Source organism: Scyliorhinus torazame, chromosome 13, assembly GCF_047496885.1.
Source record: "Scyliorhinus torazame isolate Kashiwa2021f chromosome 13, sScyTor2.1, whole genome shotgun sequence".
NCBI lineage: Eukaryota > Metazoa > Chordata > Chondrichthyes > Carcharhiniformes > Scyliorhinidae > Scyliorhinus > Scyliorhinus torazame.
Genome location: NC_092719.1, coordinates 210293291 through 210427079, shown reverse-complemented (window position 1 = coordinate 210427079; position 133789 = coordinate 210293291). Strand labels below are relative to the sequence as shown.

Sequence of the window (133789 nt, the reverse complement as noted above, 5' to 3'; positions counted from 1 at the left end):
TGGGAGGAAACCGGAGCATCCGGAGGAAACCCACACAGACACTGGAAGAACGTGCAGACTCCGCACAGACAGTGACCCAAGCCGGGAATCGAACCCAGGTCCCTGGCGCTGTGAAACAACAGTGCTAACCACTGTGCTACCATGCCACCCAGTTCGTTGGATATATTCAAGAGGCAGCTGGACGTGGCCCTTGCGGCTAAAGGGATCAAGGGGTATGGAGAGAAAGCGGGAGTGGGATACTGAATTTACATGATCAGCCATGATCATATTGAATGGTGGTGCAGGCTTGAAGGGCCGAATGGCCCACTCCTGCACCTATTTTCTATGTTTCTATGTTATTTTGTGATACGAGCCAAGTATTGTCCAGGCCACCAAAGAGGGCAGACATTGCATTCTAAAGAGGGCATCTCCGGCAGTGCAGCACTCTCTCAGTACGACACTGGGAATTTCAGCCAAGACGTTATGCTCAAGTCTCAGCACACAAGAATATAAGAACTAGGAGCAGGAGTCGGCCATCTGTCCCCCGAGCCTGCTCCACCATTCAATGAGATCATGGCTGAACTTTTGTGGACTCAGCTCCACTTTCCGGCCTGAACACCATAACCCTTAATCCCTTTATTCTTCAAAAAACTATCTATCTTTATCTTAAAAACATTTAATGAAGGAGCGTCAACTGCTTCACTGGGCAAGGAATTCCATAGATTCACAACCCTTTGGGTGAAGAAGTTCCTCCTAAGCTCAGTCCTAAACCTACTTCCCCTTATTTTGAGGCTATGCCCCTAGTTCTGGTTTCACCCGCCAGTGGAAACAACCTGCCCGCATCTATCCTATCTATTCCCTTCATAATTTTATATGTTTCTATAAGATCCCCCCGCATCCTTCTAAATTCCAATGAGTACAGTCCCAGTCTACACAACCTCTCCTCGTAATCCAACCCCTTCAACTCCGGGATTAACCTAGTGAATCTCCTCTGCACACCCTCTAGTGCCAGTACGTCCTTTCTCAGGTAAGAATACCAAAACTGAACACAATACTCCAGATGTGGCCTCACTAACACCTTATACAAATGCAGCATAACTTCCCTAGTCTTAAACTCCACCCCTCTAGCAATGAAGGACAAAACTGCATTTGCCTTCTTAATCACCTGTTGCATCTGTAAACTATCTTTTTGCGACTCATGCACTAGCACACCCAGGTCTCTCTGCACAGCAGCATGTTTTAATATTTTATCATTTAAATAATAATCCCTTTTGCTGTTAGTCCTACCAAAATGGATAACCTCACATTTGTCAACATTGTATTCCATCTGCCAGACCCTAGCCCATTCACTTAACCTATCCAAGTCCTTCTGCAGACTTCCGGTATCCTCTATACTTTTTGCTTTACCACTCATCTTAGTGTCGTCTGCAAACTTGGACACATCGCACTTGGTCCCCAACTCCAAATCATCTATGTAAATTGTGAACTGTTGTGGGCCCAACACTGATCCCTGAGGGACACCACTACTGATTGCCAACCAGAGAAACACCCATTAATCCCCACTCTTTGCTTTCTATGTAACAAACAATCCTCTATCCATGCTACTACTTTACCCTTAATGCCATGCATCTTTATCTTATGCAGCAACCTTTTGTGTGGCACCTTGTCAAAAGCTTACTGGAAATCCAGATATACCACATCCATTGGCTCCCCGTTATCTACCGCACTGGTAATGTCCTCAAAAAATTCCACTAAATTAGTGAGGCATGACCTGCCCTTTATGAACCCCTGCTGCGTATGCCCAATGGGACAATTTCCATCCAGATGCCTCGCTATTTCTTCCTTGATGATAGATTCCAGCATCTTCCCTACTCCCGAAGTTAAGCTAACTGGCCTATAATTACCCGCTTTCTGCCTACCTCCATTTTTAAAACAGTAGTGTCACGTTTGCTAATTTCCAATCCGCCGGCACCACCCCAGAGTCTAGTGAATTTTGGTAAATTATCACTAGTGCATTTGCAATTTCCCTAGCCATCTCTTTTAGCACTCTGGGATGCATTCCATCAGGGCCAGGAGACTTGTCTACCTTTAGCCCCATTAGCTTGCCCATCACTACCTCCTTAGTAATAACAATCATCTCAAGGTCCTGCTGCTAACTTTTGGTTGGTTCAATTGGCTCTGTTTTATAACCTTTGCTCTCTAGTTGCCAGGTATCTTTATGATACCGCCACGAGGTTCAAGTCCAAGTAATGATCAATAACTCAACACACCAATTAGTAAGATTCAAATCAAAGCACATTTATTATACACGGTAATCGCTACTCATGCATAAATTCTACGTCTAGGCTACTTCTACAACTAACAGGCCTATACTTAACTTCGGACTGGCCCACCGGGTCAGTGGAAACAAATGGCCTTTCGTTCGGAATCTGCAACTGCGGGATTCAAAGCCGGTATGGACTGGTAGCTAGGAGCGCCTATCTCGTAGCGAGCGTTGACTTGAGACTTACTTCAGGAATGCGGCAGCTTGGACCGTTCACCCTCAGGGGTAGCTTCGCGTTGCTGAGTGACCCGGTCAAGGAGAACGATTTGAACTTGGGGCTTAACTTTTATAGTCCCCAGGGGCTTCCCGCCTTTCGGGGCGGACCCTGTACCTGGTTCTAGGTGATTGGACTTTGTTCTAATCGCTTGGTTCGATTTCTCCAATACTGGAGCGGTTCCCTGATCGATGGGCGGTCTTGAGGTGTCCGTTAACCTCTTTTGTGTTGGCTCCTGCTGGCGCCGGGGAGTCTGGCTTAGCTTTGTTTGTCCTAAATGTTGCGATTGTTCCCGGGGATTGCTCATTAGTATGTAGATGGCTGCTACATTATTATGCTGATGGTCGCTGGTATCGATGCTGTCTGGGCTTTTGCAGAGTTTGATACACAGTAAATCTGCACCTGCTGGTTTCTGCCTGTGTTGGCTGAATTTCCCTTCAGCCTTTGCTGTTCTCCATTTTAAATCGGGAGTTGGCCAACTTAGGTGGCTACAGTCCTCACCTGTCATAGCCTCATTTCCATCAGTCATTTCCATCAGGAGTGGGATTCTAAGCTGCAGCTTTCGAATGCAGAGGTGCGAGCGCTAACTGCAGCTATTAGGTTGGTAAATTGATACATACTGGCAGATTAACAAGGTGCAAAGAACCTATTGAACTTCTCAAATTACTCTGTACGCTTAATACGTTTTATGAGTTGTCTTTATGATCAGCAGCTGCTTGTGATCAGCATGGGTGGTGTACGTGCAGATGACAATGTTTTAAGCTTGCACTCCCGGCAGGGGCTGGGGCCACAATAGCTGAACATTGTAGATATTTTACTGAATGCCTCTGGGGAAAGCGAGACTAACATCAGGCAGTTGTTCAAGTGCAACAGTGTCTCTGAGGCAACTGAGCAGTCATGGAGTTCAAGAAGAAAACAACTTAATGGTTTTAAAGTGTCTTGGACTGGCGTCCTGCGTTACGGGTGCGAGACAAATGCAAGTTGTGCTTGTTTCTCAGATTGCTTGAGAAAATGTTTGGAAGGAAACTTGCTCTGTTTCTCCACAGTGAGTTCAGTCGATGTGAGCAGGGAGTTGGTGCATTGTCAGGTTTGTCAATGACGCTCTGGAATAAACTACTCAGCGGTGCGGCAGAGTGACCTCTGGAGTTAAGCTGAACTCTGGGTGATGGTGTAAAGTCGGTGATGTTGTGTACCCACCCCCCCCCCCCCCCCCACCCCCCCCCCCCCCCCCCCCCAGGCCTTCCCGCCACGGATTTAATGGAAGCCAAGGCAGCAGATTCCCCCTACCACCACCAAATACGCCATGGGGAAGGGCATTCCATCCCGCTCCTAAATGCTGCTTCTCTCGGCTTCTTCCTGACCTGCTGAATATTCCCAGCATTTCCAGTTTTTATTTCAGATTCCCAGCTGTCGTGTCGGGTGCTCTGCTACACAGACGAACCAAAACGCTTGCGGATGGTACAACTCAGTTTTATTACTAACAATGACAACATCTGTAAACTGGTTACTGTGGTTTGTTCATTACCTTTAACCTGTGGACCTAGCCCTAACACTATCTTGGAGAAGCACTCAGCACATGGTGAATGTCTGAGTGGCTTGCTGTGAGCTCTGTGCCCTGAGCTGTCTCCTGCTGGAATGAGCGGGAAGTGTCGTGTTCCCCGTTTTATAGTGTGTATGCTCTTGCCTGTGATTGGCTGTGATGTTGTGTGTGTATTGATTGGTCCGTTGATCTGTCCATCAGTGTGTATGTATGTTTGCACTATGATGTTTATCTGAATATCATGACACCAGCATCTGCAGTAATTTTGCTTTTGTGCTCCGACTTGAGGTTCATGGAAGTTTGCAATTTTGTCGTCCGTTAATTACGGCCTCGCTATCTGGGCCTTTCAGGCTAAGCTTCCAGCAAAGGATTGTCCAGAATTACACTTCATCAATGTGCGGAAAGCAACAACAACTTGTATTTATATAGCTGTCATCCAGGATTCTAGGACATGGAGCAGCTGGAATTCCATTACATCATTGCATGTGCCTGCTCCAAAGCAAATTGTAACATGAAACACTGGTAAAAGATTCCCTGCAGCTCTGGCCCACTGTAAACACAAACTGGAAACACAAACTGACACACTCTGAGGTGAAGCTAATCAGTTCCACGTCCCCCAACCCCTGATGTACTCAGTCACTCGAACTAACATGGAAACAGAAAAGGAGCAACAGCAAACAATTTTCCAAAGAACTCGCATTGCAAATGTTAACTCCTAATGCCTTCACCAGATGCCTGAGCCTTAAGCTCAGCCCTTTAGGGATGGTGCCAATCTCCAAATGTATGTCTACCAGGACTAGAATTCAAGCTAAATTGATTCATCTTAACCCCTTGGTGATTGTGCTGTCATGTCTGTTTGTGTGTTTCCACTGTAATATCGCAAAATGATTCAGTGCAGAAGGGGGCCATTCGGCCCATCGAATCTGCACTGGCCCCCCAAAAGAGCACTCTACCCAGGCGCAATCCCCTGCTCTATCCCCATAGCCCCTAAACTAACCTAACCTTTAAACACTTAGGGGCAATTTAGCACGGCCAATCCACCTAACCTGCACATCTTTAGATTATGGACGGAAACCAGAGCACCCGGAGGAAACCCACGCAGACACGGGGAGAATGAGCAAACTCCACACAGATAGTCACCCAAGGCCGGAATTGAACCCGGGTCCCTGGCACTGTGAGGCAGCGGTGCTAACCACTGTGCTACCGTGCTGACTCGGCTCACCTGCTGGTGACACCTTCATCCAGGCCTTTGCTACCTCCAGACTCGAGTACATCAATGTGTGCCCAACTGTCATCCAACCTTTCATCCTCCATAAACCTGAGCTTATCTAAAAGCTCTGCCTCCCCATATTCTAATCTCTAGGCCACTCCTACAAGCACCGACCCAGGAAAGTCATGTGCAGGATTCAAGCAGAACAGATTTGTTTTGGTTTTCATTTTCTTTCAGTGATTTTCTTCATTAGCCACGAAAACATTAACTTATCCTTTCTGGGATGTGAGCATTGCTGGCTAGGCCAGTATTTATGAACTGAGTGGCTTGCGAGGCCATTTAAGAGAGCAGTTAAGAGTGCCTGAAGTCCCATGTAGGCCAGACCAGGTAAGGACAGCAGATTTCCTTCCTTCTTCATGACAACAGTTCAAGGCCTAAATTCCAAATTTATGAATTGAATTTACATTCCACCAGGTGGGACGTGGTGGGTTTCGAACCCATGTGCTTAAAGCATCAGCCTGGGCCTCTGGCCCAGTGACATTAGCACTAGGCCACCGACCTCCCCACACACACCAATGATGGAAAAATAAAGGCTGTTTGGCTGGGAGATTGGAAATGGGAAGCCGGTCGATGAAACCCATGTGCAGCCAGAGTTGGGAACCCTATCCATACTCTGTCCGCCTGCCCTGTGACATGACTGCAGACAAAGAACAGAAGGGGATATCTACCGGTGAGTCCAGGAAGGTCAGAATAAAGAGGTAGCCTCTTGGGAGTGAGATGAGGAGAAATTTCTTTGCTCGGGGGTTTGTGGATCTTTGAAATTCTCTGCCAGGAGGATTGTGGGTGCTTGGTCAAGGGGTTCACGTGACTGAGATCAATCGATGTGGGACATGGGGATAGGATCGGAAATTGGAGTTGAGCTCAGTTAAGCAATGACGTGATTGAGACATTCTCAGTCTTGTTTCCAAGTCCCTCCATTGCCTCTCTCCTCCCTGTCTCTGGAGTCTCCTCCAGCTCCACAAACCCCTGAGATAGTGAGAAGAGGCTAAGAAAAACAACAGGCCTTAGGACTGGGAGAAGTTTAGAATTCAGAAGAGGAGGACCCAAGGGATTGATTAAAAAGGGGGAAATAGAGTACGAGGGTAAGCTTGCAGGGAACATTGAAACTGACTGTAAATGTTTCTACAGTGTCATATCCCGCACGGGACTTACGGGGTTGGAGCATTGACCTGCATCTGATTCCAACAGATCCATTAGCTGCAAGTCATTCATTGCTTTCTAGTAGTGGTCTGTGATTGACAGCTTCTACAAACCATCTGCAGCTTTGATTCAATTCATCTCCTTTCACGGTTCAGTGGCCGAAGCGGTGAAACCCCAAAGTTTAGAAACATTGACCACATCAAAAGAGGGGGGCGGGGCTTTCATTACTACAAGGGGTCTCTGTGGGGGGTCTCCCTATTACAGGGGTCCTGGGGGGAGTGTCCCTGTTACAAGGATCCGGGGGCGGGGGCGGATCACCCCAGTACTTGGGGGTAAAGGGAGGCACCCATGCAATCTGGGGTGGGGGGGGGGGGTTGCTATGGGGTGCGGGAGTGGAGTTCCGGGCTGATTTGTAGTGCAAGGGGGTGGCCGGTCGTGGGACCTCATTGCCTACCCAAATGGCGGCCCGATATCGGGATTCTCTCAGGTATTCCTCGTGCATGGCAAGGAGGAATTGCTTGCTGGCTCATGCTCCCAGGGGACGGTAAACCGGTTTCAAATCACCTCCGGAGGGAGAACATAGTTTCCCAAACGGAGAATACAGCCCTGCATGTTTTCAAGAAGCAATTAGATCTAGCATGTGGGGTGAAAGCGATCAAAAAGGGGGGAAGGCACAATCAGGCTATTGAGTTGGAAGATCGGCCATGATCATAATAAATGGCGGTGCAGGCTCGAAGGGCCGAATGGCCTCCTCCTGCTCCTATTTTCTGTGATCTCTCTGCTCAAGTAATTCTGGCCTCCTGAGCATCCCTGATGTTAATCGTTGTCATTGGTGGCTGTGGCTTCATCTGTCCAGGCACAAAGCTCTGGAATTCACTCTCTAAACCCCCCCGTGTGCCTATCTCCCTTTCCCCCCTTCGGGTGCTCCATTTAACCCATCATTGACCAACGTTTGGCCGTCTGGTCCGACACAATCTTCTTTTTTGTAAAATAAATTTAGAGTACCCAATTAATTTTTTCCAATTAAGGGGCAATTTAGCTTGTTCAATCTACCTACTTTGCACATCTTTGGGTTGTGGGGGCAAAACCCACGCAAACACAGGGAGAATGTGCAAACTCCACACGGACAGGGACTCAGAGCTGGGATCAAACCTGGGACCTCGGCGCCGTGAGGCTGCAGGGCTAACCCACTGCGCCTCCGTGCTGCTCTGGTCTGACGCAATCTTGAAAGGCTTGGTGTCTAATTTTGCTTTCTAATGCATCTGTGAAACGCCTTGAGACATTTTTATTATACCAGTGGATCTATTTAACAGAAGTTCTCCGTGCTTTATTCGTCGAGTTCGAAGATCAACCATCATCTTATTGAATGACAGTGCAGGCTCGAAGGACCAAATGGCCTTTTATTCTCAAACTTCTTCTGCTCTTATGAAAAGAGCCCAGCTCGCAACTTTCGGGAATGTGGTGCAACACTGAACTTGTGACAGGAACAGAGTGTTTTACAAGCCTGTAATGCAGCAATAAAGATTAATTGAACAGTCATGCGACAAGGGCTGATTTCCTTATACGGGATGGCCAAATAGCTAAACAGTCGACGTCACCCTGAAGGCATTTTTGCAATGAATTGGTATTTACTGCTCTCGCTCCGTGCAGCCTGTAGAGAGTGTGCCAATTACACTTCTGCTGCGCTCAGGCCAATTTTAGTGACGCAGCCTCTTGACAGCTAACCTGCTGAGTGGGAATCAAATCCCCCTTCGTTCACGTTGCCCACCGATTAACTTTGAGAAACATCTGAGAGTTGTTTTTTTAAATCGCAAACGTGACCCATTTCATCCTTTGAAAGTGTTTCCGATCAACCTGACCTATCAGAACCTGCGATGTTGTCACACTCGTCCTTGGGGGTAGATATATTGTGGTTGGCCAATCGAGCTACATAGGGGAGTGAATAATTGAAGGGCTCCTGTGTTGGTTGTGAGGGATGTTGACTCTGCAGTTTAGGCTATCCTGGTTCAGTTCCTGGAGAGCGAGACTGTGAAAGGACATCCCTGTAGATTCCAGACTATCAGCTGAGGAGCAAAACGGTTGCACACAAAACTATTTGAACAGAACATCTTAGGCAGCCCGCACTGAACAACATAAGAACAGACACCCCAGTTTTAACCTAACCCACCAGCCAGATTCAGCTGTGACACCAATTTTGCAACTCCCGGCCTGTATTTTACACTCAGCTGACCCCAGGGGCTTTATAAACCGGGGCATAAAGTACAAAAGCAAGAAGGTCAAGACATGTATGAGACATTGATTCAGCCTCGACTGGGATAATATGTCCAATTCTGGGCACCACACATTAGGAAGGAGGTGATGGCATTAGAGAGAATAGTTCCAGGGATGAGAAACGTCATGGATAGATTGAGGAAATTGGGCCTGTTCTCCTTGGCGAGGAGAAGAATAAGAGATCTGAAGAGAAAAGAATTCTCAGGGCTACGGGCAACCAGTGGGGGAGGGTGGTGGTGGTGCAGGACTAGGCGAGTTGCTCTTGCAGAGAGCTGGCACAACCTCATGGGCACAATGTCCTCACTCTGAACTGTAACCATTCTATTATTGCATGTATTGAAATGGGCATCGTACCCAGACCCCTGCTTGAGCATCTCTTAGGGTACGGTTGTTTAGAACCATACATAGAAAATGGAAGTATGAGGAGGCCATTCGTCCCTTTGTGATGCCTAGATCCATTGCAATTCGCATACCACCACAACCGGTCCACAGCAGACATCATCTATCTGGCCCTACACTCATCCCTGGAGCAACTCGACAACAAGGACACCTACATCAGACTCCTATTGACTACAGCTCCGCCTTCAACACCATAATCCCAGCCAAGCTCATAGCAAAGCTCCAAAACCTAGGACTTGGCTCCTCGCTCTGCAATTGGATGCTCGACATTTTCCGGATGAGAGGTTCAACTGAGACCATAAGATGTGAATTTAGGAAACGCTGCAGCCAGTTTGTGCAGAGCAAGCTCCCACAAAAGGCAATGTGATAATAACCAGATCATTTTCTTTGGTGATGTTACTTGAGGGTTAAATGTTGGCCAGGACATTGGGGACAACCTCCCTGCTCTCCTTCGCAATAGTGTCCTGTGATGTTTACATTCATTTGAGAGGGCAGGCCGAGCCCCTCTCTTTTAATCCTGTCCACTGCCCTCTGTATCTCTTCATCTTCTTCTTTTTCCTTCACTCCCCCTATCATGCTCTCTCTCTCTCTCCTCTCCCCTTCTCCCACCCCATCTTGGATGGGATCTAAACTAAGGGAGTTTGGGCAGTGTTAACCCTGTTCCTGGTCCAGCGCAAATCCACAGTTCCAGAAATCTACCACACGCTAACAGCCAGGTACTGGGACCAGTGAAGATAAAGAACCTGAAAACATGTACACTGTTGCATTGACCATAAATGTATCAATCTATAAATCAATATTGTCATTGAACATAAGAACATAAGAATTAGGAACAGGAATCGACAATTCAATTACATCTCCTCTAATTCTTCTAAACCCGAGAGTGTATAGGCCTAAACTGCTCAATCTCTCTGTGGTGGTATGTATTAGGGGTAATACGGTACACCACGTGTCGACAGGCTATTGGTGGAGGGATGCCAGGTCCTGATAGGATCTGCCACCTACTGGACTCCACCCAGAAATGCCGGTATAAGAACCCAGCTTTTCCCTCCATTTCCCTCAGCAGCTGCATTCTGTAACCACCCTGCTGGGGATAAAGTTCTGCTTAATAAAGCCTTCAATTGACATTACCTCAACCTGCCTCGCGTCATATTGACGGTGCTACACTCTCTTCATAAACCAAACCCCTCATCTCTGCAATCAATCCAGTGAACCTCCTCTGAGCTGCCTCTAATGCAACTACATCCCTCCTCAAATAAGGGGACCAAAACTGTGCACAGTGCTCTAGGTGTGGTCTCAACAGTGCTTTGTACAGTTGCAGCAACACTTCCTACTTTTATACTCTTATCAATTTAACTATAAAGGATAGGGGCTGTTTAGCACAGGGCTAAATCGCTGGCTTTGAAAGCAGACCAAGGCAGGCCAGCAGCACGGTTTGATTCCTGCAACAGCCTCCCCGGACAGGTGCCGGAATGTGGCGACTAGGGGCTTTTCACAGTAACTTCATTTGAAGCCTACTTGTGACAATAAGCAATTTTCATTTCATTTCAATTCCATTGAGTGAAGCTACCCTGCAACTGGTTCCTTTTATATCTAACAGGGGAGGGGTTGAAGTTGGCATTGGGTGAAGAACAATCAGGAAATACTCTATTCCCAGAAACGGCATTCCTTGTGTTAAAGCAAAGAGAGTTCCACCGTAACAATAATCCAGTTGGAATACGATGGATTACATTCCTTGGATGTCTCTCAAGTGGGATTCCTCATTAGACTGATTCCTTTGCCTCTCTGCCTTTGTTTGAATGGGAGGAGCAGTTGGAAATCTGAATTTAACATAAGGCGCAAAGTGGGTCAGATGTGTCTATAGTGTACTGCACAAAACATTACAATTTATATGGCAAGGGCCGGTGGCTCCTCTCCTGTCCGTCCTTTTCATATAATCAGAAGATGTTGACTATCATTGGTTCAATGGGGAGCACTCATAGGTCTAAGCCGGAAGGCCATGGATTCAACACCCAATTCAAAGACAGGAGCACAAAAATCCGGGATGACATTCCCAAGCGCAGGACTGAGGGAGTGCGACACTGTTTCTGACACCACACCCAGTAAGGAAAAATGACAACACCTCCTCCACGATAGCCCTCAATACTGCGGCCCTGCATACTAAGGCTGCTTACTTAGCCCCCTAATCTACTCCCTGTACACACATGACTGCGTGGCAAAATTTGGCTCCAACTCCATCCACCAGTTTGCTGAAGATACGACCATTGTGGGCCAGATTTCGAACAACAATGATTCAGAATACAGAAGGGAGACAGAGAACCTAGTGGAGTGGTGTAACGACAACAATCTATCTCACAATGCCAGCAAAACTAAAGAGCTGGTAATTGACTTCAGGACGCAAAGTACTGTACACACCCCTGTCAGCATCAACGGGGCCGAGGTGGAGATGGTTAGCAGTTTCAAATTCTTAAGTGTGCACATCTCCAACAATCTGTCCTGGCCCACCCACATCAACGTTACGGCCAGGAAAGCACAACAGCGCCTATACTTCCTCAGGAAACTAAGGAAATTCGGCATGTCCATAATGACTCTGACCAACGTTTACAGATGCTCCATAGAAAGTATCCTATCTGGCTGCATCACAGCCTGGTATGTCAACTGCTCGGCCCAAGACCATAAGAAACTACAGGGAGTCATGAACACAGCCCAGTCCATCATGCAAACCCGCATCCCATCCATTGACTCTAACTACATCTCCCGCTGCCTTGGGAAAGCGGGCAACATAATCAAAGCCCCCCCACCCAGGTTATTCTCTCTTCCAACTTCTTCCATCGGGTAGGAGATACAGAAGTATGAGAACACGCACTAACAGGTTCAGAAACAGCTTCTTCCCCACTGTTACCAGGCTCCTGAATGGCCTTCTTATGGACTGAACTGATCTCTCCACGTACCTTCTTTACTGAGTAACACTGCACTCCGTGTGCTTCACCCGATGCCTGTGTCTATGTATTTACATTATGTATTTTTCGTATGTCCTATGTTTGTCATAGAACATAGAAAATAGAACATAGAAAATACAGCACAGAACAGGCCCTTCGGCCCACGATGTTGTGCCGAAACTTTGTCCTAGATTAATCATAGATTATCATTGAATTTACAGTGCAGAAGGAGGCCATTCGGCCCTTTGAGTCTGCACCATGTACGTAACGATCTGACTGTACTGTACGCAGAACAATACATTTCACTGTACCTCGGTACACGTGACAATGAATCCAAATCCAAATGGGACATTAAACCAAAGCCCCGTTTATTCTATCCGGTCAATGTGAAAGGTCCCATGGCACATTTTGAAAATGGGCAGGAGGATTCCCCCAGTGTCCTGGCTGATAACCAACCAACATCCCAAAAACATGGCCGTAATCACTTTGCTGTTCGTGGGAGCTTGCTGTGCAGAAATTGGCTGCCGTGTTCCTACAGTACAACAGTGGCTGCACCTCAAAAGTATTTCATTGGCTGTTAGAGACACCCTGGGGTCATGAAAGGTGCTATAGGATTGCGGTTTCATTCCTTTCCCACTGCCGTACAATTGAACAAATGCCAGTTCTCCAATATCATGTGCATTCTTCTCTTGTAGTTGTAAACAATGAGCGTTGGGGAAATTGGGGGCTGGGGTGGTGGGCAGGGGAACATCGGGGTCGAGCCCAATCCTGACTTCACCCCACACCCACATTTGCAGCTTCTCGAGCTGTGGAGGAGGGAGATAGCAACTGCGGACGGTAACCTTAAATAATATTGTATCTCTCGCATCCTAGCTCAGTGATGCAGAGGCCAATTGTAGCAGTCCCTGTGACAGATCTAGTTGATGACTGTGTGGAGTGGGGACTGGGGACGGACCATGGGATCTTCCTTATCTGCAAGGCACATCGCGTGCAGTGTCCTGAGCCACTGCGTTCTGAGGCGAGCGTCCCCGTGAGTTATTCTGGGACATGTTCACACAAGCACAGTTGAAACAATGCTGCCTGTGAGTGCAGTGGACGCCAATCTCTGAGATTGGAGTTGAGGAACGCAGCACTAGCGACTAAAGAAACACTCTAGGATCACAGCTGCAGGGAATAAACACACCCTTCGCTTCCAAACCAGCAAAACGCTTTGTTCTCCAACTCAACAAATGCTGCAAAGTAACTGACTCTTAACTGGCCAGGGAGTGGAATTTTCCAGTTCAACATAAAATATATCACCACTGACAGAGACGAGAATGCAATGCGAATATAAAGGGAGAGGCATTGAATAGAGAAGGACATACAATGGAATTGGATATGGAGTGAGTGGCAGCAAGATATAGAGAGAGTGACAGTGGGTTCGAGAGAGAGCGACAGTGGGATAGAGAGTGTGACAGTGGGATAGAGAGAGAGCAACAGTGGGATAGAGAGAGAGTGACAGTGGGATAGAGAGAGAGCAACAGTGGGATAGAGAGAGAGTGACAGTGGGATAGAGAGAGAGTGACAGTGCGATAGAGAGAGAGTGAGAGTGGGATCGATAGAGAGAGAGTGACAGTGGGATAGAGAGGATAGAGAGAGAGAGTGACAGTGGAGTAGAGAGAGACAGAGAGTGACAGTGGCATAGAGAGAGAGCGACAAAAGGATAGAGAGAGAGTGACAGTGGGATAGAGAGAGAGTGATAGTGGGATAGAGAGAGTGACAGTGGGATAGAGAGAGAGTGACAGTGGGATAGAGAGAGAGAGACAGTGGGATAGAGAGCGAGTGACAGTGGGACAGAGAGAGTGACAGTGGGAAAGAGAGAGAGTGACAGTGGATAGAGAGAGAGAGACAGTGGGATAGAGAGAGAGTGACAGTGGGATTGCGAGAGAGAGTGACTGTGGGATAGAGAGAGAGACAGTGGGATAGAGAGAGAGACAGTGGGATAGAGAGAGAGACAATGGGATAGAGAGAGAGACAGTGGGATAGAGAGAGAGACAATGGGATAGAGAGAGAGACAGTGGGATAGAGAGAGAGTGACAATGGGATAGAGAGAGTGGCAGTGGGATAGAGAGAGAATAACAGTGGGATAGAGAGAGACAGTGGGATAGAGAGAGAGTGACAGTGGGATAGAGAGAGACAGTGGGATAGAGAGAGAGTGACAGTGGGATAGAGAGAGAGTGACAGTGGGATAGAGAGAGACAGTGGGATAGAGAGAGACTGACAATGGGATAGAGAGAGAGTGACAGTGGGATAGAGAGAGACAGTGGGATAGAGAGAGAGTGACAGTGGGATAGAGAGAGAGTGACAGTGGGATAGAGAGAGAGTGACAGTGGGATTGCGAGAGAGAGTGACAGTGGGATAGAGAGAGAATAACAGTGGGATAGAGAGAGACAGTGGGATAGAGAGAGAGTGACAATGGGATAGAGAGAGTGGCAGTGGGATAGAGAGAGAATAACAGTGGGATAGAGAGAGACAGTGGGATAGAGAGAGACTGACAATGGGATAGAGAGAGTGGCAGTGGGATAGAGAGAGAATAACAGTGGGATAGAGAGAGACAGTGGGATAGAGAGAGACTGACAATGGGATAGAGAGAGTGGCAGTGGGATAGAGAGAGAGACAGTGGGATAGAGAGAGACTGACAATGGGATAGAGAGAGTGGCAGTGGGATAGAGAGAGAATAACAGTGGGATAGAGAGAGACAGTGGGATAGAGAGAGACTGACAATGGGATAGAGAGAGTGGCAGTGGGATAGAGAGAGAATAACAGTGGGATAGAGAGAGACAGTGGGATAGAGAGAGAGTGACAATGGGATAGAGAGAGTGGCAGTGGGATAGAGAGAGAATGATAGTGGGATAGAGAGAGACAGTGGGATAGAGAGAGAGTGACAATGGGATAGAGAGAGTGACAGTGGGTAGAGAGAGAGACAGTGGGAGAGAGAGAGAGTGACAGTGGGTACAGAGAGAGTGACAGTGGGATAGAGAGAGAGTGACAGTGGGATAGAGAGAGAGTGGCAGTTGAATCGAGAGAGAGTGACAGTGGGATAGAGAGAGAGTTACAGTGGGATGGAGAGAGACAGTGGGATAGAGAGAGACTGACAATGGGATAGAGAGAGTGACAGTGGGATAGAGAGAGAGAGACAGTGGGATAGAGAGAGAGAGACAGTGGGATAGAGAGAGAGTGGCAGTGGGATAGAGAGAGAGTGACAGTGGGATAGAGAGAGACAGTGGATTAGGGAGAGACTGACAATGGGATAGAGAGAGTGGCAGTGGGATAGAGAGAGAATGACAGTGGGATAGAGAGAGACAGTGGGATAGAGAGAGAGTGACAGTGGGTAGAGAGAGAGTGACAGTGGGATAGAGAGAGAGTGACAGTGGGTAGAGAGAGAGAGAGACAGTGGGATAGAGAGAGAGTGACAGTGGGATAGAGAGAGACAGTGGGATAGAGAGAGAGTTACAGTGGGATGGAGAGAGAGTGACAGTGGGATGGAGAGAGAGTGACAGTGGGATGGAGAGAGAGTGACAGTGGGATAGAGGGAGAGCGACAGTGGGATAGAGAGAGAGTGACAGTGGGATAGAGAGAGACAATGAGATAGAGAGAGAGTGACAGTGGGATAGAGAGAGAGTGACAGTGGGTAGAGAGAGACAGAGACAGTGGGATAGAGAGAGAGTGACAGTGGGTAGAGAGAGAGTGACAGTGGGATAGAGAGAGAATGACATTGGGATAGAGAGAGAGTGACAGTGGGATAGAGAGAGAGACAGTGGGATAGAGAGAGACTGACAATGGGATAGAGAGAGTGACAGTGGGTAGAGGGAGAGACAGTGGGGTAGAGAGAGAGTGACAGTGGGTAGAGAGAGAGTGACAGTGGGTAGAGAGAGAGTGATAGTGGGATAGAGAGAGAGTTACAGTGGGATGGAGAGAGAGTGACAGTGGGATGGAGAGAGAGTGACAGTGGGATGGAGAGAGAGTGACAGTGGGATAGAGAGATAGTGACAGTGGGATAGTGAGAGAGCAACAGTGGGATGGAGAGAGAATGACAGTGGGATAGAGAGAGAGTGACAGTGGGATAGAGAGAGACAATGAGATAGAGAGAGAGTGACAGTGGGATAGAGAGAGAGCAACAGTGGGATGGAGAGAGAATGACAGTGGGATAGAGAGAGAGCGACAGTGGGATAGAGAGAGAGTGACAATGGGATAGAGAGAGTGACAGTGGGTAGAGAGAGAGACAGTGGGAGAGAGAGAGAGTGACAGTGGGTACAGAGAGAGTGACAGTGGGATAGAGAGAGAATGGCAGTTGAATCGAGAGAGAGTGACAGTGGGTTAGAGAGAGAGTTACAGTGGGATGGAGAGAGACAGTGGGATAGAGAGAGACTGACAATGGGATAGAGAGAGTGACAGTGGGATAGAGAGAGAGAGACAGTGGGATAGAGAGAGAGAGACAGTGGGATAGAGAGAGAGTGGCAGTGGGATAGAGAGAGTGACAGTGGGATAGAGAGAGACAGTGGATTAGGGAGAGACTGACAATGGGATAGAGAGAGTGGCAGTGGGATAGAGAGAGAATGACAGTGGGATAGAGAGAGACAGTGGGATAGAGAGAGAGTGACAGTGGGTAGAGAGAGAGTGACAGTGGGTAGAGAGAGACAGAGACAGTGGGATAGAGAGAGAGTGACAGTGGGATAGAGAGAGTGGCAGTGGGATAGAGAGAGAATGACAGTGGGATAGAGAGAGACAGTGGGATAGAGAGAGAGTGACAGTGGGTAGAGAGAGAGTGACAGTGGGATAGAGAGAGAGAGACAGTGGGATAGGGAGAGAGTGACAGTGGGTAGAGAGAGAGACAGTGGGATAGAGAGAGAGTGGCAGTGGGATAGAGAGAGAGTGACAGTGGGATAGAGAGAGAGACAGTGGGATAGAGAGAGAGTGACAATGGGATAGAGAGAGTGACAGTGGGTAGAGGGAGAGACAGTGGGATAGAGAGAGAGTGACAGTGGGTAGAGAGAGAGTGACAGTGGGATAGAGAGAGAGTGACAGTGGGTAGAGAGAGAGTGACAGTGGGATAGAGAGAGAGTGACAGTGGGTAGAGAGAGAGAGAGACAGTGGGATAGAGAGAGAGTGACAGTGGGATAGAGAGAGAGTTACAGTGGGATGGAGAGAGAGTGACAGTGGGATGGAGAGAGAGTGACAGTGGGATGGAGAGAGAGTGACAGTGGGATAGAGAGAGAGCGACAGTGGGATAGAGAGAGAGTGACAGTGGGATAGAGAGAGACAATGAGATAGAGAGAGAGTGACAGTGGGATAGAGAGAGAGCAACAGTGGGATGGAGAGAGAATGACAGTGGGATAGAGAGAGAGCGACAGTGGGATAGAGAGAGAGTGACAATGGGATAGAGAGAGTGACAGTGGGTAGAGAGAGAGACAGTGGGATAGAGAGAGAGTGACAGTGGGTAGAGAGAGAGTGACAGTGGGTAGAGAGAGAGTGGCAGTGGGTAGAGAGAGAGACAGTGGGATAGAGAGAGAGTGACAGTGGGTAGAGAGAGAGTGACAGTGGGATAGAGAGAGAATGACAGTGGGTAGAGAGAGACAGAGACAGTGGGATAGAGAGAGAGTGACAGTGGGATAGAGAGAGAATGACAGTGGGTAGAGAGAGAGACAGTGGGATAGAGAGAGAGTGGCAGTGGGATAGAGAGAGAGTGACAGTGGGATAGAGAGAGAGACAGTGGGACAGAGAGAGACTGACAGTGGGATAGAGAGAGACAGTGGGATAGAGAGAGAGTGACAATGGGATAGAGAGAGTGACAGTGGGTAGAGGGAGAGACAGTGGGATAGAGAGAGAGTGACAGTGGGTAGAGAGAGTGACAGTGGGATAGAGAGAGAGTGACAGTGGGTAGAGAGAGAGTGACAGTGGGATAGAGAGAGAGAGTGACCGTGGGTAGAGAGAGAGAGAGACAGTGGGATAGAGAGAGAGTGAAAATGGGATAGAGACAGAAAGTGGGATAGAGAGAGCGTGACAGTGGGATAGAGAGAGAGTGACAATGGGATAGAGAGAGTGACAGTGGGTAGAGAGAGAGACAGTGGGATAGAGAGAGTGACAGTGGGTAGAGAGAGAGTGACAGTGGGATAGAGAGAGAGTGACAGTGGGTAGAGAGAGACAGAGACAGTGGGATAGAGAGAGAGTGACAGTGGGTAGAGAGAGAGTGATAGTGGGATAGAGAGAGAGTGACAGTGGGTAGAGAGAGAGAGAGACAGTGGGATAGATAGAGAGTGACAGTGGGATAGAGAGAGACAGTGGGATAGAGAGAGAGTGGCAGTGGAATAGAGAGAGAGTGACAGTGGGATAGAGAGAGAGTTACAGTGGGATGGAGAGAGAGTGACAGTGGGATGGAGAGAGAGTGACAGTGGGATGGAGAGAGAGTGACAGTGGCATAGAGAGAGAGTGACAGTGGGATAGAGAGAGAGTGACAGTGGGATAGAGAGAGACAATGAGATAGAGAGAGAGTGACAGTGGGATAGAGAGAGAGCGACAGTGGGATGGAGAGAGAATGACAGTGGGATAGAGAGAGAGCGACAGTGGGATAGAGAGAGAGTGACAGTGGGATAGAGAGAGACAATGAGATAGAGAGAGAGTGACAATGGGATAGAGAGAGAGTGACAGTGGGATAGAGAGAGTGACAGTGGGATAGAAAGAGAGTGACAGTGGGATAGAGAGAGAGTGGCAGTGGGATGAATGAATTGAATGAAAACCGCTTATTGTCACAAGTATACTTCAAATGAAGTTACTGTGAAAAGCCCCTAGTCGCCACATTCCGGCGCCTGTTCGGGGAGGCTGGTCCGGGAATTGAACCGTGCTGCTGGCCTTGGTCTGCTTTCAAAGCCAGCGATTTAGCCCAGTGTGAGAGAGGTAGTGACATTGGGATAGAGAGAGAGTGACAGTGGGATAGAGAGAGAGTGACATTGGGATAGAGAGAGAGTGACAGTGGGATAGAGAGAGAGTGACAGTGAGATAGAGAGAGAGTGACAGTGGGATAGCGAGAGACAGTGGGATAGTGAGAGAGTGACAATCGGATAGAGAGAGAGTGACAGTGGGATAAAGAGAGTGACAGTGAGATAGAGAGAAAGTGGCAGTAGGATAGAGAGATAGTGACATTGGGATAGAGAGAGAGTGACAGTGGGATAGAGAGAGAGTGACAGTGAGATAGAGAGAGAGTGACAGTGGGATAGAGAGAGAGTGACAGTGGGCTAGAGAGAGAGAGTGACAGTTTGATTGCGAGAGAGAGTCAGTGGGATAGAGAGAGAGTGGCAGTGGGATAGAGAGAGAGTGACAGTGGGATTGCGAGAGAGAGAGACAGTGGGATAGGGAGAGAGTGACAGTGGGTAGAGAGAGAGAGATACAGTGGGATAGAGAGAGAGTGACAGTGGGATAGAGAGAGAGTGGCAGTGGAATAGAGAGAGAGTGACAGTGGGATAGAGAGAGAGTTACTGTGGGATGGAGAGAGAGTGACAGTGGGATAGAGAGAGAGTGACAGTGGGATGGAGAGAGAGTGACAATGGGATAGAGAGAGAGAGACAGTGGGATAGAGAGAGAGACAGTGGGATAGAGAGAGACTGACAATGGGATAGAGAGAGTGGCAGTGGGATAGAGAGAGAATGACAGTGGGATAGAGAGAGACAGTGGGATAGAGAGAGAGTGACAATGGGATAGAGAGAGTGACAGTGGGTAGAGAGAGAGACAGTGGGATAGAGAGAGAGTGACAGTGGGTAGAGAGGGAGAGAGACAGTGGAATAGAGAGAGAGTGACAGTGGGTAGAGAGAGAGTGACAGTGGGATAGAGAGAGAGTGACAGTGGGTAGAGAGAGAGAGAGACAGTGGGATAGTGAGAGAGTGACAATGGGATAGAGAGAGACAGTGGGATAGAGAGAGAGTGGCAGTGGAATAGAGAGAGGGTGACAGTGGGATAGAGAGAGAGTGACAGTGGGCTAGAGAGAGAGAGTGACAGTTTGATTGCGAGAGAGAGTCAGTGGGATAGAGAGAGAGTGGCAGTGGGATAGAGAGAGAGTGACAGTGGGATTGCGAGAGAGAGAGACAGTGGGATAGGGAGAGAGTGACAGTGGGTAGAGAGAGAGAGATACAGTGGGATAGAGAGAGAGTGACAGTGGGATAGAGAGAGAGTGGCAGTGGAATAGAGAGAGAGTGACAGTGGGATAGAGAGAGTTACTGTGGGATGGAGAGAGAGTGACAGTGGGATAGAGAGAGAGTTACAGTGGGATGGAGAGAGAGTGACAATGGGATAGAGAGAGAGAGACAGTGGGATAGAGAGAGAGACAGTGGGATAGAGAGAGACTGACAATGGGATAAAGAGAGTGGCAGTGGGATAGAGAGAGAATGACAGTGGGATAGAGAGAGACAGTGGGATAGAGAGAGAGTGACAATGGGATAGAGAGAGTGACAGTGGGTAGAGAGAGAGACAGTGGGATAGAGAGAGAGTGACAGTGGGTAGAGAGGGAGAGAGACAGTGGAATAGAGAGAGAGTGACAGTGGGTAGAGAGAGAGTGACAGTGGGATAGAGAGAGAGTGACAGTGGGTAGAGAGAGAGAGAGACAGTGGGATAGTGAGAGAGTGACAATGGGATAGAGAGAGACAGTGGGATAGAGAGAGAGTGGCAGTGGAATAGAGAGAGAGTGACAGTGGGATAGAGAGAGAGTTACAGTGGGATGGAGAGAGAGTGACAGTGGGATGGAGAGAGAGTGACAGTGGGATGGAGATAGAGTGACAGTGAGATAGAGAGAGAGCGACAGTGGGATAGAGAGAGAGTGACAGTGGGATAGAGAGAGACAATGAGATAGAGAGAGAGTGACAGTGGGATAGAGAGAGAGCGACAGTGGTATGGAGAGAGAATGACAGTGGGATAGAGAGAGAGCGACAGTGGGATAGAGAGAGAGTGACAGTGGGATAGAGAGAGACAATGAGATAGAGAGAGAGTGACAGTGGGATAGAGAGAGAGTGACAGTGCGATAGAGAGAGAGTGAGAGTGGGATCGAGAGAGAGAGGATAGAGAGAGAGTGACAGTGGGATAGAGAGGATAGAGAGAGAGAGTGACAGTGGAGTAGAGTCAGAGAGTGACAGTGGCATAGAGAGAGAGCGACAATGGGATAGAGAGAGAGTGACAGTGGGATAGAGAGAGTGTCAGTGGGATAGAGAGAGAGTGACAGTGGGAAAGAGAGAGAGTGACAGTGGGTAGAGAGAGAGAGACAGTGGGATAGAGAGAAAGTGACAGTGGGATTGCGAGAGAGAGTGACTGTGGGATAGAGAGTGAGACAGTGGGATAGAGAGAGACAGTGGGATAGAGAGAGAGTGACAGTGGGATAGAGAGAGAGACAATGGGATAGTGAGAGAGTGACAATGGGATAGCGAGAGAGTGACAGTGGGATAGAGAGAGTGACAGTGGGATAGAAAGAGAGTGACAGTGGGATAGAGAGAAAGTGGCAGTAGGATAGAGAGATAGTGACAGTGGGATAGTGAGAGAGTGACAATGGGATAGAGAGAGAGTGACAGTGGGATAGAGAGAGTGACAGTGGGATAGAAAGAGAGTGACAGTGGGATAGAGAGAAAGTGTCAGTAGGATAGAGAGTTAGTGACATTGGGATAGAGAGAGAGTGACATTGGGATAGAGAGAGAGTGACAGTGGGATAGAGAGAGAGTGACAGTGGGATAGAGAGAAAGTGTCAGTAGGATAGAGAGTTAGTGACATTGGGATAGAGAGAGAGTGACATTGGGATAGAGAGAGAGTGACAGTGGGATAGAGAGAGAGTGACAGTGGGATAGAGAGAGAGAGTGACAGTTGGATTGCGAGAGAGAGTCAGTGGGATAGAGAGAGAGTGGCAGTGGGATAGAGAGAGAGCGACAGTGGGATAGAGACAGTGAGTGACAGTTGGATAGAGAGAGAGTTGTCGTGTTGGGTGCTGTGCTACACAGATGAACCAACACGGTTGCGGAAGGTACAACTCAGTTTTATTACTAACAATTATTAACATTTGTAAACTGGTTGTTGTGGTTCGTTCATTACCCTCTAACCTGTTGACCCAGGCCTAACATTATCTTGGAGAGGCACTCAGCACATGGTGAATATCTGAGTGGCTTGCTGTGAGCTCTGTGCCCTGAGCTGTCTCCTGCTGGAATGAATCGGAAGTGTCGTGTTCCCCCTTTTATAGTGTGTCTGCTCTTGCTTGTGATTGGCTGTGATGTTGCGTGTGTATTGATTGGTCCGTTGATCTGTCCATCAGTGTATATGTGTGTTTGCACCATGATGTTTATCTGAATATAATGACATCCCCCCCTTTTTTACAAGAATATGTGCCTATGTGGTAATAAATATAGATGTGTACTGAGTGCAGCTGAATGTGTGTGTGTGCAATATCTACAACATGTACATTAGGCTAAACTATATACATAGGAAGGTGTCAGGTGCAACATAGCAACGAGGTTGTACCATCAACAAAACAAGTGTAAACATCAAGCATCAAAACAAACTCCTGTAACGACAAAAGAGAAACTTATTAACATAGTGGCATAAAACTTTTAGAGAGTCCAATGTTCAAACAGGCTCATAAGTCCAGCCTAGTAGGTGGGCGACGAATTCGGGTTGACCGCCTCAAGGATGGGTCAGGAACCACCGGCTGAGGAATGGGCCTGGCCACAGGCAGCAGAGGAATGGGCATGGTGGCAGGAAGCTCCACGAATTCGACATCAGGAACAACAGGAGGGTGTGGCACAAAGTGATTCATAACTGAAGGCTTTAATCTGCTAGAACTCTTCCCCAGCAGCTTCGATACAGAAAGTGAAGGCTGCTGGGACGGCACCGGTTCTTATACTCCACCTCTCAGGGCGGACCTATGTACATCAGCCAATGGTAGTCTCCTGGGTCTAACCAATGGTCATCCACCTCTCAGGTACCGCAATACCTGGTACTACCACATTCACCCCCTGTTAAAAAAGAGCCCGGCGGGGTGATGGCCAGCGTTAATAGTCGCCGTTCGCATGGTATGACCAGGTATTGAGGTGCCGTGATGTCGAGGGTAATAAGAAAGTGTTCATAGTGCAGCAATCAGTCGATCGGGTGGCCTGGTCGTCGTTCTGGAGCGTCTGGGCTTCGGCGGTGATTCTGATGGGGGTCCCGGTGGTTGCGACTCCGGGAGCGTGATGTCGTCCTCCCAGGCAGCTTCATCACCCCTAGGTGGCGCTGTTGGCGCAAAAGGTGGACAGGGGGGGAAGGCGCCTGTAGGGGGCGTCGGTGAGTTTTCGGGCCTAGGCAGGAGCGGCGGGAGTACTGACCCTCCAGTTAGGTGCTGTGGGGAGGGTGGGGGTGGGGGCAATGGTGCGGGTGCGCGTGGGGTTCCGGCGGGCGTCAGGTCCCGTCAGGGAACGCTACGTAGGCGTACTGGGGTTGGCGTGCAGCAGGTGGATCCTCTCAACCAACGGATCCGACTTGTGCGCCCTCACATGTTTCCGAAGCAGGATGGGTCCGGGTGTCGCTAGCCAGGTTGGGAGCGAGGTCCCAGAGGAGGACATCCTGGGGAAAATAAGGAGACGTTCGTGAGGTGTCTGATTCGTGGTTGTACAGAGCAGTGACCGGATGGAGTGGAGAGCCACCGGGAGGACTTCCTGCCAGCGGGAGACTGGGAGATTCCTGGACCGTAGGGACAGCAGGACGGTCTTCCAGACCATTCCGTTCTCCCTCTCTACCTGCCCATTTCCCCGAGGGTTGTAACTTGTCGTCCTGCTCGAGGCGATGCCCTTGCTGAGCAGGAATTGACACAGTTCGTCACTCATAAAGGAGGACCCCCTATCACTGTGAATGTATGCAGAGAAACTGAACAGTGTAAAGATACCCTGGAGGGCCTTGATGACTGTGGTTGTGGTCATGTCTGGGCAGGGGATGGCGAATGGGAACCGGGAGTACTCGTCAATCACGTTCAGGAAATACGTGTTGTGGTCGGTGGAGGGGAGGGGGCCTTTGAAATCCATGCTGAGGCGTTCAAAGGGACGGGAAGCCTTTATCAGGTGCGCCCTCTCTGGTTGGTAGAAGTGCGGTTTGCACTCCGCGCAGATTTGGCAGTCCCTGGTGACGGTCCTGACCTCCTTGATGGAGTAGGGCAGGTTGCGGGTCTTGATAAAATGAAAAAAAAACGAGTGACCCCTGGGTGGCAGAGGTCCTCGTGGAGGGATCAGAGGCGGTCCACTTGTGCGGTGGCGCAAGTGCCACGGGACAGGGCATCAGGAGGCTCGTTCAGTTTCCCCGGACGGTACAAGATCTCGTAATTGTAGGTGGAGAGTTCTATCCTCCACCGCAAGATCTTGTCGTTCTTAATCTCGCCCCGCTGTGCATTATCGAACATGTAGGCAACCGACCGTTGGTCCGTGAGGAGAGTGAATCTCCTGCCGGCCAGGTAATGCCTCCAGCGTCGCACAGCTTCTACTATGGCCTGGGCCTCCTTTTCGACCGAGGAATGGCGAATTTCGGAGGCATGGAGAGTGCGGGAGAAGAAAGCCACGGGCCTGCCCGCTTGGTTGAGGGTGGCCGCCAGAGCTACGTCGGACGCATCGCTCTCGACCTGGAAGGGGAGGGACTTGTCGATGGCGCGCATCGTGGCTTTTGCAATGTCTGCTTTGATGCGGCTGAAGGCCTGGCGGGCCTCCGTCGACAGGGGGACGGTTGTGGACTGGATCAGGGGTCGAGCTTTGTCTGCGTAATTGGGGACCCACTGTGCATAATAGCTGAAGAACCCGAGGTAGTGCTTTAGGGCCTTCGGGCAGTGAGGGAGGGGGAACTCCATGAGGGGGCGCATGCGCTCAGGGTCGGGGCCTATGACTCCACTTCGCACTACGTAGCCTAGAATGGCTAGACGGTCGGTGCTAAACACACATTTATCCTTATTGTATGTCAGGTTAAGGATTTTCGCGGTCTGGAGAAATTTGCGGAGGTTGGTGTCGTGGTCCTGCTGGTCATGGCCGCAGATGGTGACGTTATCCAGATGTGGGAACGTTGCGCGTAACCCGTACCGGTCAACCATTCGGTCTATCTCTCGCTGGAAGACCGAGACCCCGTTCGTGACACCAAAGGGAACCCTTAAAAAGTGATAGAGCCGCCCGTCTGCTTCGAAGGCAGTGTACTGGCAGTCACCATTACGGAGGGGCAGCTGGTGGTAGGCAGACTTGAGATCCACCGTGGAGAAAACCTTGTATTGCGCGATCCTGTTCACCAGGTCGGCTATACGGGGGAGAGGGTATGCATCCAGCTGCGTAAACCTGTTGATGGTCTGACTGTAGTCAATGACCATCCTATGTTTATCCCCGGTCTTTACCACCACTACTTGAGCTCTCCAGGGACTGTTGCTCGCTTCGATGACCCCTTCCCTCAGCAGCCTCTGGACCTCTGACCTGATAAAGGTCCGGTCCTGGGCACTGTACCATCTGCTCCTGGTGGCGACGGGTTTGCAATCCGGGGTGAGGTTCGCAAACAGGGAAGGCGGGTCGACCTAAAGGGTTGCGAGGCCGCAGACAGTAAGGGGGGGTATAGGGCCGCCGAATTTAAAAGTCAGGCTTTGCAGATGGCACTGGAAATCCAGCCCAAGGAGGGTAGCTGTGCAGAGGTGCGGCAGGACGTACAGGTGGAAATTGTGGAATTCCCTGCCTTGGACAGTGAGGTTCGCTAGGCAGATCCCTTTATCTCCACCGAGTGTGACCCGGAGGCCAGGGAGATCCTTTGATTTACGGGATGGGTGACAAGAGAACAGCGCCTTACCGTGTCGGGGTGAACAAAGCTTTCCATGCTCCCAGAGTCAATCAGGCACGACGTCTCATGGCCGTTGATGGAGATCGTCGTTGTAGCTTTCGCAAGCGTCCGGGGCCGACTCTGGTCCAGAGTCACCGAGGCCAGTTGCAGTAATGGAGAGTTCTGGTCGGGCAGCATGTAGTCGGCTGTGCTGGGGGCCTGGGGCCCCATCCAAGATGGCGTCACCCATGGGTTGCACATGGTGTCCGGGGATGAAGAAGATGGCGGCAGCGAGGGACAAAATGGCGGCACCCACCCTTCCAGCGTGGTGTCCGGGGGGCAAAATGGCCACGCCCGTGGGTCGCACTTGGCCTTAGGATAGGGGGGTGGCAGTGAGCACTGGACGGTCGGGGCCTGAAAGGGGAGTTGCCGATAGTCGCTGGAGACCGCGGCCATGGCGCGGGCCTGGCAGACCCCCACATAGTGGCCCTTCTTGCCGCACCCTTTGCAGGTGGCGGTGCGGGCTGGGCAGCGCGGGCGGGGATGATTCGCCTGCCCGCAGAAGAAACAGCGGTGTCCGCCGGCGTTAGCGGGCCATCTCGCCGCGCAGGCTTGCGGGGTCAGGGGGAAGATCTGAGGGGCTGCCGCTACGGGGTGCCACGCAGCCCAGGGGGCCGCCGCACGATCGGGAGCAAAGGACAGCGTGTTTTTATAGGCAACATCCATGGACCCTGCCAGGGCCCGTGCCTCTGCAAGTCCCAGAGTGTCCATTTCTAGGAGTCTTCGGCGGATATCGGGGGAGGTCATACCTGCCACGAAAGCATCCCTGATCAAAAGTTCCGTGTGCTCGTTCCCCGAAACTGGCGGGCAGCCACAGTTTCGGCCCAGCACCGCCGGGTAGAAGTCTTCCAACGTTTCCTCGGGGCTTTGCCTCCTCATCGCCAGCAGGTGACGAGCGTAGACCTGGTTCACAGGGCGGATATAATGTCCTTCTAGCAGCTCGATCGCGGCAGCATAATTCGGCGCCTCCTCGATAAGAGGGTAGATCCCAGAGCTGACCCGTGAGCGTAGGAGATGCATCTTTTGTCCTTCCGTGGGGGTGTCGGCGGCCATGTCGAGGTAGCCCTTAAAGCACACCAGCCAATGTTTGAAAATAGCAGCAGAGTTGCCGCGTGGGGGCTGAGCTGAAGGCACTCCGGTTTGACACGGAGATCCATCCTTTCAACTGAAGTTGTAGCAGATTAAATTGATGCGCAATCAATTACTCTCAAGACAAAGTGATTCATAACTGAAGGCTTTAATCTGCTAGAACTCTTCCCCAGCAGCTTCGATACAGAAAGTGAAGGCTGCTGGGATGGCACCGGTTCTTATACTCCGCCTCTCAGGGCGGAGCTATGTACATCAGCCAATGGTAGACTCCTGGGTCTAACCAATGGTCATCCACTTCTCAGGTACCGCAATACCTGGTACTACCACAGCAGGAAGATCAGTTGCCCGAGTGTCGTGTGCCACCTTCTGCTGAGCACGCTGCTGTCGCATCCTTTGCAGTACTGGAATGTGGTCGAGTGTAGGGACAAGAATGGATGGCACAGTGGTCCTGAGGGCGCGACCCATCAACAGCTGGGCTGGTGAGAGGCCAGTGGCTAGTGGGGCCGAGCGATAGGCCAGCAGGGCTAAGCAGAAATCCGATCCGGCATCAGCAGCCTTGCAGAGGAGCCGCTTGACGATGTGAACGCCCTTTTCCGCCTTGCCATTTGACTGGGGATGCAGAGGGCTGGACATCACGTGTATGAAGCCATACGAAGCAGCAAAAGAAGACCATTCTTTGCTCGCAAAACAGGCCCATTATCCGACATGACAGTAATCGGAATGCCGTGGCGAGCGAAGGTGTCTTTGCAGGCCCTTATGACAGCGGACGATGTTAAATCGTGCAGGCGTATGACCTCTGAATAATTTGAAAAGTAATCTATGATGATTACTTTGTCCCTGCCAAGCGCATGAAAGAGGTCCACACCCACCTTCGCCCAGGGGGACGTCACCAACTCATGGGGCTGAAGCGTCTCGGGGGGTTGCGCCAGCTGAAACCTTTGGCAGGTGGGGCAGTTGAGCACCATGTTGGCGATGTTGTCGCTGATGCCCGGCCAGTATACCGCCTCTCGGGCCCTCCACCTGCACTTCTCAACCCCCAGATGGCCTTCGTGCAGTTGGTCGAGGACCAGCATGCTGTGTGGAATCACAATCCGGTCCAGCTTTAGGAGGACAACGTCAATGACGGCCAAGTCGTCCCGGACATTGTGGGCACTGTCCTTTGAGCCACCCTCCCGTCATGTGGCGCATCACACATTGTAGAAGGGGGTCAGCCGCAGTCTCCCGCCGAATACGGGCCAGACTTGAATCGTCAGCTGGCAGATTGGCCGATGTGAAGGCCACATGCGCTTCGACTTGACAGCCGAACCCCTCCGAATCGGGTGGTGTGCTTACTGCTCTGGACAAGGCATCCGCATTGATGAGGTCCTTTCCCGGGGTGTAGACCAGTTGGAAGTCGTACCTCCGGAGCTTGAGCAGGATGCGCTGGAGGCGAGGGGTCATCTCGTTCAGTCATTATGTATGATGCTGACCCGGGGGCGATGGTCGGTTTCCACGGTAAACTGGGGAAGACCATACACGTAATCGTGGAACTTATCTATTCCGGTCAACAAACCCAGGCACTCCTTCTCGATCTGCGCATAGAGCTGTTCTGTGGGGGTCATGGCCCGTGAGGCATAGGCGACCGGGGCCCCATGATGCAGTGTCGTCCCGTTGCAGGAGTACCGCCCCAATGCTGGACTGGCTGGCATCGGCCGAGATCTTCGTATCTCGAGAGGTGTCGAAGAACGCCAATACCGGGGCTGTGGTGAGCTTAATTTTGGGCTCCTCCCATTCCTTCTTGTGTGCGGGCAGCCACTGGAACTCCATGGACTTCCTAACTAGGTGGCGAAGAGCCGTTGTGTGGGAGGCAAGGTTGGGAATGAACTTCCCCAGGAAGTTGACCATGCCTGGGAAGCGTAGCACTGCCTTCTTGTCTGCCGGCTGCGGCATGGCTGCAATGGCGCTCACTTTGTCTGCATCCGGACGCACTCCTGACCGGGATATGTGGTCCCCCAGAAACTTTAGCTCAGTTTGGCCAAAGGAGCACTTTGCTCGGTTGAGGCGCAGACCGTGTTCCTGTATCCGCGCAAAGACACGCTGGAGACGACTGATGTGCTTCTGTGGTGTGGTGGACCAGATGATGACGTCGTCAACATAGGCGCGCACCCCTTCGATGCCCTCCATCATCTGTTCCATGATCCTGTGGAATACCTCGGATGCCGAGATGATGCCAAACGGCATTCTGGTATAGCAGAACCTGTCGAAAGGAGTGTTGAAGGTGCACAGCTTTCGGCTGGACTGATCCAGTTGGATCTGCCAAACACCCTTCGAGGCATCAAGCTTTGTGAAGATTTTAGCCCGGGCCATTTCGCTCGTGATCTCCTCCTGTTTGGGTCTGGGGTAGTGTTCCCTCATGATGTTGTTGTTCAGGTCTTTCCGGTTGATGCAGATCCGGAGTTCGCCAGAGGGCTTTTTAACGCACACCATGGAGCTGACCCATGGCGTGGGCTCCGTGACCTGGGATAGGACTCCTTGGTCCTGGAGATCCTGCAGCTGTTGCTTGAGGCGGTCTTTGAGTGGTGCTGGGACTCTACGAGGTGCGTGAATGACCGGGGTGGCATCCGGTTTGAGCCGTATTCTGTAGGTATAGGGCAGTGTGCCCATGCCTTCGAATGCCTCCTGGTTTTGGGCGAGGAGCGAGTGGAGCTGTGCCCTAAATTCAGCATCCGGAAAGTCTGACGTGCCTTCTGGAGACAGAGCGTGTACCCGCTGAACGAGGTGGAGAACCTTGCATGCCTGTGCGCCTAGCAGGGAGTCCTTTAATGAACCAACAATCTCGAAGGACAGTGTGGCCTTATACACATTGTGCATCACCTGGAGTTGGCAGGATCCCATGGCCGGGGTAATGTTTCCGTTATAGTCGACCATCTTTCAACAGGATGGCCGAATTGGTGGTCAAGGCGTAAAAGGCTGACCGTGCTATCAGGTTGGCGGAGGCACCAGTCTCCAGACGGAATGTGATTGGTGATCGGTTGACCGTGAGGGTGGCACACCATTCATCACCCGGATTGACACTGTTTACTGGCATCGGCTGGTGGGTCCTGCTTGGAGACATTCGGTTCCTGTCGATGACCGCAACGCGGAAGGCTTCCCGGTCGTCTGTATCGCCGGTCTGTATATCGTCCGGGTATGATTCGGAGTATGGAGGCTGAATGGTCCGCACGTCCCTGCGAGGCTGTTGGAATTGGGGAGCGTTGGCAGGTTGAGCTGCTCGGCAGCAGGCAGCGTAGTGGCCCATCTTGCCACAGCGGAGGCATTGCCAGTTCTTTGCTGGACATTGCCGCTTTAAATGTGCGGATCCACAGTTGCCGCACGTTGTGACGTCATGGCGTTCAGTGCGCCATCGCGCATGTGCAGTTCGGTCCTGCGTAGAGCGCGCCTGCGCGTCACGTCCCTCTGCGTCGACGTCTCTTTTGGCGCGTCCAAGCGCGGGAGGCCCCGAAAAGCACGCAAAATGGCTGCCCTCATCCGGGCTGCGGGCCGGGAGGAACTCGATGGACTGGACCCGCTCGGCGCAGGATGGCGGATTCCTGAGGATGCGTAGGTAGGTCTCATAGGTACTTGGTTCCAATCCTGGTACTATGTCATGTTGGGTGCTCTGCTACACAGACGAACCAACACGGTTGCGGAAGGTACAACTCAGTTTTATTACTAACAATTATTAACATTTGTATACTGGTTGCTGTGGTTCGTTCATTACCCTCTAACCTGTAGACCTAGCCCTAACACTATCTTGGAGAGGCACTCAGCACATGGTGAATGTCTGAGTGGCTTGCTGTGAGCTCTGTGCCCTGAGCTGTCTCCTGCTGGAATGAATCGGAAGTGTTGTGTTCCCCGTTTTATAGTGTGTATGCTCTTGCTTGTGATTGGCTGTGATGTCGTGTGTGTATTGATTGGTCCATTGATCTGTCCATCAGTGTGTATGTGTGTTTGCACCATGATGTTTACCTGAATATCACAAGAGTGACAGTGGGATTGCGAGAGAGAGAGAGACAGTGGGATAGGGAGAGGGTGACAGTGGGATAGAGAGAGAGAGTGACAGGAGTATATTTGGATTTGGATTTGGATTTGTGAATTGTCACGTGTACCGAGGTACAGTGAAAAGTATTTTTTTTGAGCAGCTCAAACAGATTATTCCATACATGAAAAGAAAATACGTAATAGGACAACACAAATTTTACAATGGAACTACATAACACTGGCATCAGGTGAAGCATACAGGAATGTAGTGTTAATCAGGTCAGTCCATAAGAGGGTCATTTTGGAGTCTGGTGACAGTGGGGAAGAAGCTGTTTTTGAGTCTGTTCGTGCGTGTTCTCAGACTTTTGTATCTCCTGCCCGATGGAAGAAGTTGGAAGAGTGAGTAAGCCGGGTGGAAGGGGTCTGTGATTATGCTGCCCGCTTTCCCCAGGCAGCGGGAGGTGTAGACAGAGTCAATGGATGGGAGGCGGGTTCGCGTGATAGACTGGGCTGTATTCACGACTCTCTGTAGTTTCTTATGGTCTTGGGCCGAGCAGTTGCCATACCAGGCTGTGATGCAGCCAGATCCGATGCTTTCTATGGTGCATCTGAAAAATTGTTAAGAGTCAATGTGGACATGCCGAATTTCCTTAGTTTCCTGAGGAAGTATAGGCGCTGTCGTGCTTTCTTGGTCGTAGCGTCGACGTGGGTGGACCAGGACAGATTGTTGGTGATGTATGCATCTAGGAATTTGAAGCTGTCAACAATCTCCACCTCGGCACCATTGATGCGGACAGGGTTGTGTACGATACTTTGCTTCCTGAAGTGAATGATCAGCTCTTTAGTTTTGCTGGCATTGATGGAGAGGTTGTTGTCGTTACAGGCGGGAGTGGTAGTGGGATATAGAGAGTGTGGCAGCAGGAATATAAAAGAAAGACAGTGGACTATAATGGATCAGCCAGTGATAAATGTGGTTTGGTTTAACCCTGCACTTGGTCATGACACATACATGACACATATATGACACTGCAGTTTCTGGTCAGCACTTGTGTCACCAAACCTCTCAAACTAATACATTTCTGTGACAAAGGACTATTGAACCTCCAGCTGAGGAAAGTCTGATGCTGAGGAATTATTGGGTGTTTGCCAATTCCTGCAAAGATGCAAAGTTTTGAATGATTAAATGTATGTAAATTCACATTGGGGCAGATTTCCTTGTGCATGGCCACATCATTGACAGCGTGGCAGTTAATTCTCTCTTCCTCACTTTCCAATCAAAATCGAACTAAACAAATGCTTCTGTGTTTCAGGAAGACATTTCCCCTTTAGGAGGCCCATTAACTATGACAAGAACTACACGCGATGGGGATAGTGTCAATGCCCAGCCCTCCTCCTGATAATACACCTTCATCTTCACATCCTTGCTCTTACTATGTACCAAGAGCACGAGAGAATGAATTAGGCTGTGCCAACAGTGAAACTAATCCAATGTATTTACATGAAGGATAAATATAAGCTTGGCTCAGTTGTAGTGATTGAGGGCGTGATTCACCCAAATGGGATGAAGTCCCATAGCGATGGCGTTTAGCCGCGTGTTCCCGGCACTCGCAGTGCCTATTGAACGCCACTCGGGTTGTGTAAGGGGTCTGAATGGGGATCGTGTGGTCGAGGCCGCTCATGGCCCCGCTTTGTACAGTGGGAACTCCGCTCGCCGGAATTCCCCATTGTAGCGAGAGATTGAGACGTCCTTTCAAAATGGCACCCCGATCTCCGAGGCCCATGAAGCAATCCCCGACCTTCGCCCAGCCTGACCGCACATTGGGAAGGTCCCCAGCAGCGCCCCCCCCCCCCCAACATCCACCCTAGGCCCGATCACATGTACACAGGAAATGCCAGCTGGCAGTGCCAAGCTGGCACCCAGGTTACACTGCTAGGGTGCCTAGGTGGCACCAGAATGCCAGGGCACCAGCCTGCCCAAAGGGCATGCACCTGGGGGCCTCCAATCCCCTGGGAGACGCCCACTAGTGCCATTCCCTCTGGTCCCCGTTTGTGGGGACCAATACTGAACGGCGCACACCCAAGGTCTCAAAGGTGAAGGGGATGAATCCCAAAGCCTCAGGTACCTCGAGAATCTGCACGTTAAAGTGCGACTAGCTGCCTCACTCTAATACGCAGATTTTCCAAAAAGTGATCCCACCCATTGTGGGTGGGATTTACATCGCAACGTCTCGCGAGATCGGGTTGGATCTCGCGAGGCGTTGCGAGCTGGGTAGATCCCGGGAGCGGGGTCTCCCGGTTTTTATCGGCCACGCCTCGCCACGGCGTGTTGACATCCCAGGAGTACAGCTTGGCCATTGGATCGCGCCCCTGATTTCAAAATGTGAGGCCTGAGATCTCCATGCCAGTCGTGTGCTGCCTTTATGTGGAGACATTCAAGCTAACCATTTGCGTAGATACAAAGAGATGTCACGGCACTTTCTTCGACAAAGAGTAAGGAGCTTCTCCTGCGGTCGTGGGCAAAATCAACTCACCAATCGGACATTCATTTTATTTGTGGGATCTTGTGTGAGAGCTTGGCCCCTTCACCTAGCTGCCAATTCGAGCTAATTGAAGGGGAGATCATCGATCCTGAGGGTGGGATAAGATTGTAACATAATCGAATGTTTTATTATTTCAGCTGGACTACACATTGCCTATCAGATTGAGTCAGGGTAGCAGTTGAAAAAACCCATCTCCTATCAGTTAACTGGAGAACGAGTCTCCATTTGTAGCCTTGTGTATCGATGAGGATTTCGTGACTTCGAAATTTGGATACTATTTGGGTAATATTTGATGAAACAAAATTGTACAGGAAGTTGCTAATAACTTCTCTGTATCTGGCACATTTTCTAAAGCTCTTTGTGTGGTCAGAATATTTTTGGAGTGTTGTCCATTGTTGTCATTAGGAAATCATATCCTTCCTTCCTCAAGAGACCAACATCAGAAATACGCCTCCCATCTACATGAACATCAGCCTCCTGCCTCTGTACTAAAGGAGGCACTAAATGTGGTGGCCACGGAAATAGTGGATGTGTTGGTTGTCATCTTCCAATATTATATAGATTCTGCAACAATCCCGGGAGAAGGTGGCAAATGTAACTCTGTTATTTCAAATAGACCGGTTCGCCGAACATCACTAGTAGGGAAAGTGCTAGAGTCTCTTAGAAAGGATGTGGAGAAAGAGTCTAATAGAAAGGAGTCTATTAGAAAATATCAACGGGCTTAGACAAAGTCAACATGGATTTATGAAAGGAAAATCAGATTTGACAAACCTACTGAAATTATTTGAGAATGTAACTAGCAAAATAGAGAAGGGAGAAACAGTGGATATGGTGTATTTGGATTTTCAGAAAGCTTTTGATAAAGTCCCACTTAAGAGGCCAGGGTGCAAAATTAGAGTGCATGGGATTGAGGGTAATATATTGGCATGGATTGAAAATTGGTTAGCAGGCAGGAAACAGAGTGCAGGAATAAATGGGTCTTTTTCAGAGTGTCAGGCAGTGACTAGTGGAGTCCCACAGGGTCCTAGGAATTCACAATATGCACCAATGATTTATATGAGAGAACCAGATGGAATATTTCCAAGTTCGCTGTTGACACAAAACCAGATGGTAATGTAAGTGGTGAGGAGGATGTAAAGAGTTCAGTGAGTGAGTAAATGTGTGGCAAATACAATGGGCATGATTTTGCCACTCTGTTGCACCTGGCACCAATCTCGTTGCACTGGGAGCATCGCAGGAGAGGCCCAAATCGGGCTTTGCCCAGGGTGCAAAACCGCACACAAGTCACCCAGTCCGTGACGCCAAGCTCATTTAAATATGTACGGCCTATTTGAAGCCACATCCTCCCGGCGCTCAGGACTCACCAGCCGTACCAAAGAGACTTCACCTGGGCGCCGATTAGTATTGGTCTCCACAATCGCAGACCAGGCGTGATGTCCAGTCCCGGTGTCTCAGAGGCCATTGGAGCCCCCTGGTTGATCGTGGACAGGGCAGGCCAATACCCTGGAACTCCTCCTCGCATTGGGGCACCCTGGCAGTGCCACGCCAGCACCTGGGCAGGGCCAACCTTGAGTTGGAGCAATCAGTCGCCCCGTGAGTCCTGCCGAGTACGAGCTCCACCATGGCACTCCAAACGGAAGTGGCGTTCGCCGTCCGGATATATCCCGCCTGATCCTGCACCACAAGTGCAAGAGGAACAGCCACAGGCAAAGAGAGTCAGCCATTGGTCCCCTCCACAGAAGAGTCATGATTGAGTTTTATATAAAACTGGCCAGGTATGGAACTGACAGGACAGACCCAGCTGGGATCTGATGTATATTGTAAATATAATTGCTCTGAAATAAACCTAAGTTTATTTAATTTGACTAATGATATGAGAGTTTCTTTTTAAGAATGATTTATTAAGAAACGTTAGTGCAAGTGTGTTAGTTGTGGGAAGCCCACACCCGCAACCCAGTAACCCCACCTAACCTTTTCTTGGACACCAGTGGGCAATTTAGCATGGCCAATCCACCTAACCTGCACATCTTTGGACTGTGGGAGGAAACCGGAGCACCCGGAAGAAACCCACGCAGACACGGGGAGAACGTGCAGACTCCGCACAGACAGTGACCCAAGCCGGGAATCGAACCTGGGACCCTGGAGCTGTGAAGCGACTATGCTAATCACTGTGCTACTGTGCTGCCCTCGAACTTTGGAGGGGGGGGGGTGGAGGGGGGAGGGGGGGAGGGGGGGAGGAGGGGGGAGGGGGGAGGAGGGGGGAGGGCGGGAGGGGGGAGGGGGGGAGGGGGGAGGGGGGAGCGGGGGGGAGGGGGGGAGGGGGGAGGGGGAGGGGGGGAGGGTGGAGGGGGAGGGGGGAGGGGGGAGGGGGGGAGGGGGAGGAGGGGGAGGAGAGGGAGGGGGGGAGGGGGGAGTGGGAGGGGGAGGGGGGAGGGGGGAGGGAGGGAGGGAGGGGGAGGGGGGAGGGGGGGGAGGGGGGAGGGGAGGGGTGAGGGGGAGGAGGGGGAGGGGGGGGAGGGGAGGGGAGGGGGAGGGGGGGAGTGGGGAGGGGGGAGGGGGGAGGGGGGAGGGGGAGGGGAGGGGGGAGGGGGGAGGGGGAGGGGGAGGGGGGGAGGGGGAGGGGGAGGAGGGGGAGGGGGGGTATTAATGGAAGAGTTAAGGTGCAAACCCAAAAAGTTCTTCAAAATAATGGAGAGGGCTGCACATGGTGAGCTTCCACCTGTGTGAAGCAAAAGTAGAGTCTTCAAATTGACCAGAGATTCACAACTGACGGTCGATCTCTTCATCCCCTGAACTCAATGGCAAACACACGAACACGCAGTTATTTTACCAGCACCTTACTCCATCCCATCTCTGAAATCTAGTTTCCCCTCACCCTCCACTCTACCAAAACTAAATTTGGGCTCTTTCGTAAAAGCTCAACTCAAATAGACGAACACAGGTCACATGGTCAATATTCCTGCAGGAATATAATGGAGCCTAGGCAAAGAATTGTTCAGATCGAAGAATCCTTTAAGAACAGTCAAAGCTGTGTCTGACTTTGTTGGATTGATAGCTGAGGTGATTCAGATCCACCGCAAGATCGTTATTAAGCTCTCCTTTCACTCATACAAAAAACAAAGAGATTCTGTTCAAGGTGTTGTGCCAAAGTGGATTCCAATAATTTGTTTGGACATGTCAGCCAAGGCAAGATAGAAATCATCCTCGAAGCCCCAATTATTGGTAACAGCTGAGGCTCAGTTGATGAATCCTGGCCTCTGTCACTTGTCGATTCACACATAATCCAGGGTGACACCTCAGTGCAATACAGAGGGAGTGCTGCGATTCCAGTGCTGCACAGTGACCATGCCAGCATTCATCCTCATCCATCGCTGCACCGTACACCATCCGCAAAATGCACTGCAGCAACTCGCTGAGGCTCCTTTGACAGCACCTTCCAAACCTGCACCTCTACCACCTGGAAGAATGAGGGAAGCAGATGCATGGAATCACCGCCACTCGCAAGTTCCTCTCCGAGCCACACACCATCCTGGCTTGAAAATATATTGACATTCCTCACTGCCGCTTGGTCACAATCCTGGGACTCCTTCCCTTAACAGCACTCTGTGTGCGTGCCTACGACACACGGACTGCAACGGTTCAAGGTGACAGCAAATCAGGCTCTGCAGAGGGGTTTAAGAAAAGGTGGGGGGTGTTTGTGATCGTGTTTGAGGAGCTGTTCGTCGCGGGGGGGAGAGGAGGAGGGGCAAAGGGGGGAAGGGGCAGGGTGAAAAAGGGGGGGAAAGTTTGTACAGACTGTATTGTTGATTGCTGGGAAGTATGTTTCCCGGGGTGTTTATGTGTTGTAACCTGTTTTGATACATGTTTGTAATAAAATACATTTTAACAAAAAGGTGACAGCAACTCTTCTCAGAAGCGTTTAGGGATGGGCAGCAGAGACTGGCCTTGCCAGCTAACCTCACATTACATGAATGAAATAATTTTAAAAAAGAAATGAACTTGTCATTATGCTGCTGTGGGATCTTGCTGTGCGCAAGTTGGCTGCATTGTTTCTGTGTTAAAACAGTGACTACACTTCAAAAGTACTTAATTTACCATAGAATTCTTTGGGACATTTTTTTTTTGCCCATCCTAACTTCCCTTGAGAAAATGGTGATGAGCCATCTTCTTGAACTTGGTGATGCCCTTGACGCATTCGCTGAGGGATTCATGCAGTGCACTTGCGCAGATGGCTATCGGCAGCCATCTTGCACTGGCAGGGGCTGTTTAGCACAGGGCTAAATCGCTGGCTTTGAAAGCAGACCCAAGGCAGGCCAGCAGCACGGTTCAATTCCCATACCAGCCTCCCCGAACAGGCCGCCGAAATGTGGCGATTAGGGGCTTTTCACAGTAACTTCATTGAAGCCTACTTGTGACAATAAGCGATTTTCATTTCATTTCAAGAGACACAGTTATCCTAAAACTATGACCCCTAGTTCTGGACTCCCCACCATCGGGATCATTCTTTCTGAATCTACACTGTTTAATACTGTTAGAATTTTATAAGTTTCTATGAGATCCCTCCTCACTCTTCTAAACTCCAATGAGTTTAACCAATATCGTCTCTCCCCACACCATACACACAAACACACAAGCACTCACACACACATACTCTCACACATACACACAAGCACGCATACGCACAGACACAAACACAGACAGATCGTCACACATAGACATAGTCAGACACACTCACAGAGATGGACACACACATATTTACACACACTCACACTCCCCATGCACACACTCATACACGTAAAAATTCAAATGTACGCAGACTCACACCCACACAGACACACATACACACGCACACACCCATCTACACATGCACATGGACCTACGCGCACACACACATGGTCAGACACACTTAGAGATGGACACACACACCACACACACACTTTCACATGCACATCCACACACTCACGCACACAATAACGCACACTCACACACAAGCATTCACTCACACACATACAGACACACCCACACACAGAAGCATGCACACACACAGACACGCACACGCAGATACATACATACAGAGACACCAACAGACTTGCAGGCACACCCACGCACACACGGAAACCTGCACACACAGTCAGGCACACTCAGAGACAGACACACGCACACACCACACACACACACTTTCACATGCACACACATGCACACACACACAGACATGCACATGCAGACACACACATACAGAGACACCCACAGACTTGCAGACACACCCACACATACACGCGCAGACAGACACGCACACAAACCCCCCCCCCCCCCCCCCACACACACACACACACACACACAGTCAGACACACTCAGAGACAGACACACACACAAAGACACACTTGTAAACAATTCAAGACCAGTTCTTTATTGAAACACTGTGGTGGACTCTCATTCCCACAGTTGACACACTTGCACTAATGTTTCTTAATAAATCATTCTTAAAAAGAAACTCTCATATCATTAGTCAAATTAATTTGTGGAATGGTAGGTGCCAAAGGAGGAAGGCTAACTTCTCAGAAACCCAAAAATTCAAGAAGGGTCAGCTCAGCATGGCTCACTACATTCCAGAGGCAGTGCTGGGATATAAATGAGATGGTTTTCCGAGGAGGCAGGGATATTATCTTGGAAGGTGGTTTCATCAGCGACACTGACACAGAGCACCATGACAAGTACATATCAATGGATACTCCAAGAGTTCAATTACAAGGAGAGATTATTCGAACTGCAGATTTATCCCTCAGCACTGAGAAGATTACGGGTGACTTGATTGATGTTTTCAAGCTATGAAGGGTAGAAAAGAGAAATTAATTCCATTGGTCGCGGAGTCCAGGAATCAGGGGCCATCTAAAAATAAGAGTTTAGATTTTCAGGACTGAAATTAAAACACTTTTACACACACAGGGTGGTAGACTTTGGAACTCTCTCCACAAACATAACTTGTTAGATCAATAGATTTTTGTGAATATTAAGGGATTTGAGATAAAGGTGGGTATTTGGAGTTAGATCACAGGTCAGCCATGATCTCCTTGACTGGTGGCAAGCATTGAGCAAGATGCTCAATGGCCTCCACCTGTTCCTATTTGTCTCTCAGGACTCCAAGGATTTTGTTTCCAATAAACATTGTGAAGGTACGGTCTATCGTTTGATTATTCTACAAGTGAGACACTTCCTGACTGATTTGATTCAGAATCCTAGAATGGTTACAGCACTGAGGAGGCTCTTTGGCCCGACGTTTCCATGCTGGCTCTCAGAGCATCTCAATCCCCAGCCACACCAGCCCTCCAGATTTTTTTAACAACATGTAATGATCCAATTTCTTTTTGGAAGGTACGAATGAATCTGCTTCCACCGCACTCTGAGGCAGTCCACCTCCTCAGCGCACACTACATCGAAACCATTTCCTCATGTCGCCATTGCTTCTTTTCCCAATCGGTTTCCTTTGGTTAGCACTGTTGCTTCACAGCGCCAGCGTCCCAGGTTCGATTACCCAGCTTGGGTCACTGTCTGTGCGGAGTCTGCACGTTCTCCCCGTGTCTGCGTGGGTTTCCTCCGGTGCTCTGGTTTCCTCCCACAGTCCAAAGACCTGCTGTTAGGTGAATTGGACATTCTGAATTCGCCCTCTGTGTACCCGAACAGGTGCCGGAATGCGGCGACTAGGGGATTTTCACAGTAACTTCATTGCAGTGTCAGGGGCTGGTTTAGCACACTGGGCTAAATCGCTGGCTTTTAAAGCAGACCAAGCAGGCCAGCAGCACGGTTCAATTCCTGTACCAGCCTCCCCGAACAGGTGCTGGAATGTGGCGACTAGGGGCTTTTCACAGTAACTGCATTGAAGCCTACTTGTGACAATAAGCGATTTTCATTTCATGTAATTTTCATGTAAGCCAACTTGTGACAATAAAGATTTTTGTTATTATTATCCCTGACCCTTCCACCATCGGGAATAGTTTCTCCCCATCGACTATGCCCAGATCATCCACATTTTGGAACACCTCTGTCAAACCGCCCCATACCACTTGTTCTATGTTACTCTCTTGTCCCTCAACTCAACGCTTGAAGTCCTACATGTGGAAGCCCCTCACTAGTAAACCAGGAGAACCGACAAATTTGGGTCTGAGCCAGTGTCAGTGCAATGTCAGGTTAAAGCAAAAGCGACCAGGTTTAGGATTAACCTGGCTGAATAAACAATTACTTGCAATCATTGTTAAGTGAATAAACACGGTGACTGGTGCTTTAAGGGCCCCTTTTCCCTATGCGTGTGTACATTGCAAGATTATCAGTTCAGAGACGCACACCGGTTGCCTGGAAACATTGGGCTGGATATTGTATCTGGTGCATTTCGCCCACAGGTTTAATGGTTCCCAAGATGGACCAGAGAATGATCTCGATGTGGGTAAATTTAAATTGTCATTAACTGCACTAATTGGGAGCAAGGAGCTAATGGCTAGGCATCCATTAGCAAAGTTGCAAAAGGTTTCAGGTGGGATTATTTCCCATCCAGTAAACAGATCCAGTCACTGTTATCAGGAAAGTGAGTGACATATAAATAATGGAAACATGTCAATTGTGTTTTTTTGCGCGTCAAACGAGGTGTTTTAACCTTACGTAAATAAGGATAAATGCGAGTTCCTCACTGTTCAGCCAATCTTAAACCTGAGTTGTTTTGCGTTGCATTGTCAATAGCTTTGGAGATAGCCGGCCTTCGAGCCGGAATTTTCAAAGGTGGAGCCCTAAAGCTTGCCGGGCTCACCCTGTTCTCGGGTATAAGGAACGATATGAGAAACCTGGGAAATTATGTGCCCAGTTTGTTTTGCCTCAGAGCTGTGGCCTGCCGTCGCCAGTTCCTATTGATGTGAGCAACGTGCAAATTTGCTGCACCCATCCCATCTGCATGATTGCAACCTGTTGACAAATGAGTCCGGCGCTGTTACCTCATTCGGCACGCTGACAGCTACCTTGGCACTCAGCAAGGGGCACAGCAGTGTTCGTGCCAGGTAGCACTTTTTAAATAATCTGAACCCCCCACCCCCCAAAATCCTGGAAAAGCTCGGCAGGGAGAGCGAAACTTCCTCTCCACAGTTGATGCCAGATTTACTGAGGTTTCCAGTATTTTCTGCTCTTCTTAAAGACAGGCTGTCCCCCAAAACAGAAGCTGCATTGAATAACATTGCTGGAATTTAAATGATGGAAACGTGGACACCAGAACTCAGAGAGGATTCCAGGGTGGCAAATGCACCGCGGAGACATTGCCGGTGGAGTTGGACAGAACATAGAACATAGAATATACAGTGCAGAAGGAGGCCATTCGGCCCATGGAATCTGCACCGACCCACTTAAGCCCTCACTTCCACCCTAGCCCCGTAACCCAATAATCCCTCCTTTTTGGTCACTAAGGGCAATTTATCATGGCCAATACACCTAACCTGCACGTCTTTGGACTGTGGGAGGAAACCGGAGCACCTGGAGAAACCCACGCAGACACGGGGAGAATGTGCAGACTCCGCACAGACAGTGACCCAGCGGGGAATCGAACCTGGGACCCACATACCTGGCAGCCGTGCCGCAAGAAGTCAAATGATCTCACCAGGGTGGTCAAGGTCAGTCAATCCATCTTCACATGACACATGACATCTCTTACCCACTGCAACACCAAGCTCTCCTTCTGTTCAATGCACCACACCCCATCACTCACCCGTAAATCACTTACTGGCATTCATGTCTAACATCCAGCTACTCCACCTCACCCTCATGCAGCTACCAACCCTGCCACTTTCATACTCTCCTCCCACTGCCTCCACATAACTCCAGCTATTCAACTATTGCAGCTACGCCACTAAACACAGTGCACACAGTCATTGACATTCCTACCTCTGTCGTGCAGGACAAGATGCCATTTGATGGACAGAAGGTAGCAGAGCGGAACCAGCAGGAGACAAAGACTTCCGCATCCCCTGAGCCCTACGGAGGAGATGGTACTCAGCATTAGGGACCAGTTGTGACGGAGCCTTTGACATCGGTGTTGCTCAGAACTCTGAGGATGTTGGCAGGTTCCTGCCTTATGCCCCTTCCCAACGCAGCCTCCTCCTGCTATCTGAAATGACGAGAAAGCTGGTGATGATGTGGAGATGGACCCCCATGCTTCCAAACCCAACTCCCTTCCCACACCCACCTTTCCCCTTCCATTTCCCTGCTCTCAAACACACAAGAGCTGCTGCCTACCCAACTACAGCAGCCCAAGGAGGAAGCGAGAGCGCAAAAGCATAGCACGGAGGAAGAGATCCTGTCTCTTGACCTGACATTCGCAGCCACCAGCACTGATGCTGGCACTGAATGTACATTGGTATGTATAGAGTTGGCATTCGCACATTGCGAATCATGCGGGCAGGAGTGGGCTGCGGCCTAGATGGTTCATATGCCAGTTCTCCAGAGGGTAAGGTTACAGGTGTGTTCTGCTACAGAGGAAGACCTGGATGGAACAGCATGGAGGAGAGCCATTGAATGGGTGCATTAAGATGCTGGGTGCATTGCTGACCTGCCAGACAGCTTCCTGTCACAATCAAGGAGCAATGAAGGTCCCAGCTCCAAGCTGGCAGAGAATCGTACAGCGCTGGTGCATTTCCAGCTCTGCCCCTTTGCCCTTACCCTTCTACAGACACAGAGGCACAACCACTGTTGTCCCCATGCCGTCCATGTGCATTCTTTTCTTCCCTTCCTGTCAGGACCAAGAAGTAGTTTAAGAGGTATTTAGATGTGCACTTGCGACCCTAAGGCTGGGAAATGAGATTAGAATAGTTAGGTGGTTGTTTTTGACCGGAGCAGATTTGGTGGGCTGAAGAGCTGTATGACTCTAGGACAATAAGGATGCTGCAAAATTCTATCAAATCCAAGAACTCATTAGGGCAGCATGGTGGCGCAGTGGTCAGCACTGCTGCCTCACGGCGCCACGGTCCCAGGTTCGATCCCAGCCTCGGGTCACTGTGTGGAGTTTGCACATTCTCCCTGTGTGTGCGTGGATTTCACCCCCACAACCCAAACATGTCCAGGGTAGGTGGATTGGAGACGCTAAATTGCCCCTCAATTGGAAAAGGTTAATTGGGCATTCTAAATTTATTTATTTTTAAATCCAGGAACTCACAACTGCATCTCTACAAACATCACAGAGGACTACCAGACACTTTGCAATAGCTGAAGTCCTAAAAATTACTTTATCTTCAACTGGGATGCATGACCCTTTAAGGAATACTGGTCTGGGGCCCATCTCGCCTTAGTAAAGTAATCTCTCATTAGCAGAGTAATGTACGAGTACATTGCTTGGATCTGGTCTAAGTGGCAGTGTGGTGGTAACATCACTGGAATTATTATTTTTTCTAATATAAATTGAGAGTACCCAATTCATTTTTTCCAATTAAGGGGCAATTTAGCATGGCCAATCCACCTACCCTGCACATCTTTGGGTTGTGGGGGTGAAACCCACCAAACCCACCAAACCCACCAAACTCCACACGGTCAGTGACCCAGAGCCGGGATCGAACCTGGGACCTCGGCGCCGTGAGGCAGCAGTGCTAACCACTGCGCCACTATGCTGCCCCTCACTGGAATTATAATCCAGAGGTTTAGGCTAATGCTTTGGGGGCAGCTGTTCAGATTCCACCAGGGTAGCTGCAGCGGGGCTCCAATTCAATTAATTAAATTTGGAATAGGAAACCAGCCTCAACGTGGGTGGACCAGGACAGATTGTTGGTGATGTGCACCCCTAGGAATTTGAAGCTGTCAACCATCTCCATCTCGGCCCCGTTGATGCTGACAGGGGTGTGTACAATACTTTGCTTCCTGAAGTCAATAACCAGCTCTTTAGTTTTGCTGGCATTGAGAGAGCGATTGTTGTCACTGCACCACTCCACTAGGTTCTCTATCTCCCTCCTATACTCTGACTCATCGTTGTTTCATATCCGACCCACTGCGGTCATATCAGCAGCAAACTTGTAGTTAGAGTTGGAGGCAAATTTTGCCACACAGTCGTTTGTGTACAGGGAGAATAGTAGGGGGCTAAGTATGCAGCCTTGCGGGGCCCCAGTATTGAGGACTATCGTGGAGGTGTTGTTGTTTATCCTTACTGATTGTGGTCTGTGGGTCAGAAAGTCGAGGATCCAGTTGCAGAGTGAGGAGCCTAGACCTAGGTGTTGGAGCTTTGACATGAGCTTGGCTGGGATTATGGTGTTGAAGGTGGAGCTGTAGTCACCGAATAGGAGTCTGATGTAGGAGTCCTTGTTGTCGAAATGCTCCAGGGATGAGTGTAGGGCCAAGGAGATGGCGTCTGCTGTGGACCGGTTGTGGCGGTATGCCAATTGCAGTGGATCTAGGCATTCTGGAAGTATGGAGTTGATGTGTCTCATGACCAACCTCTTGAAGTACTTGAAGCAGTGCTAACCACTGTGCTACCCTGCCGCATTAGCCTGAGTTGCACAGTTGCTAGTTCAGTGACATGACCACCTACCCTACAGGGTAATGGACTAGGGTGTCTCAGAGGGAACAATAATAATAATAATAATACCTTCAATCTGAAACGCTAATTGATTCTCTTTCACCAATGCTGCCTGACCCACTGAACATTCACTGTGTTTGCTCTTTTCATGTCAGATTTCCAGCAGCACTTTGCTTTTGCAACTTTCCAGTCAATGACCTTTCATCTGGCCTGGAAAAATGTAGGGATTGAACCGTCTCTGATGCAGAGGGGGAGGGGACAGGGGGCAGAATAAAAACCTGCTGTCTGACTAATAGGGGGCAATTGTTATGATCTACACCGAAATATCTCAAGCTTGTTGATCACACATGCAATAATCGAGGGTTTGAAACATTGTTTACTGAAACATGTGGGCAAAATATATCAGAAGGAAATGTAATGGGATCTCTCCTTCAGAGCCTGACAAGGAGCCAGCGGACCACAGCATAAATCAGAACAGAATGAAAGGCAGCCTCGCTCTTTAATTAAACACAGTACATTATAATTTCAGCCTGTGTGGGTGTATGATTCCCCGAACTGTGCATATTAAGATGTTAGCCCTTGTTGACAGGAATATGATGAAACACCAACCGCCTGTACTTTTTTACTTGGAGATTTGACATCACAGGAATTCTGAACTTGATATCATAAATAACGTTCAAAAAAGAATTTAAAACACCGTTCCTTTTCGAAGATTTTAAACACATGGCAGACTTCAGAGAATTAAACTCAGGATAACAGTCATAAAACTTTTGAAAAACAAATGTTAAGAGCTTTTATGTTCTATGGCCCCTCCGAAGCCGTTGAATATGTTGTCACCCCCAAATACGTTCCCACACTTCCCAGAACTCCATGTTCGAATCCCCCCAATATCTGCCTCTGCCACAGCACTGAAGCAACTCTTATTAAAGTCACAAGTGACATCCGATGTGACGGTGATAAGGTTAGACTTTCCCCCCTCGTTCTTCTCAAGCTGCCTGCTGCTGCCTTTGACACAGTTGACCACATCATCTTCCTCCAGTGCCTCTGCACTGTCATCCAGCTGGGCGGGACCGTTCTTCATGTGGTACCGTTTTCGTCTATCTAATCGTGACTGAAGAATCTCTTGCAATGGATTCTCTTCCTGCTCCTGCACCATTACCTCTGGTGTCCCACAAGGATCTATCCTTGGCCCCTTCCTATCTCTCATCTACATGCCGCCCTTCATCGACATCATCCGAAGGTACAACATTAGTTTTCACATATAAGCCCAATGGCACCCAACTCTGTTTCACCACAACCTCCCTCGGCTCTTCCATGGTTGCTGGATAATCAGACGGCTTATCCATCATCCGTACCGGCTGAGCATAAATTTCCTCCAATTAAATATCAGGAAGATCAAAGCCATTGTCTGTGGTGATACGTATGTACACAACAATGTAGACAGTAATCTATCAATGTATATAGTTGGTACGACCTCCAACCAGCAGGTGGCGATAGAGACCCACCATGTGCCTGGGGGGGTCCTGCAGTTGGTAGTGAGTCGTGTTAGAGGACAGTCGCATTAGAAGTAGCTCCAGGAGAATTCAATTATCAGTTATCGTTTGTATTATAGTTTGTTTTTTATCTTTCCACGGATGTTGATCTTATTAATAAATTATTTTACTAGTCAAAAAACTAGATGTTCTGAGTGCATCTGTACTATGGCCATAACACAGAACATAACATTGTCTTCAGTCCCCACTACAATATCCACTGCCTAGCTACTGAATCCATCTCTTCTCCTTAGCAACAGTCTGTGATTAAACCATTCTGTAAGCAACCTTAGTGTAACATTTAACCCTGAGATGAGCTTCCACCCCACACTATCACTAAAACCGTCCATCTCCACCTCCGGATCGTTGCCTGCCTCAGCTCCTTTGCTGCTGAAACCCTCACCCACGCCTTTGTTACCTCGAGACTCGACTATTCCAGGGCACTCCTGCCTGATCACCCACATTCTACCCTCCATAAGTTTGAGATAATCCAAAACTCTGTTGCCATGGCCTAATTCACACCACATCCCATTCACCCATCGCCACTATCCCCCCGTTCAAACAACACCTAGATTTTAAAACTCTCACCTCCATGGCCTCTTCCTTCCCTATCTCTCCAACCTCGCCATCCTCCGAGCTATCTTCACTCCTTTAATTCTGAGCATCCCTGAATGGAATCGCTCCAACTCTGTCTCGGCCCTAAGCTCTGGAATTCCTTCCCTAACCTTCTCCGATGCTTTCTCTCATTGAAGACACTCCACAAAGCCAAGCTTCTGGTCATCTGACCTAACATCTCCTTATGTTTCTCTGCACCATGCTTTGTTTTATAATGGTCCCATGATGGCGGCATGTGGCGCAGTGGTTAGCACTGGGACTGCGGCGCTGAGGACCCGGGTTCGAATCTCAGCCCTGGGTCACTGTCCGTGTGGAGTTTGCACATTCTCCCCGTGTCTGCGTGGGTTTCGCCCCCACAACCCAAAGATGTGCTGGTTAGGTGGATTGGCCACGCCAAATTGCCCCTTAACTGGAAAAGAAAAATAATTGGCAACTCAAAAAGTTTTTTTGAAAAAAATAAATAATGGTCCCGTGAAGCATTTCAGGATGCTCCCTTGTGTTATGGGCGCAACATAAAAATGTTGTTGTGGATAATTTAATTAAGTTCTATGTCCTGGGTTCCTGACTTGCACACAAAATAAATAAGAGCTTTAGCTGAGGCTGCAGATTGTAGATTAGAATCACTATGTGTTGAGAGTTGAGGAAATGATCCTGGACTTTTGTATACTGGATAACATATATATGTAAACAAGTTGTTTTTATTAACTGTAACATAGGGACCTAGGAACATGCATGGGCCATTTAATCCCTTGGGTCTGTTCTGCCATTTAGCAGGACCCACGATCCAACCCCAGGGAGCTTGGACAGCCTATTGTCAGTGTTAGCCAATTAGGTTCCCACTAATTGGCCAATTAAGGACTCTGCTGGGCCTTACATTTTACAAAAAAGTCTGGAGTTCAAAAAAAATCAGTATTTGAAATGTCATTCTGTCTGTTAACAAAAGCCTGAGGGATATCATTACGGTATTTGTGCCGCAAGGACTGATTTTACTTCCTAACATTATTGCAGGGAGGTGCCTGTTAAATGAGCAGTTTGATTGACAGCTCCAAGGGGTTATAGAATAGAAATGTCTGTTAACACAAAGAGATTAATTAAAGGAATTTGCACCTATTGAATGTGGTTTTATCAATGACAGAGTGTCAGGGGCGACACGGCAGCATAGTGGTCAGCACAGTTGCTTCACAGCGCCAAGGACTCAGGTTCGATTCCCGGCTTGGGTCACGGTCTGTGCAGAATCTGCACGTTCTCCCCGTGTCTGCGTGGGTTTCCTCCGGGTGATCCGGTTTCCTCCCACAAGACCCGAACGATGTGCTTGAATTCTCTCTCACGTGTACCCGGAGTGTGGTGACGAGGGGATTTTCACCTTCATTGCAGTGTTAATGTAAGCCTACTTGTGACACTAATAAAGATTATTATTATTATGGCTTAAAATAGTGACATCATCAATAGACACATTATTTTATATCAGCATGACTCCTGAGGGCTGCCCCTGCTGGGTAACTAGGTGACATGGGGGGACATGTGTTGGCATGAATTGGCACTAAATTGGGCCTATAAGGGACCATGGGGATGAGAGGGAATGGGGGATAGAACAGGCTCAGGAGGCTAAATTGGCTACTCCTGCTCCTAGGTCATGTGTTCTAGGGAGGAGATGCTCTTGGCCTGTAACATTGTGGGTAGCAGATGAGGAACATATCAGCCATGATAGAATGGCAGAGCAGACTCAATGGGCCGAATGGCCTAATTCTGCTCCTATATCTTTGGAGTGATAGTTTGAGACATTTATTTCCACACAAAGACATTGATGATAGTTGTATCTAATACCAGTCAGAGATGAAAATCCATTTTCAAACAGGTCAAAACTTTGACAGTCTTGTCCGACAATTCAAGGAACCCTTCTCGCATATGGACGCAAAACCCAGTCGACCGCTTTTTTTGAAACCCATGTTTGTGCTCAGCTGCCTGTGTGGGCAGCCATGCACGCACTTGAACAGTCTTATTCCACGTGAACAGTCTGTGCATTGATAAAGCTGACTGCGCATGAGAACAGGGGAACATTGATCGGAACTGAATCTTGAATCTGCTGTCGGTTGAGATTACCAAGCATTTTACCACGGAAGGATTTCTCAAAGGGTAGCAGGTCCAGCTGTGTGCTCCCCATTGCACGCAGAATGGACCTCATATGCCAGTGAATCCAGGATTACAGGCAGGTGGATTAACCAATTAAAGAACGACTCTATTTTTGCTCCTTCATCTTATGGTCTTATTCCTTCCTGTTTGACATTTCCCAGAAACATTTTCAGATACCGCAAAGTTAGAGAAGGAGCAAGATTTTTTTCTGAGAACCAAATTTTGCCCTCGTCGCTCTTAATAAATGCAGTTCTCGGCACTGGCAATCATTCGGCCTTGTAACCATAGTATCTGCAAACAAGCAGTACACCCACATTGTATGTGAACCTTTCCTCCAGATGCATTAGTTTTAATGCCTCCTATTGTACTTAACATCAATCACATCTAAAAATAGGATTGCAAACGCAGTCGCTGTGAATATTTTGTTTCCTCTAAGTATTAACATCTCAGATACAAATCTTTCATATTTTACTGTCGCCATGTTTTTTAGTCAAATTATGTTTCAGATTTAAACTGGGAACCGAAACAGACTTAATAAAAACCATCATTTCAACAAAGAGACCAGATCAGTCAGCCTGCAAAATCATAGAACCCTACAGTGCAGATAGAGACTGTTCGGTCCATCGTGTTTGCACCAGCCCTCCGAAAGAGCCCCCCCACCCAGGCCCACTCACCCGCCCTATCCCTGTAAACCCGCCGAAACCTTTGGACGCTATCATGGCCAATCCACCTGACCTGCACATCTTTGGACTGTGGGAGGAAACCGGAGCCCCCGGAGGGAACCCCACGCAGACACGGGGAGGACGTGCAGACTCCACACAGTCGCCCAAGGTCAGAATTGAACCCGGGTCCCTGGTGCTGAGAGGCAGCGGTGCTAACCACTGCACCGCATTTTCTCAATCGATCCCGAAGAACAAAATAATTTGAATTCCTCCCCCAAAAATAAATATAAAAGTCAAACCTAACATCTTGAAAGAGGGGAAAGGGCACAACAAAGGAGGAGAAAATCGAGGCAAAGAAGCAAAGGTTGTTTTTTTAAAGCTGAACATATTAACCCAAGGAATATTCAGCATGTTTACAACCTGCCTCCACCATCTCCTGTCGTGTCCGATCAAAGGTGACCGTGGTGATATTCTTAACTTTAAACTATCTAAACAACACAAACAGCACCTCACCTTCAACTTCCCAAAACGTTTACACACAATCAAAAGCTGCCTGCGAACCCCGAAGACTGTTTTATTTAACTGCCCACAATGTTAGTGACTGAGGCTCTGCACCTCCAAATTGAATGCAAGAGCAACAAGTTACAGCAAAATGGGAGAAAACAAAGGGAATGTCTGGGAGAGAGCGTGTTGGGAGAAAGGATCCGCCATTAAATCATTTCTCTCACGTGCCTCTCAGTACGTCTTTACATGGTTTAGCATGATGTAGCATGTAGGGGCCTGTGTGGGGTCCGCCCCTGGCTCCACCCCTTGAGGGGTGGTATAAAGAGCAATCGCCCTGTAGGCGGCTCCCACTAACAGATGAGTCGCAGGTAGACACTGTTCTAGTTGATTAACAGCCACAGTTTACTTCTACTCCTGGTTTCGTGTGAATTGATGGTCGCATCAATTAAATCAACTACAACGCCACTATGGAATCGGCCCTCAAACCTGACCGACTGGAACTCGATCCGCAGGCCGCAGAGGCGAAAGAGATTTTTTCGCACTGGCTCCGCTGTTTCAAGGCCTACCTCGCCGCCTCCTCCTCGCCTTCCGTCACCGACGAACAGAAGCTGAGTCTCCTCCACGCACGCGTGAGCCATCGAATTTCTGTTCAACTCGAGGAAGCCTCCACCTACGCAGACTCCCTCGTGATGCTAGAGCGCCTCTACGTAAGGCCTGTGAACGAGGTATACGCGCGGCATCTCCTCACCACTCGCCGTCAGCGTCCTGGGGAATCGCTGGGCGAGTACCTACGCGACCTCAAAGTCCTTGCACGAAGCTGCAATTACCAGGCCGTTACGGCCACTCAACATATGGACCTCGCCATCCGGGACACCTACGTGGCTGGAGTCAGGTCCAACTACGTGAGACAGCGCCCACTCGAAAAAGGTGCCCTAGACCTAGAAGAGACGGTAAAAGTAGCCTCCTCTCTGGAAATTGAGTTCCAAAGCCTTAACGCGTTCCCGTCCGATCACGCGACCCCCTCATGGACCCCCAAGCAAAGTATACCCCAGGCCTGTGCCGAGCAGCTGCCCGCCCACCATGGGGGGCTACCCTGTTATTTCTGCGGCCAGCCTCAACATCCCCGGCAGCGCTGCCCGGCCCAGAATGCGAACTGCAGCGACTGCGGAAGAAAAGGACATTTTGCTAAAGTTTGCCTGGCCAGGTCCAAAAACTCTAAATCGCAGGCCCGACCCTCAGACTCACAGGCCCGCAGACCCCGCAGTGTGGCAGCGTGTCTGCCGGCTCCGCCCCCCCCGGATGCATCATCGGCCTCATGTTGTCCGTGGGGCCAGCCATCTTCCAGCCCGCACAGCGTGTGCGACTCACGAGGGCCGCCACCTTGGCCATCCTCGCCCACGCGGCCCGCCACGTGTGATTCATGGGGACCGCCATCTTGGACGCCATCTTCCTCACCGCCCGATACGTGTGACCGACGGGGGCTGCCATCTTAGCCGCCATCTGCAACACCGACCGACACGTACGACCAACGGGCAGACATCTTGGAACCGCCCCAGCACCTCCGACCACGCCGGCTACCCGCAACTCAGCGCGGTCATCCTTGACCAGTCGGGACCCAAACACCTCCGGAGCTCTATGATGACCGTCCGGGTAAACGGACACGAAACGCCCTGTCTCTTCGGCTCCGGGAACACAGAGAGCTACATTCATCCAGACATGGTAAGACACTGCTCGCTCCCAATGTTCCCGGTGCATCAAACCATCTCCCTCGCCTCCGGGTCGCACTCGCTGCAGGTCCGGGGATGCACTACCGCAACCCTAGCAATATAGGGCGCCGAGTCCGCCAACTTTAAATTATATGTACTCCCCGACCTCTGCGCTCCTCTTCTATTGGGACTGGATTTCCGATGTAACCTCAGAAGCCTAACCCGGAAGTTCGGCGGGCCCCTACCCCCACTCACCGTATGTAGCCTCGCGACCCTAAAGGTCGATCCTCCCCCGCTCTTCGCAAATCTCACCGCCGACTGCAAACCAGTCGCCACCAGAAGCAGGTGGTACAGCATCCAGGATAGGACTTTTATCAGGTCCGAGGTCCAGCGACTCTTGCGGGAGGGAGTCATCGAGGCCGGCAATCGCCCCTGGAGAGCCCAGGTGGTGGGCGTTAGGACCGGGGAAAAGAACCGGATGGTTGTAGATTACAGCCAACCCATAAACCGGTACACGCACCTCGATGCGAACCCCCTTCCCCGGATTGCAGTCATGGTTAATCAGTTTGTGCACTACCGGGTGTTCTCCACGGTGGATCTGAGGTCTGCGTACCACCAGCTCCCAATCCGCCCAGGGGACCGCCACTACACGGCTTTTGAGGCAGACGGCCGCCTCTTCCACTTCCTCTGGATCCCCTTTGGCGTCACGAACGGGGTCTCGGTCTTCCAAAGAACGATGGACCGAATGGTGGACCAGTACGGGCTGAAGGCCACATTTCCGTACTTGGACAACGTCACCATCTGCGGCCATGATCAGCAGGACCACGATGCCAACCTCCAGAGATTTCTCCAAACCACCCGAACCCTTAATCTCACTTACAACAAGGAGAAATGCGTTTTCCGCACAACCAGACTCGCCATCCTCGGCTACGTTGTGGAAAACAGGGTTCTAGGACCCGACCCTGACCGTTAGCAACTCCTGCAACTCCCCCTTCCCCACTGCCCCAAGGCCCTGAGAAGATGCCTCGGGTTCTTTTCATATTACGGCCAGTGGGTCCCCAACTTTGCGGACAAAACCCACCCACTAATCAAGGCCACCACCTTCCCACTGGCGGCTGAGGCCCGCCAGGCCTTCAGCTGCATCAAGACGGATATCGCCAAAGCCGCGATGCGCGCGGTGGACGAGTCCGTCCCCTTCCAGTGGAGAGCTACGCATCAGAGGTCGCCCTCGTCGCTACCCTCAATCAGGCAGGCAGGCCAGTAGCGTTTTTTTCACGAACCCTCACCACCTCCGAAATTCAACACTCCTCAGTGGAAAAAGAAGCCCAAGCCGTGTGGCACTGGAGGCACTACCTCGCTGGTAGGAGGTTTACCCGCGTCACTGACCAACGATCGGTAGCCTTCATGTTTGATAATACGCTGCGGGGCAAGATCAAGAATGATAAGATCTTGAGGTAGATGATCGAACTCTCCACCTATAAATATGATATAGTATATCGTCCTGGGAAGCTCAGCGAGCCCCCAGATGCCCTGTCCCGCGGCACATGCGCCAGCGCGCAAGATGACCGAATACATGCTATCCACGATGACCTCTGCCACCCGGGGGTCACCCGGCTTCTCCACTACATCAAGGCCCGCAACCTGCCCTACTCCACCGAGGGGTTAGAGCCATGACCAGGGACTGCCAAACCTGTGCGGAGTGTAAGCTGCACTTCTATCGACTGGATAAGGCCCACCTGGTAAAGGCATCCCGGCCCTTTGAGTGCCTCAGTATCGATTTCAAAGGGCCCCTCCCCTCCAACAACCGCAACACATATTTGCTCAACATCATCGACAAGTTCACCCACTTCCCCTTTGCAATCCCTTGCCCCGACATGACCGCGGCCACCGTCATTAAAGCCCTACATAGTGTCTTCACCCTGTTTGGTTTCCCCACGTACGTTCACAGTGACCGGGGCTCGTCGTTCATGAGCGACGAACTGCATCAGTACCTGCTCGGTAAGGGCATCGCCTCGAGCAGGACTACCAGTTATAACCCCAGGGGAAACGGGCAGCTGGAGAGGGAGAATGCGACGGTCTGGAAGACCGTCCTCCTGGCCCTACGGTCTAGGAATCTCCCAGTTCCCCACTGGCAGGAGGGCCTCCCCGACGCACTCCACTCTATTAGGCCCCTACTTTGCACGGCCACAAACGAGACCCCTCATGACCACCTATTTGTTTCCCCCAGGAAATCCACCTCTGGGGCCTCGCTTCCGTCCTGGCTGAAGACACCGGGGCCCGTCCTACTCCGCAAACACGTCAGGAGCCATAAGTCCGTCCCCCTGGTAGAGAAGGTCCAGCTCCTTCACACCAACCCCCAGTACGCATACATCGAACAACCCGACGGCCGACAGGATACAGTCTCCCTCCGGGACCTGGCACCCGCAGGTTCCACTACCACCGCCACCCCATCTTACCCCGCCCAACCTACGTTGACCTGTGCCGCCGCCCCTACATGGCACCCGCAACCCCTCCCGCCCGCCATTCCCCCTTCACCGACCCACAGGAATGAAGCCCCAGAAGACACGCTCCCGGAGTCCACGTCTGTGCCCGCACCGGCGACTTCACTACCGATGCCAGCACAGCTGAGTTCGATGCCCGGGCCAGCTGCGATACCAGAGCTTCGGCGATCACAGCGCACAATCCGTGCGCCGGACAGGCTGAACTCCCGCCGGAACTTCATTTTTTTTAACAGGGGGTGAATGTGGTGAATGTATTGCTGTAACAATTCACCATGTGCATATCTGTATTACGCTGTTGCCCATGCGGGCTCCACCTATGGACCATTGTAAGGTATTACCTATGATGTAGCATGTTGGGGCCATTGTGGGCTCCGCCCCTGGCTCCACCCCTTGAGGGGAGATATAAAGAGCAGTCGCCCTGTAGACGGCTCCCACTAACAGATCAGTCGCAGGCAGGCACTGTTTAGTTGATTAAAGCCACAGTTTACTTCTACTCCTGGTTTCGTGTGAATTGATGGTGAACCCCTGTTTTAGATATAAAAGCCAGCATTTCATTAACATGGAGGACTTAAATACAACATCAACAATCTCAATATTCCCCAAGGGCATTGTCTAAATTGGACGTACACCCATCAGAAAATATTACTGCTTCCTGAATTCATTGCTTTAAATAGGAGCTGGACGACCTCCAATTTGAACAGTGAAGGTTATGAGGAAAAAGATAGGAAGAGTTCTTCAGTAACGCTATTGACCTTGATGGTTCTTTTGTTCCAGGGGCTTTTGAAAAATGACCTGTGGAATGCAATGGTTGAGCTAAATGGAATGCAAAGTTAGAATGATGCCCAGGATTTTGCACGTGATTGCATTCAGGGAGAGATTTCAGGGAGGTTCTTATTCTTGAGGTTACTCATTCCTCTCAGAATGTAGCCAGAAAGAGCCTCATGGTGTGACAGGTCAGAAATGGTCCGTGGTTGATGGGCTGCAATGCATTTCCTTAAATCGTACAGCCTTCTATGTTTGTTTTTCAATACTTTCGTCAAGTCTTGGGTTTAATCTCTGATCTATGCTGATCTCAACTGGATATTACAGCAGGGTTGTCCAATATGTCAAGCACTAGCTAAATGTGACAAATATGGAATCTACTGGTTGCTGTGTCTAATTCCATTTAACAGTGACGTACATCACTTGCCAGTATGGGGACCCTGCCCATGTGACTTAAGCCCACCTCCCCCCTCCTCCTCCCCTCCACTCCACCCCCACTCAGCACCAGCTGGACGAAGCCACTCATTGGCCTCAATTGGCCTCCAGGCTGGAAGGCAGTCTTCATTCTAGCCCACCCCTGGTGCTGCCAGAGGATGGGGCGGAAGCAGGCACATTCGCAACATTTAAGAGGCATGGGTAGATGAATAGGGAGGGAATAGAGGGATACGGACTGAGTAAGGGCAGAAGGTTTTGACTTTAGTTCGGGCCTCAGGACTGGCACAGGCTTGGAGAGCCAAAGGGCCTGTTCCTGTGCTGTACTTTTCTTTGATCTTGTTAATCAAGGGTAGTCAGGAAGATGTCTTCCTCTCCATCTGACTCACTCAATGATTCTGCAACAGGAACGTCTTGATAGCAAATACGAGAGAAGTCTGGTTGCTATTTTACCCCTTTTTTGCCCTGGGCCACATAAAACCAACCTTGTCATATTGGGATAGAATAATAGAGATATGTCGTAAGTGCAGCTCACTTGGGTGGAATGGGTGAGTTTCGCCCCATGGCTGTATGAGTTCTCCACCACTGGAGGGTTTTCCTCCTGCCATGTCTGGATCTGTTACAGACTCATTGATAGACTGATCACTGTGATTGGTTTCCAACTCCATTGTCACTGTATCACTCATGGATGGTTGAAGGTGAACTAACTGGACCTTAATGAGTCTGCCTATTGATTCCTATGCTCAAGGGCAATGGCTTTTCCACTTGGATGCTTTGCTGTCCCTGTTCACCATGGATAGGGCTGTGATTCCGATGCCTGTCAGTCCACATCATCACCCTGTAGGCAACAAATCTGAAATAAAAACAGAAGTGCTGGAAATACGCAGCAGATCTGGCAGTGGGGAGAAACAGAACTAACACTTCAGGTCGTGATGACAGACCAACCCTGTGGGCAATCCCTCAGATGAGGCCCAGGGATATGACAATGTTACTTGTTCGCAAATTCTGAAGTCACCAGGAAATTTGGACAACTTGGGCCTAAGATTTAATTAGCTGCTCAGTCTATTCCATCTATTTGCTGTAGAACTGTTGGATTGCCAAAGATTGGTATCCAAGGATTTTTAATAAACAATACTTTATTCACCAGTTGAGCAGCTACTCCACGCTTCTGCTCTGCCCACGCTCCGGAGGGAACTCCCGTGCTCCTGTCACGTGACCCTTTAGTAGCCACATGGTCATGTCATCATGTGACCACTCGGTCTATATTTACATAGGAGCAGGATGAGGCCATTCGGCTAATCGAGCCTGCTCAGCCATTCATTGTGACCATGGCTGGTCATCAAGTTCAATACCCAGATCCCACCTGCCCCCCCCATATCCCTTGATCCCTTTAGCCCCAAGAGCTGTATCGAATTCCTTCTTGAAATTACAAATGTTTTGGCCTCAACTACTTTCTGTGGTAGCGAATTCCACAGATTCACCACTCTCTGGGTGAAGAAATTTCTCCTCACCTCAGTCCTAAAAGGCTTACCCCTTATCCTCAAACTATGACCCCTAGTTCTGGACTCCCCCATCATCGGGAACATTCTTTCTGAATCTACCCTGTCTAATCCTGTTAGAATTTTGTATGTTTCTATGAGATCCCTTCTTACTCTTCTAAACCTATAATTACGATATAGTATATCGTCCTGGGAAGCTCAGCGAGCCCCCAGATGCCCTGTCCCGCGGCACATGCGCCAGCGCGCAAGATGACCGAATACGTGCTATCCACGATTACCTCTGCCACCCGGGGGTCACCCGGCTTCTCCACTCCATCAAGGCCCGCAACCTGCCCTACTCCACTGAGGAGGTCAGGGCCATGACCAGGGACTGCCCAATCTGCGCAGAGTGTAAGCCGCACTTCTATCGACCGGATAAGGCCCACCTGGTAAAGGCATCCCGGCCCTTTGAGCGCTTCAGTATCGATTTCAAAGGGCCCCTCCCCTCCAACAACCGCAACACATATCTCCTCAACATCATCGACAAGTTCACCCGCTTTCCCTTTGCAATCCCTTGCCCCGACATGACCACGGCCACCGTCATTAAAGCCCAACATAGTGTCTTCACCTTGTTTGGTTTCCCCACGTACGTTCACAGTGACCGGGGCTCGTCGTTCATGAGCGACGAACTGCATCAGTACCTGTTCAGTAAGGGCATTGCCTCGAGCAGGATTACCAGTTATAACCCCAGGGGAAACGGGCAGGTGGAGAGGGAGAATGCGACGGTCTGGAAGACCGTCCTCCTGGCCCTTCGGTCTAGGAATCTCTCAGTTCCCCACTGGCAGGAGGTCCTCCCCGACCCACTCCACTCTATTAGGTCCCTACTTTGCACGGCCACAAACGAGACCCCTCATGGCCACCTATTTGGACAACTTGGGCCTAAGAATTAATTAGCTGCTCAGTCTATTCCATCTATTTGCTGTAGAACTGTTGGATTCCCAAAGATTGGTATCCAAGGATTTGTAATAAACAATACTTTATCAATGTTTTGGCCTCAACTACTTTTTGTGGTAGTGAATTCCACAGATTCACCACTCTCTGGGTGATGAAACTTCTCCTCACCTCAATCCTAAAAGGTTTACCCCTTATCCTCAAACTATGCAAAAAATACGGAGGCTGGGGATTGAGGGTGATTTAGAGATGTGGATCAGAAATTGGCTAGCTGAAAGAAGACAGAGGGTGGTGGTTGATGGGAAATGTTCAGAATGGAGTACAGTCACAAGTGGAATACCACAAGGATCTGTTCTGGGGCCGCTGCTGTTTGTCATTTTTATCAATGACCTAGAGGAAGGCGCAGAAGGGTGGGTGAGTAAATTTGCAGACGATACTAAAGTCGGTGGTGTTGTCGATAGTGTGAAAGGATGTAGCAGGTTACAGAGGGATATAGATAAGCTGCAGAGCTGAGCTGAGAGGTGGCAAATGGAGTTTAATGTAGAGAAGTGTGAGGTGATTCACTTTGGAAGGAATAACAGAAATGCGGAATATTTGGCTAATGGTAAAGTTCTTGAAAGTGTGGATGAGCAGAGGGATCTAGGTGTCCATGTACATAGATCCCTGAAAGTTGCCACCCAGGTTGATAGGGGTGTGAAGAAGGCCTATGGAGTGTTGGCCTTTATTGGTAGAGGGATTGAGTTCCGGAGTCGGGAGGTCATGTTGCAGCTGTACAGAACTCTGGTACGGCCGCATTTGGAGTATTGCGTACAGTTCTGGTCACCGCATTATAGGAAGGACGTGGAGGCTTTGGAGCGGGTGCAGAGGAGATTTACCAGGATGTTGCCTGGTATGGAGGGAAAATCTTATGAGGAAAGGCTGATGGACTTGAGGTTGTTTTCGTTGGAGAGAAGAAGGTTAAGAGGAGACTTAATAGAGGCATACAAAATGATCAGGGGGTTGGATAGGGTGGACAGTGAGAGCCTTCTCCCGCGGATGGAAATGGCTGGCACAAGGGGACATAACTTTAAACTGAGGGGTAATAGATATAGGACAGAGGTCAGAGGTAGGTTCTTTACGCAAAGAGTAGTGAGGCCGTGGAATGCCCTACCTGCTACAGTAGTGAACTCGCCAACATTGAGGGCATTTAAAAGTTTATTGGATAAACATATGGATGATAATGGCATAGTGTAGGTTAGATGGCTTTTGTTTCGGTGCAACATCGTGGGCCGAAGGGCCTGTACTGCGCTGTATTGTTCTATGTTCTATGACCCCTAGTTCTGGACTCCCCCATCATCGGGAACATTCTTTCTGAATCTACCCTGTCTAATCCTGTTAGAATTTTGTAAGTTTCTATGCGATCCCCTCTCACTCTCCTAAACTCCAATGAATATAATCCTAACTGACTTAGTCTCTCCTCATATGACAGACCCGCCATCCCAGGGATCAGCCTGGTAAACCTTCGCTGCACTCCCTCCAGAGCAAGAACATCCTTCCTCAGATAAGGACACCAAAACTGCACAGAGTACTCCAGGTGTGGCCTCACCATTGCCCTGTAATATTGCAGTAAAACATCCCTATTCCTGTACTCAAATCCTCTCGCTATGAAGGCCAACATACCTTCTTTGCCTTCTTTACTGCCTGCTGTACCTGCGTGCATACTTTCAGCGACTGATGCACGAGGACACAAAGGTCTTGCTGAGTATCCGCCTCTCTGAATTTACGCTCATTCAAATAATAATCTGCTTTCCTATTTTTGCTATCGAACTTCACATTTATCCACATTACACTGCATCTGCCATTCATGTGCCCACTCAATCAGCCTGTCCAAATCCCGCTGAAGCATCTCTGCATCCTCCTCATTTACTTTAGAAACTCCACGTAACTTTAGATTCAAGCTGGTGGTGTAGGCGTAATGTCAGAATGTTTGGGATAATACTCTGGAGACACGAGTTCATAGCAGCTGGGGCAGTTTAATACATCTGGAATTGGGCGGCACGGTGGCGCAGTGGTTAGCACTGCCGCCTCACTGCGCCGAGGAACCAGGTTCAATCCCGGCCCCGGGTCACTGAATGTGTGGAGTTTGCACATTCTCCCCGTGTCTGCGCGGGTCTCACCCCCACAACCCAAAGATGTGCAGGGTAGGTGGATTGGCCGCGCTAAATTGCCCCTTAATTGGAAAAACAAAAATTGGGTTCTCTAAAAAAAAAATTTCAATAAATAAATCTGGAATTGAAAGCGAGCTCTCAGTAACGGTGACTCTAAAGCTGTCATCGATTGTTGTAAAAACTCATCTGGCTCAGTAATGCTCTTTAGGGAAGGAAATCTGCTGGATTCTTTAGGGAAGGAAATGGCTGGCTGGCCTATCGGTGACTCCAGACCCACAGCAATGTGGTTGACCCTTTAACTGCCCCTCTGAAACGGCCTAGCCAGCCACTCGGTTCAGGGGCAATTAGGGATGGGCAACTTGGCCCTTGCCCAGCGACACCCACATCCCAGAGAAGGACAAAGCAAAGAAACTCCACTCAATGTTGGATTTCAAATCAACAACATTGCCATTTGTGGTGTCTGATAAATAGCTGCCCAGGAACTATGATATCTGCAGTATGGAATGAGGCCTGGAAGCAATCACAGCTGCTGTATCTCACAGGAAACATTCAATTTGAATTTGGCATAAATACAGTCTTTTCTCTTGTTTACACAGAGCTCTTTTACCTCAGTTGGAACATTCAGTTGACTTCAGCTATTCTCAGAAATTTCAATTCCTGTTAATTGTATATTTCCAGTTCCTTCCCTGCAAATTCTCTTTTCATCCCGATGAAGTACTTTAGTTTTGATGGGGCACACCGTCAGCCTCATGTCTTGCACACACTCCGCACCCGTTATTTTTAAACCCACGCAGATAATAATAGGCCAGTTAAAAATAGTGGCTACAATAGCAATATGGAATCCACTTTAGATCTATTCTAGTGAGAGCAGTCTTGTGCTCAAAATCACTTGTTGTCTGCAACATGTGCCCTCAGAGACTTGAACTCGCCAGCTCGGCTGACAAATCAGCACACTTGTTTTCTCCTCAGAATGCCCACAGTGGATTATTACAAGACAGTTTCCAAAGCTCCACTCCCAGAAGCACGCTTTAAAATCTTCTCTCACAATAATGTTTCCTCTTGGTCGTTTGCAGTGCGAAATCCAGTCTAGGCTTTACAAATGACACTTCAAGAGGGCTAAAAGGGGTCATGAAATACCTTTAGCAAACAAGGTTAAGGAAAATCCCAAAGCCTTTTATTCATATATAAGGTGCAAGAGGGTAACTAGAGAAAGGGTTGGCCCACTCAAGGACAAAGGAGGAAAGTTATGCATGGAGTCAGAGAAAATGGGTGAGATTCTTAACGAGTACTTTGCATCGGTATTCACCAAGGAGAGGGACATGACGGATGTTGAGGTTAGGGACAGATGTTTGATTACTCTAGGTCAAGTCGGCATAAGGAGGGAGGATGTGTTGGGTATTCTAAAAGGCATTAAGGTGGACAAGTCCCCAGATCCGGATGGGATCTATCCCAGGTAACTGAGGGAAGTGAGACAGGAAATAGCTGGGGCCTTAATAGATATCTTTGCAGCATCCTTGAACACGGGTGAGGTACCGGAGGACTGGAGAATTGCTAATGTTGTCCCCTTGTTTAAGACGGGTAGAATGGATAATCCAGGTAATTATAGACCGGTGAGCCTGATGTCAGTGGTAGGGCAGCTGCTGGAGAAGATACTGAGGGACAGGATCTATTCCCATTTGGAAGAAAATGGGCTTATCAGTGATAGGCAACATGGTTTTGTGCAGGGAAGGTCATGTCTTACCAACTTAATAGAATTCTTTGAGGAAGTGACAAAGTTGATTGATGAGGAAAGGGCTGTAGATGTCATATACATGGACTTCAGTAAGGCATTTGATAAGGTTCCCCATGGTAGGCTGATGGAGAAAGTGAAGTCTCATGGGGTCCAGGGTGTACTAGCTAGATGGATAAAGAACTGGTTGGGCAACAGGAGACAGAGAGTAGTAGTGGAAGGGAGTTTCTCAAAATGGGGAACTGTGACCAGTGATGTTCCACAGGGATCCGTGCTGGGACCACTGTTGTTTGTGATATACATAAATGATCTGGAGGAAGGTATAGGTGGTCTGATTAGCAAGTTTGCAGATGACACTAAGATTGGTGGAGTAGCAGATAGTGAAGGGGACTGTCAGAGAATACAGCAGAATATAGATAGATTGGAAAGTTGGGCGGAGAAATGGCAGATGGAGTTCAATCCAGGCAAATGCGAGGTGATGCATTTTGGAAGATCCAATTCAAGAGCGAACTATACAGTAAATGAAAAAGCCCTGTGGAAAATTGATGTACAAGGTGGCTGCGCAGGTCGATAGAGTGGTCAAGAAGGCATACGGCATGCTTTCCTTCATCGGAAGGGGTATTGGGTACAAGAGTTGGCAGGTCATGTTACAGTTGTACAAGACTTTGGTTCGGCCACATTTGGAATACTGCGTACAGTTCTGGTCGCCACATTACCAAAAGGATGTGGATGCTTTGGAGAAGGTGCAGAGGAGGTTCACCAGGATGTTGCCTGGTACGGAGGGCGCTAGCTATGAAGAGACGTTGAGTAGATTAGGATTATTTTCATTAGAAAGACGGAGGTTGAGGGGGGACCTCATTGAGGTCTACAAAATCATGAGAGGTATAGACAGGGTGGATAGCAAGAAGCTTTTTCCAAGAGTGGGGGACTCAATTACTAGGGGTCACGAGTTCAAGGTGAGAGGGGAAATGTTTTAGGGAGATATGCGTGGAAAGTTCTTTACGCAGAGGGTGGTGGGTGCCTGGAACTCATTGCCGGTGGAGGTGGTAGAGGTGGGCATGCTAGCGTCATTTAAGATGTATCTAGACAGATCCATGAATGGGCAGGGAGCAGAGGGATACAGATCCTTAGAAAATTGGCGACAGTTTTAGATAGAGGATCTGGATCGGCGCAGGCTTGGAGGGCCGAAGGGCCTGTTCCTGTGCTGTAATTTTTCTTTGTTCTTTGTTCCAAACAAAATCTCCACTCCACTTTTATTTGTTTTTTCATTTTTTATTTTTTGTTAAATTTAGAGTACCCCATTAATTTTTTTCCTTTTAAGGGGCAATTTAGCGTGGCCAATCCACATACCCTGCACATCTTTGGATTGTGGGGGTGAACCCCACACGGACAGTGACCCAGTTCCGGGATCGAACCTGGGACCTCGGCGCCGTGATGCAGCAGTGCTAACCACTGCGCCACTGTGCTGCCCCCACTCCACTTTTAATAGCGAATCCATTTCAGGATTTCACACCAACCTCTTTATCCAGCTTGATCCTGAGACTTGATCACAATTGCCTTAACTCTCAATTCCCAGACTGTATTAAAATATTTCAGCTACCTCTGAGGTCTGCTGTCCCACCTTAAATCTAGTCACTGTGATTGTCTCTTAACTCAGAACAGTTTGTTTACCCTTCCTTGAACTCTTCTGAACAATACCTTGGCCTCTGTTCACTTACCTCCAGACTTCTTAGTCTTTCTTTCCCAATTCCCTGGTTATCTGGACTGTATTGTTTTCCTTAAGAATCCTGCATTTTTGCAACTCACTTGTCCTGTTCTGCTTCTCCTGGCAGAGTTGAGAACTGTTGGCTCTTCAGTGACCTAGCTCCAACTGCTCTGGCTTCCAGTTAAAACTAAGAACAAGGAATAAAGGAAAGCCCTTCCTGGCCTCCTGTTGCTAAGCACAACTTACTTCTACTTATTCTTCACACCATAGCCCTCTCTAAACACAATAGAAACACAGTGGGAACTTAACCAACCCCCACACATACAAAGTAGAGGTTTTAACCTTCCAGGCACATAACCATGACATTAAAAAATCTAAAACTATACCTTATTTCTAATGTGTTTTTAAAAAAATATATATTTATTAAAGTTTTTTAACACAATTTTTCTCCCTTACAAACAATAACCCCCCCCACCTTAACAAAAAAAAACAAGAAATCGCGCAGAGCAAGATATATACATGGCAAAATGATATATTTACACAGCTTTGTACTCTGGCCCTCACCCGTACGTGCCAGTTTCCCCAACCCTTCATGTTATCTCTTGCTCATCCACCCTCCCAGGCAGTCCCCCCTTTCCCCCCCCCCCCTCCCCCCCCCCCCCAAGGTTGCTGCTGCTGCTGACCGACCTTCCTCTAACGCTCCGCGAGATAGTCTAGGAACGGTTGCCACCGCCTGTAGAACCCCTGCGCAGACCCTCTCAAGGCGAACTTAATCCTCTCCAACTTTATGAGCCCAGCCATATCATTTATCCAGGCCTCCAGGCTGGGGGGCTTCGCCTCCTTCCACATTAGCAAGATCCTTCGCCGGGCTACTAGGGACGTAAAGGCCAGAATGCCGGCCTCTTTCGCCTCCTGCACTCCCGGTTCGTCCACTACTCCAATTATTGCTAGCTTGGCTTGACCCGGACTTTCATCACCTGAGATATTGCTCCCGCCACTCCTCTCCAGAACCCCTCCAGTGCCGGGCATGACCAAAACATATGGACATGGTTCGCCAGGCTCCCTGAGCACCTTCCACATCTGTCCTCTACCCCAAAGAACCTACTCAACCTCGCCCCCATCAAGTGCGCTCTGTGGACCACCTTAAATTGTATCAGGCTGAGCCTGGCACACGAGGAGGAGGAATTAACCCTACCTAGGGCATCAGCCCACAGACCTTCCTCGATCTCGTCCCCCAGCTCCTCCTCCCATTTACCCTTCAACTCTTCTACCAGCGCTTCCCTCTCTTCTTTCAACTCCTGGTGTATTTCCGACACCTTGCCCTCCCCGACCCATACACCCGAGATCACCCTATCTTGAACTTCTTGTGCCGGGACCAACTTTTCGGCTTGTACAAAGGTCCACGCCTCTCCAGGCGTTTCAAAGTAATAGTGTTGGCCCTTGTATGTGACCCACAGTCGCGCTGGCTGCAGCATTCCGAATTTCACTTCTTTCCAGTACAACGCCGCTTTGGCCCGGTTGAAACCCGCTCTCCGCTTTGCAACCTCTGTGCTCCAGTCCGGGTATATTCGGATCTCTGCATTGTCCCACTTACTGCTCCGCTCCTTCTTGGCCCATCTCAGGACCCACTCTCTGTCCGTGAACCGGTGGAACCTCACCACCATCGCCCTTGGTGGCTCATTTGCCTGGGGCATCTTTGCCAGCACCCGATGTGCCCCGTCCAACTCCAGCGGCCTCGAAGGGGCCTTCGTGCCCATCATCGCCTCGAGCATCGTGCTCTCGTATGCCCCAGCATCAGCCCCCTCCACTCCCTCAGGGAGACCCAGGATTCGCAGATTCTTTCTCCTCGACCTGTTCTCCAGGTTTTCGAGTCTTCCCGCCCACCTCTTATGTAGCGCCTCGTCCTGCTCCACTCTCACTGCCAGGCCCACGAGCTCGTCCTCGTTCTGACTGACTCTTTTCTGTACCTCCTGGATCTTAGCTTCGTGGGCCTTCTGGGTGATCCCGAGTCCTTCAATTGCCAAAAGCATAGGCGCCAACATTTCCTTGCGCATCTCCTCGCGCTGCTCCTCGAAGCAGCGCTTGATGAACTCCTGCAGCTCCCCTTTGTCCCTGGCCACCACCATTTTGTTTTCTTTCCCTCGCTTCTCCCGTTGCTCCAGTGCCGCTCCTTTGGCCGTTACACTTCTGGTCCGTTTCATAGAAGTTGGCAGTGTTTGCTTCACCAGTCTGCCCCAAAAAGTCTATGGAAACTCCTGAAAAAGGTCTGGGAGTCCGTTCCTGACGGGAGCTGCTGAATGCGCGACCTACTCCTCCATGGCCGCCACCAGAAGCCTCGTCCCTGCTTCTTCAATGGCCTTAGTAGATCTTTTCACAGTTGTTCCCTCTGCTGCTAGAATTCACCTTTGATAGAGTCAAGCCAGATTGCAGCTTTAAGCTTGCCCTTCCCCCGCCTGCATGCTGGAAGAGGCTCCTCTTTCCCCTGCAGCTCAAGCCAAATCTCTCACTGTTTCTGCCGGGTCTGGTAGCCAAAAGACATAACATTCCTGAGGGACACTGTCAGGGGAATGCTGCAGCTTTCTTCCCACACCGGGAAATGTCAAACAAATGCCGTGGGGGCCCTGTAAAAGAGCCCAAAAGTCCGTTCCAAGCGGGAGCTGCCGAATATGTGACCTAGCTCTGCATAGCCGCACCCGGAAGTCCCTTATTTCTAAGGTTTACCAATACAAATATAAATCTCTTAACACTACCTTTGTTTTCCTCACACAACATAGCATAGAATTTACAGTGCCGAAGGAGGCCATTCAGCCCATCGAGTCTGCACCGCCCCTTGGAAAGAGCACCCCACTTAAGCCCACACCTCCACCCCATTCCCGTAACCCAGCAACCCCACCCGACCCCTTTGGACACTAAGGGCAATTTATCATGGCCAATCCACCTAACCTGCATATGTTTGGACTATGGGAGGAAACCGGAGCACCCGGAGGAAACCCACGCAGACACAGGGAGAACGTGCAGACTCCGCACAGACAGTGACCCAAGCTGGGAATCGAACCTGGGACCCTGGAGCTGTGAAGCGACAGTGCTAACCACTGTGCTCCATGCCATTCCCAAGCCATTAATATATATTATAAATAATTGTGGCGCCAGCATGGATCCTTGGCACCATTCTAATAAATCTCTTCTGCACTCTCTCAAAGGCCTTGATACCCTCCCTAAAGTGTGTTGTCCAGAATTGGTCACAACCTTACCTGGGGCCTCGTGCTGTATTACAGATTAGCATAACTTGCTTGTTTTTGTAATTTCAGCCTCTATAAAGCCAATAATCCTGTCTGAATGATTAGACAGTGATCAAAAGCATAAACCCTGGCTATTTTGTCCCCTCCCTAACCCAGGCGCACTGTAATGCTCATATTCCAGATCGGAAATGTAAAAAAAAATAGAGAGAAAGTTACAACCACAGGAAGTGAGGTTTTCGTTGCATTGCAAAGGAATGTGTGACCACATTGGGGGGTGTCATAATATACACCAGTATATCATGGTGCAGACACACACTGATGGCCACACATTGGGACCAATCAACACACACAACACCGCAGCCAATCACCAGTTAGAGCACACGCACTATAAAGACAGGGGGCTTCAGAGTTCCCGCTCATTCGAGCTGCAGCTAGCTAGTAGGACAGAGCTCACAGCCCGCAGCACAGACATTCACCATGTGCTGAGTGCATCGACTGGTTAGGACAAGGCAAAGGTCTTTAGTTAAAGCTAGTATTGTGTTAACACACAGTGAGAGTATGTTAAACTGTTAATGACTCAATAAAATAGTGTTGCACTATTTCAAGTGTTGGTGACCTGTATGTGTTCCACGGATCCAGAGCACCCAACACAACAGGTGGGTGCAATGCAGACCACCCAATAGCGAGGTAGAAGTCAAGAATTAGGTTTGCAGGAAAATTAGGGAGAGTTACAGTATTAATTGAACTATATGAGGGAATGTAAATTGCTAAGTAGACTGCAATCAGATCAAGATCGTGGTCAAAAGGAAAAATGGAATGGTAGGATCCAGGACTGTAGGATTCAGAACAATACCAATGAATTTGATTTGAAACAAACTTGTTGGACTTTAACCTGATGTTGTAAGACTTCTTACTGTGCTCACCCCAGTCCAACGCCGGCATCTCCACATAATGAATTTGGGGGTGCTGAAGATGACACTCAGATCCCAGTGAAAGGTTTGGAGTTGGAATATGGCTGCAGTGTGAGCATTCCTACTGTAAACAATTAAACTGTACAGTATTCGGCTCTTGAACACTATTCGAGACCGTCCAGGATGGGATGGTTCCTTGCTCAGTTAATTGCATGTCCAATAAGTAAGATTCAATGTTAAATCTAATTTAGGGTAATAAAGCAGGTTAAGTGAGTGATAGGAGAACACAAGGGAAACAGTGATCTAATTAAGTTTGCATTAAAATAGGTAAAACTGTTCGACTGGGAATTAACTAATTTCACCTCCAACAGCACAATGCTCCCACAGTACGACTCGCACCGAAGGGCCAGCCTAACTTTTATAACAGTACGAAGTCTTACAACACCAGGTTAAAGTCCAACAGGTTTGTTTCGATGTCACTAGCTTTCGGAGCGCTGCTCCTTCCTCAGGTGAATGAAGAGGTATGTTCCAGAAACATATATAGAGACAAATTCAAAGATGCCAGACAATGCTTGGAATGCGAGCATTAGCAGGTGATTAAATCTTTACAGATCCAGAGATAGGGGTAACCCCAGGTTAAAGAGGTGTGAATTGTGTCAAGTCAGGACAGTCGGTAGGATTTAGCAGGCCAGGTGGTGGGGGATGAATGTAATGCGACTTTAACCTGGTGTTGTAAGACTTCGTACTGTGCTCACCCCAGTCCAACGCCGGCATCTCCACATCATAACTTTTATAAGAACTAGGAGCAGGAGTAGGCCATCTGGCCCTTCGAGCCTGCTCCACCATTGAATGAGATCATGGCTGATCTTTTGTGGACTCAGCTCCATTTTCCCGCCCGAACACCATAACCCTTTATTCTTTTATTATTCCTTTTGTGCTCAGTTCTCTGGAACAGGTCATGAATGTGCAACGTTGAGACTTGAGGGTGATTTCAATTTTGTAACTATCTCACTATTGAGTGGTCTGCAATCTTTCTACTTTTCCAGGATTGGGACCACTTCCTCTAACAATCTGAGACGGAGAGAAAACAGAAAGTACTGGGAAAACTCCGCAAGTCTGGCTGCACCTATGCAGAGAGAGTAACAGTGTTAATGTTTTGAGTCCAAAGTTACTCTTCTTTTTTGTAACCCTTTCTTGCAAACCTCCAGCATCCACAATATTTTGCTTTTATTTTATTGCATTATATTGGATGGACAGACCACAATCAGTCAGAATAAACATCAACACCTCCTCCACAATAGTCTTCAATACCGGGGCCCTACAAGGCTGCGTACTTAGCCTCCTACTATACTTCCTGTACACACACGACTGCGTGGCAAAATTTGGTTCCAACTCCATCTACAAGTTTGCTGACACGACCATAGTGGGCCGAATCTCGAATAACGAGTCAGAATACAGGAGGGAGATAGAGAACCTTGTGGAGTGGTGCAGCGACAACAATCTCTCCCTCAATGTCAACAAAACTAAAGAGCTGGCCATTGACTTCAGGATGCAAAGTACTGTACACACCCCTGTCAGCATCAACGGGGCTGAGGTGGAGATGGTTAGCAGTTTCAAATTCCTAGGGGTGCACCATCACCAAAATTCTGTCCTGGTCCACCCACGTCGATGCGACCACCAAGAAAGCACAACAGCGTTTATACTACCTCAGGAAACTAAGGAAATTCAGCATGTCCGCATTAACTCTTACCGTAGAATGCCACCTATCTGGCTGCATCACAGCCTGGTATGGTAACTGCTCGGCCCAAGACCACAAGAAACTTCAGAGAGTTGTGAACGCTACTCAGTCCATCACATGAACCTGCCTCCCATCCATTGACTCCATCTACACCTCCTGCTGCCTGGGGAAAGGGGGCAGCATAATCAAAGACCCCTCCCACCTGGCTTACTCACTCTTCCAACTTCTTCCATCGGGCGGGAGATACAAAAGACTGAGAACACGCACAAACAGACTGAAAAACAGCTTCTTCCCCACTGTTACCAGACTCCTAAACGACCCTGTTATGGACTGACCTGATTAATACTACACCCCTGTAGTATTACCGGGGTCCATGTATTTACATTGTTTACCTTGTGTTGTCCTATTATGTATTTTCTTTTATTTTCATAGAATCATAGAATTTACAGTGCAGAAGGAGGCCATTCAGCCCATCGAGTCGGCACCGGTCCCGGGAAAGAGCACCCTACTGAAGCCCACACCTCTGCCCTATCCCCGTAACCCAGTAACCCCACCCAACCCTTTTTGGACACTAAGGGCAATTTAGCATGGCCAATCCACCTAACCTGCACATCTTTGGATTGTGGGAGGAAACCCGTGTGTGCGTGGGTTTCCTCCGCGTGCTCCGGTTTCCTCCCACAGTCCAAAGACGTGCAGGTTAGATGGATTGACCATAATAAAAATGCCCTTAGTGTCCAAAAAAGGTTAGGTGGGGTTACAGGGATAGGGTGGAGGTGTAGACGTAAGTAGGGTGCTCTTTCCAAGGGCCAGTACAGACTCGATGGTCCAAATGGCCTCCTACACTGTAAATTCTATGACACTATGAAAAGGTAAATTTTCCAGGTGTGCTGGGGAAGAACTACATTTTCCGACATTAGAGCCAATTTTGTAACACCAGCATTGGACCTCCCTTTGTATGGATGGATCAGATTTGAATGTGAATTTTATTGCAGGTTTATACATCCATTCTCAGCTATGCGTTTGCTGTTTAAACGAAAATTCTTAGTTCACTAGCTGGCTGATTGTAAAGAAATTATATTGCGACTTCCGGGTGCGGCGATGACCAGCTGAGTTGCACGTTTCGGCAGCTCCCGGTGAAACGGACTTTTGGGCTCTTGATAGGAGCCCCAACGGCAATTTTGACGGCTAAAAACACTGTGCGGTAAACCAGAAGGGAATCCCCCCTGGATACGGATGAAAAAAGGAGGAGAAAGTGGCCGGATTGCAGTGGATTCTTTCGAACAGCGGCAAGGAAGGCAAGCAAAAACCAAGATGGCGTCGGAAGGTGGCAGTTTAACATGAGGCCCTGAACAACAAGAGTTCTTGAAATGCTGTGTGGAAGAGCTCAAAAAGGAAATGAAGAAAGAGCTGTTGGCCCCGATACTACAGGCGATCGAAGGGCTAAAGGAGGAGCAAAAGACCCAGGAGCGGGAGCTTCGGGTCGTGAAGGCAAAGGCAGCCGAGAATGAGGACGACATACAGGGCCTGGTGGTGAAGACGGAGACGCATGAGGCACATCAGAAACGATGTGTGGAAAGGTTGGAGGCACTGGAGAACAACACAAGGAGGAACAACCTGAGGATTCTTGGTCTTCCTGAAGGTGCGGAGGGAGCGGACGTCGGGGCATATGTGAGCACGATGCTGCACTCGTTAATGGGAGCGGAGGCCCCGGCGGGTCCGTTGGAGGTGGAGGGAGCATACCGAGTGATGGCGCGAGGACCGAGAGCAGGAGAAATTCCCAGAGCCATAGTGGTGAGATTCCTCCGTTTTAAGGATAGAGAAATGGTCCTTAGATGGGCAAAGAAAACTCGGAGCAGTAAATGGGAGAACGCGGTGATCCGCGTTTATCAAGACTGGAGTGCGGAGGTGGCGAGAAGGAGGGCGAGCTTTAATCGGGCCAAGGTGGTGCTTCATAAAAAGAAGATAAAATTTGGAATGCTGCAACCGGCAAGACTGTGGGTCACATATCGAGGGAGGCACCACTACTTTGAGACGGCGGATGAAGCGTGGACTTTTATTGTGGAAGAAAAACTGGAATGAGCGGGTTATTAAAAAGAACGTTTGAACAAAGTGGTGGGGCGAATGTGGGGGGCGAAGAGGGGGGTTAAAAAGGGGGGAAAGGGGAGTTTTATGTACTAATCCTGCGATGTGGTAACTATTCTCTCTTCCACAGGTGGTGATGGGGGGAGGAGGGGAGGTGGAGGAGATGGGGCGTTGGCCATTGGGGGCGGGGCCAAGGGAGAAGCGCGGGCTTGGTTCCCGCGCTATGATAATCATGGCGGGAATAGAGAAGCAGGAAGGAGGGGGCGTCGCACGGTGCGAGCCGAGGTCACGGGGGGAAGCCGAGGTCGGCCAGAGTTTGCTGACTTCTGGGAGCAACATGGGGGAGTAATTACGCTAGCAGGGGATCTAGCGGGGGGGGGTGGGAGGGGGGAATTACTGGGCTGCTGCTGCTGGGGAGAGGGGGGAGCTGGTATGGGAGGAGATGGGCGGGGGGGGCACCGCCTGGGGGAGATACAGCTGCGTGGGAACCGGGTGAGGAGCTGGAAAAAGGGGATGGCTAATCGACAAGGGGGGGGGGGGGCCGATAAAGAGGGCACGGGTACTCGCACACCTTAAGAAACTTAAGGCAGATGTGGTTATGTTACAGGAAACGCACCTGAAACTGATAGACCAGGTTAGGCTACGCAAAGGATGGGTGGGGCAGGTGTTCCATTCGGGGCGAGATGCGAAAAACAGGGGGGTGGCTATATTAGTGGGGAAGCGGGTAATGTTCGAGGCAAAGACTATAGTAGCGGATAACGGGGGCAGATACGTGATGGTGAGTGGCTAACTACAGGGGGAGACGGTGGTTTTGGTAAACGTATATGCCCCGAACTGGGATGATGCCAATTTTATGAGGCGGATGCTAGGACGCATTCCAGACCTAGAGATGGGAAAGCTGATAATGGGGGGAGATTTTAATACCGTGTTGGAACCAGGGCTGGATAGGTCGAAGTCCAGGACTGGAAGGAGGCCGGCAGCAGCCAAGGTACTTAAAGATTTTATGGAGCAGATGGGAGGTGTAGACCCGTGGAGATTTAGCAGACCTAGGAGTAAGGAGTTCTCGTTTTTCTCCTATGTCCATAAAGTCTACTCGCGAATAGACTTTTTTGTGCTGGGAAGGGCGTTGATCCCGAAGGTGAGGGGAACGGAGTATATGACTATAGCCATTTCGGATCACGCTCCACACTGGGTAGACTTGGAGATAAGGGAGGAAACAGGAGGGCGCCCACCCTGGAGAATGGACATGGGACTAATGGCAGATGAGGGGGGGTGTCTAAGGGTGAGGGGGTGCATTGAAAAGTACTTGGAACTCAATGATAATGGGGAGGTCCAGGTGGGAGTGGTCTGGGAGGCGTTGAAGGCGGTGGTTAGAGGGGAGCTGATTTCAATAAGGGCACATAAAGGGAAGCAGGAGAGTAAGGAACGGGAGCGGTTGCTGCAAGAACTTTTGAGGGTGGACAGACAATATGCGGAAGCACCGGAGGAGGAACTGTACAGGGAAAGGCAAAGGCTACATGTAGAATTTGACTTGCTGACTACGGGCACTGCAGAGGCACAATGGAGGAAGGCACAGGGTGTACAGTACGAATATGGGGAGAAGGCGAGCAGGTTGCTGGCACACCAATTGAGGAAAAGGGGAGCAGCAAGGGAAATAGGGGGAGTGAGGGATGAGGAAGGAGAGATGGAGCGGGGAGCGGAGAGAGTGAATGGAGTGTTCAAGACATTTTATAAAAAATTATATGAAGCGCAACCCCCGGATGGGAGGGAGAGAATGATGGGCTTTTTGGATCGGCTGGAATTTCCCAAGGTGGAAGAGCAGGAAAGGGTGGGACTGGGAGCACAGATCGAGGTAGAAGAAGTGGTGAAAGGAATTAGGAGCATGCAGGCGGGAAAGGCCCCGGGACCGGATGGATTCCCAGTCGAATTCTACAGAAAATATGTGGACTTGCTCGCCCCGGTATTGACGAGGACCTTTAATGAGGCAAAGGAAAGGGCACAACTGCCCCCCGACTATGTCTGAAGCAACGATATCGCTTCTCTTAAAGAAGGAAAAGGACCCGCTACAGTGCGGGTCCTATAGACCTATTTCCCTCCTAAATGTAGATGCCAAGATCCTGGCCAAGGTAATGGCAATGAGAATAGAGGAATGTGTCCCGGGGGTGGTCCACGAGGACCAAACTGGGTTTGTGAAGGGGAGACAGCTGAACACGAATATACGGAGGCTGTTAGGGGTAATGATGATGGCCCCACCAGAGGGGGAAACGGAGATAGTAGTGGCGATGGATGCCGAGAAAGCATTTGATAGAGTGGAGTGGGATTATTTGTGGGAGGTGTTGAGGAGATTTGGTTTTGGAGAGGGGTATGTTAGATGGGTGCAGCTGTTGCATAGGGCCCCGATGGCGAGCGTGGTCACGAATGGACGGGGATCTGCATATTTTCGGCTCCATAGAGGGACAAGGCAGGGATGCCCTCTGTCCCCATTATTGTTTGCACTGGCTATTGAGCCCCTGGCGATAGCGTTGAGGGGTTCCAAGAAGTGGAGGGGAGTACTTAGAGGAGGAGAAGAACACCGGGTATCTTTGTATGTGGACGATTTACTACTATACGTGGCAGACCCGGCGGAGGGGATGCCAGAAATAATGCGGATACTTGGGGAGTTTTCAGGGTATAAATTGAATATGGGGAAAAGTGAGTTGTTTGTGGTGCATCCAGGGGAGCAGAGTAGAGAAATAGAGGACCTACCGTTGAGGAAGGTAACAAGGGACTTTCGTTACCTGGGGATCCAGATAGCCAAGAATTGGGGCACATTGCATAGGTTAAATTTAACGCGGTTGGTGGAACAAATGGAGGAGGATTTCAAGAGATGGGATATGGTATCCCTGTCACTGGCAGGGAGGGTGCAGGCGGTTAAGATGGTGGTCCTTCCGAGATTCCTCTGTGTTTCAGTGCCTCCCGGTGGTGATCACGAAGGCTTTTTTTAAAAGGATTGAAAAGAGGATCATGGGTTTTGTGTGGGCCGGGAAGACCCCGAGAGTGAGGAAGGGATTCTTACAGCGTAGCAGGGATAGGGGGGGGCTGGCACTACCGAGCCTAAGTGAGTATTATTGGGCCGCTAATATTTCAATGGTAAGTGGATGGGAGAGGAGGAGGGAGCGGCGTGGAAGAGATTAGAGAGGGCGTCCTGAAGGGGGACTAGCCTACAGGCTATGGTGACAGCCCCATTGCCGTTCTCACCGAGGAACTACACCACAAGCCCGGTGGTGGTGGCTACACTGAAGATTTGGGGACAGTGGAGATGGCATAGGGGAAAGACTGGAGCCTTGGGGGGGTCCCCGATAAGAAACAACCATAGGTTTGCCCCGGGGGGAATGGATGGGGGATATGGAATGTGGCAAAGAGCAGGAATAACGCAACTGAAAGATCTGTTTGTGGATGGGAAGTTCGCGAGTCTGGGAGCGCTGACCGAGAAATATGGGTTGCCCCAAGGGAATGCATTCAGGTATATGCAACTGAGGGCTTTTGCGAGGCAACAGGTGAGGGAATTCCCGCAGCTCCCGACACAAGAGGTGCAGGACAGAGTGATCTCAAAGACATGGGTGGGGGATGGTAAGGTGTCAGATATATATAGGGAAATGAGGGACGAAGGGGAGACTATGGTAGAAGAACTAAAAGGGAAATGGGAAGAAGAGCTGGGGGAGGAGATCGAGGAGGGGCTGTGGGCAGATACCCTAAGCAGGGTAAACTCGTCGTCCTCGTGTGCCAGGCTAAGCCTGATTCAGTTTAAGGTATTACACAGGGCGCATATGACTGGAGCACGGCTCAGTAAATTTTTTGGGGTGGAGGATAGGTGTGCGAGGTGCTCGAGAAGCCCAGCGAATCATACCCATATGTTTTGGTCATGCCCGGCACTACAGGGGTTTTGGATGGGGGTGACAAAGGTGCTTTCAAAAGTAGTGGGGGTCCGGGTCGAACCAAGCTGGGGGCTGGCTATATTTGGGGTTGCACAAGAGCCGGGAGTGCAGGAGGCGAGAGAGGCCGATGTTTTGGCCTTTGCGTCCCTAGTAGCCCGGCGCAGGATATTGTTAATGTGGAAAGAAGCCAAGCCCCCGGGGGTGGAGACCTGGATAAATGACATGGCAGGGTTTATAAAGCTAGAGCGGATTAAGTTCGTTCTAAGGGGGTCGGCTCAAGGGTTCACCAGGCGGTGGCAACCGTTCGTCGAATACCTCGCAGAAAGATAGATGGAATGGAAAAAAGAAGGCAGCAGCAGCAGCCCAAGGATCGGGGGGGGGGGGGGGGGGGGGGGGGAGGGAGGAGGAACCAGAAGGACTCTCAGGGTTAATATATACTGTATAATATGTATAGGTCGTTGCTACAGATAATTATATATTGGACTGTTAAATTATATTTTTGGAGAGTGTTACTCGTGATAAGGCAGTTGCCAATTAGGGTTAGTTTTCATTTTTGTTATTTATTATTTATTCTTTTTTTTTTTAAATTTTGTTTATAAAATAGGTCATTGTTATTTGTGTTGTTATAATATTGTGTAAAGGATGCACAATGTACTGTGTTGGTTGACCAAAAATTTTCAATAAAATATTTGTAAAAAAAAAAAGAAATTATATTGCAATAGGGAGGGCACCAACACCATTATAGATATTACGATCAACTGCATGTTTGTTATCTGAATCTTTGGACTACGCTTTGCTGCTACAATCTGAAACTATCAAAAATATATGCAAATACTCCAAAACTATTACCAAAAGTAAATACATTTGAAAGTTAGCATGGCCTATAATGCAGATTCTAATCTAGCCTAGATTACTGAACTGATTTTGGATAGTTGGAGCTCCTTCCCAATATCCCTGCTCAAATAAATTGCATGGAATTGAGTCTTAAAAGAGACCACATGGGATGCTGGGGAACTAATATGTTACACAGGTCCAAGTGCACTACAGTTCAAAGTTCTCAGCTTATCTTTATGAGCCACGTATCAGTAACAGCCTTGGCTCTATGTTACCACTCTCCCCTTATTGTCAAAGGTTGTGGATTCTAGCTCAGAGAAAGGGCAAACTTGGGCAAAGTTTAGCTTGATTCTTCGTACCACAACCCCAAGGAAGCCCTCCACTTCTGGGGCAATTGTTTACAATTTATTAGGTGGAAGTAGGAGATCCTGTGGCTCTATTGTAAAGTGCACGGGGGTTTCCATGACATCCTGGCAACATGTATCCCTCAACTGACATTACTAAAACAGATTCACCATCTCATTACCATCGTGAGATCCTGCAGTATGCTTTTTGGCTGCCACCTTGCTCTACAACAGCAACTGCACATCAAAATGTATTTCACTGGGGTGAAAGGGGCGGCAGGTGGTTAGCACCGCTGCCTCACAGCATCAGGGACCTGGGTTCGAGTCCGACCTCGGGTGACTGTGTGGAGTTTGTACGTTCTCCCCGTGTCTGTGTGGGTTTCCTCCGAGTGCCCTGCTTTCTTCCCACAGTCCAAAGATGTGGTTAGGTGGGTTGGCTATGCTACGTCAGGTGCCTTTTCGACCAGAGCGCACGCACCTAAAACCCTATCTGTAATGTTTGAAATCAATGCTCGCATTAGCACAGGGCTGTTTAGCACAGGGCTAAATCGCTGGCTTTGAAAGCAGACCAAGACAGGCCAGCAGCACGGTTCAATTCCCGTAACAGCCTCCCCAAACAGGCGCCGGAATGTGGCGACTGGGGGCTTTTCACAGTAACTTCATTGAAGCCTACTTGTGACAATAAGCGATTTTCATTTTTCATTAGTTTGGATTTATACTTGAGCTGCTCAGATTTGCCATAGATAACACACCATAAATGACTTGCCATGGTGAAGATGACTCAACAGAACAGATTAGAGAAAGCTTCATTACCTATCTGGTTCGCAATACATTAGATACCAGATTTCCATAAGCAAATATTTTAACGTTTAAACTGTGCTCTCAAAATCAGATAAAATGAAGCTTGTTTTGCAACCTGCAGTCAATGGTTCAACCCACCTTAACGAATCTCAGAATTAACAACGAATTACAATTACATTCTGTGCCCACTCTATTTAGTGGGGTGGGGGAAAAAAAAAAAGTCCATAAAACCATAATACATAGGAGCAGAATTAGGCCACTCGGCCCATCGACTCTGCTCCACCATTCAATCATGGCTGATATTTTCTCATCCCCATTCTCCTGCCTTCTCCCCATAACCCCTGATCCCTTTATTAATCAAGAACCTATCTATCTTTGTCTTAAGGACACTCAGTGAGTTGGCCTCCACAGTCAGTGTCAAGATTTTATTTGCTTTAATAACTTCACAGGATTCCCAGTTTAAATCGCAATGGTCCATTTTGATTGGAGTGCAAGATTCAGCTAGGAAAGTGATCTCTCTGGAGTCCTTAGTTGAATGGTTTGACAATAATAGTCGTCAAGGTTGACTGCATACAACCAATCATGGGTAACATAAAGAGAAGAAATTTGGGACACATGCAGTGGAAACACAATTCCGCCAGATCATTAAATGCCAAAACATTTTAATCTTGCACAGAACACTTTAATGTAATAATTCAGAATACTTCAATAAATCTTACAAATACTGCTTAGATACCCCATGAACCATTTCACTTGACACATGCAGCCAGAAAAGTTAAGGGACTTTGTACCAGTGAGAAATTACGCCTCTGGTCTGATCTCGCACTCCGTGGAATGTGTCTGTGGCGCTCTCTTCCCCAGAAAGCAGTCGAGGCTGGGTCATTTAATTTATTTAAGGCAGATTTAGACAGACTTTTGATAGACAAGGGAGTCAAGGGCTATGGGTGGCGGAAGGCAAAGTGGAATTCAGACCACAGCCATGATCTTATTGAATGACGTAGCAGGCTCAAAGGACTTAAAGGACTACTCCTGCTCCTGAACCCTATGTTCCCTGGCTGACACAGCCAAATAGAATTGATCTATTTAATTCCAAATACAATGGATCACTCGAGGCAGTGGAGAGAATGCAAAGGAGGACATTAAAAATTATCGACAACAACTTGAATCTTAAGTGTACCCCAAGGTGGTTCACAGGAGCATAAATCAGGCAAAAATGACGCAGCCAAAGGACACAGGTCACTAAAAGCTTGGTCAAAGAGGTGGGTTTTAAGGAGCCTCTTTAAACAGGAAAGAGAAGCAGAAAAAAGGGCATGAACAAAGCTTAGGGCCTAGATAATTTAAGGCACAATAACTAAGGAAATAGGGATGCACAATAGGCCAGAATTGGGAGATCAGGTTGTCAGGTGCTGGAGGTGGCTTTGGAGATAGGAAGAGGAAAAGGCCATGGAGGAATTTGAAAATTGGGTAGTTAGGTGGAGAACCACTATCGGTCAGCAAGCTCAGAGGGTGAACAGGACTTGGTGCAAGTTGGGACATATAAACAAGCATACTTTTTAGACAGAATTAATCTCAAATTATTGGTAAAAGTTTCAGCAGCAAATGGAAAAAGTGAATTTGATTTAGTCATCACATTGTTTAAAAAGCTGCTTTTATATTTGGTAGAGTATGGAGCTAGACAGTTGGCTCCTGGTGTACTGTAGCAACAGCAAACCCACTTCACCCAAAGTTAACTCTTTTTTTAAAAATGGGTCTTCCAGACATCACTTTGCATTTCCCACTGGTTGCAGGAGAGCCCCACAGATTTAAAAAACCCTGCCATAAATAGCTGCATCTACATAAAAAAATTCAGTTCAAATAATCATACCAATATCAACACTAATCGGATGAGGAGTCTGATCTCAGCACACCCAGCAGCTGAGAAGCTGGCTTTGATGGTGAAGGAATGGCTTGCAACCATACTTCCCTCATTCAGTTAAGCAAATGGCTGAGCTGCCTTCTTCCCGTTGCTGTCAATAAATCAGGGCTTACCTTCATATCAATGCGATGCATATAAAAAACGTGGTTTGTTAACGCATTGTTTTTAAAAATCAAATAAAAATAAAAACATAAGAAACACTTTACCAAAAAACAAGATTTTATTTATGAACAGGTACGCACAGGAATACAGAGGTATTTCACATAATAAGGAATGTTTGTGAAATATTGAAAATAAATAGATATCTGTAAGTGCCTTTTTCCAGCACCAATGTAGGAAATGCCCATTCTGTTAGTGTCCAACCGATGAGTGTCTACCACCGGGTCCACAAATGTCAAGACCTTGAGACTGGTCAGTCGATAATCGGACTACAAATAAAATCCATTCACAACAGCGTTATGCTTTTCTAGTTTATTCATTGTTGTTATCTCTTATTTCTTTAATAATAGTTATTAAATTTTGAAGTCCAAAGATATAGCCAGTGTCCTGCCCTTCGTGGACCACACTGTCTTCACCAAAATACTTGCACGTTGTGTGAGCAAAGTCAATCACGCGGACATCAACCATGCTGCTGCTGGAGTTTGAGTAAGCATAGGCTCCTGCAGACTCATCGGCTGACTCTTCAGAAAGGTCTTCAGAATATTCAGAATCAGAATCCATAGTCGACTCTTTGCCATCATAAATGATAAGCAGGGAACTGGAGTAAAAACGATACGACTCCTGTTTCTCCAGAACAGATTTGAGTTCAGATAGTTTTTTAAGAACGGGTTCAAACAGGTCCCTGCGCAAGTACTTCCCATTATTTAAAAACTGGTAGAGTGCTTCTTTAAACCCTTGTACAGAAAGCTTCCTTCCATGGTACTTGTTCATGAACATGAGTTGGCCAGAGTCCAGCTGATATACCTAGAGAAATAATGTAACATTATCAAATATATAGTTTTCCCATTACAACATTTTAGAAACTGGTCTATATTTGAAAGAGAAAGCTTCAAATTTCTGTCATTACGTAGAATAAGCAACCCCAGGAACAGTTTATAAAATCCAGCACTAAAATCCAGTTTTAAAAATGATACTGGATAAAAGCAAATTACTGCGGATGCTGGAATCTGAAACGAAAGAGAAAATGCTGGAAAATCTCAGCAAGTCTGGCAGCATCTGTAGGGAGAGAAAAGAGCCAACGTTTCGAGTCCGATGACTTGACAAAGTCAACGGACTCGATGCTTTGACAACCGATGCTTTGACAAAGAGTCATCGGATTCGAAATGTTAGCTCCTTTCTCTCCGTACAGATGCTGCCAGACTTGCTGAGATTTTCCAGTATTTTCTCTTTCGTTTAAAAATAATACAACTGGTTGGGTATTATTGTCTACTCCTTCAAATATGTTCACAGCCAACTCAGGGCTTGAACAAATCAAATCACAAATATATGCAAACACCTCCCTGCATTTTTGTTCAATGTGGACATGTAGAAATCAGTTTCCAGCCTGATAAAAAAAAAAAAATCTCAGGTCTACAATTCTTGTTGGACGGCACGGTAGCACTGTTGCTTCACAGCGCCAGGGACCCGGGTTCAATTCCCAGCTTGGGCCACTGTCTGTGCGGAGTCTGCACGTTCTCCCTGTGTCTGCGTGGGTTTCCTCCCACAAGTCCTGAAAGACGTGCCTGTTAGGTGAATTGGACATTCTGAATTCTCCCTCAGTGAACCCGAACCAAGAGTGGTGACTCGGGGATTTTCACAGCAACTTGATTGCAGTGTTAATGTAAGCCTACCTGTGTCACTAATAATTATTATTAATCGACTTGCTGAAATATAGTGGCACGGTAGCACAGTGGTTAGCACTACTGCCTAACGGCACCAGGTACCTGGGTTCAATTCCGACCTTGGATGACTGTGTGGAGTTCACACATTCTCCCCGTGCCTGTGTGTTCTGGTTTCCTCCCACAGTTCAAAGATCTGCAGGTGGATTGGCCATGCTAAATGGCCCCTTGGTGTCTAAAAGGTTAGTTGGGGTTACAGGGGCAGGGAAAGGGCTGGGGCCCAGGTAGAGTGCTCTATCGGAGGCTCGGTGCAAACTTGCTGGGCCGAATGGTCTCCTTCTCACTGGAGCGATTCTATACTTTAATTGTAAGTGGCAAAATGAATATTGAATATAAAGATGCCTTGACCCCAAACGTTGAACATATTCCACGTGGAATGCAGCAAGATGTCACTTTTGTCACGGTCTTTAAATTTGGCAATGACTGTACCGCTCCCAACAATTTTGATTACTGGTTTAAGTAATTATAGCCAAAACATTACATAAAGGGTATGCAATCTAGTTAATATGGGGACTGTACAAGAAAGTAGTTAAAATGAGAGATTGGCCCGATCTTGCTGAATGGCGGAATAGACTCAAGGGGCTGTATTGGCTATTCCTGTCCCAATTTCTTAGTCTCCTACTTTCAACCAATATAGTTATTCTGTAAAAACCTTCTTTCCATTTCCACTCACTAATCTTCTTTCCTTCTTTCCATGGTGCAACCTAAAAGATTCCCACACAGGGCAGATACAAGTTGGCCCCTTTTAAGTTACTGCGTGTGTGGTGTGGAACAAAAGAATTTAAAAGGGCCTGCACACTACCAAAAAAAAGTACAATGACCACCATTACCACTTCATTCAAACTAAAGCATTAACTTGGCAGTAAGCATACACACCTGCATCCCACACACTCGAACACCAATAACAGCCGAAGTGCTCTGCTGACATTTACGGATTTGATTAGCCTTCTTTTCCTCCGATGCGTCGTCCCCATGCTGCCGTGTTCCCATTTTCAAGTCGAGAACACATGGGACTTCATACCGGCAGGTTAAATTCTCCAGTAAAATAAATTCTGATAATAGTGTTAAGGCAACTCACAGGTATTCAGAATAAAGTTAGTTAAAAGCTGAATGCAAAAGCAGAATATAATTGGAAGATGGAAATCTGAAATAAAAACAGAATATGCATGTTTATGTCTGCACTAACATTAATCTCAATGACAAAGGAAATCTTTATGGCTAGAGTACACAATATTTCCCTTCCAAAACCTCTTTAGAGGCTATGCAAACACCTCCCAACCTGCCAACATAGAACATTACAGCGCAGTACAGGCCCTTCTGCCCTCGATGTTGCGCCGACCCGTGAAACCATTTTAAAGCCCATCTACACTATTCCCTTATCGTCCATATGTCTATCCAATGACCATTTGAATACCCTTAGTGTTGGCGAGTCCACTACTGTTGCAGGCAGGGCATTCCACACCCTTACTACTCTCTGAGTAAAGAAACTACCTGACATCTGTCTTATATCTATCTCCCCTCAATTTAAAGTTATGTCCCCTCGTGCTAGACATCACCATCCGAGGAAAAAGGCTCTCACTGTCCACCCTATCCAATCCTCTGATCATCTTGTATGCCTCAATTAAGTCATCTCTTAACCTTCTTCTCTCGAACGAAAACAGCCTCAAGTCCCTCAGCCTTTCCTCAGAAGATCTTCCCTCCATACCAGGCAACATTCTGGTAAATCTCCTCTGCACCCTTTCCAATGCTTCCACATCCTTCCTATAATGCGGCGACCGGAATTGCACGCAATACTCCAAATGCGGCCGCACCAGAGTTTTGTACAGCTGCAACATGACCTCATGGCTCCGAAACTCAATCCCTCTACCAATAAAAGCTAACACCTTCTTAACAACCCTCTCAACCTGAGTGGCAACTTTCAGGGATCTATGTACATGGACACCGAGATCTCTTTGCTCATCCACACTGCCAAGAATCTTACAATTAGCCCAGTACTCAGTCTTCCTGTTATTCCTTCCAAAATGAATCACCTCACACTTTTCTGCATTAAACTCCATTTGCCACCTCTCACCCCAGCGCTGCAGCTTATCTATGACCCTGGGTAACTTGTAACATCCTTCCGCACTGTCCACAACTCCACCAATTTTAGTGTCATCTGCAAATTTACTCACCCATCCTTCTACGCCCTCCTCCAGGTCATTTATAAAAATGACAAACAGCAGTGGCCCCAAAACAGATCCTTATGGTACACCACTAGTAACTGGACTCCAGTCTGAACACTTCCCATCAACCACCGCCCTTTGTCTTCTTCCAGCTAGCCAATTTCTGATCCAAACAGCTAAATCTCCCTGAATCCCAAAGACGAGTACAACTTGGGCATTCGCCAATCAAAACAAGTCGTGTTCAGTCTCCAGCTGGAAGCACATAGGTCCAAACTTCAGTCTGGGTTGACTCTAGGTGGTTCACTCAGAATAAATCACACCGACCAAGACAACAAAACCAAGACATGATTGCTTACACTTCACCTCTTTCTCAACAACCACTTGATCCCCAATAAATCATAACCAGCAATCACCTCAAATCTGCACTGTTCGCAGTACAGCCTTTCAAGAAACTTAACCATATCAAGGCACTCTCCAACAAGCAGGTATCAAAATGAACAAATCTTTTATAAAATGTGAATGCACACGTCTACAAATTGTTTGCAAGTGCATACTTTGAACTAAAATAGGGGAGAGGTCGAGTGCAAGACAGGGAAAACATGAGATTTGGTCATATGCTGCAGCTAAGAAAAGGATACTATATTGGTTTCTGTGCTTGGCGTTATCCTTCATACGTTTCAACTGTTGCTGGTGACACTTCATGCTCCAAGGGTTGTGCTTTACCTTCCCCGACTTCTTCTCAATACTAGAATATAATACCTCTGACTTTTTAGATTCAAATTCCTCATCTAGTTTATGGCTAAAAAACAGAATCAAGAAAGTTGCTTTAAATTCAGTCTCTGTTCTGAGAACACAAAAGGACAAAAAGTTTTAAAACATTACTGTTTCATCTGTACACCACAAACAAAGCAGACCATCTAAATCTGCAACTCCCTACTGGTCCAATACAAAATTATGTTCATGCATTTTAGTGTACATTTTTTTAAATTAAAAAAAGTCAAATTGCAATTGTTAGGGTGATTAAGTGGCAGGTTGGGAGAAGCCGAAAACTTCCATTTGATGATTAAATGAGCGAATAATGCATGAAAAAAAAACACTACTGATCTAGTCTACTCAAAAAATACTCTCCAGAAAATGTTTTTGGTGAAGGACTTGGACATGGCTTCTTACTATTGCAATTTCTGCCAAAGCACAGGAGGATAACTTAGAAGTTCCAACAAGGGATGGTATTTATTCTTAATATTTAATAGGAAAGTCGCACCAAAAATTGAAGGCAAATAGGTTGTGTTTGCTCAAGTCATGAACTAAGATTTACCGGACTCATCGCGCCCCGACTTGGTGATAAGGCCGTTGAATCTCATGAAATGTCTCGCGTAATGCCGCGATCTGGATCTCGTCCTCATTTGGCCCATTTAAATGCCTGCGCCGGATTCTCCTGGCGCCCGGGACCTAATGGCTCCATCTGGAAGACCTCACCAGGGAGCCGTTTAGCACTGGCCCACACAAACACAGACCAGGCCATTGGGAGGCCCCCAGGTGGTCGGACACGGTGCAGGGCAGCACTCTAGCACGCCAGCCGGGCACACTGGCAGTGGTCTGCCAGGATGCCTGGATGGCACTGCCAGGTTAGCAGGGATGTTGCACGCTGGCAGCACCAAGGTATCCAGAAGCCAGGATGCCTGTGCCAGGCCCGGGGTGCCTTGCCCGTAGGAGGTGGGGTGAGAGCGGTTCGAAGACGTCGGAAGAGGTATATTGGCTGCAGTGGAGGGGGTCCAGAGGCCGCCGTGGGATCGCTGAAGGGGGTCAAAAGATCTGGGCTCCATTTAAAAATGGTGGCCCAATCCGTGAGGCATCTTCATGCACTGGCAAGTCGAGCTTATCAGTGCAGGAAATTATATAAGTGCGGCCTCGACGGGGCGTTCCTCGCCAAAGCCCCAAAAAACCCGGCAAAGTGCCTTTGCATAGTGGGCACCGAGAACACCCCACTCAACACGCCCGAAACGGGACTCTGTTTTTGTCCCATTGATTTGTGCACATAGAAAACTGTGGTGCAGATATACCACGAGAATAAGTTCCATCAGTTGTAGACACACACAGAGTCACAGATTCCTAATCCAAGTCTTAATATGTTTTTTAATTATATAATACTTAATTTTAAAATTCTATGGAATTAAGTGCTTCACTTCAGAGACCAACCTTTTCATTTTTTCTTCTTTCCTGTTTTGCCTGACCCGTTCTTTTCCGTAATTGTCATTTTCTAGTAACACGGGTTTCTTATTACTCCATTTTATTAACTTATTTTTAGGTTCACAATCGGAGTTATCTACATTTTCCAAATCAGCTTGGTCCCCTGATAATGGGTAGGCAATTAAGCATAGATTTCCTTCTTCATCTTCCTCAAAACTTACAGAAACGACTCCTACAAGAAGAGCAGAAAAGGCAATAACTGTCAGATAGGCAGTAAGCAGACATAAAAACCTTAACAACTAATTTAGTCACTTGATTACACAGAGTAACAGTGACAACAAAAACAGCCTGTTTGCTTACCCAAGCCTTCAGTTTTTATGCAGTTGTGCCGGCTTTCAACCTAACAAATCAAAAAAAAACTAGACAAAGACACCTTTGTAATCTGGAAAATAAATAAACTTCCAATTTATACAAAACAACCCACCCCAGGCACTGCACATATATCAGCGTATAATAAAATAGGAGTCAATAAAACAAGTGAGACAAATAGACTTGAAGAAGTTGTTTATTGGAACTGAAGTTATTTTTTGTGCAATTTATTGAGAAAATGTATGCAATAGAGCAACATGGAAAATACCATTTCATCCAAATCTTGGAGGCCAATGCACCAGAGTTCTCCAATTATGAAACAGAGCAGAGCAATTCAGTTCATAAAGCCAAATGGTAAAGAGGCTGATGCAGAATAGTGAATACAAAGCTTGCTGCAACATTCTGACACAGTGAAATACAGAATCCTGTAAAGCTTTGTTAATCTCAGGTAAACTGCAATTATGAGACAGACAAGCCAGCACATAATCCCCCATAAGCTCTACATACAAACAATTACAAGATTAAATCAAGAAGTATTACATCCAATTTTTTTTGCCAATTATGTAAAAAAAAAACACCAATTCATGTTTCCATTTGCTGTTCTGCAATTTATTGTAGATGGAATGCATTTCCCCCTCCCCCAACACAGTCAATGACCTGTGCTTGTTGCTTCGCAAGTTCATTGAAGAGATCTGTAAGTAAATCTGAGGCCAGTCTTTGGTTTGGCTTAATGAGTTTACAAAGAATTTGGTTCAGCTGTTGGTTGACTGCTGCTTCAATCCTAACTTCGTCTTTTTTTTTTTTGAACAGTCCAACAGCAGCCTGAATGGGTCTTTTGTCATCCTGCACGACTGCCAGACAGAGCATTCTGGATGAAGGAACCCGTAGTTCAGATTCGTGCATTGAGCAGCTGGCCATGGAGTAAACATCATGAATGGATCTAACCAGGGGGTGGCAGAACCCAGGTTGTCCTTCAGACAGGCAGGGTTAACTAAGGGAAGCTAGGACAAGGCCTAGTGCTTTATCCTGGAAAGAAAACATGAGGGGACGAAGAGGAGCTGTGAGCCCCATCTCCCCCAAAGCACAAGACAACACATGCCTGAAAATAATTCTAAATTTACATCAAGCACATGCGTTACACATTAACCTAAATTAGTCTGTCTGAAACTTAATTTTACAAAATTCTTTTATCTGAAAAGATTTTTCATTACAACAAGCTTATATCTGTCTGAAAATATACAACTTAATCTTTCACATTAAAGCATTCAAATGAATGTTATATGATTGGCATAAATTACTGTTAAGGAATAAAAACTGTAGCCTATAACCCAGTACTAATGTTAACCTATTCATTTTACAATACTTTTATTGCTTTAAATGCTGATAGAAACTAAATCTCTGAACATATTACCTCTACATTCTGTGCACATTATTTTTTCCCTCATAAATAAAAAAAATGCATGTGAGATTGCAATGTCCAGATGTTGTCACTTACTGTACTAGGAACTTTCCCAACTACAGCCTACAACAGAACTGGATGACTCTCACACCCTGGTGGAGCTAGTTGTTCCAAGTCGATCCCGTTCCCTCTAGGTGAAGGGCGGCAGGCTCTGAATGCTGCTTTTCCAGCTCTTACCTCAACTTTAAAAAGCCTGCTAAAGCCTACTGAAATCGTTAGAGAGAGAAAAGCTCCAGCGGTTTCATTTACACTTCAATTTAATAAAAACATACAATTTTGCACATTGGCAAGTTTTTAGAAACTGCATTTATTTAAAATCTACTTTGTGTTCAAAATTAAAACCTGAAAAAAAAACTTTACAAATACTTAACATTTTATCATCCTTCTTGGGTGAACTTACCTCCATCAGCAGCCCCACTAAAGCATAGCAGAAACAGGCTACTCAAGCCTCACGCAACTACACTGCGATCTAGTTGGCAACCACCTGTCAGAATACGGCTTTCATCTGATAAATTTGAAACAAAAACAAGAGACAAATATTCTTCTCCCACCCTCCCAAGATAACCCAACACTATTAGACTTTGTACAAGAACAAAGGAGGAAAGAAAACAAAACACAGAACGTGTAAACATTGTCAGACTAGAAAAGGGTTTTTGTACTTACCTTTATACTGTGGTGTAAACTGGCACATCTCTGCAGGCAGTGTTTCATAAAACTGGTGTTCCCGTTGAATGAGGGGTTTACAAATGGTCTTGTCATTAAAACGGAGGACACATGAATGTCCTCCAACCTGGTGAACAAATGGCTCTAGGAGGACACCCTTTGCATAGTTCTCCACTTCCATTGCTCCTAGTGCTGGGCTCATCCTTAAAGCACATTAGCCAAAACAAGTACAGCAGGCTGTATGAAGACAAAGGCTGTAACCCAGTTGTATTGTCTCTTTCCTCGGGTGATCAATATACTGCCAGGATCCTGTAACAACAATGAAATTCCCAGGGTTTAGGTTCTTTCAACCATATGGCCGCTATGTAAACTCCTCTCGAAGCATATCAGACAAACATTCCAGTAAACAAATTCTTTAGTCGAGCTGAGACGAAACTAAGCTGAAACACCGGGAAGAGCAATGAAATACTGAACTGTGAGGTCACACACAAAAATAACTGATCCAATTATATTCCTCCTACGTCAAAAAGTGTGACCAATTGACAGCCACTTACTTTCAGTGGGAAGGCGATGGAGGCGAGCCAAACAAGAGAATGAACTGGGTGGGGAAAGCTGTGGAACAACGCTGCCCTCAGCTGGTTTCCAGCAACTTCACAACAGCATTTCCTTATCGCAAAAGGATCAAAGTTCAACATAAAAGCACTTGAACAATGCATCCAAAACGAAGCTATCCTCAAACAGGCAATTGCCTCAAGTATTTTGTCAAGTTTAATAAAACATTAACAAGGACTTAAAATGAAAAGGTTTTTAATGCACTGATCTCTTCTTAAATATAAAACTTAAGGAGTGACCAACAAGCACACAAACACTTCAATAATGCAGAGGAACTATTTGGAAATTAATTTTGTGTGGGGTCTGTTTTTCCAGCTGGAAGCCGGGTGTTTCAATGCTGTAGCTCGCAGTTTCTGCTGGATGGTTATGAATCACAACATAACTAGAATGTTATTAACTTTGACATTTCACAGAATAAAAGCATAGGGAAATAAATGGTAAACTGAAAATCCTGTTATTGTAACTTCCTGACCATTTTTGATTATACAATTATTGGGACATATTTTCAGCAATCTGATTTTAAGTTTTTAATGACTATTAACTAGCTGCACCAGTCAGGAGACGTGCAGAGGTGGCATCGTTTTTTGCAGAACAAGAAATATACAGCACAGGAACAGGCCCTTCGGCCCTCCAAGCCTGTGCCGATCATGATGTCCTAACAAAAAAAAACCTTCTGCCTGTACTTGGTCCAAATGTTGCAATTTAAAAATAACAGTTTCACCCTCATTTGCTTTAAGTAAAATTACTGCAGCAAACGTTTAAACACAAAAATCAGCAGTTTTTTGGCATTCCATAGGTTAAAGAGATAATCCTCCTCCAGTAACAAGGAAGGAAAGGCATAACAATCTCAGGATAAGCAGTGTGGGTTTGACAATAGCGAAGTCAGCTGTGAGGTTGTTATACATCTGCCTCCAATGTATTTGCTCTAAAAAGTATCTACTTTCAGCAGCAGGGTTTTTTTTTGGGGGGGGGGGGGGTGGAGAGAGAGAGCAAGGGCAAAGAACCATCAGTCCACTTAACAGTAAAGAATAAAATACAATAAACTTTCTTAGAATTCGGATTCAGTGCAAGTCCAAAACAAAGGATTTTGTAAATAGAATTACAGGCACAAATAAGTGGCGCCATCTGCTGAGTCACGAGCTAATGAATCTCATTGCTGAATGATAATTACAGTGAAAGCTGAAGGCCACAGCTCCTGCTGTCTAAAAAACACGCCCTCACAGCAAGAAAACAAGTCAAATTACTCCCATGCGCCAATGATGAAACTACACAACCATTTACATTCATCTTGGACTACAATTTGAACAGGATTAATGGGTACAAAGATGACCAAATGGCAGATTGAACACAATGGCCCCTTTACTGCTGAAGATTATACACAAAGCAACTGGTCAGAAGTGTTTACTGAGGGTTGCAAGAACACAACACATTACTGAATTGTTTCAAAACATTTGCGTAGTGTCAGAAACGTTTCACAAGTTTTACATTCTTGGATGGTTTAAGCTGTAGTTGGTTGATTATCCTCTTTCAACTCATTCCAACAGAGTCTTTTCATGACCCAGCAATTTTACTGAAGACTTAAGACTAAAGTATTAAATGGTAACTAGTTGTTGTGCCGTATGCCTGGACACCAGCAAGCACAGATCTATGGCTAATCAACTTCGGAATTTAAGTTCGTTCCCACCCTACCTTGTCAAATAATCTATTATTTACATGAACATGGTGTCTTCAGGTTTTCTCATTATTCCCAATCTTGGGAGTGACAAATTTCTTTATAGTAGGCAATTAATCAGGAAGAACATTTTCTCTCAATGATTTATACATTGCTATGGTTCTATTATTAAAGTCATTAAGTATACCCGCACAGTATTGCAGGATGGTGACAAATGTGTTTTGACCATGAGATTAGTTTGTCACTGACTGTGAGCCTTCTAAAAGTTCTTGCAACTTGAAGACAGTTTAATGAACACTGGTTGCCCTCTTGTACATATCCCTTCGTGCACAATGGGTCCAAGCACCTAATCTGGTTGTTTTTGCCCCCCCCCACCTCAGGATACTTTAAAGCACAGGCTAAATCAACAGAGGGTCCTCATTTTCTTCACACCACAAGCATAATGCTACTATTGGAAGAAGAGCCATTGATTTGGATAGAGTGAAATGCAGCATTAATGAGCTTAACGGAATATGAAAAATTGCATAATATATTCTCCTTGAAAAATTAAATACACAATTTGTACATGGAATTATGGTATGGTATTTAGATATCAGTGAGTACAAAATTAATTGTATTTGCACAGCCATGGCATCCAGAACTCAAAGCTAACATTAGAACTGCTTTAAATGAATGCCAAATGTGGTTGTAGTTCATGGCTTCAGGATGGAACATAACATTCTAAAGGTTAACAATTTTACAAATTATGATACTTAAAATCCTGTTTAAGTCATAGTTCGAAACCTTGTGGTACAATTGTGCAGGGTTCTGACAAATACAGACATTACAGCTGCCTCAGAAGTATTGTGTTGTCCTACTTAAAGGAATGTTTAACGTTAAAATGTGATTGCAAGAAAACAAAAGAAAACTTACAACTACAACTATCATTCCCCCATCACAGATCGCCTAATGGCCGTCAGGATCAATTAGCAGCCAATTAAAGTGTTTACTAACACTCATGCAGAATATGCCTTATACCAGTTTTACCTCCACCCCATTCATGCAACGGTGGTTTGGTTTTAGTTACGAAGAGAGATTGGATAGACAGGGGTTGTTTTCCTTGGAGCAGAGGGGACTGAGGAAGGGTGGGGGGGGGGGGGCACATGATTGAGATGTATAAAATATTGAAGGGCATAGATAGAGTAGACAGGAAGAAACTTTTCCCTTGGTGGAAGATCAATGGCCAGGGGCATAGATTTAAGGTTAAGAAGCAGGAGGTTTAGAGGAGATGCAAGGAAAGATATTTTTACCCAGAGGGTGGTGGAGTATGGAACTCACTGCCTGAAAGGTTGGTGGAGGCAGAAACCCTCATAACATTTAAGAAGTATTTAAATATGCATCTGTGATGCCAAAGCATACAAGGCTATGGGGTAAGCGTTGGAAAATGAGACTAGAATAAAATGGTTGTTCTTGACTGGCGCAAACGTGATGGGCTGAAGGGCCTTTTCTGTGCTGTAAACCTCAATAACTCTTAGTTTTAATTTGAAATTGCTCTGTATATTTCCCACTTAGCAGGGCAGGGATTCTGATCAGCGATATGATGAACTTGCATCACAGTTTTGCGTGCACTATTTATATAGATGTTAACCCAAAATGAAAATAGTACACACAGGAAACCAAGATGAGCACGTTTCAGCCAGTGTTCCCATTAATCTCCAGAATGACAACTTGAAACGTCACAAGATTCCAGACGAACAGCAAACAGAATTCTGAAGTATTGTGCTATTGGCATGATATTCGGGAATGACTCACGGTCACAAAATAACATTTTAATGATGCTTCACATACTAACATCGAAACCTTGAATGGACTCGAGCATGATTTTTTAATATTTTTAGAGAGACGATTTGGATACAGAATCTTTACAGTGCAGAAGAGGCCATTTGGCCCATCAAGTCTGCACTGGCTCTCTGAAAGAGCATTCTACCTCGTCCCATACCTCTACCCGAATCCCCATAATCTTGCTCATTCTTTTCAGAGTAAATATTAAATTATTTGAACAGCCTTATTGATAATTATTCCAATTTCAATTTGCACCAGCAAGCAAAATAATTCTTTATTCCATGGGAGGGACAAATTCTGGTGGGATGGAAGCTTAAAAATTAGCCTCAAATCTATTTAGCACAGAACCAATAAAAAGACAAAGTGCTACAAATACTCAGGTCTGTCAACATCTGTGAACAGAGAAACAGAAGCGCTCTTCTGAGTATTTACAGCACTTTCTTTTTATTTCTGATTTCCGGAATCCACAGTATTTCACATTTATATGAGTTGTTACTCCCTGCTAACATAGCTTTACAAATTTGAATTCACTCTATGATACAAAGTCTTGGCATGAGCATTAGAAAAAGTTGTCAACAATCAGAAAAGAAAAAAAAAATACACAATGCATAAGCTAAATTTGAGAGGGAGGAGAAAAAGGAGAGAGAGAGACCGAGTGTTCGTTGGAAGTTATAACTTGTAATTTGGAAAAACTGAAATAGATTATAAATGGGTTTCTTAAATGGTTAAAAATGGGCTCAAGTATTTCACTTAATAAACATATGAAATAAATCAATGTTGTAAACTTTTGAGATTTTATTTTTCTAGCCAACCATATTAGCAAAAAATGTTTATGGTGAGCTAACCTCAGATTTTACATTTCTTCAGATACAGAATTCACCTTAAAATGAAAGAAACAAGGATAGAATGCTCGTGGAAAAGTGGACCAACTGATAGAACCATTTTAAACTGTCAAGTCAGAGGAACTTTGAAATGTAAACAAGCTTTTGAGAGCTCAGAGAGTAATGTTGATCACCTGCTCACCATCTGTCAGCTTTATCCATGCAATGACAAGAGGTTTCTTTCATATGTGTACTGAATTGCATACTATTTTTATATTCTGAATAAGAGAAATAATGAGGAAAACATAACTTGCTGTGTAGTAGAGGTATTAGGAGATTATTTATAAACCAGTGCTCAACATTACACAATCAATCAATCTGTTTGGATCATTAAACCAGCTTCAAGTATGAGGAAATTTGGCCAATGGGAAAATTTAAACAGCAAAGCTCAAAGTAAATAGAGAAAAAATGAAGCAAGCCCCAACATGTTTGGATTATATTTTTCCAGTCATTAAAACAGTCACTGAACAAAAATTGAATACACAATTGTACCCTTTGAACTAGATTACAAATGATTAATGCAATAATTCAATTCAATGCATCTTGCAATTTAAGTGCTGCACAAAGCATCATTTTCTAGTAAGTCCCTTTTTCCAGTCGATTGGCCATTCAACCAGCATTATTATAATAATCTTTTTTTATTGTCACAAATAGGCTTACATAATAATAATAATCTTTATTGTCACAAGTAGGCTTACATTAACACTGCAATGAAGTTACTGTGAAAATCCCCTAGTCGCCACACTCCGGCGCCTGTTCAGGTACAGAGGGAGAATTCAGAATTTCCAATTCACCTAACAAACATCTTTCGGGACTTGTGGGAGGAAACCGGAGCACCCGGAGGAAACCCACGCAGACACAGAGAGAACGTGCAGATTCCACACAGTGACCCAAGCGGGAATTGAACCCGGGACCATGGTGCTTTTGAAGCAACAGTGCTAACCACTGTGCTACATTATAAACCTAAAGCATTTCTTTCAAATAATACAGAAGTAGAAAACAAATATATTTGATGGAACTGAGAACACCTAAAATGATACCGTATACATGTTTGCAAAGGAACACACAGGGTAGGGTATTCTACAGACCTTTATTTGCTGTTGTCGATACCCTTGTCCTATCACCAAAAGCATCCACCATCATTTATAGTTGCACATAATGCAGACAGGAATATTTTTGCTTAGCCATGAATAATGGGCGCGATTCTCCGATGCCGCGCTGTTTGGGAGAATCGCCTGGGGCGCCATTTTTTCATGCGACGCCGGTCCGACGCCCTCCCGATTCACCCAAGCGGCGAGGTCGGCACTATCGAGTTCTGCGCGGTGCAGTTCGGTGAATCGCCCAAGTCACCCAAAATGGCGATTCTCCGCCACCCCCGCTATTCTCAAGGCCGGATAGGCCGAAGTCCCGACGCGTGACCCCAGTTCACGCCGTCGCCGTTCACACCTGCTATTTAAAGTCGTCAGCCAGTCGTGCTGGCTGACGCTGAGCAGTGACGAGGTGAGCGGACTGTTGCGCAGCGCCTGGAGACCGGGTGAGGGAGAGTGTGGATGGTTTCGTCCATCCGCAGATGCCACATGTCAGCCGCCCTGATATGGCAGGACGGTGATGAGGACACGGGTGCATGTTGTCGTGTGGCTGATTGGCACAGGCGACTGGCACACTGGTGAGGAGGATGGTGTGAACTGCCCGTTGGACGCAGACAGTGACCAGCTGTTAGGCTGGCTGCGTATCTGCAGCGCGACCATCCCACCGGGACACACAGGTATCGCATGCAACCCAGCTGGCAAGGTGTGAAAGAACCTCCGTGTAACAGGTTGTTTCTCTGTCCCCCACCACCCTCCTGCAGGTCACCATGTATGCCAACCAGACAGCGATGTTTACTGCCGTGGTTGGAGCCGCAGCTCTGGGGTTTGCCATCCGGCAGCGTAGAGTCAGATGGCCCACAGTGGCTGCAGATGCAGCGGTTGCTGCTGCAGCAGAGGGGATGGCGGCGGAGTGGCCCGTCATCGCCGCGCAGGCCCCGAATGTACAGGGGATGCCGAGGGGAACATTGACCCCCCCCGACGGCGAGGAATGCAGAGGAAGTGCTTGTGTGTGTGTGTGTGTGTGGGGGGGGGGGGGGGGGGGGGGGGGGGGATGAGGAGCAGGAGGATCCACTGATGGTGGTGCCAGCACGCCACAGGTGTCCAGCAGGGCCGAGGGTTTACCGTGACAGAATGTCGTTCGAGGCCCTAACGGACATCACATGCAGGAGACTACGGTTCAGCAGATATATGCCACCTCGTGGCACACCTCGCACCACTTGGAACTGGTGGAGGACACGCACTATCAGTCTCCATCAAGGTGACGGTGGCCCTAAACCTTTATGCGACCGGTTCCTTCCAGGCGCCGAGCGGGGACCTATCCGGGATATCACAGGCATCGGTCCACAGGTGCATCAGGGCCGTGACCGACGCCTTGTTCGCCATCGCAGACAGCTACATAAAATTCCCCGATGACCGAAGACATCAGGAAGCACGGGCACGTGGATTCGCCAAGGTGGCCGGGATACCGATGGTCCAGGGTGTCATCGATGGTGTGCACGTCCCCATGCGCCCACCTGCAGACAACAGGGAAGTGTTCATGAACAGAAAGGGCGCATACACCATGAACATTCAGGTGGTGTGCGACCCCCACATGAAGATCATGCACGTGTGTGCAAAGTACCCCGGGAGTGTGCATGACGCCTACATTCTGGCACAGTCATTCATCCCCGCAATGTTCGATGGATGCCCCCCCCCCGGCTGAGGGGCTGGTTGCTGGGCGACAAGGGCTATCCGTTGAGGTCATGGCTGATGGCGCCAAGACAGGCCTCAGACCAACGCGGAGAGCCCATACAACGAGGCCCATGCAGCAACCAGGGGTGTGGTGGAGCGGTGCTTCGGACTGAAGATGCGCTTCAGATGCCTGGACCAATCCGGAGGGGCCCTGCAGTACCAGCCCGACAGGGTCGGTCGCATGGTTGTGGTCTGCTGCGTGCTGCCCAACATAGCCATGCAGAGGGGAGATGCCCTGGTGGAGGAATCGGACGGAGGACCCGACGGCACCGACGCTCACGCAAACGAGGGGGAGGAGGAAGAGGATGCGGAGGAGGAGGATGATAGTGCATCAGGATGGCAGGAGAGGCGCAGGACACAGACACTGCCTGGTGCTGGTTAAGTCCAGGAGGCTGCACGATAGCACTGCCGCGGACAGCGGGCACGCAATGCGTTGGTGGCCGCACAGTTCACGCACCGTAGGGGTGGGATTCGCTGAACACTGCCACTTGCACCTTCAGTCCTGCACACGGGCACCACACAGCACCGCACGGCACCAATTCCACATCACCGTACCATTGCGGTACTACGGGATTGCACAGCATTGATGATTGGGTAAGTGGGTGTGATCAGTGCCATGTTGAATGATGACAGCCCGATCTGCGATGAGCTGTGTGCTCAGATTCGCCAGCCAAGGTCTGACTCATGGCTCTAGCTGAACCATGAACTCAGGTGGTCAGAGCCTTCGTAACGGATATTTCACCACGTGCCCGTGTGGAGTGGCTGGCGTCGGTGTGTCGAGGATTACGGTGTCCGATTTTGGGAGGGAGGGGGGAAAGGGACAGCACATCCGGAACCGACCTTGAACCGCTCATATACCACTACGCCACTCGGGCTCCCTCACGAGACCCCTGGTGCCGGACATAGCACAGAGTCTTACAAGTCAAATTCAACAGTGAGTTTATTTGTGAGATTAACATACAGGTGCCCTACCCCCTGCAACTAAACTGTGCCCTGCACCCGTGCCAACTTGTGTGCCTAACCTCTTTGCCTTACGGGCCCTACCACTACGTCTAGGTGTGTGCCCAGACGGTACAGCAGGAGTGGAGGCAGACTGCTGAGAATCACACCCTTCGACATGGCTCCACATTGGCATGCGTTTCCTGGGGCTGCCCGGCTTCGATGGGCCAGCCTGCTCGGCGGGCGTGCTGGATGGCTTTGTGCCACCCTGGCCTGCCCGCTGCCCACCAGATGCGCCAGGGACGGAACGGGGGGGGGGGGGGGAGGCCGAGTGTTCCGAGACATCCCTTGCTGGAGCTACCGGGACGGGCCCCAGAACCTCCTCCTCCCTCGGGGAGCCCGGTGGCCCCCGGGCATCACTGTGGAACGGAGATGCAATCGGAGACATGCCCCGTCGCGCCCCCGACACCTGGCGCTGCCAGTTCTGGAGGCCTGCAGTGGTATCGACCACGGTCCGAACGTTCGCCGAGACAGAGCCCAGGAGTGCGACATTCCTGCCAGGGGCTGTGCTACCTCAACCTGTGAGTGCGCGACGCCATCCATCACGTGCGCCAGGCGGTCAATGCTCTCCGCGACTGACTGCTGGGACTGTGCCATCGCTTGCTGGGACCGGGCCATGGCATGGTGTGACTCGGCCAGGGCCCGGAGAGCGGCGGCAATGTCGTGTTGGCTCTGGCGCATGGCTACCTGTGAGGGCAGCCCTCTCCTGGGCCATGGATGACGCGTGCACGTGAAGCCCAACACCTTGCAGAACCTGACCCAAGGCCGAAACCGTTTCATCCATTGCCTCCACCGCGGACACCACCCGTGCGGTGTCGGCCTGGGTGGCTGCGATGAGCGGCACCACTCCCTGCTCCTAAACGCGGATGAACTCCTCCAACTGCGTGTCCAGGTCCTGGAAGGTGGCCCTCATCCCGTTATTCAGTCCCTTGGTGTCCTCATGCATCGGTTCTCCGGGTGGGTCAAGTTCATGCAGGAACCCGGGAACCGTCTGGGCAGCAGCTGTTTGCTGGGCCTGGGCTGCCCTCTGACCGTCCAGACCCTTGGCTGCTCCAAACTCCACCTGCTGTACTAGGTCGGATGTGGGGTGCGCACCAGACCGTGACCCGGGAGCCTCATCACTTATATGCCCAACCGAGGTGAGTGTCTCTGCGATGGTGGACGGTGTGGGAGACAGCAGTGCCACTAGCTCAAGGTCATCGTCCGTTAGGAAGTCCTGTGTGTACTGCTCCCCCTCATGGCCCGGCGCAAGCTGCATGCGGGCCATCTCGCGTTGACCTCCAGGTGAATCCACGGAGTGTGTGGCCGTGATGTGTGCGTCATCACTGTCCACCCTGTGCCCCTCAGTATTGTCTCTGTCTGGGGTCTGAGCATCCCCGTCCTGCGTCCCATACTAAGAGGATGGCCCTCCTGTCCGACCGACTGCCACCCTCTGGCGTGCGTCCCTGGGTGCGCTTGAGGTTGGAGATGGTCGGCTGTCTCTTGGCCGAGACGTCCCTGGACGTTCGGCGGCTGGCCCTGGGGAACATAAAGATACGGGGTTCGTTAGACACGGTGGGCCGGGTGTATAGTGGTGGTGGGGGCACAGTGTGAGGGGGGGGGGGGGGGGCGGGATCGAGGGTGCAGTGGCATGAGTGTGAGGGGGGACTGGACCGAGGGTGCAGTGGCATGAGTGTATGGGGGGGATGGGTTGAGGGTGCAGTGGGCAAAGTGTGAGGGGGGCGATGTCGGGTTGGGGAGGGGGAGGACATGCAGGGTTGTCTCACTTGCTTCTGCGCCTCCGACCTGGCATGTCGCGACCTCCCGGGTGGCGGAGCCCCCAGCAAGGTCCAGGGCCCTCTGCTCGTGGACATTTAGGGGGTGCAGCACAGGGGAATCCCCTCCGTTTCTCAAGCATTTGTTGTGAGCTGTCTTGTCCTGGGGGGGTTGGATAAAGCATCACAATTAGGCGGGTATCATCAGGGCATGCAGATATAAACTACATTTATGCTGGTTCAGGAGTCAGTTGGAGCCACACCATGGTATCGCTCCATAAGACATAGGAGCGGAAGTAAGGCCATTCGGCCCATCGAGTCTACTCCACCATTCAATCATGGCTGATTTCAACTCCATTTACCCGCTTTCTCTCCACAGCCCTTAATTCCTCGAGAAATCAAGAATTTATCAACTTCTGTCTTAAAGACACTCAACGTCCCGGCCTCCACCGCCCTCTGTGGCAATGAATTCCACAGACCCACCACTCTCTGGCTGAAGAAATTTCTCCTCATCTCTGTTCTAAAGTGACTCCCTTTTATTGTAAGGCTGTGCCCCGGGTCCTAGTCTCCCCTGCTAATGGAAACAACTTCCCTACGTCCACCCTATCTAAGCCACTCATTATCTTGTAAGTTTCTATTAGATCTCCCCTCAACCTCCTAAACTCCAATGAATATAATCCCAGGATCCTCAGACGTTCATCGTATGTTAGGCCTACCATTCCTGGGATCATCCGTGTGAATCTCCGCTGGACCCGCTCCAGGGGGGGTCCCGGGGCTCATGTGGGTCGAGTAAATCGTTGGGCACCCTGACCCCCCAACCCTCCCCTAGACCACCCCACTTCACCCCTCGTGCCCGGGGGGGGGGGGGGGGGGGGGGGGCACCCACATGGCACTTACCCTGGCAGCCCGAGTGAGGTCGTGCACCTTCTTTCGACACTGCTCCCCGGTCCGGGTGGTCTGCCCCACAGCACTGACAGCGGTGCCAACCTCACGCAAACCGCGCCTCACCATGCTGGATGGCTGACAATGCCCACGTCTTGGGCATAGGGTGGCCGTTCTGTTCTCCACCTCATTTAGCAGGGTGTCCAGGTCCGTGTCCTGGAACTTCGGTGCGGCTCGTCGATGCTCAGCCATCTCTACGCCTTCTCCTACTCCGGGTCCTTCCGTGCACGGATCGCGCCATTTGTGGCGCAGCGCCGCGTGATTCGGGCGTCGCACGGTGACAACGCTGCTTTCGCGACATGCCTCCCGAGTTTCTCGCGGCCCCGATCCTAGCCCATTTTCGGGCCCTGAATCGGTCGAGACCGGGGCCGTTTCGCACCGTCGTGAACCTCGACGGCGTTCACGACGGCGTGAGCACTTAGTCGCGGGAGCAGAGAATTGCGCCCAATATGCTTGCCACCACTTGCCAATGATTACATTAGCTGTCTTGTCTCCTGCACAGCCTGACAACCTGAACACTTTCACAACTTTTACGAGCGTGGTTTATGACTGATAACATTTATAATGTCCATCCTAAATATTTAATTGCAAAACAAGGCTGGTGAAACATCCCCACAGCCATATTTTAAATAAAACTAAAATCCAATTAACTGACAAACAATCCATGTACAATTCACCATCTAATTAAGGAAAGAAAATCCAGTGCCATCAGTATGACAGCAACAGCAAAATAAATTCCTCTTTCGATCCTAAGAAACCTACTGTTTTTCCCATTTTTTGCTTTAATTTTATAACAAAATTTCACCAGAAACATTTTTCAGCTTTCTAATAATTTCTTGAAAGAGAAGAAGTGTGAAGCAAAAATACTACGATCTGGAATATTAAAGTAGCTGTTCAGCCAATTAGAAAATGTCAATAGTATTGCATTAAAATCAACTAACTATACTGATAAATATTTTGCAGGAATATGAGTGCTATTAAATTGAGCAAGGGATATGTAGCATGAAATTATACTTAGGATGGCAAGTTACATATAGATGTATGATTACATAGAACATACAGTGCAGAAGGAGGCCATTCGGCCCATCGAGTCTGCACCGACCCACATTAATCCCTCACTTCCACCCTATCCCCGCAACCCAATAACCCCTCCCAACCCTTATGGACACTACGGGCAATTTTTAGCATGGCCAATCCACCTAACCTGCACGTCTTTGGACTGTGGGAGGAAACCGGAGCACCCGGAGGAAACCCACGCAGACACGGGGAGAACGTGCAGACTCCGCACAGACAGTGACCCAGCGGGGAATCGAACCTGGGACCCTGGCGCTGTGAAGCCACAGTGCTATCCACTTGTGCTACCGTGCTGCCCCAGTTACCAGTTGCTTGAGATGATTCAAAATAACCTGATACTGGAGGTTGTCATTTTGCACCACCAGCAGCGATGAAACAGTTTAAGAATTTCTTCAACATTAGAGAGGAGCCTAAGAAAAAATTTAATTAATTTTCTTCCTTCATTCAAATTACTTGAACTCTGCTCTCTGCTTTGACATTCTCTCGACTGAATTACCATTCCAGCAGCCTTTCTACATTGGTGCAAACTAAAAATACAAACTAAACACACCCACAGAAGAGCACCTGCAAATCAGAAACTTTCACAGCAGCCAAAATTCCTTCCTGCCCTACCTCAAACATCTGATATTATCAGAAACACCAATCTAGTCAGAAAGGGGATGTAATTGGTTTTTCACAGTAAAATCATGAGAACATGATTGGTATCACTCAACAAGTTTCGATGTGAGCCTCGTTTGTCATTGCTGACAAAAGAGGACTTGAAAGTTTCTTTCCCCAATTAGTGCCACATTGTCTAATGTATAAATTGGTCTGCTTATTGCAGTTAAAGGAGATGGAATTGTATCATTCATTGTGATATGAAGCTCTTACCATATGAACTGCTTGATAGACCTGCATTGGTGGTTCAATAATCCTCAGATTTATTTTCCGAAAGAGTGAGAACAAAGACTGCAGAGATTAATGCAACAGGAAGCGGCGTTAGCCCCAAACTGCACAATTTTCAAAATTTGATTATGTGAGAAACAGATGCTTTACACAAAACCAGCTTCTAACTTACTTCTCTAGTTGAAATCTCCTGAAATAGAAAGCCTCATGTTGTCCCTATCCACTAAAATATTTACTTCGGCACAAGAGAATCATTTACTAAAAATGCAATTTCAAGTTGTTCCAATTCACCCAGCCCAAACAAACTAGATTCTCAGGCACATACTTAACAATAAATGCAAGAAAACAAATGTTGACAAAAGCCAAAAGGTTGAATTCTGGGATAACTATCAACTTGAGCTTTGAAAGTGGCAGAATCTAACACTTAACCACTCCACAAGCTCTCAATACATCCATTACCACCTATGTGCAGAAACCGAAACATGCAGATTCAGTTTCCTGTTTTAACTTTAGCTCCAGTGGTGGGAGGGTGGTGGGAGGATGCAAAAAATTAGAAAATGTGCCAATAGTTGGAAGATATTCTACAATAGTCTAAACTTTGCTTAAAAAAAGACAAAAACTTCACACATTCACAACACAGTAGACCCAAGACGAGAGAGCACAATTGTAACCTTATACATTAATCCTTCCCAAGATTAACTGGAAATTAATGTGTTTAATCCTTCCCAAGATTAACAGGAAATTAATTGATTTGTTTTATTAAATCTTCTTCAAAAAAAATGGACATTTGTTTCTAAAATATAGAAGATGGTTACCTACATCCTGTGCAAGTTAAAAATAAATGCAGCTGGCAAAAGCTGCAAGCACGAAGGTTTAACACCTAACTGTAGATATTTTATTATTCCCAATGAAATAGCCTTAACAGTTCTGAGAAAAAGCATTCTCTGGGGTTAAACAAATCTTACTGATCAAAGTCCCACAATTAGGCCAATGCTATAGAAAGTTACCAGATTTTGTTGAAAGCTGGTGATCACATTCGGCGAATATATTGTGTCATTGCAAGTGCCACAAATGGTTTCAATTCCGCCTATGTGAAAGCCCCATTTTGGCTTGCAGTGGATACAAATATACTAAATGCAAGATTCATGACAGCAAGCAAATATACTAAATGCAAGATTTATGACCATAAGCAAGGCAGCTTTCTTTTTAAGGGTTGAGAGGCTGGAACATATTCAATGACTGGAGGAGAGGGATCATTCTAATAAGGTTAGGTTTACAAGAAATGGACAGGGAACATAGCAACATGGAACTAGATAATAACTGTGGAACATCAATAGTAAGATGTATTGATTCTATATTGTACATAAAAACAAACCCATTAATTTCCAGCTAATCTTGGGAAGGATTAAAGTATAAAGTTACAATTGTGCGCTCTCGTCTTGGGTCTACTGTGTTGTCTTTATTTTTATCAAGTTAAAAAAACATTATTACTACAAAATAGAATATATAATCAAGTTGCTCCATTTACATCAAAATTCAATGATAAAATGCTTCAACTTCAAATAATACAAGTTAAATCTCAAACTCAGCTGATATTTGCTGTTTTAATTATCAGTTTGAAAAATTGCTGACGAGTACACCAAGAGATGACAATAAAGGCAGAAGAAAAAAAGAAAACACACCAGGGTGGCATTTGTATAAAAGATAAGGCCTGCTCACAGCAGCATCAGTTAAGGACAGGCAAGTGAACAATATTATTCTCTCCAATGTGCATTGGCTCACAACACCAATAAAAGGTAAATTAAACAAAACATCATTGCAAGATTTCTAGAAACCAAATACATCCAAATCTGGACATAGGCAACACCTCAGGTCTTTAATTCTTCAAATTAGATATAAACTAGACAAGTTTCAAGGAGAAACCAACTACAGTTTAGGAAAGAACAATTGTAAACCATCTACATAAATAATTCACAAACTGCTTAAAAATCACACATGGTATGAAAGTCAGACCAGATAATGCATACAGGTCTATGAATAGGAAGCAAGTAGTTGGGTCACAATCTGATTATTATATAATTAATAGATAAGATACATCTTTAATGACAGAGTCTCATAGGTTTTACACTGTTGGATTAAAAAGATCACAACTTTCAAGCTCAATAAGGTTAATTGGATGAGTATGACAAAATATCAAATTTCATTCGGGATCTCAGCTCCCAAGTGAAGAATGACTTGAATTACAAATACATTAACAATCTTATCAGGATATACAGTTTTGCTTAAAATTAATCCAGAGACTAAGGAAGGCAGCCCGCCAGCTGGATCTACTGACCCCACCATTGTCTACAGGGTTTCCCGGTTACAGCACCCCCTCGTCAGGAAACCTGTGCCCCAGCATGGGACTGGAATTTCCCGCCGGCATGAACAGCCGGTAAATCCCGCCCTAAATAACATTTCTAACTTTGTAATCAACATATGATTTTGCAATATTAAGATTTAAAGATTTTATTCCAGTTGCAGAAAATATTGCAGGGATTATTTTGGACTAGAACATACAGTTAACATTATGTAAAATACCACAGAATACAAGCTTCTGATGCCAGCAGTACATGTAAAATTATGCATAACCACTGTTTCGTAAGGACAATATTGAAAAGAAAACAGAACCACAACATGCCTACATCATTAGGGTGGTAACGCCACAGTATCAACATATAAACTAGTAACAAAAAAGGTCAAGTTAGTATGACAGAACTGAATATGTTACAATGTGGTGCTTAGGGCAGGGTAGCATTGTGGATAGCACAATTGTTTCACAGCTCCAGGGTCCCAGGTTCGATTCCCGGCTTGGGTCACTGTCTGTGCGGAGTCTGCACATTCTCCCCGTGTGTGCGCGGGTTTCCTCCGGGTGCTCCGGTTTCCTCCCACAGTACAAAAATGTGCAGATTAGGTGGATTGGCCGTGCTAAATTGCCCTTAGTGTCCAAAATTGTCCTTAATGTTGGGTGGGGTTACTGGATTATGGGGATAGGGTGGGGGTGTGGATCTTGGGTAGGGTGCTCTTTCCAAGAGCTGGTGCAGACTCGATGGGCCGAATGGCCTCCTTCTGCACTATAAATTCTATGAAATGTTTCTATAAACAAAGTTACCTGGCTAGAAGTGCCAAAGGTGAAATATCGGTACAGCCTTCCAAAATGCCGCCCCAATCTGCGAGGAGCCTTTCCAAGCCCGCCAACAGGAAATCCCTCTAAGTGCAGCCTCGACAGGGAGAAACGCCCGAGGCCAAAAAAACCCAGCAAAGTGCTGTTGAATAGAAGGGTGTTTCGCTGCACTGCAGCCGCTGAGAAACACCCTGTTAAATGTGCCGCTCAGCGGGCTTTAACTTGAGTATGCTGAATCAAGCCCATGATTTTGCCTTTTCCCAAAAAAAAGTATCCAATTTCGTTCATGCAGCCCAAATAACTCAGATGTCGAGAACCATGAAGCTGAACGAACAATTGCAGTCTCATAGAAGATAGGATACATAGAAGATAGGGGCAGGAGGAGGCCTTTTGGCCCTTCGAGCCTGCTCCGTGAAATATGGCAGCCTCAAAATATTGCAGCCTCTAAGGCATGTGGGATTCATAATAATGCTATTCACAAACAGACCCTTTTTTTTTGCAAGAATGGTTCCAGGTTAGCCATAACATTGTGTTCCAAAAGTTATCAATTTAGAAGAACTGAATGTCAGTTAGCTCTGCTAAATGGAGAATTATTGGAGGTTCCACAGACACGTGTGTATGAGAGGTACGGATGTATAAAGACGTTTGAAGAAATAAAACTTTCATGCATGACAGCTTAACACTGAACAGATGTGGTATTTCAAGTATTCAAGCATTAAAACAAAATGAAGTTCTAGAACTTCAAAAAGGAACTGAAATTTGACACTGGATATAATCCGATATTAGAAGGTTCCATGCTAATACAGATTGGCTGTTGTTTCCTACATTGACTACACTTCAAAAGAAATTCATCAGCTGTAAAGCACTTTTGAGATGTCTAGTGGTCGTGAAAAGTGCAAGACTTTCTTTAAGTATAACATCAAGTACAGAACCCAATTTCAAAGCAGATAACTTTGCAACCACTAAATTCAACAGTACTCATAATACCTCAAATATATGGACACCAATTCTTGATATTTAACTGCTCAATTCTATTTACAACTCAAAGAACATTCTCTTAAAGTGCTCACATATTCCTACTTTTTCCCTGCCATCTCCCCTTTTCCATCTGCTCTCAGTGCATTAATAAATGTAGCTACCAAAATAATAACAATCTTTATTAGTGCCACAAGTAGGCTTACATTAAACACTGCAATGAAGTTACTGTGAAAATCCCCTAGTCGCCACACTCCGGCGCCTGTTCGAGTACACGGAGGGAGAAACCAGGATGTCCAATTCATCTAACAAGCACGTCTTTCGGGACTTGAATCATTCTGGGCGGGATTTACCGACCAACCCACCATGTGTTTTTCGGCGGCGGAGGTGGCCGGCCAGCAGGATTTACCAACCTCGCCATTGTCACCGGGATTTCAGGAAAACAGGAAGGTTCATTTTTTTCATATGCTGAAAAAAGTAGTTTAAATTTTCGATGCGATGAAAGACTAATTCCAACAGTTTCACTTTCTATATCATTAAACAAACAGTTGGAACTTTTGATATTCTTGCTTTACAATAGTGATCCAATGAATGAATGGAGGGCAGCACGGTAGCATAGTGGTTAGCACAATTGCTTCACAGCTCCAGGGTCCCAGGTTTGATTCCCAGCTTGGGTCACAGTCTGTGCGGAGTCTGCACGTTCGCCCCGTTTGTGCGTGGGTTTGCTCCGGTTTCCTCCCACAGTCCAAAGATGTGCAGGTTAGGTGCATTGGACATGCTAAATTGCCCTTAGTGTCCAAAATTGCCCTTAGTGTTGGGTGATGTTACTGGGTTATGGGGATAGGGTGGAGGTGTGCACTTCGGTAGGGTGCTCTTTCCAAGAGCTGGTGCAGACCCGATGGGCCGAATGGCCTCCTTCTGCACTGTAACTTCTATGATTCTATGTTAATGTACACAATTGTCCAATCATTTTAATTGCTCACATTAAAAATTATAGCAATTTGCCATTGTCCATTACAGGCTGCAGCCTCGTTCAATTTAATCTTGTTAGTTTTCAAAGTGAGTGGTCCTTCAATAAAACAATACCCAACAGAATCAATGGTTGTGCAATTGAGGGAGTTCCATGATTTTGACCCAGTGACAGTGAAGGAAAGGTGATATATTGCCAAGTCAGGATGGTGAGTGATTTGGAGGGGAACTTCCAGGTGGTGGTGTTCCCAGGTATCTGTCGCCCTTGTCCCTTTAGATGGTAGTGGTTGTGGAGGGGGGTGCCTAAGGAGCCTTGGCGAGTTCCTGCAGTACATCTTGTAGATGGTACACATGCTGCTACTGTGCCTCAGTAGTGAAGGGAGAGAATGCTTGTGGAAAGGGTGCCAATAAAGCTTTGTCCTGGATGGTGTCGACCTTCTTGAGTGTTGTTAGAGCTGCACTCATCCAGGCAAGTGCAGATTATTCCATCACACTCCGGACTTATGTCTTGTATATGGTGGACAGGCTTTTGCCGGGGGGGGGGGGGGGGGGGGGTGTTGTCAGGAGGTGAATTATTTGCCTAGCCTCTGACCTGCTCTTGCAGCCACAGTATTTATATGGCTAGTCCAGTTCAGTTTGTCAATGGTAACCCCCACGATGTTGATAGTGGGAGATTCAGTGATGGCAATGCCATTGAATGCAAGGGGCAATGGTTTGATCCTCTCCTGCTGGAGGCGGTCATTGCCTGGCACTGGTGTGGCACGAAATGTTACTTGCCACTTGTCAGCCCTAGCCTGGGTATTATCCAGGTTTTGCTGCATTTGCACCTGAACTGCTTTAGTGTCTAAGGAGTCGTGAATGGTGCTGAACATTTTGCTTCATGTGAACATTCCCACATCTGACCTTATGTTGGAAGGAAGGTAATTGATGAAGCAGCTGAAGATGGTTGGGCCGAAGACACTACCTGAGGAACTCCTGCAGTGATGTCCCAGGACTGAGATGACTGACCTCCAACCACCACAACCATCTTCCTTTTGCGCTGGGTATGGCCAGTGGGGAGTTTCCCCCCCCCCGATTCCAATTAACTCCAGTTATGCTAGGGCTCCCTGATGCCATACTCAACCAAATGCCACCTTAATGTCAAGGGCAGTCACTTTCACCGCACCACAAAGTAATTGCCCTAAAGATGAGGTGCCTAATAGTAATTCTCTGAAGAGCAGTTTTATTTGTATATTATAATATGCATCACCTCTCATTCATTACAAACTGATGTAGTATTTACTTCAAATATCATGGCAATAGAAAACAAGACCTAATAAACTACCCTAGTAGCCTTGGTTTCAGTGTATCAGAGGCTTTGAGACTTTCAACCAAGTCATGAAAAGTATGCCCAAATTAGAGGATTGACTCTATAATTCATAAAATTTGCATTAAAGATTTAACATAAAAATACATTTACTTCATTTGATCAATTCTACTGCAGCAGACAAGCACAACCAAGTTCAATATAAGCAGTTCAAGCAAAAATCCATCCATTACTAAATTTCACTAATTAATATGCAAATCTCACTTTCTTTTTCGGTAAATTTGGTTCTTCTCCCTCTTGCTGAATAGCTGTTTTGCAAAGCTAGGATCTGAAGCAGGTATGAAAGAATTTTTTAAAATTTCAACGCTTGTACAATATTTTAACAGTATGTTTAGCAAACATACTTAAGTCTAATTTCAAGAAAAGGTTTCATTTCCAAATTAAATTACATAAAGTTGGAATTACGACTTGCAGCCATCAAGCTACTAGTTTCTTTACAAACTTAGTCATCAGCAGAAACTACTTCAAAACCAATTTTACATAAGGCAGCAGAAAGAACAAACGTCAGTCCTACTCAGAAATTAGCTCGACAACTGACATGTACTTTCTAAAGAATGAGATTCAGATTAGCTACAATTTGTTCAATGTGATTATGTGTAACTGTGCAAATACTGTATGCCTCAGCACACTGGTAGCATTTGATGTACTTAATGTTCCATTTCATTTATTTTGTATGTGTAACCTTCAAACTCAGACAATCAAAGTCTCAGGTGCAATCTACCTGCCGCGTCCCGCCAGAATCGTACGGGATGCGGCCGGTAGACCCCGGGACAAGCCTCTCCCAGGATTCCTGACTGTCATTACGCCTCACAAGATCTCGTGAGTTGTCGCTATCCGTGGGTGGGACCCAGTTTCATAAAGTTAAGTAAGTTTAAAAGCTCAAATAGCAATGCTGCTGCCTGATCAAACGGCCACACGGCATTTATCGGCCTTGCCGAGAAGACCCCAGACGGACCATGTAGCACTGGTCCCCACAAATGGGAATCAGGCGGAATGGCACTTTGGGGCATGGTCTCTCCCAGGCGATCGGGAGGCCCCTGGGCAGGATGGCACACAGGCATAGTTGGTGCCACCCAGACACCGCCACCTGGGTGCCAACCTGGCACTGCCAGCCTGCCAGGGGCACTGCCAGTGTGCAAGTGGACAGGTTGGCATTCTGCCTGTGCCAGGGATCAGGCCCAGGGGTGCTATGTGGTGAAGTGCGTGTGTGTGTGTGTGTGAGAGAGAGTGCTTGGGGATCCCCAACAGGCGAGTTGGGTGGGTCCAGGAGTCAGTTCAGGTGGGTCTGGGGGTTATGTCCTGGGATCATTCCCGGCACTGACCCCACGATTCCGGCCCAGAATGGACTCTGCTTTTCTAAGCTTAAATCTTGCCCAGTTTTCTTTGAAAAAAGCAAGACAATCAGTCTGGATGCCAAGTGTAAAGTCTATCATTTCAGGCCGTGTGATTTTCCTATCTCCAATACATATACTGCCAACAATAGATAAGCACATACTTCAGCCAAGCACAATTTGACTCTGATGCTTGAAAGGGGATAGGGAAAGAGGAAATGGCAGCATTGATATTAAGGATCTTGGTATTTTTATTTCCGCACTATTCCCAAGATGACATTTGGGCATCCACATGAAGAACCTCCAGTGTTTCAATGTTACAAATTTTTAGGACATATCAAAAACAACCAATAATATTTCAGTTAACAGAACTCTGGCTAACTGGATTAATGCAAAATTTGTTAACTTAAAAATGGAGAACGGTTCTAAAATTCCTTAATTCTAACATACTATGTTATCTAGTCTACTGAAGTTTTGTTCATTTGTTCAGCACATTGCTAACCTGCTTATTTTAACGGGGGTTGGAGGGTGGAAGAGACAAACTTACAATTTTTGCCCTGAACTTAATTGCTCTTAATTTGGATTCAGCTACAATGTAAACTTGTTGGGATCCATTGTTCAAAAAGCACAAGATTTGAATACTACTTAGATGGTCTGCTGAAATTTAAAACCACAAGGGGGAATTCAAAAATTTCAGATGAGGTAACCATTATGGTCAACACAGATGCCAAGGATGACTTCCGGTTGCGGCGATGACCAGCTAAGCCGCACGTTTCGGTAGCTCCAGCCCAATCGGATCTTCGGGCTCTTTTATGAGACCCAACGGGAAATTCTTTTGTGACGAAACCCGGTGTGGGGTGAGGCAACAGGGAGTGCCCCCCAGCAGAAAAGAAAAATATCGGCGGCGGCGGCCAGATCTCGGAGAATCCTCGAGGGCAGCGGCAGAAGAAAGAAAGGAGCAAGATGGCGTCGGAGGGAGCCCAGACGACATGGGGACCAGACCAGGACGAATTTTTAAGACAGTGTGTGGAGCTGCTTAAGAAGGAGGTGCTGGCCCGATGCTACAGGCAATCGAGGGGCTTGAAGAGACCCAAAAGGCCCAGGAGATAGAGATCCGTGTGGTGGAGCAGGAGGTAACGGACAACGAGGACGAGATCCCGGGCCTAGCGGTCAAAATGCAGACGCACGAGGCGCTCCATAAGAAGTGCATCGAAAGGATTGAAGTCCTGGAAAACAGATCAAGGAGAAAGAACCTCCGGATCCTGGGTCTCCCCAAGGGAGTGGAAGGAGCTGACGGCGGGGCTTACGCGAGCACGATGCTACGCTCGCTAATGGGAGCGGAGGCTCCCTCGGGCCCCTTGGAAGTGGAAGGGGCCCACCGGGTCCCTGTGAGGAGACCAAAGGCTGGAGAACCACCTAGGGCGGTGATCGTGCGATTTCAACGCTTCAATGATAGAGAGGTGGTTCTGAGATGGGCCAAGAAGGTACGAAGTAGCAGATGGGAGAATGCGGTGATACGAGTGTATCAGGATTGGAGTGCAGAGGTGGCGAGAAGGAGGGCGAGTTTCAATAGAGCCAAGGAGGTGCTGCATAAGAAGTGAAGTTTGGGATGTTGCAGCCGGCGCGATTGTGGGTCACGCACCAGGACAGACATTACTATTTTGAAACGTCGGAAGAAGCATGGACCTTCATTCAAAAAGAGAAACTGGACCAGAACTGAGGGGCTGATTGATGTTGATGGGGAAACGAAAATGCTGACGTATAGAGGTGTAAATTGGGGGGGGGGGGGGGGGGGGAAGATACTGAGAAATGTGGGTGCCGGTGGGGGAGGGGGGGGGGGGGGGAGAGAAGAGACACAGGTGGGGGACGGGGAATGGGAGCGGGGCGGTAGGGGGAACTGCGCCATGGGGAGCAGGATGGCACTAGAAAGCGCGGGGTTTCTTTTTCTTTTCCCGCGCCAGAGACATGATGGCGGGAAGATAGGCGCAAGGAGGATGGGAGTTCCTCACACGGGGGGGGGGGGGTCAAGGAGCGGGAGAAGCCGGGGTCAGTTGAAGTCAGCTGACTTTTGGAAGCAATATGGGGGGAGCAACCATGCTAGATTGGGATCTAGCCGGGGGGGGGGGGGGGGGGGGGGGGGGAGGAGGAGAACGACGACGACAGGGGACAACTGGGTTGCTGCTGCGGAGATCGAAAGGGAGCTGATAAGAGAAAAGGTGGTCGAAGCGGGAATGCGCCGCCTGAGGGACGGGTGGGTGCGCGGAACCGGGACGTGGGACTGGCCAAGAGAGGGTGATGGCTAGTCGACAGGGGAGGGGGGCGGGCAGCCCCCCAGTCAGGCTGATCTTGTGGAACGTAAGAGACCTAAATGGGCCGATTAAGGGGGCCCCGAGTGTTCGCGCACTTAAAGGGGCTGAAGGCGGATGTGGTTATGCTTCAAGAGACGCATCTGAAGGTGGCGGACCAGGTTAGGTTAATGAAAGGATGGGAGGGACAGGTGTTCCACTCCGGGCTGGACGCAAAGAATAGAGGGGTGGCCATATTGGTGGGGAAACGGGTGTCGTTCAAGGCTAGGAACATTGTAGCGGACAGCGGGGGCAGATATGATTGTGAGTGGCAGACTGCAGGGAATGGAAGTCGTGCTGGTCAACGTATGTGCCCCGAACTGGGATGATGTGGGTTTTATGAAGCGGATGCTGGGACGCATCCCAGACCTGGAGGTAGGAAACCTGGTATGGACCAAATGAGAGTAGATCCGTGGAGATTTGCTAGGCCGCTGGCCAGAGTTCTCCCACGTCCATAAGGTATACTCCCGGATAGATTTCTTCGTTTTGGGAAGGTCACTGATTTCGAGGGTGGAAGGAACGGAGTACTCGGCCATAGCTGTTTCAGACCATGCCCCACATTGGGTGGATCTGGAACTAGGAGAGGAGAGGGAGCAGCGTCCACTCTGGCGACTGGATGTGGGATTATTGGCGGATGAGGGAGTCTGCGGAAGAGTGCAGGGATGTATCGAAAGGTACCTGGAGGCCAACGATGATGGGGAGGTCAGAGTGGGGTTAGTATGGGAAGCGCTGAAGGCGGTGGTCAGGGGGGAGTTGATCTCCATCAGGGCTCACAATGGGAAAACAGAGGCCAAAGAAAGGGAAAGATTACTGGGGGAGATTTTGAGTGTGGATAAAAAATATGCGGAGGCCCCGAACGAAGGACTATACAGGGAGAGGCGACGACTCCAGACGGAGTTCGACCTGCTGACCACAGGGAGGGCAGAGGCACAGTGGAGGAAGGCACAGGGGATGAGATATGAATATGGGGAAAAGGCGAGTCGCCTGTTGGCCCACCAGCTTCGAAAGAGGACAGCGGCGAGGGAAATAGGGGGAGTTAGGGATGAAGCGGGAACCACGGTGCGGAGAGCAAGGAAGGTAAGTGAGGTGTTCAAGACCTTTTATGAGAGGTTATATAGGTCCCAACCCCCGGAGGGAAAAGAGGGGATGCAGCAGTTTCTGGACCAACTAAGGTTCCCGAGGGGGGAGGAGCAGGAGGTGGCAGGCCTGGGGGCGCCAATTGGGGTGGACGAGGTGACCAAAGGGCTGGGGAACATGCAGGCAGGGAAGGCCCCGGGACCTGACGGGTTCCCGGTGGAATTTTATAGGAAATATGTGGACTTGTTGGCCCCGCTGCTGGTAAGAACCTTTAACGAGGCCAGAGAAGGGGAAGACCCTACCCCCGACAATGTCGGAGGCGACGATATCACTAATCCTGAAACGAGATAAAGACCCGCTGCAATGCGGGTCTTATAGGCCTATCTCACTCCTAAATGTGGACGCCAAGTTGCTGGCAAAAGTGCTGACAATGAGGTAGAGGATTGTGTCCCAGGGGTGGTGCACGAATATCAGACAGGGTTCGTAAAGGGGAGACAATTGAATGTCAACGTGCGACGGCTATTGGGGGTGATAATGATGCCCCCAGCAGAGGGGGAGGCAGAGATAGTGGCGGCAATGGATGCAGAGAAGGCATTTGATAGGGTAGAGTGGGAGTATCTATGGGAGGTGCTGAGGAGGTTCGGGGAGGGTTTGTTAGCTGGGTTAAACTCCTATATGGGGCCCCAATGGCAAGTGTAGTCACAAATCGGCAACGGTCGGAGTATTTTCGACTACATAGGGGAACAAGACAGGGATGCCCGCTGTCCCCATTACTGTTCGCGCTGGCAATTGAACCACTGGCCATAGCGCTGAGTGACTCCAGGAAATGGAGAGGGGTGGTTAGATGGGGAGAGGAACACCGAGTGTCACTCTACGCTGATGACCTACTGCTGTATGTGGCGGATCCAGTGGGGGGGATGACAGAGGTCATGCAGATATTGAGGGAGTTTGGAGATTTCTCGGGATATAGGCTTAACATGGGAAAGAGTGAGCTTTTCATGATACACCCTGGGGACCAGAGTAGAGGGATAGATGGCCTGCCGCTAAGGAGAGTGGAAAGAAACTTCCGATACCTGGGAATTCAGATAGCCAGGAGCTGGGGAACCTTACACAGATTCAATCTGACTCGGCTGGTGGAGCAAATGGAAGAGGATTTCAAAAGGTGGGATATGCAGCCGCTGCCACTGGCGGGCAGAGTGCAGGCGATTAAGATGATGGTCCTCCCGAGGTTCCGATTTGTGTTTCAATGTCTCCCTATATTGATCACTAAGGCCTTTTTCAAAAAAATAGATAGGAGCACCATGAGCTTCGTGTGGGCAGGGAAGGCCCCGAGGGGGTTCCTGCAACGTAGCAGAGTCAGAGGGGGACTGGCGTCGCCGAATTTGGGCGACTACTACTGGGCCGCCAACGTGGCGATGATCCGTAAGTGGATGATAGAGGGAGAGGGGGCGGCGTGGAAAAGGCTGGAGATGGCGTCCTGCAAAGGAACGAGCTTAAAAGCAATGGTGATGGCGCCACTACAGCTCTCCCCGAAAAAGTTTACCACGAACCCAGTGGTGGCGGCAACATTAAGTATCTGGGGGCAATGGAGGCGACTGAGGGGTGTGTTGGGAGCCTCGGTGTGGTCCCCGATCAGGAACAACCATAGGTTTGCCCCAGGGAGGTTGGACGGAGGGTTCCAGAGCTGGCACTGGGCAGGGAAGGAATTAGGAGAGTGGGAGACTTATTTATAGATGGGACATTTGCGAGCTTGGGAGCGCTAGAGGAAAAGTATGAGCTGCCCCCGGGGAATATCTTTAGGTATATGCAGGTGAGAGCATTCACGAGACAACAGATGAGGGAATTTCCGCTGCTCCCGACACAAGGGATCCAGGACAGGGTGCTTTCGGGGGTGTGGTTCGGGGAGGGCAAAGTGTCCTAAATATACCGGGAGATGAGAGAAGAGGGGGAGGAGCTGGTAGAAGAACTGAAGGGAAAATGGGAAGAGGAGCTCGGGGAGGAGATTGAGGAGGGTTTGTGGGTTGTGCCCTAAGTAGGGTAAATTCCTCTTCCTCGTGTGCCAGGCTTAGCCTGGTCCAATTTAAGGTGCTACATAGAGCACACATAATGGGAGTGAGGTTGAGCAGGTTCTTCGGACTGGAGGACAAATGCGGGAGGTGCGGGGGAAGCCCGGCGAACCACACACATATGTTTTGGTCATGTCCGGCACTGGAGGGGAGTGGCGGGAGTGATCTCGAAGGTGGTGAAGGTCCGGGTCAAGCCAAGCTGGGGGTTAGCTATATTTGGGGTAGCGGATGAGCCGGGAGTGCAGGAGGCGAAAGAGGCCGATATTGTGGCCTTTGCGTCCCTAGTAGCCCGGCGAAGGATTTTACTCATGTGGAAGGAAGCGAAACCCCCCGGCGTGGAGGCCTGGATAAACGATATGGCGGGGTTCATAAAACTGGAGCGGATGAAGTTTGCGCTGAGAGGATCGGCTCAAGGGTTCACCAGGCAGTGGCAACCATTCCTCGACTATCTAGCGGAACGTTAGGGGGAAAATAGATAGCCAGCAGCAGCAGCCCAGGGGGGGGGGGGGGGGGGGGGGGGGGGGGAGGGGTAAATTGTTTGTATTCTAGATGGGGTGAAGGGGCGGGGGAAACACTATTTCGTGTTATTTTGTTAGTTCACTATTTTGTTTTAACAATGTTATCTATCAGTTATCATGTCACCATTTTTGTTGATTTGTAAGGGGGAAAAATTGTGTTCGAAAACTTTAATAAAAATATATATATTTTTTTTAAACTCAGATGCCAAGTGCAATTGATGCAGACTGATGTAATCAGCATCACTTCCTCTAGCTTCTGTTACTGCATTGTGCCGAAGTCAGTTTTGAACAAAAATATCCTGAACATTTTACCAAAAAAATCATGAATGATGTTTGGAGTTTGAAATATATGGTTCGCAAATGTAGCAAATTTATTTAGCTACAATTTTTAATTTAGGCAAAAATGTCCAAGATGCCACAGAGGCCTACTCAAAAACAAAGAGACGCTGAACCAAAGGAGAAGATTCTAGGAATGGTCGAAAGGTTGATATATCAGATTAAAGAAAGCCATGGTCGTGGAGGAGAGACAGGTGTTCATAGAATTCCAGAGGATAGCATCTAGACAGATGGAAATATGGTTGCTAATGAATTGAGTGGGTTGCACAAAAGGTAAGGATTAGACATGCAGCAGAAATAGGTTATGGTCTGAAGGGGGAAAGTTAAAGAGATAGATGGGACAGGCATTGAAAAACATTTGAACCAGAGAACGACAATTTTAAAACTCAAGGCTCTGGGATGGTCAGGAGCCATTGCAGATCATTTAAGGACCGGATGAGAGATACGCATTTGGAGTATTGCGTGCAATTCTGGTCGCCGCATTATAGGAAGGATGTGGAAGCATTGGAAAGGGTGCAGAGAAGATTTACCAGAATGTTGCCTGGTGTGGAGGGAAGATCTTATGAGGAAAGGTTGAGGGACTTGAGGCTGTTTTCGTTAGAGAGGTTAAGAGGTGACTTAATTGAGGCATACAAGATGATCAGAGGATTGGATAGGGTGATCAGAGGATTGGATAGGGTGGACAGAGAGCCTTTTTCCTCGGATGGTGATGTCTAGCACGAGGGGACATAGCTTTAAATTGAGGGTAGATAGATATAGGACAGATGTCAGAGGTAGGTTCTTTACTCAATAGTAGTAAGGGCGTGGAATGCCCTGCCTGCAACAGTAGTGGACTCACCAACACTAAGGGCATTCAAATGGTCATTGGATAGACATATGGACGATAAGGGAATAGTGTAGTTGGGCTTTGGAATGGTTTCACAGGTCGGCGCAACATCGAGGGCCGAAGGGCCTGTACTGCGCTGTAATGTTCTATAAGCAGGGCAGGATGTGAGTAGCAATTTTGTATGAACTGAATTTTACAGCCTAGGGAGAATGGGAGGTTAGCTTGAAGATCACTGGGGCTATCAAAGGCACAAAACGAGGATGGAATCAAAAGAGGAATATCCTGGCCAATATCGGTCACTATCAACACAGATTAAAAGTAAAATACTCTGCAATGTCCTGTACTGCAAGCTCACCTGAAAATAAATGGCATGCTCCTGCAGGTTTTTTTTCTAATTGAAAATGTATTAAATCAACTGAGTATTTAACAGGGTCGTTCAGTTTTCCTAACTTGCCATTATATGGCATATGTTATAGAGGTTATAAAATACTCCTTTCACGCTTACCTTAACTCCCTCCTCTGCCTCAAATATTCCACTGATGCTGCCAATGTAATTCCACACCAGAAAGATCAAACCTACTGCAACAAAGGTCAGATACACTTTCTGTTCCATAGCTACCATATTCAACCATGGTTATAATTTTAGGTTTTCTACAAGAGGACCCAAGTTAGCTTGAATGCTAGGGTCTAGAGGAACGTGTTAAACAATACAGAGCTTCTGATTTCCACTTAAAAATCAGGCCTGCAGGACTCAAAAACAAAATACCTTCCCTACATAAGATAATGACACTGGAAATTTAATGAACCCAAGGGGCTAATTATGTTTTTTCATACAGATTTTCTTTTGGAAAATGCACTCAAATTTCAGTGCCTGCCTGTGTCTACGTGGGTTTCCTGTGGGTGCTCCGGTTTCCCCCCCACATCCAAAGATGTGCAGATTAGGTGGATTGGCTATGATAAAAAATTGCCCTTAAGTGTTGGTGCAGACTCGATGGGGCGAATAGCCTTCTTCTGGACTGTAGCAATTCTATGTTCTATGTAATTCCAGGAGTTATCCTCTTAACAGTGACAGGTAACTCTTTATTAGTGTCACAAGTCTTTATTCATAAAAAAACCTGTATTTGTATCTTATGTCTTCAAAGCCTAGGAATCACTCCAAATATAATGCCCACTGATTTAGAATTAGGAAAATAGCTGATGTGTTTGCTTTCATGTCATCTGAGCATCGCTGGCTGTTCTTCATGCCTGATTGCCCCTGAGGTGCTGTTTAATTACAGAAGGCTCCCATTAGCAGAATGAGACACCAAATAATCTGGATCCTCTTTGGTGCTGTAGCTTGATGCAGGAATGATACTCTGTATCAGATAATGGCATTATACCATAACCAGGTCCTTAACTATTTATTCTATTGACATGAAGAGTGGTGTGGAGCTTATAACCCACAACGTTCTGATGGGTCAAGCAGACACTTTTAATAAAGCCAGAATCACTCTACAGTTAAGCAATATAGGTAAAACTGGTCTCCATTAGCAGGAAATAGACTCTCAAATCTGATGAATTATATGGGAATTGAATTAACAAAAAAAGAGTAAATGATAAAAAGGGAAACAAAAGTGAGCATTTCATATTAGACAGTGACTCTCACTCGTGGAGATAACTCAAAACATGATACTTTGCTGAAATCCCAGCGGTGGTCTTACAAGTCATGATCACAATTTGTGTCATTTAATAACCTGTGTTTTTCATATGATGATTGCGCACAAGCGCCAGCAATGGTCACATGAATTTTGACACATCATCTTGATCTCAAGTGAGACTGGTCAAGCTAAATATGTATCATACAGAAACAAGATAAGTTCTGGTGTGCTTCAATAATCACTGAAAATGGGCATTTAAGAACACTTCAAAGGACCAGCACAAAATAATTTGGTTGCTGACCGTGGACCCAGGCAGGACACCAAGCACATGCGCAGCAGGCGATGAATTAGGAAACTCATTCAGCAAGCAATCCCAAGACTGGGTGAATAATGGGGGGCCAGTTACTGTAACAAAGTTTCCGTCACAAACAAGATCCCTGTAAGAGAGTTGCATTATCAATTAGTCAAAGCAACAATGAATTGCAAATTATGAGAGAAAAAGTGTAACGCTCTCCAAATTGGCTGTGCCAATTATATTTAATCGCACCTTAAGATAATAGGGAGTTGATTGAATTAGATCCTAAACTAACCCTGTACTTACTGCAATAGATTTAAACACACCCCATCATAATACAGGTTCAACCACTTGGTTTCAGATTCTACTGGGTGAATTGCAGAACCTGCTTCTACATTAAAACCGACATTTGACAGGAACCCAAATTTCAATCATTGATCGAACAGCTTTCCAAGAAAAAGCAGCAGCTGTCAAGGGCTTGATTGTCCCAGTAGAGAAGATCACACATTCATAGAGAATGTCACATATTCATTGAACTTACATTAAATTTGGGCTAGAATTATTCCAAGTGAATACAATCTGGTAAAAGGGCCCATTTAAATCCAATTTACTGGATTCTGATGATTACATCCAGCTTGTCGGTCGGTTATATATTGGGGGGATGGGGGAAACAAAAATAAAGGATAATTTTAAATAATTTTTTAAAAATAGATTGAAACACGGGCAAGAACGATTTTGGTGGTGGGGGGAGGGGGGGAACCCAAGTCCATTTAAAAACAATGGCACGGCCACACAAGCAGGAAATCAGACTTGTATTAATTATTAATTGAACAAATAAACAAACACGGAGCAGCCGATGCATTTTGAGCGGGGGATTGGGAAGGGGAGCATTTCCAGGGAGATGGAGGCGCTCTTGCCTCAAGTCGCTGAGCCACCCTCACGGTCACCCCAAAGATGCTGCAAAAAAACGATTAATTAATTAATTCACTAACGAACGCTCCTCTTGGGTTGTTGGAGGCGAGGGTTTATGTTCACCCGGGCTGGTTTGTTTGAGGGGAGTGTTATTTTTTTTGAAAGGCTGCCCGCTTACCTGTAAGTGAGCTTTTTATTTTCTCCCCCTCTCTCTCGCTGCTTCTTCTTTGTTCTCTGACGTTGTAAAATGGCCGCCGTCTTCCCGCTGACAACAGCGGCGCGTCCGGGGTGGGGGGGGCGGGAGGGGGAGGGGCCTTCTCTGGCCCCGCCCCTTCGCCCGGCCCCGCCTCACCTCTCCTCCTATTGGTCTCCCACCCCCCCGCCGCTCCCCGGCCCCAGCTGCGCCGACCTTAGCAACAGCGCTCCCATTGGCCGTTCCGGGCAAGCGGCCACGTCACTGTTGTCAACGTTTTTCTTTTTCAAACGGCCGGGCTTTGTCCCCCCCCCTCCCCCTCCCCCCCTCCCCCTCTCCACCCCTCCCAACAATACAGCTTGTTATTCAGATCGCATCTGGGTTTCGATTTCCAGCCTCCTCCTTTGGAAGAACATAGTTAGAATGATGTTCGCATAGCATTTACAGTGCAGAAGGAGGCCACTCGGCCCACCGAGTCCATGTTAACCCCCCCCCCCATCTTTTAGTATTTCCAACATCTGCAGTATTTTGCGTCACACTTTTTCAAAAAACCCAGAAAATGCTGGGTCGTCCCCCCCCAGCACCGGGACGGGGGTTCGATTCCGACCTCGGGTGACTCTGCACGTCCTCCCCGTGCCTGTGTGGGTTTTCTCCGGGTGCTCCGGTTTCCTCCCACCGTCCAAAGACGTGCGGGTTCGGTGGATTGGCCGTGCTAAATTGCCCCTTATTGTCTAAAGATGTGCGGCTTAGGTGGATCGGCCATGATCAATGAGCAGGGTTACAAGGTGTGGAGATGCCGGCGTTGGACTGGGGTGAGCACCGTAAGAAGTCTTACAACACCAGGTTAAAGTCCCAACAGGTTTGTTTCAAACACTAGCTTTCCAAGCACTGACTCAGTATTCACCTGAGGAAGGAGCAGTGCTCCGAAAGCTAGTCACACGGTAGCATTGTGGATAGCACAAATGCTTCACAGCTCCAGGGTCCCAGGTTCGATTCTGGCTTGGGTCACTGTCTGTGCGGAGTCTGCATATCCTCCCCGTGTGTGCGTGGGTTTCCTCCGGGTGCTCCGGTTTCCTCCCACAGTCCAAAGATGTGTGGGTTAGGTGGATTGGCCGTGCTAAATTGCCTATAGTGTCCAAAATTGCCCTTAGTGTAGGGTGGGGTTACTGGGTTATGGGGATAGGGTGGCGGTGTGGACCTTGGGTAGGGTGCTCTTTCCAAGAGCCGGTGCAGACTCGATGGGCCGAATGGCCTCCTTCTGCACTGTAAATTCTATGAAACCTGTTGGACTTTAACCTGGTGTTGTAAGACTTCTTCCAGGGTTACAAGGATAGGGCTGGGGATTGGGCCTAGGTAGCGCGCTCTGTCCTAGAGCGGGTGCGGACTCGTGGGCCGAATGGTCACCATCTGCGCTGGAGGGATCGACAGATTCTTCTGGATTTTCTGTTTTCATTTGTATTTATGCAGTGTCTTTCGCATCACAAGACGCTTAACGCCAGCGTAATAAAGCTAAATTACATACCAAGCCAAATAAGGCGATGTTGAGGCAGATGTCTGAAAGCTCGGTCAAAGATGTGGAGTGTCATAAAGGAGGAGAGAAAGAGCGAGGTGGTGAGGTTTAGGAAGGGAATTCTAGTGCATTGGGCCATGGGCAGCCGAAGACAAAACCGGCAATCATGGAGCAATTTGGGAATGCGCAAGAGGCCAGAACTGGATGCTCCTTTAAGATGGTGCTTAAAACTTACCACCACCTGCCCTAATTTCTCCTCATATTGGCCTGGTAGCAAATTGTGTTGATTATGTTGTGAAGCACCTTGGGATGCTACACTGCGTTAAATGAGCTAAATTTATTTTTCCATTGCGCACACTTCATCTATCAATGAGAATGCAGCAACTTAGATTGGAAAACCACAATACTAGCACAATACCAATCAATACTGTGTCTAATACGAACAAACACATGAAAGATTTATCTCTTTCGTTGAGCCCAAAATATTTGTACCATAATCTGCAGATGGTTTTGCCAAATAGTTTTTAGAAACTATTTGGCAAGCAATGCAGCTTTAACATTTCAAAGTTAGACATGGAAAGATTGTGTGAGTTAAGTGGTATTATCAAATAGAGAGGTTGGTCATGAAGCGCATCATCTCCATACTCCCAGAACGCTTTGATCCATTGCAATTCGCATACCGCAGCAACCGGTCCACAGCAGGCACCATCTCCCTGGCCCTACACTCATCCCTAGAGACAACAAGGATACCTATATCAGACTCCTATTTGTTGACTACAGCTCCGCCTTCAACACCATAATCCCAGCAAAGCTCCAAAACCTAGGACTTGGCTCCTCACTCGGCAACTGGATCCACGACTTTCTGACCCACAGACCACAATCAGTAAGAATAAACGACAACACCCCCTCCACAATAGTCCTCAATACCAGGACCCTGCAAGGTTGCGTACTTAGCCCCCTACTCTACTCCCTGTACACACACGACTGCGTGGCAAAATTTGGTTTCAACTCTATCTACAAGTTTGCTGACGATACAACCATAGTGGACCGGATCTCAAATAACAACGAGTCAGAATACAGGAGGGAGAGAGCGAACCAAGTGGAGTGGTGCAGCGACAACAATCGCTCTCTCAATGCCAGCAAAACTAAAGAGCTGGCCATTGACTTCAGGAAGCAAAGTACTGTACACACCCCTGTCAGCATCAACGGGGCCCGAGGTGGAGATGGTTAGCAGTTTCAAATTCCTAGGGTTACAGATCTCCAAAATCCTGTCCTGATCCACCCATGTCGACGTTACCACCAAGAAAGCACAACAGCATCTATACTTGCTCAGGACACTAAGGAAATTCGGCAATTCCACTTTAACTCTTACCAACTTTTACAGATGCACCATAGAAAGCATCCTATCTGGCTGCATCACAGCCTGGTATGGCAACTGCTCGGCCCAAGACCACAAGAAACTTCAGAGAGTCGTGAACACAGCCCAGTCCATCACACGAACCTGCCTCCCATCCATTGACTCCATCTACACCTCCTGCTACCTGGGGAAAACGGGCAGCATAATCAAAGACCCCTCCCACCTGCCTTACTCACTCTTCCAACTTCTGCCATCGGGCAGGAGATACAAAAGTCTGAGAACATGCACGAACAGACTCAAAAACAGCTTCTTCCCCGCTGTGACTCCTAAACGACCCTCTTATGGACTGTCCTGATTAACACTACACCCCTGTATGCTTCACCCGATGCCAGTGTTTACATAGAACATAGAACGATACAGCGCAGTACAGGCCCTTCGGCCCACGATGTTGCACCGACATGGGAAGTCAAAAAACAAAAGCCATCTAACCTACACTATGCCATTACCATCCATATGCTTATCCAATAAACTTTTAAATGCCCTCAATGTTGGCGAGTTCACTACTGTTGCAGGTAGGGCATTCCACAGCCTCACCACTCTTTGCGGAAAGAACCTACCTCTGACCTCTGTCCTATATCTATTACCCCTCAGTTTGAGGCTATGTCCCCTCGTGCTAGCCATTTCCATCCGCGGGAGAAGGCTCTCACTGTCCACCCTATCTAACCCCCTGATCATTTTGTATGCCTTTATTAAGTCTCCTCTTAACCTTCTTCTCTCTAACGAAAACAACCTCAAGTCCATCAGCCTTTCCTCATAAGATTTTCCCTCCATACCAGGCAACATCCTGGTAAATCTCCTCTGCACCCGCTCCAAAGCTTCCACGTCCTTCCTATAATGAGGTGACCAGAACTGTACGCAATACTCCAAATGCGGCCGTACCAGAGTTTTGTACAGCTGCAACATGACCTCATGACTCCGGAACTCAATCCCTCTACCAATAAAGGACAACACTCCATAGGCCTTCTTCACAACCCTATCAACCTGGGTGGCAACTTTCAGGGATCTATGTACATGGACACCGAGATCCCTCTGCTCATCCACACTTCCAAGAACTTTACCATTAGCCAAATATTCCGCATTCCTGTTATTCCTTCCAAAGTGAATCACCTCACACTTCTCTACATTAAACTCCATTTGCCCCCTCTCAGCCCAGCTCTGCAGCTTATCTATGTCCCTCTGTAACCTGCAACATCCTTCCGCACTGTCGACAACACCACCGACTTTAGTGTCGTCTGCAAATTTACTCACCCACCCTTCTGCGCCCTCCTCTAGGTCATTTATAAAAATGACAAACAGCAACGGCCCCAGAACAGATCCTTGTGGTACGCCACTTGTAACTGAACTCCATTCTGAACATTTCCCATCCACCACCACCCTCTGTCTTCTTTCAGCTAGCCAATTTCTGATCCACATCTCTAAATCACCCTCAATCCCCAGCCTCCGTATTTTCTGCAATAGCCTACCGTGGGGAACCTTATCAAACGCTTTACTGAAATCCATATACACCACATCAACTGCTCTACCCTCGTCTACCTGTTCAGTCACCTTCTCAAAGCACTCGATAAGGTTTGTGAGGCATGACCTACCCTTCACAAAGCCATGCTGACTATCCCTAAACATATTATTCCTATCTAGATGATTATAAATCTTGTCTCTTATAATCCCCTCCAAGACTTTACCCACAACAGACGTGAGGCTCACCGGTCTATAGTTGCCGGGGTTGTCTCTACTCCCCTTCTTGAACAAAGGGACCACATTTGCTATCCTCCAGTCCTCTGGCACTATTCCTGTAGCCAATGATGACATAAAAATCAAGGCCAAAGGCTCAGCAATCTCTTCCCTGGCTTCCCAGTGAATCTTAGGATAAATCCCATCAGGCCCCGGGGACTTATCTATTTTCAGCCTGTCCAGAATTGCCAACACCTCTTCCCTTCGTACCTCAATGCCATCTATTCTAATAGCCTGGGTCTCAGCATTCTCCTCCAAAACATTCTCTTTTTCCTGAGTGAATACTGACGAAAAATATTCATTTAGTATCTCGCCTATCTCTTAAGACTCCACACACAACTTCCCATCCCTGTCCTTGACTGGCCCTACTCTTACCCTAGTCATTCTTTTATTCCTGACATACCTATAGAAAGCTTTTGGGTTTTCCTTGATCCTACCTGCCAAATACTTCTCATGTCCCCTCCTTGCTCGTCTTAGCTCTCTCTTTAGATCCTTCCTCGCTACCTTGTAACTATCAAGCGCCCCAACTGAAACTTCACACCTCATCTTCATATAGGCCTCCTTCTTCCTCTTAACAAGCGATTCCACTTCTTTGGTAAACCACGGTTCCCTCGCTCGACGCCTTCCTCCCTGCCTGACTGGTACGTACTTATCAAGAACACGCAGTAGCTGTTCCTTGAACAAGCTCCACATATCCAGTGTGCCCAACACTTGCAGCCTACATCTCCAACCTATCCCCCCCAAGTCATGCCTAATGGCATCATAATTGCCCTTCCCCCAGCTATAACTCTTGCCCTGCGGGGTATACTTATCCCTTTCCATCACTAACGTAAACGTCACTGAATTGTGGTCACTATCCCCAAAGTGCTCACCTACCTCCAAATCTAACACCTGGCCTGGTTCATTACCCAAAACCAAATCCAATGTGGCCTCTCCTCTTGTTGGCCTGTCAACATATTGTGTCAGGAAACCCTCCTGCACACATTGTACAAAAAAACGACCCATCTAATGTACTCGAACTATATCTTTTCCAGTCAATATTTGGAAAGTTAAAGTCTCCCATAATAACTACCCTGTTACTTTTGCTCTTATCCAGAATCATCTTCGCCATCCTTTCCTCTACATCCCTAGAACTATTTGGAGGCCTATAGAAAACTCCCAACAGGGTGACCTCTCCTTTCCTGTTTCTAACCTCAGCCCATACTACCTCGGAAGAAGAGTCCCCATCTAGCATCCTCTCTGCCACCGTAATACTGTTTTTGACTAGCAGCGCCACACCTCCCCCTCTTTTGCCTCCTTCTCTGCGCTTACTAAAACACCTAAACCCCGGAACCTGCAACAACCATTCCTGTCCCTGCTCTATCCATGTCTCCGAAATGGCCACAACATCGAAGTCCCAGGTACCAACCCATGCTGCCAGTTCCCCTACCTTATTTCGTATACTCCTGGCATTGAAGTAGACACACTTCAAACCACCTACCTGAACACTGGCCCCCTCCTGCGAAGTCAAATCTGTGCTCCTGACCTCTAAACTCTCAATCTCTCGTACCCTAAAACTACAATCCAGGTTCCCATGCCCCTGCTGCATTAGTTTAAACCCCCACAAAGGGTTTATGTAGTTATATTGTGTACCTTGTGTTGCCCTATTATGTATTTTCTTTTCTTTTTATGGACTTAATGATCTGTTGAGATGCTCGCAGAAAAATACTTTTCACTGTACCTCGGTACACGTGACAATAAATAAAATCCAAATCCAAATATCACACAGTAAAATGAATTCCTGTTTGAAATCACTATAGTGCACATTCACATTTTAACAGATGCACAACAATTACTCTTAACCATTGTTTGGTAATACAGAACTTGCATATCATAGAATCATTACAGTGCAGGAGTCCATTTGACTCATCGAATCTGCACTGACCCCCTGAAAGAACCCCCACCCTATCCCCATAACCCAGTAACCCCATCTAACCATTTGGACACTAGGGGAATTTTAGCATGGCCAATTCACCTAACCTGCACATCTTTGGACTGTGGGAGGAAACTTACACAGACACGGGGAGAATGTACAAACTACAAACAGCCAGTGACCCAAGGCTAGAATTGAACCCGGATCTCTGGTGCTGTGAGGCAGCAGTGCTAACCACGGTGCCACCATGCTGCCTTCATTTAATTTTTAATTAATTTTTTTCCAATTAAGGGACAATTAAGCGTGGCCAATCCACCTATCTTGCACGTCTTTGGGTTGTGGGGGTGAGACCCACGCAGACACGGGGAAGAAGCTGCAAACTCCACATGGACAGTGAACCGGGGCCGTGATCGAACCTCCAAGCCTCCGTGTCGAAGATGAAAAGCTTTGGCACTCTGTTTCTCTTTTCAACAATAATCGCTGTAAACTACAAATGTGTCATAATATCCACTCATGTATATAATGAGATGCAGACAGGCAGTGATTGACACACAGGATGACCAGTAAGTACACAACACAGTGCAGCCAATCACCAGACAGGACACTACCACTATAAAGCCAGAGGGCACGAGGTTTCCCGCTCTCTCGGGACCCAACCACTGAGACAGTCAGAGTTCACGAGCTGGCAAGTGCAAACACCATGCGGTAGCTAGTAAGTCTGGTCAGGCTACTAAAAGGTCTCCAGTCAGTTCAGTATAGCGTCGACCCACAGCTGAATATGTATATTAGTTCTATCATTGAATAAAACAATGTTGGATCTTCTCCAGTGTTGGACGTCTGTTTCTAGCTTCCCTGCATCGAGTGCAGTCCACATCGAACCTACCTGCCTAACACATCAAAATGCATTCAACATGGCTCAGTGTAACTTGGTGCATTTTGCTAGCTAGAATATAGATGTCACTTACTCCTTGGAAAATAAGACGTTAAGTAGGATACAGGAGCAATGGGATCCAGGGATGCAAATTAGGTTAACGCAGGTTAACTAAGGTATATTATGAAGGAATTTGATTGAATAGATGTTTTTACTTTTATGGAAGTCCAAACCAATGGGATCATTGATATGGGATATTCACCAATACATCCAATAAGTAATTCATGGGAAATATCTTTATCCACGGATTGGTTAGACTGTGGAATTGCTACCACATAGGATGATAAAGCATAAATGCATTTAAGGGGGAGTGTGTTAAGCACATGAGGGAGAAAGGAAGAGAAGGATATGTTGATAGGCTGAGATGAAGTAAAGTGGAGCAGGATGAGCAGCATGAACACATTGGACCAAATGGGCTTTTTCTATGCTGTAAAATTCTGAGTAAATCTGTCTAAATGCCTTTTCTGAAATAGTACTGGACCTGCCAATATTGCTCATTGAGGCTCCAGGACCCATTTAAACAACTAGTGGAAATAATCACAGCTCCATGTGTTTGAATAGGTTTGCAATCTGCCTTGATCTTTTTGATAGCTAATCTCACTCCTAACATTTTTCGAATCCTAAATAAACTGATGCCATCTTACAGAAGGAAGCCTTGGAATTATCTCATGGTGTGATAACATATCGACTGACAATACTTCTCCTTTCCAATTCCCACCCTTCAGAAAAATACAGGAAAACACGGATAAGTCATATACAAATATTTGGCTATGATTTAGACTCATTCTTTTTTTAAATATATTTAGAGTACCCAATTCATTTTTTCCAATTAAGGGACAATTTAGCATGACCAATCCAACTACCCTGCACATTTTTTTGGACTGTGGGGGTGAAACCCACGCAAACACGGGGAGAATGTGCAAACTCATGGACAGTGACCCAGAGCCGGGATCGAACCTGGGACCTCAGCGCCATGAGGAAGCAATGCTAACCACTGCGTCACCGCGCTGCCCGATTTATACTCATTCTTAATGGTTTATCCTCAGTGGATTATTTCTGAAGTCAAAGTTTGTTTGGTTCCTCATACCTATGTGACTAATCCCATTGATGCACATATATACAAGGTAGTACTTAGACCCATTCTGTTAAATGTTACCTGTCAAAATTTTATACCAGGAACAGTCATTGCTATTAAGAACAGAAAGAGTTTTGACAATGCTTTCTATTGCTGCTCATCTACGCTAATGGGATCACATCCCCAGGATTAGTTTGGATTGACACAGGGCTATGGGGAGAGAGCGGGGCAGTGGGTGTAGCTTGGATTGACACAGGGCTATGGGGAGATATTGGGTTAGTGGGATAAATTTGGATTGACACAGAGCTATGTGGAGATATTGGGGCAGTGGGTTTGGTTTGGATTGACACAGAGCTATGGGGTGGTATTGATGCAGTGAGATTAGTTTGGATTGATACAGGGCTATGGGGAGAGAGTGGGTCAGTGGGATCAGTTTGGATTGACACAGGGCTATGGGAGAGTTAGTTTTTCTTTCTTGCACACAGGGTAGCATGGTAGCACAGTGAATTGCAAGGTTGCTTCACAGCTCCAGGGACCCACGTTCGATTCCTGGCTTGGGTCACTGTCTGTGTGGAGTCTGCACATTCTCCCCTTGTCAGTGAGGGTTTCCTCCGGGTGCTCCGGTTTCCTCCCACAGTCCAAAGATGTGGAGGTTAGGTGGATTGGCCATGCTAAATTGCCCTTCGTATCCAAAAAAGGTTAGTTAGGGTTACTGGGTTACGGGGATAAAGTGGAGGTGAGGGTTTAGGTAGGGTGATCGTTCCATGGGCCGGTGCAGACTTGAGGGGCTGAAGGCCTCTTTCGGCACTGTATATTCTATATCTATGTGTATGAACTGATTCATTGCCATATGGCTATGTCAGGGTATCAGAAACCCTCGACTGAAGTTGGTCCCAAAAGGGAAGAAAACATTAGATTCTTTCAATCGTTAAAAATATCAATGCAGGGCGGCACGATGATGCAGTGGTTAGCACTGCTGCCTCACAGCACCGAGGTCCCGGGTTCGATCCCGGGCCTGGGTCACTGTCCATGTGGAGTTTGCACATTCTCCCATGTCTGCGTGGGTCTCACCCCCACAACCCAAAGATGTGCAGGGCCGATGGATGGCCACGCTAAATTTCCCCTTAACTGGAATTGTAAATATATATATATATATATATATATATATGCAAGCTTTTACATATCGGCATATTGTCTCTGGCTTTGATATCAATTGTGTTATGACAACAAGAGCCAAAAACACCAACAACAGTGCCAAGATCATCCAAAACCATCTCCGCTGGGCTGGGCATGTGCTTAGGATGCCACAGTCTCGACTGCCAAGCTCAAGGAAGGCTCCCGAACAAGAGGAGGACAAAGGAAGCGCTTCAAAGACACCCTGAAGGTTTACCTCAAGAAATGCAAATAGATATCGAAGCATGGGAGATCCTTGCTCAGAAGAAGCCTACTTGGAGGAACCTCCCGATTGAAGCGACACAATTCTTCGAGAACAAGAGTGTGTCCGGAAAAGGAGCCTGAGATCGGAATACCAGTGATCTCTTATCCAAGGACCGATCCCACCTCCCGGAAACACCTGCCAAATGTGCGGTCAGAGATGAGGCACGAGAATCGGGCTTATCAGCCATGCAAGGACCCACCGAACCCGTGGCCAGTGATACGAAGTTTCTTAGGTGGACAATCACACTCGTTAGCGAATGATCACCGAAGAAGAATAAATTATGTTCTGCAACCCAGATGTGAAACCATTTTAAGCACGATGAAGCTGATTTTATATTGACGCTGTTTTAATTTGGGTTCTGGGGGACATATGCTGCAAAATCAGATTAACATGTCCGCCCTGAGATAAGGGAGGCAGATTTAGTCATGTCAACAGCAGGAGTCAGCTCATGAATCAATCTAAAGGTCAAGGCTAATGTTACGAGGTAGGATCCGAGCTATTTGACCATAAATTTTTTCCGACCCGAAGTTGCTTCCATCTCCATATCCCCATCACCATCAAAATTTACTATTTTAATTTCCATAATATCACCCGCCTTTGTCCCTGCCTCAGTCCATATGAAGCTAAAATCCTTATACATGTTTTTCTTAACTCCGGACTTGACTATTCCAATGCTCTCATGGCCACTGCCCTAGTTTCTCCCCTCTCCAGAAGTCAGATCATCCAAAACTCTGATGACCATACCTTATTGCGCTAAGTCCTGCTCACTAGTCACTCCTGTTCTTCTGATCTGGAAGCCATTCAGATTTGAAGTTCTCATCCTTATATTCAAATTCCCTTTTGGTATCACCCCTCCCAATCTCTGCAACTTCTTCTAACCCGTCAACCTGCTGAGAACTCTGTATATCTCCAATTCAGGCCCCATAGAGTCTTCCAATTCCTTCACTAGCTGCCCTAATCTAAGCTCTGAAAATCCCCCCCCAAACCATTCTGCCCCTCTGTCCCTTTGAAATTCTGCTTGAAACCTAGCTTATTGACCAAGCTTTTTGGGCATTTTGACCTAATACCTCTTTACGTGGCCCTGTGTCAAATTTTGTTTGATAATACTCCTGTGAAGCATCTTGGCACATTTTGCTATATTAAAGCTGCTTTATGAATACAAATTGTTGCTATTTTTGTTGGATCATATTGTGCCAGTATAATTATCCACAGTATGAGTGATCAGCACCGTGGGTATACCCAGACATGGACTGCAATGGTTTAAGAAGGCATCTCACCACCACACGCTCAGGGGGAGTTAGGGATGACCAGCAAATTCTGGCCTTGCCAGTGAAGCCCACATCCCATGACAGGATAAAAAAAACAGCCCAGCTTTTAATATCAACAGGAATACAGTCAGTGGGTCACAGTGGGCAGAGATCAGGACATATGGTTTTAAATGTTTGCTTGTTTCAGGATGTGAGCAATGCTGTGTTTTTGCAGCAATCTGACGTTTGGTTCACGACCAAATATATTGAATTCAGTTTCAGTTTGGTAAGGCATGTCCCGTGGGGTACCTGTGCAGCAGCATGGACACTAGGCCCTCATGTAAATGCCTGGGCATGAAGCTCCATCTGTGTTAAAGGAGAGCCACATTACAAATCACAATAACTTGAGCCTTTTCATCCTGCCTCACTGCACTCAACCCTTTCTCCTGCCTAAGCATAACACACCCTCCCCAAACCCACAGCATCCAATTTGACTGTCTGTGTGTGGAGTTTGCACGTCCACACCGCCCCCCCCCCCAGCCATGTACATGGGTTTCCTCCGGGTGCTCCGGTTTCCAACGATGTGCAGGTTAGGTGGATTGCCCATGCTAAATTGACCCTTAGTGTCCAACGGTTAGTTGGAGTTGCGGGAATAGGGCAGGGGAGCGGGCCTTGGTGGGGTGCTCTTTTGGTGGGTCAGTGCAGACTAGATGGGCCGGTTGACCTCCTTTGGTACTGTAGGGATTCTATGAAATATGTAGATCGGGCTCCAACCACGCCATATCCCAAAGCACTTTTCAAGCAATGAAGTACCTTTTGAAGTGAAGTGACTTTTTATCATGTGGCAAACGCAACAACCAATTTGCCGGCTATGTTGAAGAGGTTGAACAGGCTAGGCTCAAATCTGCTGGAGTTTAGAAGAGTAAGAGGTGACTTGATTGCAAACTGTAAGATCCTGTGAGGTCATGAGAGGGTGGATTTAGAGAGGCTATGGCTTCTTGTAGGAGAAACTAGAACTAGGGGGTCACTATTTAAAAATAAGCTCATCTAAGACAGAGGTTAGGGAAAAGATTTCCTCTCAGAGAGTGATGTGTCTTTGGAACTCTCTTCCTCAAAGGGCAGTGGAAGCAGAGTCTTTGAATATTTTTAAGGCAGAGGTAGTTGGATTCTTGATTAACAACGGGTGGGAGGTTTATCAGGGGTAAGCAGGAATGTGGGATTGAGGTTACATTGAGATCAGTCATAGAACATAGAAAAATACAGCACAGAACAGGCCCTTCGGCCCACGATGTTGTGCCGAACTTTTTTCCTAGATTAAGAACAAATTAATCTACACCCCATCATTCTACCATAAACCATGTATCTATCCAAAAGCCGCTTGAAGGTCCCTAATGTTTCCAACTCAACTACTTCCACAGGCAGTGCATTCCATGCCCCCGCTACTCTCTGGGTAAAGAGCCTACCTCTGACATCCCCCCTTTATCTTCCACCATTCACCTTAAATCTATGTCCCCTTGTAATGGTTTGTTCCACCCGGGGGAAAAGTCTCTGACTCTCTACTCTATCTATTCCCCTGATCATCTTATAAACCTCGATCAAGTCACCCCTCATCCTTCTCCGTTCTAATGAGAAAAGGCCTAGCACCCTCAACCTTTCATCGTAAGACCTATTCTCCATTCCAGGCAATATCCTGGTAAATCTCCTTTGCACATTTTCCGAAGCTTCCACATCCGTCCTAAAATGAGGCGACCAGAACTGTACACAGTACTCCAAATGTGGCCTTACCAAAGTTTTGTACAGCTGCATCATCACCTCACAGCTCTTAAATTCAATCCCTCTGCTAATGAACGCTAGCACACCATAGGCCTTCTTCACAGCTCTATCCACCTGAGTGGCAACTTTCAAAGATCTATGAACCTGATCTATGAACATGATCTTATTGAAAGGCGGAGCAGTTCCAAGAGGCCAAGCAGCCTACTCCAACTCCTAATTCGTATTTTTGTGTGTACAGAGTGTACATATTTTCTTAGATGATTATTGAGGGCTAAATATTGGTCAGGACGCCAAGAATATTCTCCCTACTCGTCTTCAAAATAGTGCCAAGGGATTATTAACATTCACCTGAGAGAGAGCAAATGGGGCCTTGGTTTAGTGTGTCACCCGAGAAACAGCACATCCAATAGCATCCCCTCACTGGCAATCTTGGACTTGTTTTTAAAAAAATATATTTATTAAAGTTTTTGATCTTGGACTTGTTGCATGGTGTGCAACTTGTACCTTATCTAAGGAGCTCACAGTTAGACTGCCACTCCACACTGGCTGCATTGGAGCTGCATTGTTGAATTTCCTGCTCTTGGAATGCAATGTTAAACCGGAGTCCTTTTTATCTGCTCCGGAGCGCATTGATCCTATATCGGATTGGTATTTTTGGAATTCTTGACTTATATTGGTTCCTGGTACAGCAAATTGACAATTTTCATTCTCAAATCCTTTCATGCTCTCATCCCACCCCTTCTCTATCATCTCATACTTTATAAAACTCCAATAAAGTGTGTTTCTCAAAGTCTTTTCATCGAATTTACAGTGCAGAAGGAGGCCATTCAGCCCATCGAGTCTGCATTGGCCCTTGG

General features: G+C 47.8%; 1 protein-coding gene across 3 annotated transcripts; it reads right to left on the bottom strand.

Annotated features, from left to right (window-relative positions):
- Positions 1–79917: 79917 nt before the first annotated feature.
- On the bottom strand, positions 79918–120007 carry ip6k2b (inositol hexakisphosphate kinase 2b). 3 transcript variants are annotated; one of them, XM_072473005.1, is made up of 7 exons: positions 119887–119990; positions 118803–118938; positions 88434–88742; positions 85952–86174; positions 84394–84554; positions 82470–82645; positions 79918–80679 (listed from the first exon to the last, which is right to left on the bottom strand). In XM_072473005.1, the coding sequence occupies exons 3-7, from the start codon at positions 88633–88635 to the stop codon at positions 80188–80190; spliced, it is 1254 nt and encodes a 417-aa protein (XP_072329106.1). In that variant the 5' UTR covers positions 88636–88742; positions 118803–118938; positions 119887–119990; the 3' UTR covers positions 79918–80187. The 3 variants fall into 3 exon arrangements, with proteins under 3 accessions (XP_072329106.1, XP_072329107.1, XP_072329108.1); XM_072473006.1 differs by lacking the exon at positions 118803–118938 and having other exon boundaries at positions 119887–120007; XM_072473007.1 differs by lacking the exons at positions 88434–88742; positions 118803–118938; positions 119887–119990 and adding an exon at positions 86303–88398.
- Between the last annotated feature and the right edge of the window lie 13782 nt (positions 120008–133789).

Bases quoted from the DNA above. Each gene is read 5' to 3' on its own strand.
- ip6k2b (XM_072473006.1), bottom strand. From the start codon at position 88,635: ATGAGCCCAGCACTAGGAGCAATGGAAGTGGAGAACTATGCAAAGGGT. The intron at 82,646-84,393 runs GTATCCTTTTCT...CACTATTATCAG, and splicing joins CAAGCACAGAAACCAATATA to AATTTATTTTACTGGAGAAT. The intron at 80,680-82,469 runs GTGTGTATGCTT...TTATTTCTCTAG, and splicing joins TTCGAGTGTGTGGGATGCAG to GTATATCAGCTGGACTCTGG.